Source organism: Buteo buteo, chromosome 3, assembly GCF_964188355.1.
Source record: "Buteo buteo chromosome 3, bButBut1.hap1.1, whole genome shotgun sequence".
Classification (NCBI taxonomy): domain Eukaryota; kingdom Metazoa; phylum Chordata; class Aves; order Accipitriformes; family Accipitridae; genus Buteo; species Buteo buteo.
Window position 1 is genome coordinate 2,026,318 of NC_134173.1, and position 144,179 is coordinate 2,170,496.

Below are 144,179 nucleotides of genomic sequence, written 5' to 3' on the forward strand. Positions count from 1 at the left end.
CATAGGGAGATCATGCTCTTCAAATTTCTCTAGGCATGGATTTTAAATAAGCAGGTTTCCACTCTTGAATAGCACCATTGAGTGTACTCCATCAAGACAACTGGCAGTCCAAACAAAGAACATTATCAAACACGTGTGAAATGGTAATTATGCAACTATCATTAGTCAAATCAGCAGCTGTTAGAAGAAAACTCTAAGTGACAGATGGAAACATTTTTTTTCTTTTCCTTCCTCTGTTTCCATTTCCCTCCCTCTCTCCTCCTAGATGAGACCTTTTTTAAACTGGAACTGCCTGGGAAAGTGGGGCATTAAAAATAAAGATTAATCACTTTCTCTTAAATTGTGTTCAGCAATGCTTTGAGAATTTGTCCAAAATAGGTAAATAATGAACAACATTGCCCTCTGATGGACTCTGTTTTGCTCTGTCAAGAGTAAATATGCATGAAATCATTCAATTTCTGGTTTTTGTGGGAAGAAAGACAAAATTAATGGAACAAGTAGAGCCAAACTGCATTTTTTGGAAAGGCTGTATCTGATTTTATGAAAGGGACTAAAGTCTTCCTGAAGTAAAAATCTCTCAGATTTTATATTGTAACCTAGCTAGGTTACAATGCATATTTCCTTTTAAGCATGTAACTTATTCCTTTGTAAAGTAATAATTATTTCAATGGGACCAGTTACATTTAAGCACAGATTTGACTGTTTTGTCAGACCAGGGCCTGATAATAATATCCATTTTCTGTTAGCTACCACAATAGATGGGAGAAATCATGAGACCCAACTAAATCAGTGCCAGAAAATCATAACAATTTTAAAGAAAACCTTTTCAAAATTTGTTGTCCTCAAAAGGACTGAAACAGAAATTTCAAAATAGATTTTGAAATGCTGTTCTTGGTATATTCTTGACCCATCAGACCTGTGAAATATCAGATTTCAAAGAATTCAAAAGAAAGAAAGAAGTTCAAAATGGTTAAGAGTTTATATAATATGTGCTCCCTTTTCCAAAACCAGTCATCTGCACACAGGGTCCAACAGATTTTGAAAATTTGGCTGTACCAAAACTAAAAACTCAAACTGTTCGTTATCAGGACTGATTCACAGTGCTTGAGCTTGTGTTGTCCCCATTACAAAAATCAGTATCAACAGTGGCTGCCAGTATGAACTAGATTTCTGGGTTTCTCCCCTTCTCACATATACCCATCTGTGTACTATCTCATAAACTAGGGGCATAAAATTGAGAAATGTTTTAATTTGCTTTTCTATTATTCACATAGTCTTAAAGCTACAGTTACAGAAAGAAGCAAATGATGCTCTGCAGAAATAGTAAGTAGGTAAGGAAATAGTACTTAGATGAAAACTACACCACTGGAAATGTTTACTTTTGATTCAGAGGATACACCTTTTACAGGCAACTCAGTGAGCCAGAATAGGGTGATCCCAGCCTGTGTTGCACTCCTGGATTATGTTTTCCCAGGTGCAAGACCCTACATTTTTCTTTGTTGAACTTCATAAAGATCTTCTTAGCTCACTCTTCCAGCCTATCCAGGTATTCCTGCAGGGTGGCTCTCCCTTCTGAAGTGCCCACTTCCCCACTCAGTTTGGCATCATCAGAAACTTCATCAGGGTACACTTGATCACATCATCCAGATCACTTATGAAGATATTAAACAGCTTTGGGCCCAATATCGATCCCTGGGGGACCCCACTTGTGACAAGTTTCCAGTTTGAACAGGAGCTATTTGCCATCACCCCCTGGGTGCGGGCTGTCAGCCAGTTCCCCACCCACCGCATGGACCACTTGTCTACACCGTAACCCATCGGTTTCTCTAGGAGGAAGCTGTGGGAAACAGTGTCGAAAGCCTTGGGGAAATCGAGGTAGACAATGTCCACCGCTTGCCCCACATCAACTGAGCAGGTTACTTTGTCATAGAAGGCTGTCAGGTTTGTCAAGCACGATTTGCCCTTGGTGAATCCACGCTGGCTTTTCCCAATCACGTGCTTCATTTGACTTGCGGTAGCGCCCAGGAGGATTCGTTCCGTAACTTTCCCAGGGACTGAAGTAAGACTGATGGGCCTATAACTTCCTGGATCCTCCTTTAAGCCCTTGTAGATGGAGGCGATGGCATTACTAAGCCTGACACAGTGAATGAAGTCAACAGTGTAATTCCAGCCTCACTGAAGTTCATGGCAAAATTTTGATGGATTTCAGTAGGTATTTCTTCACACGACTCAGCAAGCGTAGCTTGAAGTCTGTGTGTGAGAATGAACAGCCAGTGTTAAAGAGGTTCCAAGCAAATCCCTTTTCTAAGCTTTTTCCCCTTTTTTAAAATTCTTTTTAAAATCCAAGACAAGTTGCAGTCCAAAACCAACAAGGCCAAAACTGGCTCAAAAGAGATAATGAAATATGTCTCTTGTTTGTATCATACATATTTGGAAAAGTTATGAGCCACACAGAGAAGAAATGAATTGCATGAGAAAGATAAAATAGATTCAGTTCTCCATGCTGGTGAGCTGTGGAAATGTTTAAAAACAGGACCATTTTCAAGGGACTCGCTATGCATTTTCATTTTGTTTTGGTCAAGTTTATTATATATATCCTTCTTTCAAAAGTTAGATTTCTACGATAATAATTCATTGCATAAAAACTCATCATAAAATCTCTATACAGCTGAGTTCTTTATATGTCTCCTGTGGGTAGACACTCACAAGTGCACAAATATAAATTTATATGGTGAATGTGGAAGAGAAAATCTAATTTTGACTGTTTTCTGATGGAAATAACTACACATTTATTTTTCACATTTACCTTCCCCACAAATAAAGCACATATGTGTGTACAGGCAGGGAAGTTAGTAACAGTAATACAGATCAGATTCTTCCTTTTTCAACTTTTAAATGTATTTGAGACTTTCATATATTGATAGATAATTGATTTTTAGTTATTTTTAAACAAACTTTTTCTGATCTGCTCTTAAGAACTTTTGTGGAAAAGTGACATGAATGTTTATTTATTCTAATTTTAAAATATCCACAGCATGCAATAGTTTCAGATTGCACTAACTGTTTTCTAATGCTTCTTTTATGTTACTTGCTGATGTCTAGAAGCTGTATCTTTTTTAGCATCAGAAATCATCTAATGGACTAAAATCAAGAGCTGACACTATTTTAGATCTATAAATTTAATGATGAATCAATTCATTTTTAAAAGAGTCTTAATAGGCTATTCTTTGAGACCAAAAAAGATAAGTAAATTACTCAATTTGGGGCATAAAAATGAATATATTCCTTTTAAAATTATAATTGCTGCCTCATATTTTTATAGATATATAAATATGCCAGTAGCAAAGTAAATATGTTTTCTAAGATGTCCCTGAATATTAGATCAAATAATGTTTCAGGAAACATAACTCATCTCTGTATTTCTTAGCATGCCAGTGTGTATCCTATTTCTTAATTCATGTTCACAAACTAGTGAAGGAGGAGTAGACCAGTTGCACAGCTTACCTGAATACTTGGCTGACTTTATTCATGGTTGTTGGGAGAGGTGGTTCTATTGATCTTTTTTGTAATTTCAGCCTCAAAGCACTGCTCAAGACTGCATAACATCTCAGAGTGTCAGGACAGAAACTAGAGCTGACATAACAATCTAGCTTCTGCCCTCATTTACCTGCACAAATTTTCAAGTAGCCTGAGAATAATATTAAGAAATTGTTTCCATTTTGATTTGTATTATATCTGTTAATTTCTTAGTTAATTAGCTAGAACTTCAGCATCATTTAATTATTAGTTTATTGCCACACATTATTTTTTATATAAGTATAAAACAGCAGTAAGCATTTTCATGAAGATGTAGGTGACTTGTCAGTGAATCAGCTCAATATTTCATTTCTCCATTATAAGATTATATTCCAAATTTTTTATATCTGCCCTTTCATGAATTTATTTTGGAGTCAAGTCAGCTATCTTATACAGCAAGAGCTCTTTATGATAGATTTATAATTAGTTCCTTTGATAACTGAGGTGTAGAATGCCTAGTAAACCTAACACATGATGGGTGGTTTAGGTCATGGTCTTGTTGCAAAAAATACTCTTTGAATCATTTTTGACAGTTTTATAAACCTTCTTATATCAAAGCCATCAAGGGAGCACACCTCATTAATTGAGAGAACATCTAATTGCCCTTCATGTATAAGTCTCAAGTAAGAATACAGATTTTTCCTTCCTGCAATGGCATGAAGGTGCTTGTCTCTCTAACAAGTGTTGCTCCAAAAGCAAATGATTCATACCTTTTCAACAGCTTTCTGAGATGTAACCTATTTCTAATTTTAAAAAATATAATTAACCTTCCCTATTAAGAAGGAAAACTGGGAAGAAACCTGACAATCATTCACTGGCTGAAAAAGAAAGGCTGAAGCACAGTCCAGAATGGGCCTTGTGAATGTATTTCTCCTGTCAAGTATAGTGTGCAGGCCCAGCTTTGGAAGGCAAGTCCAAAGCTCATCCTCCTGTTGGGACAGAACAACATGGTTGCAGACCCAAGAGCTGAGAAGCCCACCTAGATCCCACAGTCAAGGCTGGGAAGACAGCAGAAGCAGGTCCACTCTGTAAATATCCAGGGAAGATAAGGATGTTCAAAGGACTTTAAAATTCCTTCTGTTTCTTCTGTCACGAGGCTTATCAACACACTAAATTTACCAGTTACAAAAAAGGAAGTAGTATGTCCTTAATTTCTTTGAACCAGTCCAATTTGTACATGGAGATATTTTCTACTAGTATATAATACGAGCATCATTGCTTTCAAGGAACCTTGGAAAATTTGTTTATCAAGGACAAATTTCAAGTAGATATGTTCACAGTGTTACAATGGAACTATAAATGGTAGTAACTTCCTCCTGATGTAATGCAAGGCATGCAGGCAGTGGGACATAGGAAGATAAGAGAAAAAAGAAAGGAAGTCCTCTTTACTTACGTTACTTTTTTGAGTGGTCTTTTTTTTCCCAAACGCGTGGGTCAAACATCACTTTGGAGCATTTTTACAGGGGGCATTATGAGCTCTTGCCTGACAAAACTGCGTGGCAAAGAAATCTCTGCATGGCATGGCATGCAGGTGTAAAGGAGGAGACATTGCACAACTACATTTGTCATATAAGCTCTATTTCAGGCCAGCTTGGCTTACCCCTTTCCATTGCTTTTCTTGCTCCATCCTAGTTCAGAGGCTATTAGCAAATAATCATGCTAATATAGTTATCCCCAGGCATTCCTAGAGTTTCAAAACTTACCATATTTTATGTGGCAAGACTAGTCTGGAGTTTGTACCCAGGCCTCAAAATTTAGGTTCACTTTTAAAAAGGTTTAAATGAAGAATACACCACCCCCAGACATTTGAAAGACCATTATAGTTGGAAAATGAAATTGCAAGTTGTCTCAGTAGTGATTGTGGATGGTGCTCTTTCTTAAGAAGGAGTTAAGAATAAGAAGAAATATAGCATAATATAATGCAATATAATATAGCATAAATATAATATACATGGGCTGGGGAAATTGATAAGAAGATACTATCAGTTTAATTATGCATGTTTGAAAAGGTTTGAAATATAGGAAAAACAATAGATTCTCACTGATTTTTAATAAATTATATGATAGCATAAACCCAGAGGAATAGCTGGTAAGCATCTCTCACTTTCTAAATGCAACCCAAAACCTCATATTCATGGAAGTTAAAGTGAATTGCACAGAAATAGCAAACAGTGACAGTAATAATTACTGAATTCCTATATTCGTAGAAAACTGGGACTTCATAAATATCAAATAGTATCCTAAACCACATATAGTGTATGCTAGTTTTCCATAACTATAAATTCAGTGATTATGTCCAGACTTATCCATTATTTACCTGTATTTGTCAGTATAAATAAACAGAAAAGCTGCAGACATTTATTAGACTTGAAAAAATGTTGAAAATCTACCATTTATTTATAGAGAAGGAGTTGAACTGATTATACTGCACATTTTACTCCTTCAGGTAGGCACCCCAATTCTTTTTGCATCTTGTATTCGAGACAGAAGGTAACAGAAAGGATTTTTGCCTTTAGCAAAACTGTATGCACCAAATCCTACAATCCTTTTCAGATCTCAGGGTGGTATAATTGAAATTAAGCTTTATACATAAAAACATAGTATAAACATCAGCATTTTCAGTGGAAGTAAAAAGGATTCAAGCCTGGTTCAAAACAGAAGTCCTCTTAGTATTACTGAATAAATATAAGAAATGGTATGAGTTATTTAATATAAAAGTAAGTGAAATAAAACAGAACGCTAAACTGTGGGAAACAAAACACAATAGGTCAACATGATGCAGAGCAAAAGGTTGCCATTTATGTAAGTTATCTATTGTTTCTTTTTTATTTGTAGAATTTGTTTACTGTGATTATTATAATATAAAGCTTGAAGGCCTTTCCTAACCTTTTAAAAAAAGGAGACAGGAGGCTATGGCTATCAATTGCTGTTTCGTAACTAATGGGAATAAGCTTTACACTGAATTTTGACTGGATGGAAGATCTGTCTTTCTCCATACTTTCCAAAAACATCCCACGAAACTCTAGCAAATAGGTACCCAGGTGATGTGCTGAGGCGGCACCCAAAGCCTGCCTGCAATGTGCTGTTTTGCTAGGCTTGGAAATACTGACCTTCCCATTTGGACACTTGGCTCAAATGGAAGATGTTGCCAAAAGATATTACAGCCGTGAATGATCAAAATAGGGAGGGATGACACTGAGTGCTGAGACCTTTGAGAGAATTGCCTCTGTAAGGAAGGGAGATTCTCTGTCTCTGGGCTCACTCTGAGAGGGGAAGTCTCTTAGAAACAGGTATAACTGGGGTTTGTCCTTTTCACAGATATTGAGGCTAACTTCTTACCTAGAAAAGCCTAGAGAAAGTGTCAGTCTACAGCTGGTAAGCAAATTATTTATTTAAAATTATTTTTTTGCTGTCAATATGTATTCCCTTAAAGAATTTGTCCATTTTATTCATACTTCAAGAAGATGATCACCTGGCAGAAAATAAATCTACTGCCTCACCAGGGAAGTGTGGAAGGGATTTAGGTGTCCAGATCACACACTCTTAGTCATAAGGTATGAACATGAAGGCAGCTTGTGGCTCTTGTAAAACTCACCAAGAGAAGCTTGGGAAGGAAATGCAAATTGAAGGCTAGTGGAATCAAAGGCTAATACTATTAAAACAGATATGTCTAGTACTGTAATTTTTTTAAAAGACTTCAGTAGTGTAAATATTTTTGTACCTGTGAAGAATTTGATTGTAGTGTCTTACTACTTGAAAGAAGGACTTACAGAATTAATAAAACATAAGCCAAGAAAAATTTTTGTTAAGTGCTATGGAAGCATACTGTAGAAAATCAAAAGCAGTAGCTCCTCACAGAGTGCTTTGCTTGAACTTTGATAGCTTCGCCTCTGTTATGGAGTACTCATCAAGTCTATGAAAAGAGGAATTTCATGGAAAACATTCCTTTCCCCCATAGATGGCTGTTAATCTATTCAGTTTTAATGGCAGAAAGAAATGAGATGAGCAATTTTGCACCAATGGTGAATGCTGACTTGACATTGTCATGAGGTTTTGCTTCAGGCTAAAAAAGAACCTGCAAGTGAGGAATGTTTTTTCATTAAATGCCCCCATCCTTTCCCAAGATGATTCAAACTAGAAAAATGAAGATTGGTGCTGAGAATAGAGGACTAGTATCACTGTGAACACCAATTTTTCTATCACCTTCTCTTTGTGATACTCACTTCCAAGTTTCCAGCTATTAAGCCATGTCCAATTTGCACTGTCATCCTGTTTACCCTAATATTTTAGCTTGTTTAGTGCATGGAATGAGGTCTAGATCTGTATTAGATTTGATGGACGAAACAGATGCCTCTGAGTGACAATAGTTTTAGCTCTATCATGAGAAACATGAAAAACAGAGATGTTTTTCTCTTAATTCAATGGCTAAATTTGTATATTTTTAATCTGGGGACGTATTTCATGGAATATACACGCATCAAACACCTCCTGGGTTTGGACTGACTGATGAAAAGGCAGGGTAGTTCTATAAATCTATGAGACAAAGTTGAGTTTGATCCTTTAGGTGATTCACAAACACTTAGCACATCAAATTCATAATAAATAAACACAACAGAATTAAGTGGGAAAGTGCTATTCTACATTTAATTAGAAACCTGTTCTTTACAAAGTTAGCTTAATGAAAAATATGAGAAAAAAGTATTGATCAGCTAGCAGGTAAATGCTCTGACCCTGCAATAAACACATTGCAGCTTTAAGCCTGGTCTCTTAAAGACTTCAGGAATATCTGCGGGTCAACTTTCAATGACTAATTCAAAGTGAAGATGGTCAATTATGTATGTATATATTGAAATGTATTCAGATGAAAAAGACATCTGAGACACCAGGATCTGGACATGTTACAGAAGTGCAAGAAACTAACTCTGAGGAATACTGTATTCCTTGTAAATCATTCACTCAAACATAGTCAATATGAAATAGTGTTGCAACAGCCATTGTGCCAATATCCCACAAGTCACTGAAGAAATATTGTACTTAAGATAGGTAATGGCAACTGAACATAAACCGTATTTGAGTTTGGTTTTGACTGTTTACAGGACTGAAAAAAAGCAGGTATTAACCAAAGCTAGCTAGTTCAAGTAAATTTTAGCAAAAGAAACACATTTTGCTTTGTATTTACCTGAAAAAATGTTTTGTATTTCTTCTGTAATTGTTAAATGGCATCTTGTTATTAAACTGAAATTCAGAAATGCTAAAAATGAGGTAGAATACTGGAAAAGGATTTTGCAAAAGAATTACATTTTTACTTATTCTCCTCTAGGAAATTATGTATGATATGAATTTGCTAGAGAAACTCGCATAAACCTTCTTGTAGAGATTAAACTTTCCTGTAGTTTCCGCCACGGTAAGTGTAACTACATTTTATGATGATAATAGTATGTCTAATGCCAGAGCAGATCAGATTGGGATTTTTTATTACTCATATGACATCCTATATTTTCCAGAAGAGTTACTTTTCATAACCAATATGTCATCCACTCTCCCTAATTTGTTTGGAGGAAATATCTTTCCACCATTAAAATGCAGTTCCCTACGTGACTGAGAATCTCCATGTTGAAGGAAACCACATGGAGCTTGTTCTGCCGCCCATGAGCCTCTGTCTCCCCGTCTATATTAATGTTTAAAGCTTATGTAATGCTCATATCATTTGAATATCTGCATTAATACTCCTAGCTTTCTAATGACACTTAGAAGGACGCTGTATCACTCCTAGTTTCAGTACTGAAACTGAAAGCTTTCCATCTCATAAGGACCCGTAGCAAGCCAGGATCAGAAATTGGTAAAATATTTTTTCCAATCTACTGCCACTCCTTCAGATGCAACAGCATCCAGGCCTATAAATGCCATAGAGCTACCAGAAAAAATTAGGAGCTCTCAAAGCAGTCATTCTTTCTCTGATCTGATGTAGCTCTTGAAAGCTGCTTTTTTGATAAATCAAATTTATATGAAAACACACAAATCTCTCTTGGACACGTAGGCAAGTTCTCCAAAGCTTCAAAGTCTCACAAAAGACAGATTGTGCAGCTCCCTAATCAGACAATCTGGTGGAGGAAATTTCACCTTGGTGCAGAGCTCAGCCTCACGTTTGGCTAGGTCCAGGAGCTCTGCATAAAAACATTAAATGATGTGAGCAGGGGCTAATTTCTGGTCGTGGTGGAACTAAGGGAATTTGAGGTGTTCATTACTTTGCAGTGCCAAGGTATTGATTTGCCAATGATGTCAACAGAGGATATTTAAATATATTAATTTATTTTGCTTTACTTTATCTCTCAGCTTTACAACAGAATGGTTAAATTATATCAGATGTAAATAGAAGTTAGATTGCTATCGAGTGTTTTGTTCTTTGTGTGGCATTCTTGCTGTCCTCTTTTTCTTATATGTGCTTAGAATATCAAATATTTACAATTCCGAAAAACTATTTCACTTTTGACTTCCAGAGTTGCTGGAATTTTCTCTTCATTTTTACTGTTTTAGCAAGCCAGACACTTAGTTTTTAAAAGACCTGTTCTAATAATATATATTTCATCTGTGAGGACAATGACCTTGACCAACAGTGGCAGGTTGGATATTCACTATCTAAGCTGAGTTCTGATGTGATTGTACTTAAACCTAAGAGAATTTTGTCAGTCTTCCTTTTCTTTAGCTCTATACTGTCTTCCTTGTATCTGTAACTAACTATACCTAGTTGACTCAAATTTACTATGAATGAAGTTGTTTTATTTTATCCGCAGTAGTTGTAAGAAAGGGCTGAAGATTATTTAAGGCTGAGCATGCTATGTAAAATGTAAGCAGAAAGCACAGGAATGCTTTAATCACATAAATATGAAACTAGAGTTTGTGTGTTGCATTGGTATAGGAATTATGTGTTCAAAGGCACATCTACTTCTTTCTACCTTCCTGGACAATTTAACTAAATATATCCTCTCTCCCTGCAAATCTACAGTTACAAAGACATTGAAAAGATGGCATTAAGGATGAGATGTTTAATTCCATTATCACCCAAATACCAGAAAGCTGCTTCTGCGATATCAAGATATGCTTCGACATTCTTCTAAATGCACGCATTTCTGCTGTGCTCTGTTAAACAAACCTCCTTTTGAAGGTAAGTGCAGCTTGTTAGAGCATGCAGCAAGTATGTTTGCATGGGATTCTCTTAGTGTAAATACTGTAGGTAGTTTTGAATGAGAATTGGTAAAGGGGTTTAGACTTTCTGAAGGATCTTACATAAACATAAAATCTACAGTTTCAAGATGGAAAGGATATTCAGCCCAAAGCCAGGGCATTCAATACTGAAAGAGTTGTTCCTGTGTAATTGGTTGACACTTCTCAGCCTCTGATTTGACCCAATCTCAATTAAAACTTCTAGCTTTCTGCAACATGTGCTCTGTTATGAATAAAATTAATATTAGTCTCACTCTACACAGAAGGAGCTACCATAGCATTAGCCTCTGAAAAGTCCACTTCCAAGGCCACTGTTTATGCAGTAAACACCAAGTGGGAAAGTAAAAAAACGAAAAATCATTTATTTTTCTGAGGTAGTAGGAACTGAAGCAACAGCAAGGAAAGGACAAGAGTTTGCTACTACTGAGATAAAGTTGTCAGGATGTTTTTACTGATACCTACAGTGAAAGAACATACAAGGCATCAGTGTACTGGAAAACATCAGGGTAGAATTTAAAAAGTTTCAGCAATGATGTCATGTGTCACACACTATTAATGTACCATAAAGTGTGCAATCTTTGCCTGTGATACATTGTGAAAAAAAATGCAATTCTCTCAGCCTCAGATTGTGAGGTGAACGTAATACTAAATATGTCAGACTTTCCAAATTGAATGCACATCAATTAATCTACAACAGCTGTGAGATGAGCGTATATTCATTACCTCTATCTTATGGATGGAAAACAAAAAAAAAACAGTCAGAAAAGTTAGACATGTATTTGCAAGAGGATAAAGACTTCCAAAAGACTTCATCACAGAATCACAGGATCAGGGACAAAATTCCTGTGATTGCCATAGTTTTTAGTTCTGACATCAGAAATGAAAAACTACTGCATACATCCAGATATTAAAAGCCATTTGTGATGTGCTTTGTATACAGAACAAGCCCTCTATATACAGGAAAAAAACCCCAAAACCCACAACTCTCAGATAACTTTACATCATTGGTTACATTGCATCAACTTGTTTGTATGCCCTGGTGTATCTTTCTTCCATTAGTTCATTAATTGTTTGTAGGGTTTTTTTAAGTTTAACTCCTGCATATGAAATAACATTAGCTCCCTAACTTAAATGCAAACACAGTTCCTCACCTGATACTTTGTAATTTCCTTCTCTTTCCTCCTGTAGATTTTTTTCGATTAAAAAAGTGAACAATCTATTTTCTACATATACTCTGGAATTTACACTGACATTATATCACAGACCTTTTTCTGGGTTTAGTCGTCCAAGAAAAAGTACAAAGAAAGTGAGACACCACATGTAGTCAGGACTAGTTAAAAAAAAAAGGACAAAAGAGAAACAAGAAAATGGTTAGTAAAACAAAGAAGAGTAGAGATGTTATGTCATGAAAATGTCTGCATCAATTGCTTAACTACCCTGTATAAGATACACACCATTGCTGTTGGCTGATGAAAAAAATTTCTCAGAAAAGTGTTCAATATTGCAAGAGAAAAAAAATGACCATTAATGTGTGCTCATATGCTTTCCACGCTGTAAATTGAACATGGAAATTCAAATACATTCTCTTCTCAGAAACAGGGGAAGTGTGGTTGAAAATGTTCTAGATATTTTCTGTCAGTGATGGCCTATGCCCTTTTTGCTAACCTGTCTTGCCCTAGTACTTAATTCTGTTCTACCTCAATTTGCAACATATAAACTTGCAGAAAATAAATATATCAAGGTCGTGATCTCTGGAGGGCTCTTTCTTGGCTAGATGACTGGCATGCTTTAGGAATACTAACACTGTCTCCTCCCTCAACCCCGTCTTTTCTTTCACTCATTTCTTCCTTTACCTCTTCACCAGCTGTGGGTGTTGAGAGTTCATAAAACTACAGGATTGCCACTGCAGACATTGAAAACTATGATCTAGACAACTGTCTTAAAAGCATGTAATAAAGGAATTAAATTTGTGTTCCTTTTAGTTGACCTCTGGTGTTTAGATTTTCAGGATAGACTGGGGTTACTTTTTTATTTACAGAAAGTGGTACTTCAGAAAATGGCTTTGTACAGTATTTATGAGTTGCGTTGTCATGTTCTGCTCTTTTTTGTGTAAATCCTTCTGATGTAGTTGTTGTTAGAATGGGTGACTTGAACTGTTTCACTGAAATATTTATGTGAAAATTCCATTTAAAAATGCCCAGTCATCTTCAATGCAGCCAGAGCTTCCATAGCTGTCCTGGTGCCATTGAGCTGCAACATCGCATCTCCAAAGACAGTGGGGGGAGCTCCCAGGCGCTGTCTCACGCATTCACCCATGCAGCACGAGGGTGAGTCAGAAGTGGGTGCAGAAAGGCAATTCTAGGTTAAAGCCTGTCTTTCCTTAGGTGAAGTACTGGAGACCTCCTTCTGTCTTGGTCATTCCCCAATCCTACCCCAGAGGTAAGCTGAGTGCCTTTTGGCATACTTCTTGCAAGTGACCCGTATACTGCACAGAAAAAATCCTGTCGATGACACTGTGTATGTGATCCAACAGAGAATATGAAGCTCATTAAAATGAGAGAGCTATCACGGATGCGTGTAGGAGAATTAGAAAACAAAAATAATAGACACATTCACCTCACTGTGATTTAATTCTCTTATTTTCCTTTTCACACAGTACACCGATCTTTATTCTTTTTTCTTTGTCCTTTTAGAGCACACTTGGAAAGCAAGAATGAGACATTCTTCTAGTGATTAACTGGTAACCAGACAAAACTATGGATAAAAGTTTTTGAAAATATCTTCTGATTTCATATATCTCTGTTCTTGAGATCCAATTTAATATTCCTCAGAAGACCATGCTTTCAGAATCTTGAACACCTCTTCTCATAAAGAGGCCTTAATATGGGTATTGGATCCCCTCAAGGTGCTTTTATTTGTGCATGAGAAAATGAAAGCCTTCAAAATCAAAGAGAGAGCAAAGACTAAGCTGTGATGCTCAGAGTTGCAGTCTGATTGCTGCTTTCTGTCTGCCCGAGAAAAAGAAGGGTGCAGTGGCAGTCATTTTTCTAATACAGTTTTTTTCCTCCTGTGCATCTCTTTCAGATATGCTGGCTACCATGGATGCAGAATCTGTTTGCACTTATGATTCTGTTGCCTTCATTTCAGGGGAATTAATGATCTGGTGTTGAGTGATTTTCACAGCTATGTATCTGTTGACAATACCCCTCCCTGGTGTGCTGTGGAGGAATGTACACCAGGCCAGATATAATCTGTTGTATACTGATCTGAAGTCAGACTTCAGTAAATATTACTGTAGACTGTGCAGTAATTTAAACTGTAGGTGATTCATGAAACCATTTTTTCATGTAAATAAGAGGTATATTTCTTATAATTACATCTGTCAGTAATTTACCATTCTGCACCAATAAACATTTAGATATTCTGAAACAAGCGAAGTAAAATTTGCAATTTATGAGCAACCATGCATTTCAGAACAAAAAGCTCAGAGATAAGGGACCAGATTATGAATATTTTGCTAACACTGCAAAGTACTTATTTCTGGAAGTGAATAGGTCTTCTCAGCTGAGTAGGTGCACACAGGGGTAGAACCTATGTTGTTTAAGTAATGTCAGTCTGCCCCTGCAATTTTAAAGGTTATTATAGAGCTAATGAAGACTAGCGAGTCATGATTTGACAGAATTCTTTTGCTCTGCAGCTGACACTAACTTGCCAAAAGGCGCTTGATTAATTATAGCATTGTAAGATAATGCATTGTGAGCCCATACGAGGCAAATTACTCTTCACGGAGCACTGACAGCATGTCTCTCTTCCACCTATGTAATTTATGTGAAGTGTAACAGTCACTGGAAACATGCAGCCCCTGAAAATTAAAGCTGCAAAACAACAAACACAAAGCAAACTAGATTGCAAGCTTGAAACCATTTCTCATGGGCTGTAATTATAATCACACATCAATCCTCCAGGCTAGACCACAGCCTCTAGAAGGAATAACATGCCATGGAAAATCCAGTGCAAAACTTCATTATCTGTCACCTAGAATAAAACATACTTCACCCTATCTGATTGCCATTGTTCCCTTTTTCATATATTCAACAGACACAACAGTGCATACCTTGCAGCAGTCTTTCTGTGTTGTGATCTGTGATACGTCTGCACTGGTTTCCAACAGCTTTCTACTGTGAGGCTTCCATTTTAAAAATAATATGTAATGGTAACTGCTGTACTTTCCTAAGAAGGTAAGAACTTTCTGTAATTCAGCATTAAAAAAAAAATAATTCTGGAAGATACTGTTATGACATCTTATCATCATCTATTTTTCTAGCAAGCCAGACTGACCTGCCCAATGCAAAAGGGAAGAGGGAAGCCCAATACATTCAAAGCTGCTAAAATAACGTTTAAAACCTCTAGAAACTAAGGAGGATCAGACATCCCTTTTTTCACTATTATTAGGAAACGTAATTTTTTCTTAGATGGCCTAAGCAGGAGTAGACCCTTGGGGTGAAGCTGGAGGGCTAATGTTTTTTGGTAATGAATGACTTCCTTTCATGAAGTACATCTGGATACCAAGAACCATATTGTTACTAGTCATAGGTAGTACTTTGCTCAGGGTGAGATCTCTGGAATATGGTAATTGAGCAGGAGCAAATTTTGTCTAAGATCACAAAACAGCCGTATCATCACTGGGCATCTAGAGACTTTTCACCACTGAACTCTTTTATGGTGAAAATATCCAAAGCCGTGGCAAGAAAAAAATGCTAGATATGCTTTACAAATGAAAGGTTGTTTTCTCAGATGAGAACATCTAGAAAAAGTGTAAAGGACCTGGGAAAGGACAACATAACAAACAAAAAAATCCCCATCAGACATCCAAACAAAGAGACAGAGAGAAATGAGATTTGACTCTAAGCTTATCCAGTGTATCAGTGAGTTTACTGAAATTAATTTATCTCAGATGTTAGGCATTGGCAAAATTCTTTAACATGAAAATTAAAGAACTACACTGTATTTAAAATCGTTCTGAACCTGCCTCAACTGACAAGCCACTCAGAATATTTTGTGCTGCAGTAGCAACAGACATTGTTCTAACCAAAGTACCTGCCTTCCAAGGAGGTGTAATTGTCCATAGTGCCACTTGGAAGGAGAATCTAATGGAAATATTTGAGTGGATTAGATAACTTCACCTAGTATTAAAACCAAGCAAGCAGTCAATGAAGGAAAATACGAGAGCTAGATTAAATAAAATGTGGGCCTAACTATTGCATAAAGATGAATTTCACAGACCACTCAAACCTTGCAGAGAAACAAGTAAACTCCTTGCTAGAGATTATGACACAGTAGTGGAGTTATACTCCTGTGTTCATTATGTTCAGGTTATAGTCTTCAGTTAATATAACATTGGTGATAAAGTGTCATGTAACATTATCAGTTGTAGATCACATTAACAAAACTATGCTTTTGCTAATGTAGACTGTTCCAGAAATCGAGATAAAGCATCCCATGAAAAGCACCGGGATTATGTGCTACATGTATATATTCCATGGGTTTTTCTTAACTGAAATAGCAGCGTTGGCAAAGTTTGTCATTAAAACCCCACCTCAGATATTTTTAACCTTGTGGAGGACTTCAGTTAATGGGGCTGAAATTTCCTACCTTTTTTTCCCCTGGGAATTTCAACACATATGATCCATAATAAAAATGGATAAATAAAAGAAATGACTCAATATTTAAAGCTATGCATGATTTCCTGTAACCGCCATGGTCTGGCAGCTGAAATTTGTCACAGGCATAAACCTCACTGAATAATAATCCACAGTCTTGTTTTAGGAAGAAAATGTTTTTGTCAAGGTCTGGGGATCTGAGAACTGTGGTCTATGCATACATACGATAATAGCTTTTGACTGTGCTTTAAGTGAAAATGACCGGCTCAGAAGCAACGTTAGCATAGGAGTACAATTGGAAAGACAGCTAGTGAGAAATTTTCACATCACTGAACATAAGAAGAATTTCTTTTTACATGTAAGATGTGTATTTGGAGCAAGTGTGGATGTCTTTTTTTGCAGAACTACACGGTAAAGTTTTCTTGCAGACTAGTTTTATCAAGTTGCATATAAAATTGCCGATGTGGCCATGTACTGCTCTCACTCACCCACAAGAAGAAATTATTTAATTTTTATTCTTTTTAAGCAGGTCTCTGTGATAGGTAACCAGGTCATGCAAGAGTGTGATACTCAAGATGTTGCTAAAAGGTATTACCAAATTTCAGCTCATACTCTCCTTTCTCCATGTTCTTTCACTTCCACCAGCTCAGGGACTGATGGAATGATGGAACGGCACGACCAGCACTTTGGAAGTAGGAAGATGTCATCTGGAGGAACAGGATGTCTGGTAGGGAATTCAGCTACCATATTCTTAGACAGGATATCTTAGCTGCCTCTAGAAGATGTGGAAATGGAGGTCCACTTGTATAGCTGTGCATGCTTTCTCAGAAGGGACTTGTATCTGCAAGTTGCACAAAAGGCACCTTTGATGGCACCTTTGACTCATATCATTTTAAATAGAGAAAGATAGCCAAAAAGACTTTTAGCATGACTTCAATAGAGCAAGCAAGATCTTATGAAGAAGAGAAAGAAAAGGGTCACAGAAATGACAAGTTATTCACAAAGATGCCATGAATCTCAGGGAGAAATTGTTCAGTTTACATGGTTTAAATCCAGTCAGCATCAAAACTTGTCTTCTTGATTTATGAATAGCACATAATTAACAAGCAATCAGGGAACAATACTTTCCAGATCAGTATCTGCAATGCAACAGATAAACCACACCACGGGAGTCTTACAAAGTATTAGTAAACACAACTTTCTAACTACCCTTGTAGGACTAATGCCCCCGAGCTCTGATGCCCCAGACGCACTCGGAGTTGTGCATTCCCTCCGCTCACACACCGCCCCACCACACGTGTGGGTCACGGGCCTCCATCCCTTCTCTGGAGAGGGCAGGTTGCCCCGTTTACCCTGCTGCCGAGGCCTCGGTGAGCTCTCCAGACCCCACCAGCGCAGGTACTGGTGAGAAGACCCCCTGTGTCCCGGAGCACTGCGGGGTGGACATCCCACATGCTGCCCTGCACTGCCGTCAGCTGGCGGTCATCTTAATACACCTTCATCACTGATCCATAACTTCTTCAGAGCGTTACCAGCTTTGGGGCGAACCCCCCCATTGGTGAGAGTTTTTGGGTGCTGCGGTCAGACAGGGGAGCTGCCCTCCCCTTCCCGCCCCACACTGGCCACCATTCCCCAGCCCCGACCACCCCATGGAGGTGGCACGGGCAATGCCCGCTGCTGCGTGGGGCTGCCGGGATGCTCGCACAGCCACAGGGTAATTGTGGGCATTGGAGAAGGATGGCGAGAAACGGGCAGAGAGCAACTCATTTGGAGGGAGAGGGAAACGGCTGACTCCCAAAGCAGAGGAAAAGCAATAGTGGGAGTAGCATGAGTCAGGAGTCTCCAAATTTTCATTCACCAAGCAGGCTTCTCACCTGCCACAGGTTTTCATTATCACACGCGGCCTTGCCCTGAGCCATCCCTTGATAATTCTGTGACTCCTTTTGAGTAAATACACTGTCCAAAACGACTAAAGTTGGTAGGAGCTCAATCTCTGACAACCTGTCTTTTGGGACAGGATGTAAATGATTGCCATGTGCATTTTGGTAGGAGATACATGCTGTCAGCATGTCAGTGGCAAATAAATAAAGGAATAATAATTATAATCTCATTACCAATACTGCATGACTACCCTAACTTACAGCAACATTAATTAAAATTACCCCGTAAGTTATGAAACTTTAAAACCTGTCTCTTGTGCACTGTCGTGAAGTAAACACAGACAGTTTACAAAGGGAGCATACTCTGATTTGGCAGTTTCATCCTAGATACTGCAGGCAGATAGAGGGAATAGCTATAAAGAATTTTCACAGCCTTGCTTTACAATTACTTTGAAATCTTAGATAACAGTAACAACAAAAGAAAGATACAGAAATTGTCCACATTCATTACAGGGCTGGGTTAATTCTGTCTCTATGATGTACCTTATCATACAGTTTTACAAAACTATCTTTCTACCCAGAAATGTCAGCCCCTCAAAAAAAAAAAAAAAAAAAAGTCAGCTGAAAATCTCTGTCTTTTTTAATACAAGGGTTCAGGCATTTTAATTTTTTTTTTACCATCTGATTTTATTTAAATAAGCTAGTATATATAATTACCTGTTCTGTTCTTGGGATTCTTCTGCCTTTAATTGAAAAAAGATCCACAAATACTAAATAGAGAAATCATGATGAAATCAAATAGCAAAAAAAATCAAATAGCCTGTGCACGGTGTCAAAGCAGCAGGGTGTTTGCTGTTTCCATCTACTTCCTCATATGTTACAAATATATGGATATCTTCTGGATAACGTAACAAACATATAAATTACACATAATAAATATATTATGCTACACATAACAAATACATTATGAATGCTTATGGCAATGGCCATCCTTATATTTTGCTCTTCCCCCTTGTTTCCTCTGTTTCTTCAAAGTGCAGGCTTTGTCCTCTGTTTCTCCACTTCTGCAGGTTCTTTGGGGCATAAAAGCCCTTCTCCACCCTCACAAGTCAGATGCTCACATCAGCCTCACCTCCACTCCATGTCAACGTAATACACAGTTATGCACCATCCTTTAGGAAAGAAATGTTGTTCTGGAGCTCTGAAGGGGACCCGGATCTCAGAGCTGGGGACCCAGGACATGCTGCAGCTGCGCATGCAGTGCAATTTAGAAGTTGTCCACTTGTTCCAGAATTCAGAATAAAAAGCACAAAGAATCTCTAAATTCTTTTCAGAAAGTGTGGCTTTACTTTGTTGGTGTTCTAAGAGCCCAGCAGAAAGTCCATTTAACCACTGAAAAGGAATAAACAAGGGATATTTACGTAGGGGCCTCAGTATAACTACAGAAAATTTCAAAGGCTTCAGGTGCACTTCAAATTCGATCATTGACGTGATTTAAAAAAACAAAATACCTTTCAGTTGTGTATATAGTATGAGTTTGAGTGATACCTGGCCACTTAGAGTTCATGCTTATGTGGGGGAAAACCCATTAATATTTCATCTCACCTGTTGATCTCATACACACATACATGTATATACACAAACACAGACAACTAATGTCTTACTCTGTTTGAGAAATAAAACATAATTTGGCACTATAACTAAAATGTTTTCACTTACTCTATTTTTAATAAAAATTAAAAACAATCAAGCAAACTGAAATATCCCAAGAAATTACACATCAGCGTAAGGATGCATTACCAATGCATGCTATGACAATTACGAGTGACAGCAAAAGAGCTGAGATAAACTTCACATTTATTAAAAGTTTTTTTAATGTCTTCAAGTTTGCTTCTGGCTTACTACAAATCATGATAGTAAGCTAATACACAAACATTTCAAGTTTTTATTTCTTAAATGTTTTTTCACTCTTGTTGAAAAGCAAACTTTAATAAATAAATAAGTTTAGGCACAAGAATTCATTATGAATTGCACAATGACAATTATGCCTGGCAGATTATGATACTAACTCTATTTTCCATGCTGCTGCTTTGAAATATGGTCAATAGATTCTGTAATTAAAAGCTTTCAGAGAAGAGTTCAAGTTTTCATCTGTTGCTCCAGACTTTGAATAAGAAAAAAAGTGAGATAAAAGGATCTGTCTGGGTTACTTTCCTATGCTGCTGTAAATTTGTTTTATAGAAACTACAATATAGTCTTGTTTGAGTAGTGTAGCTCACTTAAATAAACAGAATTCTATTATGTCACTTTCTATATTTCATCTAGGATAACTTTTCTTCCACCTGACAAATTCCATCTGGATTTTTTGTTTTCTCAGGGGACCAGAGACTGTTTAAACAGGCTTTCCTGATTTTTACCCTTTGCTTTTAGTTCTCTTGCCTTAAATCTACACAAGAAATTGCGTCTTATTCATTGGTATCCTTGTACTCTTTGGCCCTTTGTTCATTTATTCAGATAATTGTTTTATTCTGTTTGTATATGTCATCAATTCTTGCCACTTGTTCTTCTTCATGTAGCAAGTACACTTATGATTTCATACTCCATGCCTAGTCCGTTGGTAGACATAAAAGAACATGTCACAGTCATATGAATATATTCACACATGGATCTCAAAGTCTTTCGCATTCATTCCAAGACATTCTGGAAAGCTCTCTTTGGCACCTGCCCCTTTCTGTCTAACACTGTAGAAATGCACACAAAATAATTTCAGCCAATTCCATAATTCTTTGGATGAGTGTATATCCCATATATACACTTACCTGGCTTTTGAGTTTTACATGCTGTGCATTTGAGTTTAAAAAATAGCTATAACATTCCCAGCCCATTGAAGCTGATGTGTTTTCAGCTGGGGAAGAAATAGGTAGACCTTTGTTTTAGAGTAATGAGTACAAGGAGACTCATATTTGGCCAGTCTTGAGATGGATCTGCCCCACTTTAAGCAAACCTAAAGACCATCAAAAGGCTTCCATTCTCTAAAGGTCTGTTTGATTAGATGACAAACTAATAGGAGAACAAACCATTTCTTCACCAGAGAAAGAAAACCTTGTTTCTTCTAGCAAAAACAGAGCAAAACAAAGACTTACAAATCCTGCTCCTTGCTTACTACACCTATGCAAGTATGCGAGTCTTTTCTTCTGCCTCACTTGCTAGATCCGTCATTCTTGATCTCTTCCTGGCGTAATTGGCCCCTTCTGGGTGCCACAGTGTGCTGCTTTCCAACGTGCCTATGCTGGATCAACAGGAGGCATCCGGACATGGAGCCATTACCACTGCGCTTTGGATGCGACCATCCAGCCACTACCTTATCCATGGAACGGTCCATCCGTCAAATCCATCTCTAATTTAGAGAGAAGGATGATGTGGGGGAGTGTGTCAAAGGCCTTACAGAAGTCCAGACAGATGACATCCATAGCTCTTCCCTTGTTCACTGATGCAGTAAACTTCAAATAAACTAGTGTTTCATCCTCTCTCTTTGATTTGGTTCATTGCAGTGTGGAATACTACCTAGACCATCTTTATGCTCATACAGCAAACTTCTCATTTTAAACTCTGCCTTTCCATTTAAGGCGGTTGGCACATATATTGCAATGACCAGAGAAGTCCTTAGTCAGTGTGATGTGGTAGCAGGTGGAAAGAAGTACTGACCAAAACCAATGAGAAAATGAATAAAAAACCACTTTTCAAAATGAATTTAGTTTAAAATCTCTTCTTGAGTTGCAAAAGTGCAAATACTTGCCTAGCTTTATTAACTTTGAGTATTTCTGAACTCATCTTGTAAAAAAGCATCAAACTGCATCTTAAAGTTTTATGATTTCTGAGTTATTAAATGCTTGAAAAATGTGCTTTATAATGAAAGCACCACCACAGCCCAGCCTTCAGCAACATGCATACTGCTGCTGTGATATCTATCAAATTACTGAAAATTGTGGCGGTCTGATTCTGTTGGTATTGTGAAATAGAAGTAATCTGTAAATTTATTTCCAACAGCGCCCGTGCTCTTGATGCTTCATCTCTTCATTATACAAGAGATCTGAGGCTGGAAAATACTAGGACAACATATTTATTAGTCTTTTAATTATATTTTGTGAAGATGTTTGGTATCAAGGGAAGAGCAAAGCCTATTTCCACTGTGAGCATTCCTAAGTGTATCAAGGCTTTTAGAATTTCTACTGTAATATATGTCAATGAGATCATAAAGAGAAAAAGAATTGTTATGCAGTTTTTCTTTCATCATTACTTGCTTGCTTCTCTTTCTAGTTTTCTTCCCTCTGTCTGATTCCAAAGTGTAAAAATATGCTAAAGTACTGACACTTGACAAAAAAAAAAAAAAAAAAAAAAAAAGATTATCTAGAAAAATCAGCCTGGAAATCTATAAACATTATTGATGATAGAAGATAACCCTAATAACTGTTCTATGTCCTCAATGCTTGGAAGCCAATATGTGTGTGTGTGTCCTTGCATATCATAACGCCTTGTATTATGCTAATTTATGCCTCCATTTCATCATTTGGACATGTTTTCCTTCTTTTTCTACTGTTTCGCCTATGTTGTGTTGTTTTCTAAGTTCCTCTCTTCACGTATTTAACTTTTTTTGAATGCAAGATGGTGAGCCACAATTATTCCTTCGAGTTTACGCCAATGGGAAAGGTGTGCTGATAAAGTACTGCTAACACTAACCTACCAGAAGTTATGCAGGCTATTTTTGTGATGAAACCAATGAGTTAAAAGAAAATCAGATACATGTTATAGCATAGCAAGGGATCTTTAGGAATACTGCAGGATTTAAGAGCACAAATTCTTTTAAAAACTTCATTCTCAAAAATGATTCGAAATAATCAGCGTGTTAATGCATGAAAAGCAGATTATACAAAATTAGGCCAACACACAGCTGCAACGCTAACAGTAGCATGCCTGGGCAACACTGCTGTGACTTAGGTATCTATACCCTGCTTTACAGCCTTCAGCTCTCCCACAGTCTTCTAGGCCAGGCAGTGCAGGGTATGATAAGGAAAGGCTGAGTAAAGACCCCACTCGGCGGCAGAAGTAACTAAATCAGGGATGCTAGCACTTTAGGGAAACTTCATCAGCTTTACCTGTACTTTTTTGCCTTGGGCTGGCTTCTGTTCTCTCCAGAGCTGTCCTGTTTCTTCTCCTCTGCTCCCTTCATACTCTCTTCCTTACCATTATACTCATCTCTCTCCTGTCCTCTTCACCTCCTTCCCTACAATATCTGTCTCTCTACTACTCCCACTCATTTCCTTCCTTCTTAGTGACACACTCTAATTAAACTCTTCTCCCCTCACCAAAAGTTTGGAATGTGCTCCCAAAAGGTAGCATCTCTTCCCTAACATCGCCCTCCTCCTGTCTACTTTGATAGCAGGCTGTGTGAGAGACCGGTTGTCCATTACGCTGGTGGGTACATTGACTACCACAGGGGAGATGCTGTCATAATAAACCTGATTAACTCCTCTGCAGCAGCAATAAATTGGATCTCTGCTACTAAGATACTTACGAGGGACAGAAAGGCTAAGCAGGTGGCTGAGGAGATATCCTGGAAAATGTCATGAGGAAGCAAAAAACCACCCCCCCAAAAAATCCAAACCCCAAACAAAACTCCCAAAGCATTACAGAACCGAGATTGTTAGAATTTCCTTTTTGTTATATCATATTTGATGAGCTTTTATGGTTGGGACTGATTACAGAAGAAGATTCATAAACACAAATCTTAAGAAAAAATGTACTTGGCCTCAAATTATTTCTGAATTGTTTCTGCTTTGACTAGGTATATGTTCTGGAATTAAACCAGCTGTGTTTACTTGGACCTTCTTGAAATCGCTCCATTCTTTTAATCTCTGCGGCAAAGCAAATCATTTTTTGTTGTATGTTAAGAGCATTTATATAAACCATTAAAAAAGTTATATTTGCATTTTGTTTGGGATTTTTTTTTTCCTACTGAGTTAAATTCATTAAAAAAACTTACATACCATCAGGGCATTAATTTTTAATGAATCCAGTTTTAAATTCTGTGTAGAAGAAAACAATTTTAGAAGACTATAAGGCTTGGTCCTAATTATAGTGCTTTGTCTAGAATGATTAAAAATACAGTCTTTTACGTCAATAGATTAATTTTTTTTTAAAAAAAGGAATGTATTTTAGTATTTTGCAAAGAATATCATGGAAACAGAATAGTCACAGTATTTATAATGGAAGCATTATAGATAGTATTGTGGTCTCTGTTAAGACCATGAAGGGGTTTTCATCCAGAAAACATCAGGTTAATTCACATTACTTCACGGTATTATTGATAGGAATCTGGAAAATTGAGATATTTAAGTTATTAGATATTCATGACAATTTTGATTACTGGATTTTGGCTTTTATTTGCAGCATAAGGAGCAGTTCTCCTATTAAAAAGTAAAAATTTCACAATCTTTTTCACTTTGGTTTGTCCTCATATTCTGGTTATTTTTCTCTAATATGTGCCAGAGAAACACTTTTTCCCTTTCTCTGAGATTTTTTGCCATCTCATTGATGACTCTCTTTGATATTAAAGCTCCTGTACTAGACAACAGTGCTATATTAGAGAACCAGATTCTATAGGGTGAACACTTTGTGTTGTCAAGAACCTATTTTCAGTGCAAAATTGGAAGAATCAGGCTCATATTTGAAGTTGTAATGTTTTCCAAACCCCAGTAAGTTATCTTAGAAAACTAAACCATATGGTATCAAGCAAAACTTATTTCATGTTTACTTACTGAACAATGCAAAAGGAACAATAAGTTTTATTTTAACTTCTGAGACCCCACTGGTAACAGAGATATTATGCAGAGCTATCTGGAAGTCATTTCTAGTCCTCACAGGGGGTCTATCTGCAGCCTTAATTTCAGACCTGGGGCTCGCTCTATCAGCTTATGCCTCTTAAATGATCTTCTGATAAACTCAAAACAAAGAAACTTTTGCACAACCAGTAAGTTGTAACTTATTTTGGGGAATGATTGCTCTTGGTTGGGTTTGTGTTCTAGGGAGCTTAGAGGAAAATTACTGTTATTACGTTACGTTAGTTACTGATTGTGCATTGTTTGACTGAAAGATTAACTAGTATTTGGATGTCTCTTAACACAGTTGTAGGTGTTTTTCTTACACAATCTGCCCGAGGACAGAACTTTGAGTTTCAACAACAGAAACAAATGTAGTCACATAAAAATCCTCAGCACAGCTGAAAAATCTCTGTGGGATTTTTCCTCCTAAAAAATATTCCTTCCCCCTTTTAAACTAACGTTGCTACAAAGAAAAAAACATTAGACATTCTTTTGTTCGGTCCTCTCTTAACAGTAATGACATGATGAATATTACAGTGTTGTTATTTGTACTATGTTGGTACTTAATAGCAAATTGAAACAGGTTTGTTTCAGTTCAGAATAGCTCATTGTTCTTCTTTAAAGAGGTTACAAAGTAAAAAAGCTGAAGTAAAAAGGGAGAAATTAGTATAACCAGCCAGGAGGTGTCTGTCTGCAAACAGGTTCGTAATGATTTTAATTGTACAGAATTCATCCATCAAAGTATTTAGAAGATACAAGGGGACATAAAAACAGAAAAAAGCAACTCAGACACACACATGGTTGTAGTTAAAGCTGTAATGGGAAAGCGTAAATCAATTAGTCTTGGTTTCTTTTGTAACAAAACAGTAAAAAATAGTTTTATTCTGAAACAATTCTTTGAGACAAGTGATTTATACATAGACATGTCAAGAAACATATTTCTAGTTTCTAGTGTGTTTACATCAACACCTGGAGTTTCTTTCTCTTCCTCTCTATTTTACCTGTCTCATAAATCTCTAAGTGTGTACATTTAGAAGGATTCTAGACTTTCTGGTTTTAGCTGGTGGAGTTAAATTAATGTTCAAGTACAAAACTAGATATATATATATGTTATATATATATAATTTACTTTTTCCATTCAAAATACTGATTGAACCATTATCTGAATAAAGTAAGCAAGACTTAGTTTCTGTATGCGTCTCCAAACGGAGTCACGCACTATGGCTGAATACTTCAGGGAGCTGCTATAACTTTGCTAAAAATGACACTTGTTAGTTGGGATATAGTAACACCGGAATTTGATTTAGTGCTCTACCAAAGCATTTGGCCCTGGCTGCAGGTGGAGGATTTTATGGCAGTTCTGTGGCAGAAGTCCTTCTGTACTGTCAGTCACCCGTCCAACACAGAGGTCACATTCACACCGCTCAAGTCCAGGCTTCAAATTTAGGAACTGCTTTTGCTATCTGCCCAATTTTCTCCACTGACTACATCATGCACCTGCGTAACTGTTAGGAGCCAAAATTCGTAATGTGAATATTTCCCTTACCTGTCTCTCTGCCTTTTAAACAAGACTACTTTCCTTGGCTTTTCTAGGAACATGGATCTCAAGCCCAACAAAGAGCAGTTGGGTTTCTTCCTCTTGCTCACTTCTTCAGTGGTAGCAGATTCTTCTGAATTTTTGAGCAAAACCTAGAATTTCCAATAACACAGCAAGGGGAAGCTAGACCCAGATGGTGGTAAGTTAACAAAATTATTTGACTTCTACAAAATACTGTTTATTGGATACATAGAGACCTCCTTCTAATTTTTCTGCCATTGTTACAGTGGTAATTGTAAAACTGCAGCCAGACGCCAGTAGATAGTGGAAAGCATAAATAAACAAATAATATTTTAAAGCTATTTACGAGATGAAAGGTACATTTCTTATTCTAAGTCTTGTTCTTCTCAAAAAAAAAAAAAGGGAAATTAAAAAATACAATTAAACTTTCCTTTTTATTATGTGTAGTTACTCCACTGATAGATCTCTTTCAAACGTGCTGGTTCTTTATGAAAACATATTTTTACCCAACAAGCATAGTTACATGCCATAAAGTATAATAAGCAGAATCGAGGAGTATTTTTGTTTTGTTTTATTCTTTTCAATGAATTGGTTCCTTTGTTTTTTTTCTCCTTTTGTAATATATAATGATGAAAGTAATTTTAGTTAAAATAATTTATATATGCTTTTCTCTCAAGTTCAGATATTAAAAAGATGTGGAATAACTGTGATTTATGCATAGTGACAGTGTAAGAACTGATATACTGTCTAGTCTATGGAAACACTAAAATATTTTTTCTAATTTTAAGTCAATACAATTAATGCAAGACTTAAATTGCCATGATAAATCAGAAGATGACACAGGACTAAAACATATTCTGTTCAAGAGTGATACTTCAGAACAACTTTCCCTAAAGCACACTTAATGTTATAAATGACCATTTCTCAATTAAGCTGACAGCAGATTATAAAGGTTCATTATGCATAACAGGGATTTTTTTTAAACCCTGCATAAGTGTAAAAGAAACCTTTGAAGAATAATTTACACATTAAAACAAAGGACTTAAGGAGATTGCCTGGCATTAATTAGAAAAAGAACAGTCAATTATAAGACCAAAAATAGTTTTAGGAAACTATAAGTCATTTTTTTCAGTGGAGTTAGAAAAGTCCAGAACCCCCAAATTTCATGTACCCTTTGTAGTGGTACCAAGAACCTGTGGACTTAAAGCTGAAGCAAAAATTATTTGTTTGGGTACAGCTATTATTAATTTATACAATAAACAATAAGCTCAGCACAAACTTAGAGAGAGTTAGGAAAAAGAGAAAACTCTAGACATAATACATTGTATCAAACTCCCATGTTTCTCTCCATCTTTCTTGTATGTACTGCTATAATTTTTAGTCATCATCATACATCATGATTAACAAATTTACATTGCAAATATTAAAAAGCCCTCACTTTGCTTACTTGCTGATTTTAATGAAAATATAAGAATTTGTACTAATTAAAAACATTTCCAATTAGCATACAAGAATTTTGGGAATATAACTCCTTATGGAAAGTACCCAAGACTTTTGTTTTATTATATATTAACAGTTCAACATACCAGTGGGACATATAGGCTATCCAGAGTTTTCCCAACTTTTTGTTCCTATTTCATGTGCTTCTGAGCAATACGCATGACAGCAGCATTGCCTTACCTCCTGTGCTTCCTAATGTTGACTGTCACTTGTAATGCCCTGAAAGCGTTTTAGGCAAGGCAGGGGGGAAGATTTATTTGGTTTTGTTTTCTTCCTCCAAGTTTTAATTTTAGTGATTCTATGAACACGAAGCTCTTGTGCTGCCGCCCCACCTCCCACAGCTTGCTGGGCTCAGCGTGCTTTCTGTAAAGGGAAACTTTGACTGACAGATTGATCTGATCCATTACGAAAACAGATACTTTTAAACTATATGTGTTTTGAGTTTGTTCATACATTTTCTATTTGTCCCATGCCAATATGGAGTTGTAAAAAAACCAGCCTTTACAATTTATAATTTAGATTTTGACATTTGGGAAAGTTGTTGACTTTTCATTTTTCTTCCTTTCCCTGTCCCAGGACTACAATTTGGTAAGTCTATATTTCCCAGTGGATAGATAAATAGATAGTTACCGTCCATCATTGTTACAATGCAGTACCACTGTCAGCCAGAAGTGTTATGAAGTGGCAAATATTTATCTAAACTGCAAGGAAAGTATCAGTCTCAGCTTAATATTTGCTAGGATTTGGATGATTACATTCCCAGGTATTTTTTAAAATATATTTTCAGACAGGGATTTTTAAAAAAAAAAAAATTACTTCTTCTTTGACTCGCTTGTCTGAACTATAGATTAGATAGCCATCAACAAAGAGTGTTTGGTTAATCACTAGTATTTTGCTGAGAAGGATTAAATGATTTATGTTCTTTCTAACACCAATAAAGTTAAGTTTAATCAGATTAGCCTAATGCTTCTCACCAAACACTATTATCTTTCTACTAGTGGCATGTATTGTTTCAGAATTGCAGGCTACTGCAATACAACCTTTCATTTAGCTTATAAAATGAAACTCATATCTGTGATTACATAATTCCATTTTGGCATTACACAATAAAATATTATTTGAAGTGATGTAAACTCTGAAAGATAAGCCTATATATTAGGTCTTTTGGAGAGATCCAGAAATAACCTAATACCTCTCTGTATTTTGTCAGGCTTTTTTAATACATCTGATACCTGGTGGGAAGGGGGTCACAACCTGAATGGATTCCTATTGTGCACCCGGGCTTTAGAGATGTTTAAGCATGTTTCCCTTATAAATTTTGTTTCTCCAGAATACGAATGGGTGAGAAGCACATGGTTATGACACAATACCTTGAATGCTCCAGGTAAGAGTATAGCCTGCGGAGTCTGTCTTTGTCCCCAGAAGCTTTATGACCGGGGGGGGGAAGTGGTTCAGTGCTACATTTGCTTAACCCCCCCTGCAGTTTAAAAGAGCGTGCAGCTATGCAGCAAGCAGTTCCAGAGCCCTGGGCGACTTCTCAGCCTCCCCATCTCCTTCGGGGCTGCCTTTGACCCGTCAGAGGGCAGAGCCGGTGAGCGAAGGGTGGCATGGGAGCCCCGAGCTGTGCACTCACGGATTTACTTATCCAGGGATCACAGCTGAAGCCTGGGGTGGGGAAAGGAAAGCCTGGGAGGAGGCAGAGGTTACTTCTACTGAATGCTTGGTTTTCCCTACGTTGACGGCAGCAGGGACCAGCGAGCTGCTTTGCCTCCAGAGTGGCCCTGAAGTCAACAGCTTGCATTACCCCTCTTATATCCATTTCTGTCCTGTAACATTTTACTACTGTCTATATCTATTCCCGCCTTGGGAAACTTGCGAGCATTAATGGACCTTCAAGGAGTAATTACATCTGGCTGGCTCGTATCCTGAGTGAGTGAATATAACTGCCTCAGTCGTTGTAGGGAAAAGAACAAACAAAAAACAAACCAGACAGATTGTCTTCATGTTTTAAATAAAGGCTTTAAAGAAAAAAAACAACCTTATCTCTGCCAAAGCCCTTCTGTGAGGACTGGAAATAGGACTTGTCAGAAAGGTTTGCCTGCTACATTCTCAGTCAAGGCAGGGTCATGTACTTGAGAACAGCAAATTTCAAAGTACTCGGCAGTCTTCATCACTGAATACTTGCTTGGTCCCCTGCCCAACACGCTGGCTCTGTGGATTCCTTTCAGAGGTGGCTAATTTCCCCAGACACAGAGTGCCCAGGCACGTTGCACAAAGCTCTGGGCCCCCAGGACGGGGGACAGCCACGCAATAGTAAAGGATTGCGGTACTTTATGGTTAAGGCTTTCAGCACAGAAAAACAACTTGTACTTCTAGCAGTCCTGCTAGATGGAATCCCAACCTACAGGCTCGTGGCCTTAATGAGTTCCAGTGGGTTAAACGTTACACACTGACACTATTCACTGCTCTCAGATTCTTTTTGAGCTTATTGATCAAGTGCACACACCGAGGTTCAACTGGTGCTTTCCATCGCTTTGATACAGGGCAGCCAATGGCAACAAGCAAACAACTAGCCTGTTCTTGAAGTACAAGTAACTTTTATGCTTTTTCAGGCATATTTTTTTCACAGGTGTTTTGGGTTTATGTGGTGGAGTTTTGCTAGCAGGGTAGGGCCTGCAGGGCCGGCTCCTGTGAGGAGCTTCTAGAAGGTTCCCCAGCTCCAGGTGGGACCCGGCGCTGGCCCAGGCTGAGTCATCAGTGAGAGCGGTAACACCTGTGGGGAACAGGTTTGAGAAGGGGAACCTGCAGGGAGTGAGGGGAGTGGGGTGTGAGAGGAACCCCTCTGCAGGTGCCGAGGGCAGGGAAGGAGGAGGGGATGCCCCTGCAGCCCGTGGGGAGGCGGCAGGCTGTGTCCCCCAGCCCACGGAGGGGAGTGGGGGTCCCACAAGATGGCTGCCGCTCTGTGGTAAAGCCTGTGCTGAGGCAGTCTGTGACTGAAAGACTGCAGCCTGTGGAAAGGATCCGCGTTGAAGAAGTTCGTGAAGGACTGTCTCCCTCCCGCGGGAGGGACCCCACGGTGGAGCAGGGCTGAGTGCGGAGTCCTCGTCCTCCGGCTGAGGAGGAGGGAGCGGCAGAGCCCAGGTATGGCGGGCGGACCCCAGCCCCCGTCCCCTGTTCCCCTGCGCCGCCGGCGGGAGGAGGGGGAGAGAACCGGGAGCGGAGTTGAGGCGGGAAGGAGGGAGGGAGGGAGGGCGGGGGGGAAGGTGTTCCCAGGCCTGGGTTTACTGCCCGATAGCCTTGTGGTGTTTTGGCCGGTAGTGAGTGAAATTGATTGTGTTCCTTCCCCAAGCTGAGCCTGTCCCTTGCCCGTGACCATGAGTGGGGAGTGATCCCTCCCTGCCCCTGTCTTGACCTGTGGGCATTTCTTTATATTTTCTCCTCATCCCACCGTGGGGGCTGGCGGGGAGGAGTGAGCGAGCGGCTTCATGGTGCTTTGTTACTGGCTGGGCTGAAACCATGACATCCCCCTGTACTCGGCACTGGTGAGGCCGCACCTCAAATACTGTGTTTGGTCTTGGGCCCCTCACTACAAGAAAGACCTTGAGGTGCTGGAGCGTGTCCAAAGAAGGGCAACCAAGCTGGTGAAGGGTATAGAGCACAAGTCGTAGAAGATGTGGCTGAGGGAACTGAGGTTGCTTAGTCTGGAGAAAAGGAGGCTGAGGGGAGACCTCATCACTCTACAACTCCCTGAAAGGAGGCTGTAGTGAGGTGGGCATCAGTCTCTTTTCCCAAGTAGCAAGTGATGGGACAAGAGGAAATGGCCTCAAGTTGCAGCAGGGGAGGCCTACATTGGATGTTAGGAAAAATTTCGGTATCAGAAGGTTTACCAATCACTGGAACAGGCTGCCTGGAGAAGTGGTTGAGTCACCATCCCTAGAGGTATTTAAAAGACATGTAGATGTGGCGGTTAGGGACATGGTTTACTGGTGGGCTTGGTAGTGTTAGGTTAACAGTTGGGCTCGATGACCCTTTTCCAACCTAAATGATTCTATGATCAAGTTGGTCAAGCACAACTTCCCCTTGGAAGGACTTCACCTGCTTGTCCTTCATGTGCCTGGAAATAGTTTCCAGGATAAGTTGGAATTGCTTTCCCAGGAATCAAGGTGAGGCTGACTGGCCTGTAGTTCCCTGGGTTCTCCTTCTTGACCTTCTTGAAGATAGGAGTGACGTTTGCCTTCCCCCAGTCCTCAGGCACCTCTCCCCATCGCCATGATCCTTCAAAGATTATTGAGATTGGCCTTACAATGACACCACCCAGCTCCCTCGGAGCTTGTGGGTGTATCCCATCAGGGCCGATGAATTTATAAGTATGTCTGATATCCTTAAGTCCAGTTTGTCTGTTTGTTTTAAACCATGTGAACTTAGCAGCTTTCCCCTGCAGCACAGTTTCTTGTGCATTAATAATTATAACTTGCACCACAATTATTTACTTATTTTTCCAACCACTGTTTTAAGTCGGTGTTCAACACAGAGTGGGTGATACCATTGTTCTTCCCCAGAAAACCATGAAAAATTCTGTTTATTTGTTAGAGATTGATATTTAAAAGAGAAGAACATAGGGATGTCTTTTAAAAATGTAATTCAGTATTAAATTATAGGCACTCCCAGGCTTCTGTCTTAGTTAATCTGTTAAGGTAGCTCAGTGTGAACTTGTTTGTTCCAGGAAGTGCATATTGTACCATGTTAATTAAATAAAGAAATAAAATTATTTGAGTTCAGCCCCTAGGCTAAAGAGGGGAAAAAAAAAAAAAAAACAACCCACACCACAATGTGATTTTACATTATAGCTTTCCAACACAATTTTGGAAATGCACATAATTTTGAAAGTAATATTCAGTAAATTGAATCAGTAAGGACTAAGCAGCATGACTGTTCTCTAAATGATTTGAATTTTGTTGCCATTAATGTCAAGAAATGATGATTTCTTTTGTGTTTTGTCTATGGTTGTTCACAAGATGTGTCCAGTTAATATCCTATAAATTGGGTGAAGCTGATTGATATTGAGCGGTGTTCATCTATATGAGCACAGTCACAGTTAGTCATGGTTAATAATTAGGGAAGTGTTAAATATTAATATATTGTCCTTTTGAAATGTATCTTTAAATTAGTTTTGGGTTTGCTGTTTTGTGTATGCGCGCATGTTCCATTTCTCCACGTTTGCTGTTCACGTGCCCTGCATGCTAAGCAGACAGCACTCACATTCAGTTATTTTCCTACTAGCTGTGTCTCTTTATATGCAGAAACACTGGGTGAAATCTCAACCATGGAAACAATTGGAAGTAGAGGCTGCAACTTTGTTAATTAGTAAGAATAAATCACCCAGAAATCCCCAGTAGAGTTGCACCAGTATTGATTTTTCAGTATGAGAGTGAAGAGTTTTAAGGTCCCCAACGGGTCCTTCCTAAATCACTAATATCATCTGCCAGAATTGCAACATTGGAACATAAATCTCCTAGATAAGCCCTGTGCATGTCAAGAACAAGACAGAAAAAGGCCACCCAGCACATTGCAATAGTGTCTTCTGGGGAAAGTTTTGTCCAAAACCTAGCACAGTGATCTGTTGAACTCCTTGTGATGATCCAGTATGCCTGATTTAAAGAGGAGCTGAAAGACAGACCCAGGAATGAATGCATCCTCCTAAGAAGCTGCTTACATTTATCCTGCATCTCACAGGAACAGGAATCAGTCACAGAAATCAACACTTATTTCCTTACCTCACCCTTAGTCTATGGTATGGTGTGCTGGTTTGGGCTGGGATAGAGTTAATTTTCTTCACAGCAGCTACCATGGGGCTGTGTTTTGGATTTGTGCTGGAAACAGTGTTGATAGCACAGGGATGTTTTGGTTACCACTGAGCAGTGCTTACCCAGAGCCAAGGGCTGTTCTGCTTCTCCCCCCACCCCACCAGCGAGCAGGCTGGGGGGCACAAGGAGTTGGGAGGGGACACAGCCGGGACAGCTGACCCCGACTGGCCACAGGGATATCCCAGACCACGGGATGCTCAGCAAATAAAAGCTGGGGGAAGAAGAAGGAGGGGGGGGACATTGGGAGTTACGGCATTTGTCTTCCCAAGTCACCGTTAGGCATGATGGAGCCCTACGGTCCTGGAGATGGCTGAACACCTGCCTGCCCATGGGAAGTGGGGAATGAATTCCTGGTTTTCCTTTGCTTGCGTGTGTGGCTTTTGCTTTCCCTATTAAGCTGTCTTTATCTCAGCCCTCGAGTTTTCTCACTTTCACCCTTCTGATTCTCTCCCCATCCCATGGTGTGGGGGGGAAGTGAGCGAGTGGCTGTGTGGTGCTTAGTTGCCGGCTGGGGTGAATACATGACATATGGGTGCTGAGAAAGCTTGGGTCTCGCCCATAAATAGCATTCGTCATTAGGCAGAGAAAGACAGCATAAGCCCCAGACAGTGCTAGCTAACCTTTTCTTCTCTGTCTTCTTGTCCTCTTTCCATTATATATTTCCAAGGTCTCTGCATTCAGCAAAGTTCCTTTTAAGATGGCTAATCAAGCATTTCTTTGGGGACATTTTTCTACTGCTTTTAGAAGATGTGAGGAGCAAATTCCTGCTCTTATGATATCTGTGTCTTAAGAATTATGAAAATAGTCCCAAGGAAGAGCTCCTTTCAAGTTTATATTCTATTCTTAAGGATACCACTGTATTACAAAATATTCCATATTCATTTTGTGATGAACTTTGAGCTCTTAAAACCACTATAGTAGGGTGCTGAGGACTCTCTAATGCTTTAGTGTTCTTCCATATGTTCAATTCTTCATGACTTTGCTGGTTTCCTTCCTAAAGGAAAGAAAAGACGACCACATTCCTTCTCTCTATTGACTTTCTTGTCCCTTCTGGAAGAGGAAGCATTTCAGGAAGACACCAACAAGGTTCTCAAGGTTGCAATAACTACTTACTAGAGCTGTAATGCAAGTTGTAGAAGTAATATAAGTTAGAACAGCCCTAAGCTGTTCTGATACTGTATTTTTAATGTTAAACCACAAACTGAAAATGCACAATATGTCATGTTACTCTAAAGAAACTGAGTTGTCAAATTTATGAGCCACTAAATATTTTTCTAAGTAGTATCAGGAAATCTTGGAAGCCTCTTCTTTTGCAAAAAGCAGGAGAATGTACAGAAGAAATACAATTTGCTCAGAAATGCAATACACATACCTTTTCCCTTTCATATCAGGATACTGAGAAAGTTTTCACTTCCAATTAAGTTGTCTGAGAGAGTGGGGACACATAACTTTCTACAGGACAGGTATATGAAAACCCATCTATTTTTATGTATAGGATAGCTTACAAATATGAAGGTCGTTCTTTTGCTTTGATTACCTGCTTGGTTACTTCCAGCCCCTAGGGAAATAAGTTAAATCTGCTCATCTCATGCTTCTGGTTTACATTTCTTCTTAAAAACTATATATTGTGTTTTCTAGGCATTTTTTTCTTTTCATACAGATTAGTTTTTATGTTGCACACCTGACTTTTGAATAATCATGTAGATAGAATAGCAAAAAGTAAAACAACAGCAACAAAACACAACCCAAAACCTCTTCGTGCAAGTGGTACTCCAAAGAGGATCTGTGAGCTTGGAAATCAGAAAAGTTCTTACTCCCTATATATTTAATTCAGGGTGATTGACACTTTATTCCCCAAAGAATGTAATTTTGCTATAACACATTGGATCTGTTGAATTATCAGTACTCACACACAAAAAGACTGACGCAATAAAGCATAGCTGAAGCTACATCTAGGGTATGAGCATTTCATACAGCTGAGCTCTAAAAAAGCTGAATCTTAGTACTGCATTCATCATTTTGCTACATGTTGCTGATTTTGTGTGTGTTCTTTTTTGAAGTGTAAGTAAACAAAGATAGACTGTGGAGGTTATTCTGTGCCATATGATTCATTATGTTCTACTTGGCTGTGGAATCCCTGGAAATAATTACAAGATATTTCAGAATATGATCTTATGCTCATAAAATCTCTGACATAGTTCAAGGGATTCATCAGACTTACTTAAAGAATGACACTCTTCCTTTAGAATACAAGAAAATCAAGAGGTATGCCCATGACACAAGGAAAATCCTTTACTCCCATAAGTCTTGCTAAGTAGTTTCAAATGTATCTTTGAAGCTGAACATAGATATCCTGAAATTTTGTTTCCTCTCTATTGCAGGGGACAAAATATCTCCCCAAAGCTATGGATCCACTTACAGACTGTTTTAAAAGCTACAGGTTCCCCATTTCATATGGCAGTCCTGACATTTTTTCCAAGAGCACAGACATTGTGCATTCTTCCTGCTTTACATCTGTTTTGCAATCTGTTCTGCACTGCCAGTTCCCTCTCTTCTCTGGCTTTTAACGTGTATCTCTTCTGGCATCTGTGTGCTGCCCATGTAACTGGCTCTGTTAGCCCCTCAGAGCATCGCTCTTCTCATCCCAGGTTAGCAGTCCTACTGCATATCCTAGTGAGGATTCTTATTCATTTCCCAAAATCTGAATTTTATATGCTTACCTTGGTAATATAAGGTAGCTTGCAATAAAAAGGAGAGAAAAATCCTACTTCCTCTTTCTTTTTGCAGAGTAATTGCAGTTCTCTCTCCTGGGCAGATTAACGTAGAGGGAAGAAAGTAACTTCTTTCTGGTTGAACTAATACCCAGGGTAGTACCAAACTGCTGGATCAAGTATTGCAAGACTCCTTGCTTCCCCCGTTCAGCAAAATGGACCTACGTTATTCAGGTTTTCTTAATAATTACGTTGAGTCCTTTCCATTTACTAAGCTTTTTCTGGTTTTGTTTCATTTTGCATTCACTTAAGGTTTCTAAAACATACACTGTTAGTAATGTGGGTATTTGGTAACTTAGTTTCTTCAGAACTTAGTTTCTTCAGAGTTGATATTTAACAGACATAAACTGTAAACTCATAACCTCAGTGGGGGAAGAATGCAGTAATAGCATTTAAAACTGTTATTATATTTATTTCTTTACAAACTGATTCTTAGGGAAATATTGCCTTTTAGTGCCTTGATTCACTTAATTGAAACAAGGATTTTTAATATAAATGAAGCTTTCCTGGCTCATTGCATTAATAAGTTCTGCAGCAATTTCTGCTTTTCATTAATTCATTCTGAGTTAATCTCTTTCTCCCCAAACTTGCTTTAAAACCTTCCTATTTTTTCTCCAACCTTCCCTTCCCAGTTTTCAGTTGTATAGTGTACAATCAGGAATGGGATTTAAGGATGTACCATCCCATTTCTTTTCATCTCTTTAAGCAAAATTAATAAATCATTGATTGCAGCTGCAGTTTGGAATTAAATTTTGGATAATTTGTCTCATATCCTTTACTGGATTGCTTTCAGTCCAACTTGTAAGTGAATTGCACCTTGATAAATAATTAGAACTAGATCAATAGTACAGGAAATTAATTTCTCTAACCTACTTCTCAAGATAAGGGAAAGAAAAAAGTAATGTCTTTGACTCAGGTACTGAAGTAGAGAAGCTACAGCATAAACTTCTTTCAAAATGGCTATAGTAATTTCCAGGGTCAAATAGGCTGAAGTTTTCTTTATGATGTACTGCAAAATGTGCTAGAAATCGATGGAGGTTTGCTATTGGTCAAAAGGTAGATTAAAATAATTCTCAATGAGGAACAGATAATTGTCACTTATTATGTGGTTAGACAAAGTACAGAAGATAACACAATTATCTCTGACTAGAGGTTATGTGTTAAATAATAATAACTACAAGTCATCTAATTTTAATCTGGCTGCTATCCATCAACAATTTTTATTTTTTTTTTCAACTGGTAAACCAGAGAACTTTGCCCATTCATACTGACCAGAACACTATTTCATTGTTCCTCATGCGTCTTTGAAGGGCATTAATAATTTTTAACTTCACCCATCTTTAAACTGGCAAAGCTTTTATAATTGGAAAGTTTCTTCAAGCAATGTATATTCAGAGTTTTCTTGAATCTCTTCTGAATTTTACTGATATAGACTGCTAACATTTCTAAGTGTAATTGACAAAACAATTACTAAAAAAAATAAACATAATAAGTCCCTAATTTATTAAAAAAGAAAAGGTAGACGATTCTTCAGATGCTTCCAGAAGATTCTTCAGGAGTCTGTACCACCTATGGCTCAGGTTACCCACAATCTCCACTCTTCACCTGATTTCAGAACTGTGCCATTTCTTTCTTTGTAAGAGATATGGGACTAATGTTTCCCTATTGCATGAGATAAATGGAGCTATCTTGCCTGTTCTTAAGAAGCAGTGCTCTTGAGGATGCTTTGTATTAGTTCTTGTAATCCAGATTCACAACTGAAACAGTAGAGCTACCATTATGTTTAGCCTTCCCTGGTAAAAATATTTTTCTAGCCTACAGCATGCATAGTAGAATAAGTAGACTCATAAACCAAGACACCATTGTTTTTAGGGTGATACATCTTATCACACATAATATGGGTGTATAACACATGACTCGTGAATACAGTAAGTCCTATATACACACTTTCAAAAGTCACAGCATTCACCTGATTAAAATGTATTAAAACTACTGTGTTACGTGAATGTGTTGATTGCTTTGTTTATTATAGGGAGTTATAACCTAATTATCTTGCTTTTCTTACTTAAGAAATTAGAGAAATATGCAAAGCTAATATTAAAATAATTATAAATGAAATTACAGAAAATAACTATATCAAAATGGAATGGAACTTAGTACAATGTAGAAATCAAATGAGACCTAAGTTTTAAAAAAAGCTGCATATTTTTGGTATATTACATTAATTCTAACCTGAAGTAATCCAATCAACAGAATACTTCTATGAATATAAACTCTTTTTTTAATGCTAAAGCCTTTCCTGTACAACCTGTATATAGGACATGCAACACTTTATAAAGATAAATGTTAGTCTAGTGAAAGACTTTTGCACAATCATATAAAAATGACAAGATATTTAGAGAAGCATTACATTGGATGAAGGCTGAGCCAGAACACTTTCTGAGCCCAGTGGTCACAGATGGACACAGGCACGTGTCTCCCTTCTCTGTTACCAGGTCACAGGATGGGAGTGAGGCCAGGGTGGACTAAAGGAGCCTAATGAAATGGTTTGCCAGTGTCCTCAGCCCAGGCTGTGCATCAGGCAGTGATTGTGCATACAGCTGATTGATGACTGTGGCATCCAGCTTGTCTGTCCAATTCATCACTGTGCAGTCAACCATCCAAATATAGATTTGATCGAGAAACTCCTGGCCTTGAGGGTGCTGATTAAGGACAGTGCATAGCCCATAGTTTTGCCAGGGAAGGCTGCATGGCATAGGATCCTAGTGGGTAAGCACTATTTGCCACACTTGGTACTACAGATCTTTAGAGGATGCCCCACTGGGCTCAATCCCAGGGAATGGAGCATCTCAGATGCTGTAACCATTATAGCCAACCACCGTGTCCCTTAAGAGCTTGTAAAAGGAGAGTACCGGTGGTGGCTGACAGAAGCCTAGTGGAGAACATCAAATGATCACATGAAGCTCCCACAATGTAAGCAGTGTTGGTGATGTGGGCGAGACATGGACAGGTAGACTGGCAGGCAGCCTCACTAACCTCAAGCATGATCCTACCAGCTGTAGAGTTACTGATCCAAACTGGTTGCCCATGGACTAGCGTGAGTGATGGACAGATAGCAAGGCCCCAGAGGGTAATAACAACCCACCAGGATCAGCTTGCCACAAGTCTGGGTAGTTTTGTGCGAGCTCCTCTGACAGCTGCAAAGGTGGTCCTTTGAATGCTGAAGCACTCTCTGCTTCTCGTCGTGTTTATGATGTGTTTACTAGCAGTGCCTACACATCTTCTAAATCTCAAATCTTTTTTCTGTGATAAGTGTGACTTCACAGACAAGGATGACAGCCTCTGTCTCACCCACCACTGTTGGTCTGGACTGTTTATGAGAGTTTGGATCTCCATTGTACTTTCCTACATGTCCTGATTAAGGAACTAGAGCATCTCTCATGTAAGGAAAGGTTAAGAGAGCCGAGACTGTTTAGCCTAGTCTTAGAATTCAATACTCTCCAACCAGGCTTTTTTAGATATTCTACATGTGTAGGGTATAATGTTTAATATCAAATTTACTTATCTGAAGATCTTTGATGTTACATGGGATTTCTGATTTAATAGTAATACAATGAAAACACAGTACAAATTTAAGTTACACTTAGGAAATTATAGCAATTGCAATATACAGTTTGATCACCATACCGATGTGATTCTCATTCCCAGTCTATATGATATGCTCACTGTCATGATGCTGGGTGTCCTCAGTGCTGGGAAGGAATACGTGGGCTGAAGCCAGCTCAAACCTATTGCTTGCTTTGAAATTATTTTTTTTGTTAGCTGTTTAGTTTTTATACTCTGTGTTTGGGTGACATACATATACACTCCCCCTCATGCTGGTCTAGCTAACTCAGGGAGAAATTCACGCTCTTTTAATGAACTCAGGGAGAAATATTTACACCATCGGCTGATCCACTCAACTGCCATAGGTGTTTATCTAAAAGAAAGGCTGCCCTCCAGTCCCCTTTGTGATGAGAAAAAGTCAGCTGCTTTGCAACAGCCGTGGTCAGTCACACTGTACATTATTTCCTGGGCTTCATGGGCTCATCACCCTTGCCCATCTCCTCTGAGCTTTCTTGCGTTTTAGGGGTTTGTTGGTCAAACCTAGGGAAAAGGACTCGAGGGGGCGGGGGGGGGGGGTGTGTGGATCTTATGGATGCATATAAATACCTGAAGGGAGGGTGCAAAGGAGATGGAGCCAGGCTCTTTTCAGTGGTGCTCAGTGAGAGGACCAGAGGCAATGGTCTTGAACCAGAAACACAGGAGGCTCCATCTGAGCATCAGGAAACAGTTTTTCACTGTGATGGTGACTGAGCATCAGCACACGTTGCCCAGAGAAGTTATGGAGCCTCCATCTTTAGAGATATGCAGAAGTTGTCTGGGCATTGTCCTGGGCAACACGCTCTGGGTGGTCCTGCTTGAGCAAGGGGTTTGACCAGGTGACCTCCAGAGGTTCCTTCCAACCTCAACCCTTCTACGATTCTGATTCCTCTGCAACACTATGTGAAAGAAACACGTGCTTGACCATTGTGGTGGGTTGACCCTGGTTGGATGCCAGGTGCCCACCAAAGCCGCTCTATCACTCCCCCTCCTCAGCTGGGGGGGAAGAAAATATAACAAAAGGCTCGTGGGTCAAGATAAGGACAGTTTAATACAGTGATAGCAAAGGTTGCGCGTGCGAAAGCAAAGAAAAAAACAAATGATGTTATTCTCTACTTCCCATCAGCAGGCGATGTCTAGCCACTTCTCGGGAAGCAGGGCTTCAGTACGCGTAGTGGTTGCTCCGGAAGACAAAATGCCCCCCCTCTGTCTCCCTTTACTTAGCTTTTATATCTGAGCTGACGTCATATGGTATGGAATATCTGTTTGGTTAGTTTAGGTCAGCTGTCCTGATTGTGTCCCCTCCCAAGATCTTGCCCTGCCCCAGCCTGCCATTGAGGGGAGGGCAAAAATGTTGGGGAGACAGCCTTGATGCTGTGCCAGCACTGCTCAGCAGTAGCCAAAACACTGGTGTGCTATCAACACCTTTCTAGCTACTGATGCAGGGCACAGTGCTATGAGGGCTGCTGTGGGGAGTATTAACTCCATCTCAGCCAGACCCAATACAACCATGCAAGACTGAACTTCTCCTGAACGATGGCACTATTGGCCCTGGCCTGAAGGGACAGAGGTCTCCATCTTCAGGACTCATAAGGCATTAAAGGCTTTCTGGCAGGAGCACAAAGAGCAGGACTGGGAGTCTGAGCATCCTGTGTCACACCTACATAAATCACAAGCAGCGTGATGTGCCACAGATTGGTCATCAGAGATTGCCCATGTCTGTTGAGCGCTGGTAGTGATGCAGTGTGATGATGTCTCGTGTGCAGCAGATGAGCTGGTTATAAGAGGAGTCACAGAAGCATGTGAACTAGTTGGCTTTTGAAAACTAACATGCTAATTCTGGAATAAGACCCCTATGTTTTGCTGATTAGCACATTTGCTTGTGTGGATATAGATTCTACTGTATCAGAAGACCTCAGGCATAGAGGCCATATCCTGACACATTTAGCTTATTGGTATGGATGTTGCCACTCAGTCTATTCCCTTGCAATCACAACTATCTATTCAGACAGCTTCATAGCAAGACTTTAATAATTTCAGTCCAGATTCATAATGTCATAACTTCAAACACTGGAAAGTTAAGTGTCTACTCTAAGGTGTCATCTAGTCACAATCCTCTTCAGTCAATGAGCAAGCAAGCTCTCCAGAGGGTAAGTTACCTCACCAGTTTCAGAACCCTGTCTAAAATCAGGTAAATGTCTCATCACTGATGATAAAAGGAGCCCCAGTGACTGGCTTAGATAAAACATTAAGTTTCAGAGGATTTTAGGCAATTTAGGCAAGATAAATTTCACCCTTAGGATCAGAAAACCTTCCCTCCACCCCCTACAGTCACAGAAAAATCCTCTTTTCCCCAACAAACTAAAAGACCTTTAGAACAAAAGACCAAACACATAAAAACGTCATAAATATGCCACCAGAGGATTGCAGAGGAGATTAGACACAGACAACTTTATAAACCTTAGAAAAGCAAAGAATGTGTCTGGTGAACAAGTCTACTTGTTAAGCTCATGTGATGGAAATTGTACTGAACAACCCAGCTGAAACTTTGTTTTTTCCAGGCTCTTTAGTTCCAGGTTCTTTAGTGTGCTGAGCATTAAGTGTTTCCCCTTTTAGTGACAGTGCTGACTGGTTTCCTAAAAACTTCACGTTTCAGCCCATTCTTTCATTAGTCCACTGTTATATTTCTATCTAGACAGCTTCCCTTTTTGCTGTCTTGCTTTGTGATTTCTCTTTGTGCCCAGGAGAAGGCAGTTTTGCTCCAAGCATTCCCTAAATATGAATTATTTTCTCACCGTTGCTTACTCAGTTTTGTGAAATATTTTGACTGTAGGTGATATCTACTATTTTGTGGCCTTGTAGGGCACTCTATGTATTCAGAAGTCCTCTGAGCACTTCATTACTTTGTTTAAAGAAGTTTAGACTACACATGGATTTATTTCCATCTACAGGAGTGTGATTTGAGTAAACAGTTTTCAGTCATCTAAGTATTTCCATGGGGGCTATCACAGAAAGTTACTTCACACCTCTTGTAGAAAAGCTTTAATACCCCTTCTTTACAGGTGAGGAAAACGGGTATAAAGAGATGAAGCTGCTTGTGTTTTGTTATACTGAAATTAGTTGCAATACCAAGTGGCAATGAAATGAAATCTGTTGAGTCTGAAGCTCAAAAGTTATTCTTGATTCTCAGCAGATATGAACAGTGGCAGACATTACTTCTTTGAGAAAATATATGAAGATTGGAATATGTTTTAGAAATGTACGTTATTGCTCAAAGAATATGAACACTTGCTTGGATGCTAAGGACCACAGCTAACCTGTCCCACAAGCAATCATTACAATAAGGAAACATTCTTGTTTGTATTCTAAATTAGTCAATGTAATTAATCAGTATGCATAGTCTAATGCTACCTAACAACTTTAACTGTGCACTGTCGTGACACAATTCAGAATAAAATGAAAAAAACCTTTCTAATCTTTAAACATCAGTTTTCTCAGATAACCTGGGGTCAAACCCACTAAAAACCTTACTCATAAATTTATGGTTATTGCATGGCATGCCTAGAGAACATATTTTTTTCATCCTTATTAAATGCAAACCACTTCAACAATCTTTCCTTTATTTCCTTTGGGCAATGCGTAGGTTTAACTAAAAAAAAAAAAATTGAATGTTTCAGCAAGTTATGAACATGTAAAAAGAAAGTTTTATAATGAAAATGTTCTTGCAAACATATTATAATAGGTGGTAGCATTTTCTTGCTAAAAGCATTGTACTAAGTGTGAAGACACAGTAGCTGAATTAAAAACAGTTTGTATAAAAATGTATCTCACTTTGGATCACTGTCATAGTTTCCTTCCATATATATGTATCTGACCTAGGAAATATAATGTATGTGCTTAACTTGAGTCCCTGGTTGGTCCATTGGATAACTTCTGTGCTTGAACCAAAGCACACTTGCAGGTATTTGTATTCGCAGAAGCAAGGTTCAACTGTATGGAAGATACTCCTGTAAACTTAATGTTAAATCATGTAATAATTCTGCAGTCCACCTTATTTCTCCAAGTAATAATGAAATTCTGCAAAAACTACACCCTCAAAAAACCCCAACCAACCAACCCCCAGAGAACAGAACCCAATCCAACCAAACCCACCAACCTTGGGACAAGACTAATCTTAGATGTAGCTGTATAGGGACCACTAAATAACAGGAATAAATCTGTAAAGTTTCTTTTACTTTTGAATACTATCTATATACAAAGTGGAAGATATAGCTAGTGTCTCTGATCTTGGATAGAGGCAAAATGTTGTAAACACAACCAAATGTGGAAAGCAACCCCCTCAAGTTGACCAATTTTTACTTTTACCAAATTAAGGTTTTATATCAGCAAGCAGTAGCTGTTCATGTAACCAATAATTAAAACAATAGCTTTAATACTGTGATAGTACAGGGAAGCTTCAGTGACATGAGATGGTGTATGATGGATGCAAACATCATTGTGTTATTTTTGATTATGTAACTTTGTCTAAGTTTATAAATCTGTAATCCTTTGCAACATTAATATTACTGTCAGGAATGTAGGTTTCAAATCACGTACATAGAAATCCATCACAAACTTTAGACACAGCTTAAATCATCGTTTCACACTGACACTGTATCTTTGGATTGGTTCTATTATATCAGTACAATAAGGTATGATATTGTTCCTAAGAGGGACTTTAACAGCTGAGAGGGCCATACTATCAAGCTCACAAAAGATATCTCTTCTTCAGCTAAGTTTTTGACATTTACCCAATGTATTTTATATTCTGTTTTCAGTAAGTAAAAACTGTTTTAAAAGGCTAATTTTCCATTATTTTAAAATATTTTTTCTTCATTCAAGTTTATTTCCTATTTTCACATGTCACTCGCCTATCTTAGCTTCCAGAGGCCTTTCCTGTCTTGTCTCTATAGAAATACAAATTGCACTTCTGGAAAGAAAGAAAGACCCACCCACCCCAGTCTCCCAAAACAAAAAAGAGATATTTTAAAAGAAAGTATTTTTAACATAATCTTATTTTGTCTGTTTCTGTTTAGGGAAGGTTTTGAGAACATTAGTTCTCAGTGGTACTCAGCCAAAGCTCTGTCTCACAGCTGCTATCTATCTATTTGTACTTTTTTTTAATCCGAAAGCTAATGACTGAATATGGAGGAATAGAAAAAATTTACCTATCAAAGCTCAATTCAAAGCATCATATCCCTGTACTCCCAAACTCATATACCCAATATAAAGTTACAGATCTCCAGTATGGAGGTGAGGTGAAGAGAAGACAAAAAGTAGGAAAGGCTAGCAGCAGCAGGTTTTACACTTAGTTTCTTCCAAAAGTTAAAATTGAACCACTTTCACAGCCTCCCTTTATATTTTAGTATAAAATGTGTTTCTCGATGTGCAATGTTGAAAATTAAGCTCTTTATTACTAGCCTTTCAGAAGCAGTCAGTGAAAAAGCAGTGTTGTAATCAAAGTCTCCCTTGAGGATTTCGGCTAGGTGCTACAAATCTCAATTTCCAGAACTAGTCTGAGGTATTGTTCCTTAATCTAAGGTAGCTAAAGATTGTTCGATGGGTGGCAATTGTTGCATTTATTCTACTAACACCACAGCAGAGACTTATTTTGTCATAGGAGGTGATTGGAATGAAGTTTCATAGCTGTAATGTTTATGTGCTTCTCCAAAGATCCCACATCTCTTGGGACTCTTAAAGCTTCTTGTAAGTCACAGTGACAGGAGGACACCTCTGCTTTACATTGAGAGACTAAGGGCAACATCCCGTAACTTTTCCTCTCCCTTCCTTCCTTCTTTCATTCTCATTTCCTCTCCTAGGAGTAATTCTTGCTTGCAAAATGTTCTGGTAGAGAATAAGCCAAGTGGCTTGCAAAAGCTGTCATGATCAAAACCAACATCTTAAATACAGAAATAAGGAAAGGTGTTCCCTAATTGCTCTGATGTTGCAGAGAAAAAAAACAACACTAAGACCATTTGCACCTAAATGAGAAGGTCGTCTCTCAAATTATTCTTCAGACAGGTTTCTTGGAGGACTAGCAAAACATTTTGAGGTTCTGGGAGGAACAGCATTGCCCTCCTGCAAGGGCATCTATTCTTTAACTTGTCAAAATAGTTTAAAACCTCAGTCTACTTATCTGACCTATCTCTATTGCAGACATCTGAATAGTGGTATTAACGAAAAATCACCTTTCCATTTTCATTGAGTCTGGCGTATCTCCATGATGCCCTCCTCTTGCCTCCCAGTCTTGATCTTAGATATTTAGAGCTTTTAAGATGGATTACTGCAGTACACCCAGGAATAGGACTGACTCCACAAAAAAAAAGCTGAGAAAACTGCCAGGATTAGAATTAAGAGTTCAATGACAGTATGTCACTCTCCTTTTTCAAATTTTATGGGGGCTCCACAAATAATTGCAGAAAGCTCTTTTTACTCTGCAAAGAAAGCTTTTTAACAGACCAGTTAGTGTTAAACCCTTCAAAATCATGAGGGTATTATCCTATTATTACTGTTGAAATATCACTCATTTAAATTTAGAAATTCTGTTTACAGGAAAAAACATAATCACAGAAAGCTTGCACAGTGCTGAAAGGAAGGATTTCATAATAACCCTATATCATTCCCAAGGCTGAACCAGGTTTGAAGCTGAGCATGTGGATAATATATTGTAAACCTCTATCCCATTTAAGATGATTCAGTGTTTTCAGACAGCAATGAGCAGGTGAACATTTTCCTAGAAAAAAGAATCAAAAGGCTCAGAAGAAATGGTTTAGTTACTTTCCTCTGTCCCTCACCCTCTTTCCCCCAAATCCATGTGTGAATATGCATGTGTGAACACATACAAACATGCACAAAAGATCACTTTAGTGTGTGTCCTACCACTATATAATATAGTACAGCTGGTGATATATATTAGGTGAAAGCCCTCTTAAATCTCTACTTGAGCCTGGAAGTGATTAATATGATCCATTACTTTGCACGTAAAAATACTTAGCAAACCAGTTATCTCCCTTTTACAGATGTGGCAAACCGTTTACCATTCCAGTCTCTCCAGCTGCAATAGCATCTGTAAAAAGCAATGCATCTTTGAGATCATAGAATATAAATCTTTTTGTGATAAGAAACTCTACAACTTGCAGGACACTGCAAGTATAATAGATCTTTTTTCCTTTTTAAAATTAAAAAAAGTAAGTTTTCATGCTTACAAAAGATTTAGAATATCAGAAAACTCTTTATTACTTGAATTTTTTTTTCTTTCTCTGCACCAGAGAGGTGGTGCAAGCAATGTAGTTTAAAATTCCTTAAATTGATCCATCAAGGTTACTTGAGTACCTTCAGTGGATCAATGTAGGGAAGCTTGTAGTGCTCATCTGAAGACATCACTTGTAAAAAGAAGAGAAAATTCAGCTTGAGGCCTATTTAGCCTATTGTAGGAGTCAGGAGACAAAACTGTCATGTGTTCTACCTGGTTTTATTTTGCATAAACAGTGACCACTAGAACAAATAGAAACTCAGGTGAGACTTTGTAGTGTAGCATTTATGATACTCAAATATTTTCTGTTCTGAACATATAGAGCCATTTTCTCTATTTCAAGTACCAACATAATTTTTTTGTAGATAACAATCTATTAAGGCTTTCAGGAGAAGACCATGGTGTTATCCTTTTCAGGTTGTGTAAATGAAAAGCTCATGGGCAGAGGGAAAGCTTTAAGCAGCATGCTACAACATTATAGACAAAGGAAAGGTGCTAGCTGGCAGGCTGCTAGTCATTTAACAGGCTCTGTTAAAGAAATGCATCTGCTACTGTTCGCCTAAAGCTTAGAGGCATGTCCTTTAGGACTGAGCTTGGTTCTTCCTGTAATGAAAGCAGTGAGTATTTCAGCAGGCCTCAATTTACAAAGAATTGATGTGTCTGTCTTTCGTGGGCAAAGTGTTGCTAATCAACAAAATCTCTACCTTGTGTTAGCGCTGAGAGCTATCTTTCAGTTTCTGTCTGGCCTTGATGACAGATAGCAGTTGGCTGAGTTATAACCCACAATTACCTGCCTTGTCACGTTCCTCATGTTGACTGCATTTGCTGATTATATTACATTTTGTAGCATTATTGACTATGGAAATATGAAAAAAGAAGTCAGGATCTTGTTGTTAGGTTCGTAGCTGGGCCTTGATCTTAATAACAAAAGAAAACAAAAACTTGTATAGTTTAATCAGTTAATCTAATAGATTATTCTGAAGAGTTAAGCATTTATTGCATTTATGTTTTCATTTTAATTCTTTTAAAACTAGACAATAGGGCTGTTTTAGCACCAGTATCACCTTGTGCCTTGTAAAGTCACCAGTAAAGTCAAGCTAGGTTCTTCCAGCATACTCAGGCATGTGTAAAACATGCTGATAAGATTTACCCAACAATAAGATGATCTAAGTATGATGTTACCCAGTAGAACACACTTGTAACCAATGGACACAGTTGTCAAATGTGAAGGAGATTTGATAGTTCAAGGTGGGGGAACAAAACATTTGAGGGTTTTGAATGGACGTAGAAGTAACTAAAAAAAAAAAAAGGTAGCAAAAAAAAAGTAATTAATGAAAAAGATATCCATGACACTTCTTGTTGCTCTTGCTTCTATTGAGCTCAGAGGATTATGAACACTCTAAGGGTTAGAACCTTACAGGTCTCTAGCAGTAAATAGGAGTAAGCTTCTATCTTGCTGCTTTTACTGTATAAACTATTTCCTAGAATAGCTTCGTTATTTGCCATATGACTTTTGGAAAGGATGAACTTCAATAAAAACCAGATATTTAATGGGTATATCTGTTAACATTTGACAACCAAAGCTCCCAATCTCGCTGCATAATAAGGAATGGTTAGATGCTGCTCACTCAGGCAACAAAAGGGAGGTGAGTGGTTTAGAGTAAGTACCCCAACTCTTCTTTCCTTTTAGGGCAAACTCTTAACAAGCAAACTCAGACACTGCTGACCCTGATGCCTCCTGCAAGGAGGTGAAGCCACAGATTTGTTCATCTCCCTTTTTTCTGATGTCTCCTGTTAGTTTCAAACGCAGTTCTACCCATGTATCCTGTCTGTCCCTCTAGTGAAATGACCAGTAGAGGCAGCACAGACCCTACAGCTCTTCAGCTTCCAGAAGTATTTAGCTTGGACCTCTTGGGGCTCAAAAAACTTCCAATGATGTTTATGTCCCTGGTTAGGATAAACCTTAGAAAATGTGTGGCCCGTTCTGCTGGATTATCTACTCTGATCTCCCTTATTAACATCAAAAAAGTATCTAATCAGGAAAAGGGCCATCAAAAAGATGCAAGCAGAACTGTCTAGCGCTAGAACAAGATGATGTCTTCATTGGGGATTTTTTATAGTACTCCTTGAGGCGAATTAAACACGCATTTCTGCTTAAATATATATATAAACTAATGAACACTGCATTGGACAGTCTACAAGGAGTCCGCAAAGATGTGTCACTAGCCAATTCCTTATATACACTTGCAGCACCAATCGTGTGAGCATCAGCATGGGGTGCCTTGGCCAGGTGTTACAATTTGAATTTTCCCTTCAGCTTTAATATGCAACAAATGTTCTTTCTTTGGAATTTTTTTAATTTATCAGAAACTTTTTACTTAGATTACAATTCCAATACTGTAATGTATTCTCTTGAGATCTATGACATATCTTCATGAAAAAGGAACCAAAAAAATGCTTCTATAAATGCAAATTATTCTCCTGCCTCCCTCCCCACAACCCCCAGTAGCATGCTCAAGGTAAGACTACCTGGCACCAAAACCAAGTGATGTGCGGTGGTGGGCTGTCTGCAATCTTCCCTAGTGTATTCTGATTCTTGAGGGTTTCAAATGTTTCCTAAATATGAATCCTTCACATAAGTCTGTAAATGTCCCTAGCTTGTCATAAAATATAGACCCTGCTAGCCAGAAGTTAGTTCATGATGCAGTGCTCACCACCTGCAATCAAGAGATGGGTCAAATATGGTAAAGACTTTGTTAAACCTAAACTCAGCTGAAATCAGACTTGTAAATTTTAAAAACATCCTTGGTGCAAAGCAGTTCAGTGTCATGATTCCATAAGTACCAAAGAAAAACTGAATATTGGCTTGCAAAGTATGCGTGTATGCCATGTTCCTCTGCTGCTCTTGATGCAGCTGTCTGTCCTTAGATGTGTCTCCCTGCTCAAGTGAGCTCCTTTCCGCTGCCTGCCTGCCTGACCAAAATGACAAATATGTTCCACGTATCTATAAAAGGATTGTTTTCTTCTGAAAAAATATTTCCAAACCAGAGAATTCTTGGCTAATTGAAACGAATAGTTGAAATGTTTTATATTTAAACAAGCACACACACATACACACGCACACACATATATGTTTGTATACATAGATCTCTATACAGGGGCATAGGGCATAATACTATTAAAAAGACAAAAAGATTTTTTGTCACATACAGTATTACCCAGTTGCTATCTAATATTTGAGAACAAAAAAATCTGAGAACAATCATGTCTGATTGTAGTACATAATCACTTTTTAATAACTGCAAACTTCACTACCCAAAACTTACTTCCAACACCAACTGTCTCTTGAGATTACCAGTGAAGGCATGGCATATAAAACTAATCAATCCTGTGCCATATTATACTTTCATAAAATCCAATAATAATCAAAGAAAACATAATGTCTTTGCTCTCAGTAGTTTGTCTGAGGGTAGGTGTGTTTCAGAAAGTTTAGTATACTGGTCAGAGCTATTGCACTGTCAAAAACAGAATGCCAAAATATGACCCCTTTTCATAATTTAATGTACTGTAAAATTCCTTGATAAAAATATGAAAGAATTTCTGCAGTTTTAGAGATTTAAACACTCAATTGTCTTCCTTGTTAATCTTCCCCAAGTGTCAGTTGTTATGATCTCTTGCCCTTCTTTTATTTTATATAGGAGACTCAAGGTATGAGATAAACCAGTGGTAAAAATTGGCATATTGTTTTTGGCGAGACAAAAGCTGATTTAAACAGGGTCCGTTTGCATATATTTCTTATATGAGGACAGCATGGAATCTCTTTTCATTCCTGTTTAATTTTCTCAGGACACAACAGTAACAGTCCTTTCGTTTAGGAATAAATGCAAGCAGATGTTTAATTAAATTGTAATGTACTGTAAATAATATTGCAACTGCCAGTAATTGGGTTCCTATAGCCATAATTGTTTCTGCTGGCCATTACCAATGGTTTTGTATCAACAACTTGCAACATTCAGCAGATAAGTTCACACTGTCTTGGAATGAAGATGTAGGGAAACAAACGCAAAGAGATGCCAGGATTTTGTCACTGTCAGAACAACATATGGTGGCAGATTCTTCTGCTCTCCTTGGCTCCCTTCCTGCCTATCAGAGAGAACTAAACTTTTTTTTTTAAATGCATTGTTTTGTCCTACTAGTATTTCAAAGGCACAGAAACTCACTTTTCATATAGACAAAAAAAGAATAGAGACACATCAAAATTTTGTAATTTGTATTAATATATTAAATAACTATATAAACTAGATTAAAGACCTGTCCAAATGAAACCACAGTGGAAAATTGCTCAATAGGGTTTGGAATTTGTTTACTAAATGAAAGAAAACATACAAGCAAACTTGCTGTACACCTAGATTTTTGAATGTTAATTATTTTGGCTCTCTTGTAGGTCTTTCTTAAGAGAGGGTGTGTCCATCTATCTGAGGCTCCCTTTAAGGACAGTCGCAAGAAAAGTAATTCCTATTCTAGCACCTAATGTCAAGCTTGATGTCCAATAATAGCAAGACACAATGCCAAGTTACTGCTATTTTGTTACTACTATTTAGGTAATGCTGCAAGTATAATCTATTCTATATAAAGTTCACCACCTTTAGCGTCATGGTGCATAAGAAAGGCCAGGATTGGGAAGCTGTTTCTTGAGCATCTGGTGTTCACAGGCATATGAGTTTTCATAGAATCATAGCATAGTTTGGGCTGGAGGGGACTTTTAAAGGTCATCTAGTCCAACCCCCCTGCAACGAGTAGGGGCATCTTCAGCTTGATCAGGGTGCTCAGAGCCCCGTCCAACCTGGCTTTGAATGTTTCCAGGGATGGAGCATTGACCACCTCTCTGGGCAGCCTATGGCAGTGTTCCACCACCCTCGTTGTAAAAAATGTCATCTTTATACCTAGTCTAAATATGACCTCTTTTAGTTTAGAACCATTACCTCTTGTCCTATCGCAACAGGCCCTGGTAAAAAGTCTGCCTCCACCTTTCTTATAAGCCCCCTTTAAGTACTGAAAGGTTGCAATGAGGTGTTCCTGGAGCCTTCTCTTTTCCAGGCTGTAAACCCCCAACTCTCTCAGCCTTTTGTCATAGGAGAGGTGTTCCATCCCTCTGATCATTTTATGGCCCTCCTGTTGGAGCAGGTCCACAGGTCCATGTCCTCCTTATGTTGAGGGCCCCAGAGCTGAACACAGTACTGCAGGTGGGGTCTCACCAGAGCGGAGCAGAGGGGCAGAATCCCCTCCCTCAACCTGCTGGCCACGCTGCTTTTGATGAAGCCCAGGATAGGGTTGGCCTTCTAGGTTGGGAGTGCACATTGTCGGTCACGTCCACTTTTCATCCACCAGTACCCCCAAGTCCTTCTGTGCCAGGATGCTCTCAATCAATTTGTCCCCCAGTCTGTGCTGATGTTAGGGGGTTGCCCCAACCCAGGTGCAGGAGCTTGAACTTGACCTTGTTGAACCTCATGAGGTTCACAAGGGCCCACTTCTTGAGCTTGTTCAGGTCCCTCTGGATGGCATCCCGTCCCTCAGGCATGTCAACCGCACCACTCAGCTTGGTGTTGTCTGCAAATTTGCAGAGGGTGCGCTCTATCCCACTGTCTATGTCACTGATGAAGATATTAAACAATACTGGTCCCAGTACAGATCTTTTAAGCTTATGGAGAAAAAATTGAATTTTTAGAAAAAAAGTGTGAACAGAACTTGTGTAAAATGGAATAATAGTATGTCATAGACCTAAATTAATCTGACACCTCTTTCAACTTATTCCCTGAATTCAAAGAAGGAAATCTCAGCAACTGTCTGGACTGCACGGCTCAATTAGGAAAATACCTGAAGATTACATGCCTCCTGTTTTTAACAGTTTTCTCACAGAAGACCATTTCATTATATGAAAGGCTAGGGACCATCAGTCTCCATAAAAGTCGGAGCTTGTCACTTAAATCCATCTTCTAGGTTCTGTATTTCATCCTTTGAGCAAATCTCTTTCATGGCATTCTTAAGGAATAGTCTTCAATGGTGCCATTAATCCAGACATCATCCTTCACCTTCACTCTTTACTGCTGGTATGAGGAACATTATAGGCAGAGGTTATGAAAAGACAAGAAAAACAAATGGAAGCCTGGAGAACATGCACAGTGAAGAGAATAGTTCAAGAAGTTTGAGTAATGCTTTTTGGAGGCACAATACAACCAGGGTTTGGAGAAATAAACAGGGTTGTCAGCAAGAGACAATTTTAGGGAGCATGTCCCAGAATGAAAATCTTTTGAGTAATTGGCTTAAGCATTCAAAAACTTCAACAGGAGAGGCTGTGGCATCTGAACTTGGCACAGAGCCCTTTTCAAAGAAAGAGAAGAGAAAATTATATTGAACGCTTTCATATGGTGATTTCAGAACAATGCAAGAAATGGAAGAGCAATGGAAGAGACATAGGGAAACACAGGTGGTTTTTAAGGGGTTTTGGTTGGTTGGTTGGTTTTGGGTTTAGTTTAAAATATAGTTTAAAAGGTTAGTGACTACTTTGCTCTACTGCTCCTAACAGACATTTTGATCTTTATAGAGTAAACTGAATATGTGCAATTAAATGAAGAAAAATGTGCCACACTGCAACCACAGTTCATGTACTGTAAGAGAAAATTGAATTAAATAATATATCCCCTTTTTGGATTAATGTTATCTTTCATATTGTTTGTTCTGAATACAGTACAAACTTACACTTGGTTCACTTATGTCAACTAATGAGTTGTATCCATACACATTCAAGATATGACAGTGCCCATACCGCAACGTGAAGAAAATAGGTTTTGTCAGGTATATAGTCAACTAAACAAAGAAATAAGGGATTGGTTTTTGGAGGCAGCTTGTAGACAGAAAAGAACATATCTTCTTTGAACAAGCATGACTAAAAAAATCTTCTGCTTGAAGAAATATTGTATTATATTAGATAAATCACACTAAAAATGGCTAGTCTGGTTTTACATTTTTATAACCAAATTCAGTTGATTTAGCAGATAGATTTGATGAAGTATTAATACTAGTGTCTTTATTGCCTTACTTTCTATGAGGATTAACATCGTCTGCCAACAGTATTTGTCAGAAGTGCTACTTGAGAAATAAATCATTACAACTGCTCCTGTGACACTTCTAGGCACCATACGATGACAGTTCATATCATGAACAGGCATTTTGACCCCAGCTGCTAACGCTTTTTAAAGCATGTGCTTAGTTCAACATTTGTTGTCAGGGAGCTGAATGGAAGAGTGCCTGCCCCTTTTGGAAATGAACTGTCTCCAAATGCAAAAGGAGGTTCCTCTTTAAATGCAAAAGTAGATATATGCTCTCTGTTTACAAAGAACATGACACCAGAGTGAGTAGAGGTGTCTTAGTAACTCCAGTTGGTTCTAGGTAGAGATAGCTGTGACCACAGCGTGAAGAGAGAACTATAGGATTATATGGTTTCTTTGTTACATAGAAGTGTTTCCTAGGGTTATGAATGAGGGAAAGGCAGTTCCATTAGCAAATTCAGCTATATTTCAAGTGGAGAATACTAAATTAAAGACCTCTTTTCAACCTCAAGGTATTGCAGTCAAAGCCCAGAGGTGTTTATTTCCTGTCTAATGCTGTTATCTGTTAGGCACTTCAGTTTACAAACCCCTTCTTCAACGATATGTTATAGATATGCTATATGAAGAAATCATTGCTGTGCAATATCTGCAATGAAGAAAAAAAAAGTAACATAACTGTTTGATCAAAGACATCATCTCTTTATATTTATTACTATTGTATGTTCTATTAGATTTTTTAATGTGATGCTTTGCTTTAGAGGAAGTACATAAAGCATAGCCTTACTGAACTATGAGGAATAAAGACCCTTCTTTGCTCAAAGTTGCTTCCAGCCACCACTTTACTTTAAAAGCTCCCTATTTTTTGACTCATGAGGTCATAATAGAGCACATGCTTCTCTGACTGACGCTGGGTCTGCCGTCTCCATTATGTCTGGGATGGGTCTGTTCTCTTTGGCATGTGCAACTGCCTTGGAGGCTACCAAACCCTTTTTATCTGCATCTCTCCTCTAAGAAAAGCCCTGCAGAATAAACACAGGGCTCACATTTCTAGTCCTGTCTTCTACAGGGCTTGGTTTTGGCCAAGGTTTTCTTCTGTTTTAACTATCTGTATTTCATAAGGAAGTTTAACTCCTTTTCACAATTGTCCTGTAACTCAGCCAGGTTTCACTTCACTCTTAACACTATTTAGGAGTAAGCCAACTCTGCACAGTAGGTCTCCCTCTCAAGGAGTTGGCAGGCCATGCTGACTGCAAAAGAAACCCTAAAAGTTCTCCAAAAATAATTAGGAAGAAAGCTGTAAAGAAGCATAAGGGTACAGCACAGGGCTTTTGGGCTTCCCTCTGGACTGTCTTTTTATTCCTCCTACCAGCAGTTGACATAGGCTGCTGTAAAACCTTTTGGGTCTTCTGTAGAAAGGTATCAGTAATTACTTCTGGAAAAATGCATAAGGATTCTGTACAAAATGCTTTCTACTTTACCAGATTTGCTATGCACAACTGGCCTATGTGGTTGATATTGATATGCTTTGATTATCTTTTATACTTTAGCACAAATAGTCAGCTCTTTCAAGTTTGCTTGAGTCAAGCTATGAGAATTTCTAACACCTGAAGATGTGTTCCCAGATGACCCTAGAGAACTGGTATCTAATTATTTGAAAGTTTAAGAAATGCTTAAGATATGCTTATTCAGATATGAATAAGAATGCAAAGTACTGACATAATTTTTGCTAACTCCACATGACTTTTTTGTCTATTTCTACTAAGTCAAAGTAATTTTAAGGAGAATATGTAAACCCATGGAATTTCAAGCACAAATGAAAATAAAAAACCTAACAGATTTTCCAGAATCAATTTATAGATGCATTATGGATAGGAAAATAACACCCAAATCCTTTTATCAATATGTGGACATTTTTAAAATATATGCAGCTTTCAAGTGAGCATTTATATAACAATATATAAAAGTTGTAACTTCACTATATGTGATGAGACATTTTAAATGTTATTTTCTTACCTAAAAATTGTACTTTCTCTTCTGAGCTATGGCTGCACTTATTCCAGATGAATACTATATAAGTAAGTTTATTTCCTGTCTTTCTAAAAGCATTTTTGTTACAGCTATTTTTCTATGCCACATTGTAGATTGTCTCTTTTTCCTTAGTCAGTGTGTAAACCTTCCTTCCCGATAGTCAATAAAGTTCAGCAAGAATAACTGCTATTTTTGTCCATTTTTCACTATTATATCTTCCTGGAGTATTGCCTGCTGTCAGCAATTCATTTTCAACCCTCTCAGTCCAATTCTGGGACTGTTGTTGGCATTTCCATAATATTAATCATCCATTGATTTTTCCACTAGCATCAGCAAGAGTCACATGTTAAATTGTGTAAATGCTGGGTGAACATACTCAGTTATATCAGGCTGCTGAATCATAATTGGTGATGCTGTAATATTCCACAAAAGTTTTTACATTTGGGAATTGAATAACATAATGATTCTGAAACTACTCATTGAGGAACAGAAAATGAACATGCTGTTTACCACTGAATAAGGCTGTCTACCTCGAATTGCCGTATTCAAATTCTTCAGACGGGATTATGTTGTATAACAAAAACCAATATTGAACTGTATCAACTCTGAAAATAAGCAAGATGATACTCCTAATTTAAAAAATACCATACAGTAGCTATGTGTTATTTCATGCTTATAATTGCTACTGAAAGTGTTTTCTCATTTTTCCATAGGTAGTATATTCTGAAGTATAGTTTTAAAAGAGATATTAAACTGTCGTGGTTTAACCGCAGCCAGCAACTAAGCACCACGCAGCCGCTCACTCACTCCCCCCCCATCCAGCGGGATGGGGGAGAAAATTGGGAAAAGAAGTAAAACTCGTGGGTTGAGATAGGAACGTTTAATAGAACAGAAAAGAAGAAACTAATAATGATAACACTAATAAAATGACAACAGTAGTAATAAAAGGATTGGAATGTACAAATGATGCGCAGGGCAATTGCTCACCACCCGCCGACCGACACCCAACCAGTCCCTGAGCGGCGATTCCCTGCCCCCCCCTTCCCAGTTCCTAAACTAGATGGGACGTCCCATGGTATGGAATACCCCGTTGGCCAGTTTGGGTCAGGTGCCCTGGCTGGGCATGAGAAGCTGAAAAATCCTTGACTATAGTCTAAACACTACTGAGCAACAACTGAAAACATCAGTGTTATCAGCATTCTTCACATACTGAACTCAAAACATAGCACTGCACCAGCTACTAGGAAGACAGTTAACTCTATCCCAGCTGAAACCAGGACACAAACATATTTACTTTTCTTGGTATATAAATTGGCCACGCTCAGTGTGGCCCAGTTTAAATCAGAGATTAATACTTGCTTACAAATACTGCTTTCCTAATGGCCTATGTGTATTAGAAATACACTTTCAACACCAGAAAAATGTAATATTCTTGGTATTATTAATTTTGTAAACTCGAACTTCAGCATAGATTGCTGCTTATTTTCTTGTGGTGATCCTGTTAAATATTTTTAGGAATATCCTTTATTAAATTAAAAATTTAGTGCATGAAATTCAGGTGCCTATTTTGGAAATGAGAGTTGTTACATGCTTTTCTTCTGTACTGAATTCTTACTATCGGCAAGGGAGTTTTCTTTTTCTTGAATCAGTTTCCCAGCATGAATTTGAGAATCCTGTAGCTTACCTCGTGCGTCCACACTGTTTACAGAGGTAGTCTGTCTGCAGTCAAGCTGCCTGCACGTTCCAGTTGTCCAGGGTTGGCCACTAATCCCAGTAAGGGAGGGGATGGCATGTACGTCTGTGTTACACCAACTGTGCGGTGCCCCTGGGCAGTCCATACTGCAGAATAATGTGTGTTTATGCTAAAAGGCAGAAATATCAATCCCATATACAGAAAAGTAAGGACTATAACGTTGTGAGTAACGGAATAATATTCCATTCTCTGTGTTTCCTTGAGCCGTGGCACGTTTGTGCTGGTCGTGGTAACACTGGAACCAGAGTGGAGAAAGGGTTAGCAAGTGTCAGAGATGTTCCAATCGCAAAGGCTGCAAAACTGTTTCTGTGGTAGGACCTCGCTAGGGCTTGCTTCCCCCCATCCTTTTCCTTTAGTAGGGATGGATGTTTTAGCTTAACTCAATGATGCCTGGCAGCTCTGATTTCTCTAGCAGCAGTCATAAAGGTTTCAAGATATAAAAGTGGTGCTCCACCATGGTCCATTGGTCAAATTGAAGTACACCCACCCTGAAAAGATTTTATACAATGCTTTCAGTGATTGCTCATTTCTGATCAAGAACACATTCAGTCGTAGGGCAGGAAGAATTCTTTCTGATTGAATGAGCTTGTGAATTTGAAAGTTAGCAGGGTCTGAACAAAAAAGCCTTATGAGATTCTGTAGAATTATTATTAGGATACAAAAATTCTGGTGCCTGTAGTGTGAATTGAGTGATTGAAAACTGGGTTCATGAGAACAGTTAGTGCTGTAAATAGACCTTTCTTCTTCCTTGTTTTGTACCGACAGAAGTCACCTGCTGTATATGTCTCAGACTGATTAAAGGTGTCTTGTGGGAGTCGGTTTAGCTCTTTGGTTTCCTGTACTGTGAATAAAAGGCCAGATAAATACAGACTTATGACTTTTTCTCCAAGACCAAGGACTCAGGAAAAGGCCAAAAAATCACGTACCTCATGATTTTTTGATTTACGTGCAGTTTTTTGATTTACATGCAACTCCTCTGATTTATGACAAATGGGTCTGGTATCAAGTCCATTCCTCTCCCACTCCCTCTTTCTTGTTTTAAAGTACTACTATTATGAAATAAAACCAAATTATTCCTATGGTATAAAATAATTCAGAATTATTTTGCTCACAGAAGTGAGAAATCAGTCTGACTTCTGAATGCTAAAAGGTTTACATGAGTTGCCTACAGTGAGGTTTTGTTCCTGTATGATGTAGTAAGGGACATAAGAGCTTGAAAACCTATTCTTTGTAATGTACAGTGTGTGTTCATGTTATTTACGGTGCTGTGAGTGGAAATTTATAATGGAAGTGTTATTCAGGAGGTCTAGTTTATACAAAAGTAGCTTTGGGTTGCTGTTTCTCTCAATTTTCTTGGCTGTGTAAGATTAAATAAATAAAAAGTGCACAGTGGAATCATCAGAGAATTCATTAGTATTTTAATCTCTGAATTTTCTCTTAAAACCAATATTAAGAATCTGGCATTCTTACCATTTCTTATTGCTTCTTCCTCAAACAAACAAGCTTAATGGTGCACAAGAGAGTACTTTTATGAACTCAGTGAGGAATAATTGGGTAAAGATGACAGAATGTTACTTAAAGGTGGGGGTTTTTTCCCCTCAACTTACTCCTCTCAGAATGCTTCATGCAATTATTCACATCCTATTATCCGCATTCAAAAAAATGGGCAAACCAGAACAAGAGAATTCAAAAGGGTAATATTTCAAAACATGGTTGCCTAAAGTTATGATGGGCAACTACATCCATTTGTGTGCAAGAACAAATGCAAGTGCCTGGTAGGCCAGTTCTCTGAAATCTGCTACTGTATTTTTTTTTCTGACAAAGAAGAAACGCCAGTACAGTGAAATACGCACATAAAACAGATTGTGATGCTATTTTTTTTCTTTTACAAAAATAACATTTAGAATGCCTTCAAGTTTTCTAGTCTGCTAGTATATGCCTTTCTTTTGTGGTCCTCTCCCTATTAACTGAGATATAAGGTATTTCTCCTGATGTTCCTACTATTTCTTAAAGTAGGTGTCTACTACCAAGCTGCATAAAGAGAATTCAGGCATAGATCCATCTTAATCACTCCTTCAAGACTACAGATCTTGATCAGTTAGGGCGTAAGCCATGGAAAACGGGCGTGCTGACATTGAGAGACCTGGACAGGCTGGAGGGCAGAGGGAAACCTCATAAAGTTCAATAAAGCGAAGGGCAAAGTCCTGCATCTGCAGAAGAGTAACCCCAAGCACCAGTGCATGCTGGGGGCCAAGCAGCTGGAAAGCAGCTTTGCAGAGAAGGAGCTGGGAGTCCTGGGGAACAAGTTGAGCATAAGTCAGCAATGTGCCCCCTCCACAATGAAGTCCAGAGCATCCTGAGCTCCATCAGGAAGAACATTGCCAAGGACGGTGTTCCTTCCTGCACTCCTCAGGGCTGATGAGACACATCAGGAGTGCTGGGTCCTGTTCCGGGCTCCCCAGTACAAGAAAGATATGGACTTACTTGAGCAAGTCCAGCAAAGGACAACAAAGATGACAAGGGACTGGGCCACCTTTCATATGAGGAGAGGCTGAGAGGTAGGACACTTCCAAATGGAGAAGAGAAATCTCAGAGTGGATCTTATCAATGTATATAGATACCTGATTAGAGGGAATAAAGATGAGGGGGCCAGATTCTTCTCAATAGTGACCCCTGACAGAACAAGAGGCAATGAGCACGAATTAACACATGTGAAATTCAATCTAAACGCAGCACAAACCCCTTTTTTACTGTGAGGGCGGTCAAACACTGGAACAGGCTGCCCAGAGAGATTGTGGAATCTCCTGTTTGATAATATTCATAACACAACTGGACGTGGTTCTGGGCAATCTGCTCCAGCTGACTTTGCTTGAGCAGAGGGTTTAGAGTAGGTGATCTCCAGAGTTCCCTTCCAACCTCAATTATTCCGTGATTTAAATATTATTAGTATAAATTACTCTGGTGAACACTGTGTGAAAAATATTAACAGAGAAATAAACAAGTTATTTTGCTGAATAACTATAGGTTAGTACATTTGAAAGAAACAGCAAGGGATTCATACACTATTCTTGGACAGAACCTGGAAAATTATTTCTATCTAATAATCAGAAAATGACACAAAACAGTATTTCCATGTTCCCATATATTCCTGACAAGAATCAGATTGAGACTACGTGAAACTGCAAGGTAAATATTAACTTTTTCTTCCTTTGTCCTATCATGTAGTGTGATGTGCTCCAATGAGCTTCAATTGCTTTCAAATTCATAGCTCTGCAGCAAATAAAAAAAGAAAAAACAAACCCAAAAACACCACCAAAACTTTTCTTCTTTTTTTTTTTTTTTTTTACTCTCTTTGCTAACAGGGGATAAAACACAACTTTGCCATTTCACCTTTATTGATAAATTATTTGCACAGCTTTGCTATTTCTAATTACCCAACCATGACCTTCCCAAAATGCGTGATGATTGCAGCAGTTAATTCTATAATCAGACTCCATTGATTTGGCAGAAGAAACAGATGGATAAATTCCCAGTATAAAAAAATAAACCGTCATCTACATTTGTTGTTAATATCACCTACGAAATCCCTTGTGTCACTAGAGATTTCACTGAATGACACGTACCCTGAGTGACTGCAGAATAGTTTTGTAGAGGAAACGGTCAATGCTCTCTGACCTTGTCTGTGTCAAATATTGAAACAAATGTACATTAGTAATAATAATTGTCTACTCGTTTCACCTTGCTAAATGTCACTTGAATTATTACACTGGTCCTCAAAGTAAAGAATTTTAACTTGATGTTTCCTAGGGGAAAAAAAATGATCTATTCTTTGTTCGGCCTCCACAAATAGAAGCATGGCATTTGTCTTTTCATTGGTAACATTAAGTCTGTCTGATCTGAGTGATAAAAAGCAGAGATTATCTATTCCTGCCTGTCATTTTTGGCAAACTTGTGAACTTTTCATAAAAACAGAAAGATAAATCATAGGAGCTATTATTGTCTTTGTCTTAATCTTTCTAATGGATCAGTGTAATTTTTGGTATACTCTAGTAGGTCAGGGAGGTCATCCCTGTAGGAGAACAGCCTTGCCTACTTACTGAATGCTAAATACTGGTCTCCCACACAAATCCAGATAAGACTTTGCACAGGGGATTAAGCTACTGGCAAAGCAGAGGAGTCCTGTGGATCTACTCAGCTGTTGCTAACAGACTTCTCTGACATTTAACAGTCCCTCCAAGGTGGGGGTTGAGGCCATATAGCTTATGGAGAGCACTCCTGATCCTAATTCTAATAGTATTCAATGTGAATTTACAAATGCTTAATTACAACATTGACATGCAAACATGAAACACCTTGCCATCACACTGCCTTTAGTTTCTGATCAACACAGACTGGAGAATGCAATGATACTGGTGGATAAAGTTAAAACTTTTGCTGAAGACAACAACAGATAGGACAATATAGGAAATATCCATTATTTTAAAATTAGCTGTGTAATCTGTGTCAATGTTTTTTTCCTCCTTTCAACTGAGAAAAAAAAGAAAATATTTCTCCAGGAAAAGCTAACAATTGATTTGGGTATAGCAATGAACCATTACACAAATAACTGACAAATGCAGATAAAACCATGGAAAAAGACTGAAACTTACAAAGAACAAAAGGGGGGAAAAGATTTCTCCTAAAGGCATAAATAATGCAGAAGTAGAAGAAAGACAGAGGGAGAAATGGTGGAATATTTATGAAGACAGCTATAAAGGAAAACTGATTATCTTGAAGAAAAAGGAAAGGAACAAAACATAAAATTAAAAGTCTGGCATGTTGCAACTAACTGGTCTGACCAGCTGTCTTTAATTCTGTCATTTCTATCCCTCCCCCCCCCCCCCCAGTATCTCAGCTTTTTTTCACTTTCATTTGCTCTGCATATCTTGAAGAAGACAATCATACTCTAAGTTCTTTTCTCCTTCTCATAAACCCTTTTCTTTGCATTTCCTCATAACAATGAATCTACCACCCTCTTCATTCCGTATGCATGTCGTTCTGTCTAAGCAAAATCTCTCTCAGATGGATTTAATATAAGAGATTGTAAACATCAGATGGAGAAATAGGAAGCTATTTTAGCCTGACCTTTCAGACCAAATTTGATCACACTGCAGCCTGACTGAATAGGTTTTAATCAGCTTTGTCAGTGTTGAAATTTTAGTTCTTGTGTAATTGAATACCATTTCAGCTGATTTAAAAACAAAAAAAGAATATGATCATGTAGACAATGGATGCTCTTTTTTTAATTTGTTGCAAGTCCAAAGGAACTTGAAAGGAAAAAGGTTTTACACTATTACAGTGTATAGTGTTCATCTACACTACTAAATAGAAAAATCATACTTAAGCAGGAAATATTAAAATAATTTTCTGTTCACCTGCAAATATTTTTTACATACATACATACTGTCACCTTCAGGAAAAGGTAAAAAGACAACCTAAGTACTTAGCTCTAAACTTTCAAACATACAGCTACACATTTCCACAGTTGCCTAAACAGTGCATGTTATTTATATGATCTATACAGAAGCACAGTCTGTATAACTAGAGTCTGCATACTTATAGTTTGTTTGAGCATTGTTTGATGGACAAGTCTGGCAGATAAGCTTCTCATCAAAATGGATAGTAAAATATAAAAATAGCTCTTCAGGCATAATTGTGTACAAACAAACAAACAAACAGAACCACCACTACCACTTATCTCAAGGGTCCACTACCATTAGGAAAAAAATTCCCCTGAGATTCTCACGGTAATTTCCAGACTACATTTTCTTCATTGTGTAATGCATACATATTCAAAGAGTTTAAGGCAATGACAACTTTCCTGAAGATTTATATGCAGGTAGGATTTTATGCTAAGAACAGAAATGGTGCCTTCTATGTCTGAAGTCATGGAAATTATAATACTGGGAATATACTCAGGGACTAAAAGAGGTTTCCATTCCCTGGGATACATATATAATACACACACATACACACATTCCCCATGTGAGTCAAATATGTTGGCCTATCTGTCTTTTCATGTTATTGTATATACTTTGTATTTCAAGAAAGTCCAAATCAGTTCATTCTCTTGACTTTGATTATAATGATATCTCCTATTTGCTCTCATGAATTAAGTGGGGTTTTTTTTGCTTTTTGAAACAATTAGCTGAGTGGTCATATTATTGTGAAAAGTGCTGGAAAAAGGAGCCAATGCTTTTCTTGTATTTATATTTTTTTCCATATTTTCCTATTCTGCAGTATACTTTTCAAGAACACAGCTGTGTCAGAAAATGACAAAGAAGAAAACAATTCCATTCTTTGGTTTAACAATATAGTCCATTTCCTCAAGCTTTTTTAGTTATAAAGACTGAAAATCACAAACTGATTTGGCTTAAAAATCAACTACTGAAGAAAAATATTTCAAGATTATTACTAAATAGCTTAGGAGAAGGATGCAGAATTTATATTTTCTCCAAATAAAACAAGTTCATTCAGAACATTTCTAGTTCTCCTTATATTTACGACTTCCATGTAAAACCATCCATGTAATATTTTAAATTGCCCACTGAGACAAAGTTGTTAAAACCTCTCTTTCAGAGTACTAAATTCAAAAGTCAACAATGAGGTATGCAGTGACAGAAAGTTTACATACCTCACTGCAGTATGGCTAATGCTTTACCCTTCTCGTTTCTGACTTCTGCCTGCTTGGTAAAAATCTGAGGGAGTTTTTTGCCCAATATGAAGAACAAAAAGGTATTTGGTGCCATTGACCAAAGTATACCAGACAGAATAAGGGACTGAAATGGACATCCTAATTACTGAGTCTCAATTCCTGCAATTGCAGGCTAGCGTCTTCAACAGAGTGATTCTAAGTCATAAGCCATGCAATGCTTTCAGCTATGTAGCTGCAGGAATTTTTATCTATTTCTTTCTCCTTGTGGAGTTTTATCTATAATTAAAATGTAAGTTTTCCAAGACAGGAATAGTGCTTATACCTAGCTTTGCAGCAATGCACTCAGGGTATGGGTAAAAAACAACATGTATTAATCATGCCAAATTTCAAGTATATATCTTCTTTAAAATATTAAATAAAAATATGATTGTGAAATTTCAAGTGGAAAAATCAGGGTTTTTAAAATAAAAATGGATTCACAATTTTCAGCAATACTGTTTTGTTACTGGTGGATTTGGATATTTCATCTAGAGACAGGGCTGTGACTACATATGGATATTAAAACTGAAGAGAAGTAGAAGGATCTCTTTGCATGTTTGTATCTAAAGTGATGAGCAAGTGCACAGAAACCCTGTACTCTTAAGTGCAGTGAACATCACTTTAGAACCTAGTGACCTCACTGGGCTGACAGGCTGAGGACTGAATAATCCATTAATCTGCCCATTTGCACTGGCCAGCAGGGTAGTTTTTCTTCTCCTTTTTTACTGACGTATGTGCTGCACCTCTAGAAAGAGCTGCCATACCAGAATACATTTTCCAGGGATAAATTCCTCCAGGAAAATCACATTCTCTGTCCTCACTACATGTTTTCTGCCTCTTGTGCAGCCAGTAGGTCAAAAAGCCTGCCGTAGTCTTTTGTGTTGTATTGAGGATGAATCTCCATATTAAGAAAACACAGCATCTACAAAAACAAAGTCTGAAGTTGATCTTTTTGTTTTCTAAGCTCTGTTTCCTAGCATAGACATAGGCAGGAGGCTGTTATCATCTGCCAATTTTCCCTTTTCTATTAGAAAAGAGGGGCGGGGGGGGGGGGGCGGAACAGAGTGGGGAGTAATGGGAAAAGCTTTTCTCCCCCATGCTAGTGGAGCACTCGTATTGCATGTGACTAAGGTTAATGCATAACTGACAGAAAGTTCATGTAGTCAAATCGTCATCAAAGAGTACATTTATAATGTGGTCACAGCATGATTGGATTTTTTTAAACACAAATTAATGATAATTGAAGCCCAGTAAAAGTACCAGAAATGGTGGTGTTTGTGGTTTACTTCGGTCATATTACACCTCTGTGAGTTTTCATCGGTCAAACATAGGTGGACTGGAAATGTTTTAATAATATCAAATACCCAACGTGTGTACTGCTGAAAAACAAACAAATCTTTGTTTTCATGCCCAGGAAAGAAAAATGAAATCAAACAATGTCAAACCAGATTTGACTCACCTAATCCTTCCACAAGTAAGCAACTTTTGGCCTCTAACTTTTTCAGTGGACTGAGTGTATTTGTGTTGATTAAGTTGAAGAAAGTCTGTGGTACACACATAAATTCAAAGGAACTACATTTTCTTTCTTCCTGTTCTCCCTGATTTTTTGTATCTGAAATGCTTGTCTTTGCAGTGTAAAAGCAAATAGGCAGAGGAAAACCTGATAGCGATTTCAGTACCAATTTCATAGTTCAACATTTGTGTGAAAAATGCACTCATGCTCTAGTCACAAACTCGGAACTAAAATCAGAATTACAATGGATTCCTAAAATATAGTGTCATTACTTTACCAACTCTTTGTTTCCTCTTTGAAACTCTGCACAGACCACTTCATTCTCCATCTTTGACTCTACTCCTAAAAGTAGCAGCTAATCTTTAAGTTGTAAAAATATTTTATGTAAGGCATTTCTTCAAAAGAATCTTTTGCTAAAAAACCCAGTCTTTGTACTGCATATCAGTTTTGAGTTCAGACTGCTATTGCTATTCAGAACTACTGCCAGATAGTTTCATCTCTCTGTACTTCACTCATCAAACATAAAATGCAGACAATAATAACTTTTCCTCACTCAGACAACTGTCATGAGGTTCCATGCATTTATATTTGGGAATTGTTGCACTAAATTCACTTGGGTTTATTCTGAAGTGTAAAATAGCTGAGAGAATAGGATGCAAGTGAAAGACAGAGAGAATGAGAATCTAAGTTCCTTATATTTTTCTAAAATTAAAGTGAAAAACATAGAACAGCTGAGAACTGGGTTTATACTTTGGTCAGACTCTATAAAAATCCTGTCCTTTTTCTGGACATGGAAAACTGCTGTGTAACTGTGTAAAGCAATAGTAGTCATACTTAAACTTTTCAAAAAAGAAATACATATCAGCCATGCTTTGCTTCTGTTTCCAGGTGTGCAGCTGAATTGAACATGGCACAATACCAAAAATATTAATGATAACAAAAACATAACAGGCTGCTTTAATTGAACAGACTATTCTTTCCCATTTCTTTTCAAAGGAGCCCTATTTCAGTCTTGCTCTTGCTCCATCACAAGGTTCAGATCAGGCTGAACTGTGCAGTCTTTTGTGATCTTGCTGGACTCATCCATTCAACTAGGACTGCTCTTTTAGCTATAGCTGTCTTGAGTTTTAATTTGAAAAACAGCTGCCGCCAGGAAGGTTGCAAAAGGCTGGTTTGACATGACAATAACAGAGTTCACTTCTAGCAGAAAATGTTTCTAAGTTGGTTTTTTTCTTGCTGTCTCTGTATATCTTTTATTTTACATGAGTTAAAAGCAGCACCACCAACAAAACCAAAGAGGACAGTATACTTAGTTGTCCTCTTCACCTTCTCTGAGTCTCCCTTGCAAAGTAGTTTTACATTTGCAGGGCGCTTTCTTCTCTCCTTATTTCAAATCTGTCTATTCCTGGAAGGTAAACATAGTCTACGCTCGTTCTATGATGGAAAAAAAAAAAGGAAGAAATAGAATATATTTTGAGTGTCTACTATTAATTGGTAATCACCAATTGCAAACTAATGAAAACTAGAGCAAAAATGCAGTAAAATGGCAGAGAGCTACTGTAAATCTGGGACTTTCACTCAGTGTCATGGTTAAAGCTTTGTCCCAGCCATTCAACAGGAATTAAATTAAGGGTAATGCTAGTGAATATAGTGATGATACCCCAAATTTGAATTAAAAATTCCCTGAACTGGAAATGCTATTAAAATAGCATTTTGTGTCTTCCTCTACTCTGAGAATGATCTAATTTGTAAAGTAACACAGTAATTTCTTTTAACTATTCTTCGCGGGTCGTAACATGTAACATTCTCTTTCCTAAAAATCAGCCACTTAACAGTACTTCTGGCACATTACTTTTTATTCATGCTCAAGGTACTTTGTGTTGAACAGAAAAATATGAACTGACTCACCACTAGGATTTTTAACAACTTCCACACAGAAGAGCCAATATCAGATCTACCAATTTACTTATGTGACTATCTAGACATGTTTTTCCAGAATCCTCCTCTTCGAATTTTTTAATATTCTGTTTTATCCTATTAAAAATGAGTGTATTAATATGAAATCCTGAAGAAATTGAAAATTACCAATATGACACCAAGAGTTTAGTTTACTCAGAAGTAAATACTACCATCAAGCAAGGATAGGAGTGAGGATTTGTGCAGAGCTGCTTTGAATGTAAAACAAAGAGTCATACTTATTTTCAACATTATCGGAGAAAAGCAAATTAAACCCATTTCGGTTTTTGGCAAAGAGTCCTCTTTATTTTCTTACCTGACATGATAAAACAAACATTTCCCATAAGCTGCATAGTCTTTTTTAGATTGGTCATTTCTCTCCCATTCCATGGTTCAGTTATACAGCTATACAATAAAAGCATTGTAGAAATTTATATGATAGGTAAATTCTTTGCAATATTAAAACCACTGAAATAGTTCACCCATAAACGTTTCCTATAATAATGAGTAAAAGTCTTCTTTCTTTTGAAACAGTTGTGGATACTTGGCCACATTATGTCATGTTTCCCTTAAGAAAAAAAAATAAAGAAAAACTAAAGCCATTAAAAAAGAAATCTTAAAATCTTGCTGCCTAAATTGCAGTTGAAAGTTTTGTGTTTGCATAGAGAGCACTACAATAATAATAACTGAAAAATAATGGGCACTTATTTGTGTGATTACCCATTCAATACCTACAAATACCTGTGCTTCTGTATAAGCACAGGTGTAACTCATTTATTAGTATGTTTTAATTTCCCACCTCCTCCACTGGATATTAGGACTGCTGTCAATTTGAGAGTTTTGTTCTTTAGCCCAAGCTGTAGTGACTCATGCTGTAGGCTAAGGAAGCAGTAATCACACAAATCTGAATACCAAGATGAACCTGTGTGCTTGTCAATCTTGCAGGTGCTAATTCTGAAAATGTAAATTTATATGTGAAGCTACAAAGCACTATAAATCTCCCAGCCTTCTTGTAGGTATCTCAGGATCTCCTGTTTCAATGTTATTTTCAGTACCCGCCCCCCCCCCCCCCCATTTCAGCAGTGTTTCAAAGTAACTTTTTCTCAAGATATGAATTGTAATTTTCTGGATTCTTAAAGCAATTTTCAGTTTTTTCACCTCTGTGTTGGCTCAACAGTCTTAGAAGCAATTGTTTGTTGTTAAAATGAGTAATATATTTCTACTTAATATATAGAATTGTTTTGTGTTAAAGATCTGTTGTGAAGTACTTCATTATATTTCTTTTTTCTTCCTCTATATGTAGTGATTTTTGTGTTATTATATTGTTATTAGCTATCTACTTTGATAGCTCTGTAAGAAGTCTCTTAAATCCTGATTTTCTAAGGATCTGAATATCTTGGCTTACAACCATACTTGTTCTCTGATTTTGTCATTTCAGTTATAACTGGAATTTTTTCCTCAAGAAGTTTTAAATCCTTCCTATTCTCAAACCACTTGTTTATTCTAAGCACTAACTCTAATTTATATTACCTCTCTCAGTAAGCTGACATATACTGATAGACATACTATAGTATTGGTTAAGTATTTTAAATTGTATTTGCTTAATTGGCATAACTAAAAACTCTGTGATCATTCAAAACTTCTCAAGGTCAGGACTGTTTTGTACTAAACCAGGTTTTCTCCCAAACTTTTAGCAGGATTCATTGTAACTGAAAGCAAGGCTTTTTTTCCTTGCTGAAATAAGATTTATTAAGTCTGCTTTAGTATACTAGAATTGCTTTTTTCAAAGTCCTAATATTCCCATTGATGTTATTCTCTCAGTCCTGAAGGCCAAGTAGGTTTTGAAGCAGACACTGAGAAACATGCATTCAGGGATTTGATAAATCTACAGGTAAACCGCTTACAGCTGTCATCAGCTATTTGTAGTGCAGTTTTATCCCATCCCTTCTTGGCATTCAGTGAGATATCCTTGTTTTGGGACATATAGCTCAACATAGCTCGTTGTTAGATATTTGATTCTTAAGACAGAAAACAAGAATATAGATAAAAAAAGTATTTCTGTGTCATGTGACAATACATTCCTTTTTGGTTGCTTCTGAATTCACATCTGCATGTTTTTAACATCTAGCTACACTGCCTCTAGTTAATTACTTTACTTGAAAATGCCTATTGTCAAGTATGTGTATACACACCTGATTTAGATTCTGCTTAATGCAGAAATACCTCACTTGAGAGAACAAAAAATAAATATATTAGGAGGAACAGTATGGTTGTATGTACAATATATTAAAGTTTTTATGGACCATTGGTTTCTAACTGTCCTATCTGGTTCATTAACCTTTAAGTTGCAGTCTGTGCAATTCACATAGGTAGATAAAATACCAAAATATAATTTCAAGCTGGGTTTTGTCCTTACGCATGCAAATAACTGGAACAAATATATTTTTTTAACTGTGAAACTACTTTTGCTAACAACAAAGAGTAAGATATCATGACTCCTAAGTTCCTAGCAAGACTACTAGATACGTTAGCAAGTGTTTAGTAGGTTATTAACAATCAGACCTTGAAAATTAATATCTTGTAATTTTTATAATATAAATGTCATTTCATTTTGCAGTTTATTTTTGTTTAAAAAATAGTACAAAACTCAGGAGTACATAACACACATAACTTACTCTATTGTTCACTTTTACTGCATTCTCACAGCAGAAGACAGAAGTGTGACATGACTTGAAGATTCCTGCAAAGAGAATTGAGAACAGTAGTAAAATGGGAAAACAGACACTAAGAATGATCAGTGGACTAACTTACAAATGTCTTTTTTTTTATGAGAAGAATAGAGGAAACAAAATAACATAAACAGAATTCATATTAAAAAAAAACCAAAAAAATTAATACTTCATAGTATGAAGCAGTGTGTAAGAGAATAAAATCTATTTTCTTCCAATATGCCTGTGGTTTTTCTTCCATATTTCTTCCAGTCTATCAAATTTGCATAATATCAGATCATAGTCAGAGAATTCGCGAACAATGCAAGTCTTATTCCAGGGTGGGAGAAATGCAATTGCTTAGGTATCAGCCCTTTGGAAAAGGTTCCAATAATGTAATTTCAAATACTCTTTCCCTCACCTTTATGAAGTATAGATCTATGAAAATAGATCAGAGTACAGTAAATTCTGCATGGCTGCATGATTTGACTTCAGACCCAATTCTCTAACGTTGATTTTGTGAAAGATACCAGAATACAGCTTCTGTAGGTAAATAGGGCATTTTCACTTTATTCTTGAATGCTTTAATGAACTGGCATTAGCAGTACTATTAGGCTGAAGAGAAAAAGTAACTCTTCACCTACTACGACTCCAATGCAATGTCTGAGTATTCCCTGGAGGCCAATAGTCTCCTTTGAACTCAGAGCTTGTGGACAAGACAGAGGCAGAGATGATTAGTGTTTCTGACCACTGTTCTAATGAGGAATCCCTTAAGTTCATTTTCAGGGCCTGCACTGTCTATATCCTTGGATTTAGTCTGGAGTAAAACTTAGCCATGCATATATCTGAGAACTGCCTGGAGAATTAACCTCTGTTAATGTAAAAAGACAATGACAGAAAAACTTCATTAAGATTTAGCCAGGTTTACTAGAAGACACCAGACCCCTTGAGGTAGTAAACCTTGTTGTACTATCAGAAAACAAGCTGAACAATGTTTCATTTACATTACAGTGAGTTTGCAGCACTGAAGCTGTTGCTACGTATTTGTCTTACTGCACTAGAAAATGGCTTTCAGCCACCTGTTTCACATAGATAGAACAGAGACAAAGCAAGTTGCAGCAATAACTTGTTTTATTTCTGGAAATCTCATGTTATGATCTTTTTTCCTTACTAACTAGGCTTCCAGGATCGCATCCAGACTATGATGGCTAACCAAAGAAGATGGAGAGTGAAGCAATCACTAAGTGGTCTTAAGCCATCAGCTGAAGAGGTGATACATGAGGAGCTCTGTATTTGGATTTATACTCAACAAACAAGGTATTTGCTGCTTTTCTCCTGAGGAAAGTTGTCATGCTGCCAAGCGTACCTGTCATTGATTTTTATTTCAGAAAGAAACATAATCTTGGCCTCCATGTGTGTAAAGCCATGAAATCACAGTCAGACAGCTGAGAAGAATTTGTTATATTATATACAGAGAATTCCTATTTGAACCTCAGAAAATAGCTTGTATTTTATATCAGCATGCATACAGATAAGCACAGCTTAAAAGAATGAATGTGCCCCAAACATCTACAACCCTCTAAAATCACTTATCTGATCAGAGAGGAGACATTTAGCTACCTAACAGAGTTTTCATGCTTGAGTACAAACTCTGAATAAAACCTGATACTGAAACACATGGAATAACATCTCTATTCATGAGACCAACCCAATTTTGACATGATCTAAGTAGAAGAAACTATCAATCAACTTCAGTATCTTTCAATCAGTTTAACATTGCTGTTAATACAAGTGAGAGGATTTATCAAAAAATACAGGGGAAAAATAGCGTGTGCTCTTTCAACAGTTGCGAGTCACAGGGAGGCCGACCACTTCTAACCCCTCAGACTGGCAAGAGGTATCAATGATTATAGGCCTGTATAATGGGGCCACAGAGGGACGGAGCATCATTAACTATCCTTGGATCAAGCTCTGGTATAAAAGAGAGAACAAGGAGACTGTGGAGAAGCCAACTACTCCAATGTGTAAAATTCTGATGAGATAGTAAGAAAAAGCTTTCACAAAGATGGTGTTCAAACACGGTGGAAGGTTGCCCAGAGATGTTATGGAATCTCCATCCTTGTAGACATTCAGAACTCAACTGAACATGGTCCTAAAAAGTTGATCTAAACTGACCACACTTGGTGCTGGAGCAGACAACATGAACTATTTCCTCCCAAACTAAACTACTCTATTACATCTTTGAACCATGTGGGACTCTAGCTTTCTTTTCTTTTTCCCAGTATATCTCCCAAAATAGTCTATTTTAAGAAAAATCTTACCACTGTAATTCAGTTTGGTCTGAGCTCCTGCATGGTGTATTTTAAAAAAAAAAACAAACCCCAAACTATACTCTAGGGAGTATAAAGAGTATGCTGTATAAGTATCATCTCAGCTGCTGGAGATTTTTTTTTTCTCTCTCACATATTCTCACTCCTTTCGCCAGCTGCAGTTTTTGTTGTGCAGCACCTTTTTCCCCTTGTTAAATCTGTTCTCCCAGAGCCACTACCACCATCGCTGATGGGCTCAGCCTGGGCCAGCGGCGGGTCCAGCTTGGAGCTGGCTGGCATTGGATCCATGGGACACAGGAGAAGCTTCTAGCAGCTTCTTACAGAAGCCACCCATGTTGCCCCCCTGCTACCAAAACCTTGCCACACAAATTCTATACAGGAAGACATCAAATACAAACAATATATTTCCAAGTGAAATTCCACTGAAATACTAAATCAGATGTGATCTATAAGTTGAAGTGCTTTGTAGTGCTCACTCCAATAGAGGCTATACTGATAAGCCAGTTTACAGAAGTATAAGAGTATTTCACCAATATGATTGCCTTCATCCAAACTTTCCACTTCAATGCATAATATGAAATTTGTTTAATAAGACTTGCATTCCATTATGTCTGATTTTAGTTCTGTTACCCTCTTTCAATTCATTACCAATCCCAAATCATCTTAGACATTTAGTGTACAAGTTAGGATCTAAATCTTGCATTATAGCCTGTTTGGTATCCTTTCCATGCCTAAACACTTGAGGCTCCTCCACCTCATGCCATATCCTTGGCAAATGGAAAAGGGATTAAATACATATCATATCTTAGAAGCATATCTACAATGTGCTGCTTACACTGGAAAAATGAATTGCTACTAGGTGACCAGTCCTCTCTTCAACCAAAATCTTTCCACTACACCAAAGGAGCAGCAAAGATAATTTACTTTTGAATAGTACCCTAGTAAATCCTGCAACAAGTCACTACTCCTGAACATACTGCAATGACAATCAACATAGCAGCTTGCACAGACCTCCCTGCAGTCAGGAATGTTTCTGCCATACATGGCCACAAAGGGGTGTGTGGTCCTCCCTGGATCCATCTGAGGGCACAGAAGCTGCTGCACAAAAGAGAAACACTTTCTTCCCTGCACTGCTGGAACAAAAGATGTGCTCTTAGGAGTGGATTTTGATTGTCTTACATGGCAAATGCCCATCACATATCCTCCCCACAAATTCCCCAAGACCCCTAATGTCCTGAACCTTCAGCACCAGCTCCACTCACATGAATAGCCCCCCTGCTCCTTGCACCTCTTAGTTGCTTGGCTCCTCGTCAACGAATGGAGTTCGGGTCACAGGTGGTCAGCGTCAAGGTTCTTCTGCAGTTTTGAATTTGTAGTGAGACACTGGCTTTCATGAGCATCTGGTGAACACCCGCTCAGTATTGGACACCCCATATGCAACAATTCGGATGCCTATGCTTCAGCAGAAGCAGCATGTAACTACCTCAGTAATACTGCTAAGGAAGAGAATCACTCATTTATGTACCATGTAACTGTTCCTTTTTTGCCCCCTCTCCCATGAATCAGGTGTTTTAGTTTACATATTTTCTCTTTCTATTTCCCTATAATCAATAGGGATTTGGCTGGATACTGACCAGTCAATGCTGATGATGCTGATATCTGGGCCGGTCCTCAGACATCCAGATGCAAATGGCAGGAGTTCATGGCCCATGCAAAATGTGAGTTTTCTAAAAATGGTCACCTGATTTTCAGCCAGAACAGTAAGATGCCTCTGTTAGAGTCGAGAGCGCTCCTAGCAGTGCGAGGTGATACACTCACAATGCAAGGTGATATCCACACATCAGAGAAGATAACTTGCCTCAGTAGAGCAGCAAAGAAGTTCAGATATTCTGCTGTCAGATGTGTTGCCAGTGATGACATCCATGAATCATTCCTGGTTGCCTACTAGGACTTCCTGGATGATCTGGCATGAACCTTTATAGAGAGAGCCATCACGTAGGATCCAATAAGGAGATGTGAATACCATCAAAGGCATCAAAGCGGTTGGGGAGTCTACACTGAAGAGCAACCCTTATTGACTTGGAAAACATTGCTGGTCTAACTCACTCACGAATAGACAGTGATCTCACCAGTTTTTGCCACAATCATGAAAGTGCTGACCTCAAACTGATTCCACACTGACCAACTAAAGTCAGGCCTAATGAAGTTCCAGAGCACAGTGAAAACCTCTCCTCCTGAAGTCTGAACTGCATGGAGGGTGCCTGTCCCTTTCAGAGGACATAGAAGTTGGTCATCTGCAGCTAGAAGCCACTGCTGTTTGTCTCTCATGCATGACGCTCTGCCTGCTCTATTGGGTTGTGACCTCCCTCCCGTTATTAAAAGTCTGAGCTGGACTTCAGACAGCTCTTCAGCCAACGTCATTGTCCTTAACCACTGCTCTGGTAGTAATCCTGCAGTTCCTGGGAGAAGTCCACCCTCCGCCTGCCCTGCTCTCCACAAAAGGTGGTGGCCTGCCGGGCTCCACTCTAACGGGAGCCTATGAGCAGGACAGAGGTAGCATCAAAGGCTGGCTCTGTCATGAACATTAGCAGCAAATGCAGCGGTGAAAAATACGACAGAGGTGGCAGAAGTGACAAAAATGACAGAAGTACCAGCACCGATCTGCTACATGAGGAGCTAAATGGAGAATAACAAGGCAGAATCTCCTTTGTGGGTCCTGAGTATCCTCTTCGTGCTGCACGAAAGCTGCACGTGATGCAACCTTGTGCCCACATAGATACAAAGCCTGTGTGATATCTGCCGAGCCATAAATGCAGTCAGTCTGCTTTGGAGGAAAGGAAGGTGAAAGAGATCTTGCGGACATGGGTTCAGGCCACTCATTGGGCCTTGGGAGCCAGCCATCCTTTTTAAACCTATTTTATTAAGCAGTATAAGCCTAGCCAAAGCTTCCTTTGCTGGAAACAGTAAACAAAGGTACCCTTCCATAAGGAATAAACCTTTATAATTACTGTAGAAATTACTCTGAGGTCAAGTTGCTTGCCTCATATTTGCATAAAATAATGACAGGACAATTGGGCAATTAGAAGAGAGAAAATGACATAAAATGGTTAGGGCGTTCACCAAAAAGGAGGGGACCCTTAATCCAAGCTTTTTTACAGAAGTCATTTATAACTTTGACACAACAGTGCCATTACATAAAACAAGCAGACAGTTTGGGAAGTAGTCATATATCGCCACCTAACTCTTATTTCAGTCACTTCTTCTCCAAGCATGATTTAAAAATAAAACTCTGCTTTCCAGGTCTTGAAAAATATGCCAAAAAATACCCCAAACTCCTCAGGCACTATTTTAGTGAAATCTGAGGCTTTTTCTGATGGTGTTGGGTAGAACCCTGATGTGCCAGAGGATTTAAGACATATTGCTGAGATAAACGGTTCCTATTGGCTGATTTTAGGCAGCTAATCATTCAGACAAAGCTTTTCTGATTTCTATTCTGAGGTGACTGATCTGTGCTTTTGCTCTAAATAGAGAGCTTATTTGCCTTATTCAGAGCTGCTAGAGTGATGATGTGACCCACGTGCCTACATACTTAATGGACAGACACCTATGTCCCATTTCCTTGATATTGCTGGGTATCAACCTTATCAGCTTGTAGGTATTACACCTTTTTTAACACTGACACATTAGCTTTTCCTTTTCTGCGTGTTTTTAAATACCAAAATAGAATATTTATGTAATATTTCTAGGTTTTCTGGATTTTGCTTAGTCATGTTAGTACTTTTAACTAATATCGGATTTTACTATTGCAGATTTTACTATTGCAGATTTTACATCTCATTTGTTCTGAGTAAATGCATAAAATTCCTTCTTAATATTCTTAACTCTAAATGACACAGGCTGTGGTGCTACTACAATGTTCTTAAGCGGTTGTCTGTTTCTGAATATTTTGTTCTCTCTGCTTCTCCATTTTCTGTGTATTGTATGTTGGAGTTTTGAAAAATTATTTTACTGTTTTCACATCTCCTTTTAACTGAGGTGATTATTTTACTGAAGTAGTCTTTCATGAGCATAGAATTGTGGGAGGTTTTGACATTTCATAAAGTATTCTTAAATAATTCCTAATCATAATTCATGCTTTTATGTTTCCGTATTTCCTCCCACTTGATTTTGCCCATAACTGTTTTCAGCTGTGTGAAATTACCCTTTTCAAAGAAGCAGGTCTATGTTTTAACTGGTCAGGATATTGCTTTGCTACTATTCATTTTCAGTCTGAACTCAATCTATTGTCTCAAAAGGTTGCCCTTTAGGAGAGATCAAAGCTGTAGAGTGAGCAAGTACTCTTTAGAATGATGTAATGTGTAATATTTCATATGCTCTAATCATAGTGCAAGTTCATTCTTAGGGGCATGTTCTTTCAGTCACCACAGAATAAAATTGCACGCAATCGTCAGTTAACAATTTGTTTGGGATAACAAAGTGGCAAAAGGCATAGATTTTGAATATGTAAACATAAAGTGTACGGTTTGGAGACACTTGTATTTAACTGATGTCTAACTCATAGAGTTGATTAATAGGCTTTAATTTAGGAAATCCTGAACACCTTGTATTGACCCTATGAAACCTAATAGTTTGGGTTTTTTTAAATCCACTATGTCCTGAGGTTCCCACTAGGAAGTGGGAAATCTGTGTGCATAAGACAAAATTTAAATAACTCATTCATGCAAGTATTTAAATTTCTTTTGCCTAAGGTGCTTTCTACATTAAAATCTCACCTTATAGCTCTGTCTATACAGTTTAAATAAGAAGTAATTTGAGTATCTGACCTCTTTATCTCCATTCACCTCATGCTTTTTGAATAGTATTAAGGCAAGTCTGAACCCTTCTGTTTTAGACAAAAATAAAATGGAAATCCTGCTCTAACTCAGTTCCTGGGGACACATGGGGGGAGACCCTGCACCCTGCTGGGCCCCGCACCTCAAAATAAACCATTAGCACATAGAAGACTAAAAGATTTTGTGGTACTGTTAAAATGCTAATTAAAATATTAATGCAGACTTATATGTTGATTGTGTTTCAATTATGTCAAATCCTGACATTATGTTTTGTGCATACACGAAAAATAAATAAAAGCCAGTTCCAAAATCTGAACCCAGAATTCTAATTCAAAGTGGGTTATTGTTAGCTAATTCAACACACCAAGAATGAAGGAATTAACAACTGTTGGCAATGCATGAACTGGTAAAGAACATAGTTTTATTCTCCCACTGTTCTGAAGTACTAAAAGATATTGAAAGTAGTAAACACATATTTGTACCACTAACAGAGTATGGCAGAATATGCATATATGAATAGCTCAATTGACTAGAAAAATGCCATTTTATATAGTCACAACTTGAGAGTTTAATTCTTGCTTTTTTGAATGAAAGAGTTTCTTATGATAACTTATTTACAAGCATACATTTCAGTGGAGCTGGAAACAGGAAACATGATTTGTGTTCCTTTGCAGATTATTAGTATTTATTGTAAACCTAAGAAGTCTTCTACTGAAAAAATAAACCACCCTCTCCATTCCAAATAAGTTCAGACATCTTTGTTTGCATGTTTCTGATATGTCCACCTCTAAATTCTTGTTGTTTTGATGCAGAATATGCACATTTGAAATTAATGTGCGATGATAAATAACTATGCTCAGACACAGAACAGCATAAGGTCTGTGAAACAGTTCTTGGGTTACAGATAATGACACTCAGGATGGAGCTTGCAGTTTGGTAGCCTGTCTTGGGCTAAGAGGCAAACTTTCATCACAGGAAGAAAAGGGATCTGTTCAAATAGCAGTTTTCTTCTCAATATTCTCTACCTAAGTTGTCAGAGTCTACAAATAAAGGCTATCCTAGGCTTGCGGCAGCCTAGCCAAAAGAGCCGATTCCTCCAACTCTAACCCCATCTGTGAGGGAGACATATGGCTCGCTTAAAGTGAAGACCATTTAGACTAAGAAGAATGTTGAAGTAAAAGAGATCTTATGTTTTCTTGACCCTGAACTAAGGATGTGTAGCAGACTCTTAAACTGATTAGCAGGGACCAGAATGCACCCTAAAACTTGACAGTTATCAAAGACATACCAAGCTGCTGTTTTCTGTGGGGAAATTGTTCCAACTGTGGGTAAATGTCATTTGTTGGGCAGGGACTAGAGCCAGAGTAGCACCAGATGGGTGCTGTTTGAGATTGTTGATACAGTTAACATGAGTAGAGTTCCTAATAACTAGCTTGCTGGGGACTCATTAGTGGCACTGGTGGATCAGATATGTGTTGACTGACAGCTTTTATTTTTTAGACGTATATATACATAATGGCATGTACATACACACATATATGTATACAGGCACAGTGTTCTGTTTTCTTTTGTCTTCTTTTTTCTCTAGTGGAAGTTTGGGAAAAAAAGAAGCAAGGAAAAGTGACTAGAAAGTGTACAGGTATGGTCTCATAACTGTTGCAGATGGATCCCATATACTTTGGATTGTGGCTTTACTGCTACCACCAGTGCAGTGGAGAGGAATTCCAGTTTTATTACAGTAAAAAGAAACATTTTAAATTAGGGGCCAACCTCCTGAAAGAACCACAACCCAGACTCAAAGTAGATGTGCACTGTGTTTGCATTTTATCAATTTGCAAACAGAAAGCAGTCACTGATGTAAGAAAATGGCCACTGGTGACTGATATAAGCTGTAATTATAATCTCCATGAAACTAGGATAGAAATAAAGCTTATAATTTTATGCACAAATTATAGAAAAAAGGTTAGACTAATTCAAGGCCAATGAAAATGTCATTTTTTGAAAACTAAGCTGTAATAGGAACAAATCAGTTTCTAGTAGTTCTCACAGTAAGCGGATTGTGTATTCTGTTTTTAAGGAGAAAATGAGACCTGCACAGAATGCTGAAATAAAGCTGAAGAAATAGTAATAATCAAACAGCAAAGACAGAAGAGCTTCAGTAAATAATTATTTCTGTGATTAATGTTTTTAAAAGGGTATGATAAAAGCCATTCCATAGATCGAATGTACTCCTAATGGCACTTGGGAAAGTTCTTTTGAAGAGCTCTTCCTCTGATTGCTCTTAACAACATCAACTTGTTTAAGTATGTAGTTCTTCTCTAATTTGTACCTGTCCTTCAGTCACACACAACGCTGGATACCTACCAAAAATATCACAAAGACTGAATTCATTCTTGATTCCTTGAGAGTTGCCTGAGATAAAATGCTAGAGACACAAGCAGTGATGAGGCATGGGGTCTCTTTAAACTAGTTTTTTTGGTTGTTCTTTGTTTGTGCCTTAATGTTTTTATTGCACAATATTTTCTCAACACACTACGCAGCCAATACTCAGTCAATAACTTTTACAGCACAGAAAGCAGGAGTTTCTGAATATTTCATGCAAAGGCAGGAAAATAAATGCTTTTCCCCCTACCTTCTCACTTACAGTCACTTTTTTTTTTTCCTAATCCCAATATGCTGTCATTGACATCCATGGAGAGGTCTGAAAAATTATTAACAGGAACCTCCATGCTATCCCTAATGAATGAAGAAATTCACGTAGATTTCTGCAAGAACTTGCATGATTCAAAATTTGCTTCTTTGTGGCTGCACCCACTTAATATAAAAGTTTCCTCACTTCTCCAGCCTTCTTTTCCCTTGTGCCATAGTGCATAGATGACCAGCAAGTGTAACCTTTCCTTTTGCATAGTGCTGACTGCAATGCCACTTTTGTTGTGGTTTAACCCCAGCTGGAAACTAAGCACCACACAGTTGCCCAGCAGGATGGGGGGAAAAGAACTGGAAGGGTAAAAGTGAGAAAACTTGTGGGTTGAGATAAGAACAGTTTAATAATAATAATAATGATAATAATAATGATGGTGATGATGATAATAATAATAATAATATTGTAATGAAAAGAAAAATAACACAGGGAGAGAAATAAACCCCACGAAAGACAAGTGACGCAAATTAAAATCATTGCTCACCACCAATCAACCAATGCCCAGCCAGCCCCCCAGCAACAGCCCCCCAGCCAACTTTCCCCCTAGTTTATTGCTGAGCATGACGTCCTATGGTCTGGGATATCCCTGTGGCCAGTCGGGGTCAGCTGTCCCGGCTGTGTCCCCTCCAACTCCTTGTGCCCCCCCAGCCTGCTCGCTGGTGGGGTGGGGGGAGAAGCAGAACAGCCCTTGGCTCGGTGTAAGCCCTGCTCAGCGGTAACCAAAACATACCTGAATTATCAACACTGTGTTCAGCATAAACCCAAAACACAGCCCCATACTAGCTACTATGAAGAAAATTAACTCTATCCCAGCCAATACCAGCACAGCTTTGCATTAAGACATTACCTTCCAGGAACAAAGTTATAGCACTCTACAAGCTTATATAATGATATTACCAAATATTCATGCAATTAAGAAACTTAGGAGACTTCATGTTTACAGAAACACTCGGCAATGACTCCAACAGTATTCCTGTTGCCTAGTTAGCAATGCAGCAGAACAAGGAAAGGACAATAACTTGGTTTGCTGCTAAAAGCTAGTCACCCATGGAGGGTAGTTACTACAAAAAAGATAACAAACATATTAACTTCAGATATTATGCCTGATGGGTTCATCTTCACCTTCAATGGTAGGAGTGTAAAATTAATATATACACAAAAAATGATGAAGGGTACCAATTGTATGTCTTTAATCTCACATTTCAAGAATAAATATAATCTTTCATTGCTCTTACATATTCTGAATTCTTGGTGGTTTGCTGGTGAAGAAATACTTGCAACATGCAGCTTTAGGCACCAGTTCAGGCACCAAAATCAGACACCAAGTGCAACTAATGAGGTGCTCTGTAGAGTCAGTGAAAGGAGAATGGGTCCTCCAGAAAACAGCTCAGAGCAGACAACTGACTGTGGTGCTCATTTGCCTTCTGGACGAAAATCTCTTTCCCCTTTTACCATAACAGCAGTATGGCATATTGACAAAAGTACATTAAGCCAGGCAATATGAATCTCTCTCGGAATATCTTCTGTGAAGATTTTTTTCCTAGAATTCTTTGCTTTCGCTTCCCACTATTCTGAATAACACCTCTTTTAACCCTCATGTGAAAAAAAAAAAAAATTAAGTGCAGCTGTATGTAGGTATTAAACATCTTAATGTCATTTTCTTGTACTGTTACCCAATTATTTGTATGCTCCTTTTACTCAAATCCCTATGAGTAATTTCTAGTCCTCTCATTCCTAATTACAAGCGTGTTATGCAATTTACATATACAAAATGTGACTGCATTAAGTGTTCCTAAAGAAAAAGAATGAGAAAGAGAGGAAGAAGGGGAGGGGGAGGCAGAGAGAGAGGGAGGTGGGAGAGCAAGACAGAGAAAGGGAGAGGGAGACAGCTGGTGATGTGATGCAGCTGAACACTAGATGTTGGAGTCTATTTGACAAAAAGCACACCACCAGACATACATCCTGGAAGCTTTCCAGTTGCCCGGAGGCCACAGATCCTAATTTCTACATTCAGGCATCAGCATGTTCATTTCACTTCTATCATGATCTGATTACTTAGCTGGAAAACGTTATAGTGTTAACAACTTTTCTTCACTTGGTACACAGTAAAATTTGCATATTGCATTTGTAGTGTCTGGCAAGGATAACTTTATACCATGTTACGTGACAGTCGCCTTTGTTATTCTCATCCATGATTGTTTCTGACCTAGCACGTAAACAGCAGCATTTCAGTAGGGTAGAAATGTGCTAGGTAAGGGAGAAGGCTTTCAAAATTGATGGGGTTTGAATTTTCACATGTAATCTAGATGTTTGAATGGCCTGGTTCTTTGGCATGCAAGCTGAATTCGTGTAATCAGGCCTGGTTTTTAGGGGGTAAAGACTCAGAATCTTTTTTGTAATTCTTTTTTAGTATAAAAAAATACAGCTATGTCTCAAGTAAGGCATTTCAAAACTAAGACTCAAAACAGTAATTTTAAAAAATGCACTCCAGATTGTATAAGGAATACTCATTTGAAAGGAGAATTACTTTTTTTTTTCTTTCATAGTTATCATAACTAAAACATATAAGTCCCTTTCAAAAAAAAAAAAAAAAAAGATGGGGGATAGAGAATAAGACTATGATTAAGAACTTTCTGAAGCTAACCAGAAAGGCCAAGAGTCCAAAGAATTTTTCCAGAGCTGATTTAGTCCATGGAATTTGCTATGCAGGATGAGAACACCTGCAGAAGGGAAATATTTTTAAGGTTCAGGGAATGCAAATAACTGCTATGCTTTAACTACTCATTTTGATTAAACTTGCTTCAAGCTCCAAAAATTGTCTGAGGAGGTAGTATATCTCCCCAGACTTCTACAGACTATATTCACTCAGACAACCTCTACTGAAGGTCTAGGCTCTCTTTTATCTTGACAAAGTAAAAGAATCTTAACACATAAAATGGTATGTAGAAAAAGTGATATTGTGTATCATATATAAAAAATATATAATCCTAATTCTAAGCCAGTGGGGTATGACAAAATTCATGAATATGCATCTATGTATTTTTATTAGCATTTCTGAGGGGAAATGGAACTCTCCCTTCAAAGATATCATTATCACATTTGAGCAGAATTACAGTTTTGAATGAGACCTTTATTTACAACCTACAGAAACTTCTTAGTCGTTTACAACCTTCCAGAAGTATATAGGGATGAGTGGTTTGATGCCAACCCCTCATATATAGGTAATTCATTTAACATTTATTTTTCTGCATTCCACAGTTCATGCTCAGGAACAGATATCTTTCTCTACTCTTAATGCTAAACTGTCAACTAACATCAGTAATGGCACCTCATGCTATTCTTTTATTTCTCTTATGAAGGCTTTTGATAAGAGAAGGGCAAAAGAAGATTTATTCTCTCAGCCAGCTCCTAAAATACATTTAAAACAACAATTTAGATTCTCTGAAGACACTAATCCATTAATGAATGCAATCCATTTCTTGGTGGGAAACTATAAAGGTCAATTTAAAATATATGTAACGAATTTCTTCAGGTAAGTGAGGGAAGTCAAACTCAAGTTTCCAGGCGATTACAGACAATCAAAGATTCCCACTCTAGATTCTTGAAGAGCAAGGAAGATAAAGTGTTCTGTAAAATGTGCCATCAGAGCTTTCGTGTTGGGAGGATGATCATGAGGTTCTTCTTTTTTAACCCCAGAAATCAGTCAGAGAAATACAACAGAAGACTTTGCCCAGGGCTTCTGAATGATATGTTGCTCTTGCTACACACAAGATCTCTGACCCACAGTTGGAGTCCACAGGGCTAATGGATATATAACATAATGAGCCCTACTCTGTGCAACTTTTAGTGCATTTTGAGGATTGTAATAATAATAATAATAATAATAATAATAATCTGTAAACCTTGTGTCTGGACCTTAGAAAAATCACAGTTTGAGGCAATGAATTTATATTCAGGTATCCAAAGCAAAAGAAAAAAAGAAATCCATCACTATTAAGTTTCTTTTAATATGGTACAGCTCCCAGCCCTAACAACTTGAAGGGACTATTTACTTGGAGGGACTATTTAATGAGATAACTGCAAGTTATTTTGGATGGGACTTTTATTTATATTCTAGTAAATGTAGATCAATTATGGTTTCCCTGCTCAAGCTATTTCTTCCTTTCTATCCCAGAATGTCATTATCCAATAAAGCCATCACAGGGCAAATTCTTCTTGCCTGCTAGAAGCTCCTCTGGTATCTCTCCCTCCTGGCAATAGCTTGTAAAAACCACTTGACTTTTGAGGGCCGATCCTGTGATACTGTTCTTTCCATGAGTTCTTGCACAGAAGTGTTGAATGTGCTACTTGCCCTCCCTTGTTCTCCCACTCACCAGCCCTGACCCATCTGGGAGGACAACTGCAAACTTCTAGACAGCTGTGGGACCTTCAGTTGATGGCACAATTCTGCTTTTCTCAGACCTCCTGAGAACAACAGGACAACAGAGGTTGCACCAAGCGGCACATACTGTACTGTACTGAGTTGCCCTGGCCCATAAGCCTTGTGCCTTCTTCCTCTGCTTCTCTAAGGGCATTTCTTCATCTCGGCATTAAGCTTACAGCTCCTAGAGCCTTGATGGTGTCCTTCTCTCCTTTACCTCCCTGCAGCTTTTAGGGCATAAAGACTCATCTGGGTCTCTGATTCCTTGCTTAGGGATCCTACAGATTTCAGTTTAAAAAAAAAAAAGTCTACCCTCATGATTCACTTAAATGTTATCTCATCTGCCTCCTATCTCCTGCAACCCACAGGGGAAGGGTACTACTGGTGATATAGTGACTGATGACTTCTGACATGCCTCCTTCCACCCCTTTCCCTTAACTAGAGAAGGCAATCTATCAACCCCTGGCCACAGTGTTTACATACATCATTTGACCATCATTCTGTTGAATGAGTTCTTTAAATTGTTAAAGAGATCATTTTAACACACTGAAATTGTTCCAGGGCATTGTCTTTGGCTCTGGCTCTGATACTGATGAAACAGTTCTCTTGACATAGGAATCCTGTTGGAAACACAGTTATATTCCCCATGTCTAAAAAATGCATTGAAATTTTGGATCTAGTTTAACAGGTTTCATGGTTATTATTCATCTGGAAAAAATAAAATTAAAAACAAGGAAAAAAAGGCAATTAAAAGGAAGAAGATAAAAAAGCTTTACAAAACAACAGACTTCAAAGCCCTCATGTTTACTGAAAACCTTGTTGTCCTACTGCTTAGTCAATAAAGATAATTGGCTAGAAACTCTGCACTCCCAGTCATCTTCCCACCTTTCTCTTCAAACTGTTATTGATGAAACTCTAGGAGAATGGGAATTTTGTGTTCACCCACTTTCCAAAACTATGTGACCTATATGAAGCCTTGCTTGAGATCAGCATCTCATTTTTCAATTTGTATGAAAAGGCTGAGAATAGGATTTACTGACAATCAGCCAACTGCAAATTTTAACTGGATTCAGGCACTTGGAATGAAACTCTTTGATGGTAAATGACTTTAGGAATAATATTGGATCAAGATTAAATAAAATGATTACAAAAGATCTTTTAATTCTGATAGAAGAGGCTTACTTCATGTTACATTTATCTAAAAAAAGAGGTACAGTTGAAATCAGCCCCAGGAACAGCTAATAAAGAGATGTTTTGTTTTTCTTTGCATATATCCATTCTTCCTGTGCCATGATTTTTAATTAAGAAAATGGTTAGTGCAGCATAACCTAAGAGAAAGGGGAGCCCATGATAGAATTTTCCCCTGCAATTTCTGTAGCAATGGTTGGGTTTTGACATAGAGGTTTTTTAAGTTGATGAGGCTATTTTTCTCTATAAACTCAAGGGGTTTTATCTAATTTGGAACACATTTCATAAGACAAACTTTACTACATTAATTTATAACACAATTTTAAGCTAGTTTATAATTATTTATAAAGGATCAGAACTTCAAAAGAAGTGGAGACTTGTATGAAAGGCTGGGGAATCCTCAGTATAACTCATTAAAAATACTGAGAGCCACTAGCTAGTGACTGTTTCTAACCCATAATTTCAAACAAACAGTAATAATATTCTAAGTGCAAATGCAGTCAATTAGACCAAAATATGTTCACTTATTAAAAAAACCCCACTACTCCAATGAAACACTGTTTAATATTTAAATAAGTTCCCATGGTTCTGCTTACCACATCTACTAGTGGGAAATGTCTTACATTTGTTCTTGACTTTCATATTAGTATTTGCACTAAAAATATATTTTTTTTAAATTAAATGAACAGTTTCTAAATACCATTAATTGGCAATTAATAACAAAAATGCATAACTTTCATAACTGTTCAACTTGATTTTTCCCCTCTTCCCTTGTTTTGAGGTATTTATGGTTTAATTATATTCAAAATCCCAAAGGCATCAATTTAAAAGAAGAAATGAACTACAGCATTTTAGACTGAAAACTGTCAGATGAAAGCAAACAGTTTTATTCTTCATACAATATTCCTGAGAGTTTTTGACACAAGAGATGCTCATTTTGAATTTAGAAAGCAGCACAGCAATCCTGCCTGTGTTCCTCAGCTCTGTCCTCTGTTTTATTCTTTGTCGTGTACAGTCAAATAGCTTCAGCCTTTCCATGAATCTCACTGTTTGCCTCCTCAGAACTCAGCAGCGCTATTTTGCTTCTGATGAGGGTATGCACAGCTTTGTCTTGCCCCATAAATGCTGAGCCTGAAGGTGTCCCTCACCATCACTTACGCAGGTGTCATTGCCTGACTCAAGCCCTGGCAATCTGCAAGAATTTGCAAGCAAGAGGAGGGCCAGCAGACAGAGAGTGCCCCTCAGGCAGGCTGCCCTTCTCTATACGTCCTCTGGGCGCATTCAGGACCTCATACGAGGTCTGCTTTAGAATTTTATTTACTCATATCAAGGGCCCAGGTTGTCTGTCAGGGACATAGGAAGCGATCAGGACAACCCTTTGATAATGGTGCAAGGAAAAAGGTACATGAAACACATGCTTTCATAGGGGGTTCTTCCTACCAGCTGTGAACTGTGATATACGTTAGTGGAAGCACTTTCATTTGATTGTGTGATCGTTTCATAGGGACTCACTATGTGAAATTTTAGCCTCATTTAAGTTTTCTTTTAAATTTCAGTGACTACGGAAGACAAAGAATTTGACCTGCTATGTTTGGTTGTGACTTTAAGATGTAATATGTACAGCTCAGTAGAGAAAAAAAACAGTGTAGAGTTTTGTGATTATCTCTACACAGACCTATTCAGATCCATTTTCAGAAGCAGGGTCCTAAAATAAAATGAAAATACGTTTTGATTAATAAAAAGCATCAAGTACAGGGTGTCTTTTTGACAGACTTTTTATTTAAGTTCAGGCTGTATGACTTAGTATGATTTGGGCATAGTACTGTTAAATATTTTTAATTTACTATAGATATGCTGTTATAGCTTACATAATACTTATGTGCGTATTCTAAAAAAGGGGAAAAGGTAAACAAACATTAAATTCCATTGTTATGTAATACTTGAACAGCAACAATAGAAATTTGGCTTTTTTTAACTTGCTCACAGTCATTTTCAACTTGGCACAGGCAAAGTATACACTTGTATTATTTTACATTCCTATCCTTACTGAAAATAGACTTAGCCAATCTTTCCACTTCAGCAAATAATAATTTTAAATATCATTTATGCATAGCACCACTAAATAATTTTGAGAAGTGAGTCTGCTCTAAATCCATCTAATTGGTTATTTGAGATAAAACATTTACTGACTTATGGTACAGGCCCTTCAGCTTTCCCTGTACAGTTACGTAAATTCCTTTGTAGATGTAAAATTTGGCATGACACTAAAAAAGATGCTCTTAAAAATATCTTTAAAATATAAACACTATTTTTCTGTCCAAGATTATGAATGAAGCGGAGTATATATAGGCCTGAGAAATTAATGGAAGAGTATGGAGTGTGAACTGTATTAGGGACAAAAAGCTCTGGCACTGGCTAGGTAGTTAGCAATGAGTTGAACTATGCAGGGTGACGGATGTGTGTGGAGCTGCTGTGGATAACCACCATTTGCCATCTTCTTTACTGAGTCTTAGCAGAGCTGCATTCCTTAGTAATGTTCCAAGAATTGTTAGATATCAGGAGCAAAGAGAAACAACAGCAACCTCCCAAAAGAAAGCATCACATGGATGCAATTACAGGACTTGCAAAACAAATGGCCTGTTTATAAGACAATGTGTATCAGCAAGGTTCCTCTAAGGTCAAAGGAGGGATAGACACATATGCTAAAGGAAGAACAGACGTTATAGCTAATGAGGAATGCCATCACTACCATACCGCTGGAAAAGAAAATGAGCAATACTATAAGATTTTCAGTTCAGGAATTTTTCCTTTTTCTGGTTGTACAATATCTATCACATTTCTGGCAACTACTGAAATATGAATAAGAAAAAACTCCTGCCTATATTAAGAAGCTGGGTTCATACTGAAAACAGCAATTGCTTCCCCAGGTCAGATAAGACAGCAGATCATGCAGTTGAAGAGAAGTATCCTTAAGAACAATTTCATACCTGAGAATGTTGGTTTATTTAACAAAAACAAATACTCAACCCCCTCTAACCCTAGTTTTACAGAAAATTTTGCAAATATGAATCAATTTACACTAAAGATTGAAAAGCAAGAAGGCAAATATAACCAAGCTTTAAAAAAAATTACTCTCATTTTTGTTAACTCACTCCCCTGTTCTTGAGGGGATCTGGCTTACAGATGCTGCACACTTGGGGCTGGCTATGTCATATGTCAACCAGACTTTTCATATAGGTATTGAAAATGGTGTTTCCTGGCCTGTGAAAGATTTTCAGTGATTTCCACACCAAGACAGGATCAGTTCTCTCAAGAGTAAAAACCCCAAGTTCCCTTCTCTAAAATAGACTGGAATGGTATTAAAAATAATAGGGAAAAAATGAGAATTTCTTTTTCTTCTATTATAATCAATGGCCTAAATATCTCGCCCTTTGTCTAGCCCTGTACATGTCTAGCTCTGTGCTCAGGTTAATTTCCAGGTGAGTCAGTTGACACTGAGACCTCCATCTTCCTCTTCTGCCAAGAGGGCTTGAATCTTCTAGCTGTGGCACAAATGTTGCCTCAAGTTACCTCTGCTCTGCTGTTTCCACTCTGCCAGCAAATACTAAGTCATAGAGATAAGTTTTCTGCAGCAGTGTATTATTGCCCATTCCAGCATTGGGCTACTCTTCTTGAATGCTATACAGGCAACTGAGCAGCCTTTGGGTCTGGGTCTTCTTGAAGAAATACCCTTAAATCCCAATACATCAATAATCATAGAACCAGCAGGCTAAACACCAATCTGTTGCTGCATTTTGTGAGCTCTGCTCCTGGATCATAGGTCTGAGACATTGACACAGCTGAATGAAACAAATACCTTGCAGAACACAGCTGTGAGTCAATTTGTAATTTACTGCCCTTTGGGCAGGACAGGTGGATAAGCATCCTAAATCCCCTATGCTCTTTTTCAGGCTACAGTTCACAGCCCCTCAATTGGTAACACCCTGAATGGACTGTGTAGCCAAGTTGCTCGTTGTTTTTTGATGTGCTGTTTCCTCCAGACTTGATACTGATTTTTGTTTCTGCCCAGCAAACTGAGGTTTTTAATGCTTTGCAAGTAAACTGAAGATAGGTTAAAAAAACTTACTAATAAATGTGTTGCACCCTGTGTCCTATGGAAGACTTTCATTTGGTTCCCAAGGTCAAACTAGCTAGGGAAGTGGCTATAGCTTAGCAGACATCTGTCTTGAGGGTGGTAATTTTTCCTTGCCCTCTTCATCCTGTGTGGCTCTGCTTGCCCTTTATTCCCACCACCATTTGAGGATAAATGTGCATTCCTCTGCATCTGGCATAGCAGAGATAAATGTATAGAGGGCTCTGAAGACACAGTCTTTTATGAAAACTGTAGTGTGTATATATATTATATATATGATCTGGTTATATATATACATGAAGGGGAAGAGCTCTTTTCCCCAGGCTGTTATTTTGTGAAGTAGTTCCTAATCTTCACTGCAGTTTTTAATCCATGTCTATAATTGTATAACACTAGTCCCTAGCACCAGCCATCCCTTATCCAAATCTTTTCATTGCCTTTCCACTAGTCCTGTTCCTGGAAAACATACTGTGGTCCTGTCCTGCACCTCTGTTTCAAACCCACTCGTGTTTTACTCTCACTGCTGCGTGAAAGCTGAAAGCAGTCAGCAAATTGTGAAGGGAACCAGCCCGCTACCTGACCTCATTTCAGGAACAATTTCTCCATAACTGCACAAGGCTTTTTCTCCCCCGGCAGGGAAAGCGTTTCTATACTCTCCCTGCTCCAAAGCCTGCCTTTGCAGGACTTGGTTACGTGGTGAGGCTGAAGGCAGGGTCTGCCTCCATTGATGCCTCCCAGGCTCTGCAACTTCAGGGCACGGGACTGAGGAAGAAGCCCACGTCTGACAGGACACGCTGTCTGTGAGCCACAGGCTGCTCATGCACCTCCATATCTCCATGAAATAGGTACTGCTTCCACACCATCCTGTGCTGTGAATCTTCAGTTTCTTCTTAACCCCCATCTGTGACCCCCCAGGCATAACTGCCCCCCTCCAACTCCAAGGGAGAAAGAAAAACCTTTCTTTCAAGGAAAAATAACAACTACAATCAGGTTGGCCCAGATGCTTTAAACCAGAAATTCTGAGCCTTGTTTGCAGTCAGTGCTAAGTGTCTGCAGCTACATTATTGCAATGAACCTAATTGTAAATAAAGACTTCTTTGTTTGTGAAATAAAATAGTTAAGTAAAAATAATTAAATAAAATGGTTTTTACTGCTTTTATTTATTACTTTCTTTTCCTCACCTTCTACCATGTCTCCATGGTTTAATGGCATCTGCATATGACCATCTTGACAAACTGTCCTCTCACTTTAATGCATAAAATCTCTAATCACGTCCAGCTAATCACTTCCATCACTGCCCACCAAAGAAGAAATGTGAGTAACGGTACAATATGAGCAAATGGGGGCAGGAAAAAACCAAAACAAAACAACAAAAGTTAAAAGATCTAGGAAATCTAACATAAGTGGCAAAGATTTCTTGCACAAGAAATTCAGGCAATATTGTTAGAGTCTATTTTAAAACCTCCAACAATTAATTAATTAATTAAATTTTTCAGTCTCATGTCTTAGAATTGTCAGGTTTATGGATGTATGATTATATATTGTGTCTCCAAGTCCCACAATTTCTTGTAAAAGTTGATTTTTTTTCTTATATTTTGACATTTTCACTCCATAAGGCAGAGCTAATACAGTTCTCTCTTAATGAAGCTTTCAGTCCCCAAACAGTCCCAAATTGTACAGCATACCTCAAATGAGGCTTCATTTTCCAGCAAGAAGTTTTTAATCAATGCATCAATTAATGCAATGAATTCACAATTCCTCAGCAGGCTCAGAAAGGATTTTCATCTTGAATTAATAGAGCAGACCAAAAAAAAGAGAAACAAGAAAAATGAAAAGCAACACATTTAAATGTAATAAGTTGTGACAGTGAAAGGAAAAAGTTATGAAAAGCCACCTTTAAGTATTATTATCAAACTCAAGCTATTTTTTTTTTTTTTCCCCAAAAGCAAAAGGAAAGAAAAAACCACTTCTTTCTCTTTTGGAAAGCAGGACAGAATTGTTAGTTTTATTTCTGAGCAACTTGATATAGAAACCCAAGGCCAACTTCTTTTCTTAGTTCAAACCTAGACAAATGCCTATTAATGCAATATACATTCATTTTAAAAGGTTAAAATGTTTAAATACAGAAGGTGCGTATCAATGTAACAAATGAGATTTTTCTTGTTGCATATACTATTGTACTTATTCTGTCATTGAGAAAGAACTTGTAGAGAAAGGAAAAAAAAAACCCAAATACATTTTCCTTTCTTTCTTTTTTCACTATTTCCTGAAATTCAAAATAAACGATCATTAAACAAAGAGAGACTATTCTTCCTTTCAGATATCAATATTTTCTCGCGGTGAATTGTTTCATTTCAACTCTCCTAGTGTCCTCCAAATCCACAGTAGATATTGAAAAAAAAGTGAAGTCTCAAAGACAAAAGGTAAACTTTTTTAACCTTCTGAAATACCCTTAACTGAAAAGAGAATAATAGGAGAGGTTTAGGCTGAGAAACCTGTGGAAATGTCTTGGGAGAAGGCTTTCAGATGCTCTTTCATTCAATGTACTGAGGCTATCAAGTTGTTTTCTGCATCCTGTGTTAAACTTCTGAGAGTATTGCAACAAACATTGCAATTGAAGGAAAATAAAACTTACAGCTTTTGATGTATCCTCCCATATCAAAAGAACTTGCTATAACTGGTAGGAAGAATAGGGCTGTTTTAAACATATTTCAAATGGTTTGCATTTGCCTTCTCCTGATATTTTACCATTCCCTCTGCTGAATTTCAAAAGGAATCATTCTGAGCACTAGTTAATTGTAATGCTTTGGTTGCAGAATAATTCCCCTTTTAAAGTGACATTTTTGTTGCAAATAAAAACACTGTTAAAATCCCCTTTTCCCTCAAAGAAGTACACCATTCTAAACTTCTCAAATTATTATTTATTTAAGTAACATTTTCACAGGGAGTAAGTGATCGCTGTATGAATAACCTCTGAGACCCCAAAATTTTATCTGACAATAATGGTATATTTCATAAACAACTAATGGCAACCACGGGACCTTAAACAAGGAAGGATAGTGAATCCCAAATAAAGCAGAGCCTTTGTCACATATTGAACAGCAGCATATCTAAATGGGATCTGAAAAAGTGATGGTCAGAATCCACCTGCAAATTAGTATGAATAATGTGCGATTAAATACAAGAAATGTGATTGCTCCCTCACATTAAATACTTTGTATAATTTCTCAAATTGACTGTGCAGAAGGGTTCAGTGAGTACTACATAATACACAGACATTTGAAAATGGAAAAATAAAAGTTTAAGTGGACACAAGAGTTGCTCAGGAAATCCCATGTCAAAAATAAACTCAACTCCCTATGCCACACACGAAAGTAAATACATAGAATTGATGCTCTAGCAAGAAGAATTTCCAGTTGTGACATACTGTTTTGATATCCACAGCAACCCCCAAAATAACCTTTCCACATTTCTCCAAGAGCCTGGAAACACAATATATCTGAAGATGGTTTGACAGATCATGATGATAGTACACGCTCCCAGGGTAAGAACTGCCACTACAGCATTTCGTGATAAAAATGGTTTTGAAACTACGCGCACAAATATTCATGGCATCAAAAGCTGCTGAGATTGCTTCAGCTTTGGTGATGATGATGAAGCACAGAGAGTAAGATATGGCAACTCCTCACAGAGATCTGCAGCTCAGATCTGCCATTCAGGGCTGTCCCTCACCACAAGTTGCAGATTTATCTTTTCCTCATTTGCAGGGCTGTTGTACCAATTGAACATGAAGAAAGTGAGAAGACACCAGTGAGAAATGATATGGGCATTTCTGGAGGATTTCAGCGCATGGTGATTGTCCACCCTTTACACAATATATAGCAATTAATATAGCCAGTTGAGACACGTTAACAAAGACGCCTTAATAAAGTTCCCCATGTCTGCACAGCTCTGGGGATACATTAGTCATAAAAATAGAATGACCTATCTATCTTACAGCTGCTCCAATTCAAGGCTACTACTGATTTTGAGCTGAGAATGGTTTCCCTCTTAAAAGTTATTTTCTCATGCAGTGTTTGGCCCATGAAACCCAGTGTTATTGTTAAAACAGCACAGAGATACTTGCTTATTTTGGAGTGTGTCAGTAACTAGTGAGAAAACTTTCTGCAGTACGTACAACTGCCAGTGTTCAAGAGGCCACCCTTTGTTCTCATTTTTCTTGTTCGTTCTCATTTTCTTTGTTCATTTTTCTTGAACGTGCAGTGTTCTGAGCTTATTCATTCATTCAGTAAAATCAAGTAAATCTACTTTGCTGCAGCTGACTGAGTTCATAATAGTTGCAATTACTTTTTTACATAATGGTTATCTAAAGGTATCTCACTCATAAAAAGGAAATTGTGATATTCATCACATCATTCATTAGAGGAAGCACACTCTTTCAACCCCAGTCCTTGCTGGGCCATGTACAACTAGATGAGAACTGCTCATTTCTTTCATAAGGAGGAGGAGGTGCGCTGGAGGAGGGGATGCCCCTGCAGCCCGCGGTGAGGCGGCAGGCTGTGTCCCCCAGCCCACGGAGGGCAGCGGGGGAGCAGATGCCCACCTGCAGCCTGGGGAGAGCGGAGCCCACGCCGGAGCAGGGGGATGCCCCACAAGATGGCCAGGACTCCATGGGAAAGCCTGCGCTGGAGCAGGCTGTGCCTGAAGGACTGCAGCCCACGGGAAGGACCCACGGTGGAGCAGGGCCGAGTGCGGAGTCCTCGTCCTCCGGCTGAGGAGGAGGGAGCGGCAGAGCCCAGGTATGGCGGGCGGACCCCAGCCCCCGTCCCCTGTTCCCCTGCGCCGCCGGCGGGAGGAGGGGGAGAGAACCGGGAGCGGAGTTGAGGCGGGAAGGAGGGAGGGAGGGCGGGGGGGAAGGTGTTCCCAGGCCTGGGTTTACTGCCTGATAGCCTTGTGGTGTTTTGGCCGGTTGTGAGTGAAATTGATTGTGTTCCTTCCCCAAGTCGAGCCTGTCCCTTGCCCGTGACCATGAGTGGGGAGTGATCCCTCCCCATCCTTGTCTCAACCCACGAGCCTGCCTTGATATTTTCTTCTCGTCCCACCAGGGCCGTGGCTGGGGGGACGGGGACAGGACGGGACGGGGCAGAGAGTGAGCGAGCGGCTGCATGGTGCTTTGTTACCAGCTAGGCTTAAGCCACTACACACGGGGAAAAATACCAATGGCTGCAGTTTCCCAGTTCTGTGCTTTTTGGAATTCAATATGCCATAATAGCTAGAGTTTAGCTGAAATGTATGAACTTCAGGGGTACCAAGCTTCCCCAAGCACTGACAGCAGTAATTGTCGTTACCTGATTGAATTACAGGCATTGTTTTAAACTCTGCAAAACAATAATGCCAAAAAGAAAGCAAGTTTGAATTCTGCTTTTTGTGCCAGCAGCGTTACATAATGAGATAAACATTGGTAATTGTGTTTAGTTCAATAACACTTTTAATTATAGTTGAGATCTCCTTTAAAGTGTATGGATTTTACTGACGCAAAGTAAACAGCTGAAAGCCAAATGAAGGCAGTCTCATAGATTTCTACTGTCTAATTAAAGTACAGAAACATTGCTTAACCAATTCAGGCATTTAGAGGGAAGGGGGAAAAAAAAGCTGTTTGCACATTTGATACACACTTTAATTATTGCAAGATCCCAGGTAATAAAGTTTAGTTTACATCAAAACAAAATATCTGTAGTCTGGGAATTTAACCTCTCTTTCTTGTCAAGCAGGGCAAACATGTCATGAACAGTCTACTATATTTGTATGTATAAAGACAGATAAGCAAGGAAGTCCCATTGCATCCCCTGTGGCCCTGGTTCAGCAATATACTAATGCACATTCCTAAACTTTAATCATGTCAGCAGTCCTACTAAACTGTAAAAAATCTACCTACACACATTTTTTGTTGAATTAAGATTTAATTTCTGATAACCAAATTGCTGAAGGGAGGCAGAATTCTCATCTTCTTATTCTGGGTGTGAAATTTCATAGGGCTTCTTTGCTATGGTGAAGAGATTCTGCAGCAATCCACATGCAGAATTACCACATGTGGCACCATACACTATTTATGTACCAAACAGAGCTTCAAAATTACAAATTGCTTATAAAAACATTATGAGCCTTCTACACAAAGGGGAAAAGTAATATCCAAGGTATTCATTAGCATCATGAATATTCAGAAAAACACATTGTAAATTCAAACCAAGAAGTAGCTCATGTTTTTCGCAGGTGAGAAGATATTTAATCCATGATACCATATGATTTGTCTCACCAGTTACCATCATGTGTCAGTAACAAAGAATATCAAGTATTCAGAGAGAATTATACATGATCAACCTCCTCCAGCTCTTCCTAAACTAGTAAATTAAACAGTGTCCAACTCCTGGCTATTAGAAAGACAATTGCCTATAAATTTAAATGGTTAGAACAATCTCTATCCCCAGTTTGATGCAAGTGAATGCTCCAAAACAATTCCCAACCACATGCCAAAGAATATTTCCATTTAGCAGTTTAGCTAATGCTGTACATATTTGCATGCCTCCTCTGGCCCAGTCGCCCAGAACTGTGCCAAGAGTCTCATGCCTGTATTATCCCTTCATCACTTTCCAGGCTATGGCTTGCACTCCCTGATGCCATGGTAAGAAAAAGGGCATTACTGGGGGCTGCAGAGGCCTCGATTTGACAGTAGGGTGAGGTATAGCACATATGCAGCAAGAATCAACCAAGAGCTCCTCCTCATAACTTGAAAGAGACTTGGACGGGAGCTAGGGAGATTTGGAGGATCATAAATTCAGCCTAACTAAAAAGACAGAACTTGTAGAGCTTATAAAAAGGGGTAAACTTATAAAAAGGCAAAGCTTTATAAAAAGGCTTTTGCTCTGATGCTGTTCTAAACAGCCACACAAGTCAGTTTTCACCACCTCCCAATCTTCAAGGCTGTAGCTGAGGCATTAACTTTGAGTGTTTTGGTCAGTGTCTGCTCCCTAAACCTTCTACATTCTCAGTGTGATGGTCTGTTATGGATGCCTTCAGGGCAGTTGCTTTCAGTTACCAGTCTTTTTGAAAGGGTTTTGTGTAGTGAATTGCTCTTTGTCTATCACGTCTTTGTCCTTTTCAGGATGCCTTCAGTGGATGTAGCATGAATCTGTCTGCTTAAATCAATATTTGCCCTAGCTCTGTCTAAATTTCATCACTGTATTCTTTTCAGTGGAGCTTCAGTGTGGTTGAATGGAAACCCTTGCTATTGGTAATGATGGCCATGATGCCGCTGGAGCTAAAAATGCAATCTTTTTTCTCTTACTGCTTTGCACTTAATTGCACATAGACTGCTGTTCTATTTCATAGATATGGTCATGGATAGGCAGGAATGATCACAGGATCAAACTGCATTGCGGCTTCTGTTGCACTATAAACGTGCAGACTAGAGAAGAATGAAGTCCACATTTTCATTATTGCTGGTAATAATGTCAAATACAGACAGTAATTTTTAAGAAAAATCTTAGGATTGTTCAAAGGGGGAGTTACAAAGAGAGGCTCGTTCCACGCTGGATTCACAGGGGAGCTCTTAATCAGCAGTGCCACATTGAGAAATGTAAAAACAACTTGGGGGATGGAAAATGAAGTGGTGAGAAAGGAATAAACCTCAGGGAAACTGAAACTGTGTTAGAAGGAACTGGGATTCCCAGTGAAACAGGAGATATTTATGATTTATTGGGCAAACCACTGAGGGGCTAATCCAAACACAGGACTCATTTTGAAAGTGTTCAGGGTACCTCTATGAATAGAAAAATATCTTTATCTCAGGAAAGAGAAGTAGCTGAAAGATAAACTACAGTGACCAGATGCCTCTGGCCATTCAGGCACCCAAGTACTATCAACTTCAGAAGTAACCAGGGACCTAAGATCTAGATCAATTTTGGTGTCAGTAACTATTGCAATAATCCCCTGACCAGCTTCTCAAGTTGCCTTTATACTTTTCTGGGTTCCTCCAATCAGTCTGCTGTCAGAAGGGTAGAGTAAAGAGTGGAGCGAATATTCATCAGAATCAAGCATTTTTAAAATTGTAATCTTGAAGACACCATCAAAATAAGTATCAGTGATTAGTAGTGATCAGTGGTTAGTAATCCTAAAGTGATTAATAATACTACATGTGATTATTGTTTTCAGAACAAAACACGGGCCAAATACCTCAAGATGAGGAATTCTAACTCTGCACCTTTCCATAGGAAAAAATCTGTTGGTTTTTTCATATAAATTGGAGGGATTGCTTTGGCATTGTATTTCAAATTATAAAAAACCCTCAGTGAAAACTATTATCAATTGAAAAAACTAAATAAATATTTCAAGAACTCCATGTTTGCTTTGGCTGTTTTCAGGAAACAGAAGTAGTTTGGAGCAACCAATCTGACACATGGGAGGCTTACAGTCACGTTCAGTTCTTCCCAGGATTGTACATCTTCATCTACAACAGTGGAAAATTTGATCTCTGGACTCTCACTTTATCTCATTATAATTGAAAAAAATACTGAAGATATGCCTACAGCAGGGTTTCTTAAAACAAACAAAAAATGTCATAATAATCTGCCCTCCTTAGAAAGTGAAGTCAGACATTTTCATTACTCCTGTAATCCAAGCCGGTATATTCCATTACTTTCTTTTCAAGGACTGTATTTTTCTTTGGCAGTTTCCTGTGCCCTGTCCAGAAAAGTGCAATGAAAACTTTAGAAAAAGGCTTTGTAATGCCAAAACAATAATGTGAATGTTGAAGCTAGAAATTACAAGAATGATGTACCATGCATGCCAATGTGAAGGAAAGGAAAGCCCAGACAGGCTGCTTCCCATGTTTGCCAAATCTTTTTGGTGCATGATTCCACTGCTGATGTAAAAAAAGTGTTCAGATCTTCAAGCTTAAATCTGAGGACTACTAAGAAACTGGTGAAATGTCTTGGAAGGAAAATCCACCTGTTTTTTAAAGGAGGCGAATAAATTATATGGGTATTTCAGAAAAACCTCTGTTATCCATCTCAGACCTCAGTGGCAGAAGAATTAGGAGAATTATGGAACACATACAGAAAGCCTCTTAGGGAGCTTCTGTATTCGGCATGCATTTTAGGTTTTTGCCCTCCTCCTTGACAGAAGGAAAAAAAATATAATTTTAAATTCTAGCAATAAACAGGAAACCTTGAAATACTGTGAAAGCTATTCAGCTGCAGGAGGGAGAATCCTAGAAGAATCCTGCTGTGCTGAGATAATTAGGACATTAATCAACTCCCTGGATAGGGCGAAGCTAACACTCATAAATCCCTAATGCTGGTTCTCACGTCTTTTTACTTTAACACTAACAAAGCCGTATCATGGTCATGCTTGCACCTTCTCCCCCCACTTGGCTGCCGCCTACAGCATCCATGTACCTACAGTACAAACAGTGATGGGCACCAAAGGTTAAGCAATTGCAAGCTGTTGGAAAGACACATTGAGGCTTGGAGCCTGAAGAATGGCTGAGTGCACAGCTCAGCTCCGGCAGACTATGCCAGTGCTCATGATTTATTGTTGTTTGCGGCTCTCTTAGTGCTCCGTGTCTAACCTAGCAGCTTCTTTTGGAACTAGCTCCATTCAAATCCCTCTGCTGTCCGCAGCTGCCCCACGCTGCTTCAGGTCTTGGTCTTGGCAGAAGAGAAACAACCTAGTTCCAGGTGGCGGTGAGGCAGGTGCCCTGCTCTCACTGTACTCACTCTCTAATGGGGACACGCGGTGCTAAAACCACAGGTGGCTCCTTTCAGGAAGAGTAATTAAGGACCATCTCCCACCACCTTTTCCTATTAGTCCCCACAGTTTATTTATCTTATGGACCATACTACCTTCCATACCTTTATGCTTTGTGCAGCCTGTGCTGGTTTCACCTTGTGCCTCATCTTGAGTGTTGCAAGCTGCAGTCCTAAAATTCAAGGGGTTTTGTGCTGTGGACTTGTCCTCATCCACAACTCGATGGCTAAAGACATGTCTCTAGTACTGTCTCCTGGTGTCTGCTTGGAGTTGCAGGCTAATATGCTGGGTGAGTGCAGTTAGGGGAAAGGAATAGACGGAAATCTGAACCGAGGAATTTATCTCTAGACAGAAGAAAGCCAGTTGGTCACCTCAGCCTGGAAATTTCCTGGGGAAGAGGTGCAGTGCACTGCTTTTCTCACCAATGATGTCAATGTACTTACTGACAGAGTCACAGGTGATCAAAGAATAAGATCGAGTGACACTGAGCTCACTGCCAAGTGCGAAAGAAGAAAAAGGGTCCTGGCACTAATACAGTCCTGTAGAGCAGTGCCCTGTGAGGCATGGACGATGGTCTATTGGCAGCATACTGAAACGAAGGCACTTGTGTAGGGGAGGTGTGCCTTGAAAACTGGGAAGAAGAAAGTGAAAGGGAAGAGGAAAGTGAGTGGCTGAATAGGAGGCAAAAGCCCCAAGCCACAGTGCAGCATAGGGAATGATGTGATAAAAGGAGGTGGCTGTTGAAGGCTCTGAAGGGGGTAAGCAGAGGCAAAGCAGTAGCAACAGTGACTACCTATGAGGAAAAGAGCTCTTGACATTCTTGTGGCGGAAAGAGAAGGGAAAGAGTCAGAATTCCTGAATTTAAGAGAACAAATTTTAATTTTTTTTCCTATAATTCAGGAATTCTAATCTGACATCTTTAATTTAAGCACCACTGCTTTATCTTAGTAAAGATAGTATGGATGCACAGTCTACTCTACCAGGCTCCCATCCAGTTACCACAGCCACTGACTAAGGGTGTGACAAATTGGGCATGTAATCGCTGCGGATTTCATTCTTCACTATTCCAGTGTGGCTAGCAAGGCTCGTCCTTGCAGAGACCATAAGGAAGATCAGGCTTCAATTATCTTGTGTGGGTTGGGTACACTTGCATTCAAGTCTTTTATCTTATCTTTATCAAATCTCTTATCTTCCACTGAGATGACTCAGTGCATATTCGAACTCTGCCCTACAAGGAGAAAAGGCACAGTTAAACCATTCACGGGTTTTGAGCCCTGATGCAGGAGGTCAGCAGCATCTCCCATTTGCAGACCTCCACTCCAAAAATTATCCTGTCTTTCCTGAAAAGATGGTGCCCTACAATAGAGAGCCCTAAACTCTACAAACTGTTTCAAGACTGCCCAGGGAGTCCCTTACTGCTCTATAAGGACACCAGACTAGCAACCCTAGGAGGTTAAAGGGAAGTAGCAGTCATGGAATAGGTGCTAGATGGAGGAGCAACAGTGTCCTCTGCCCTTTACCTGCTATGCCTTGATGACAAAGAAGAGCATCAGGTCCTAGAAGAGGGCTTGGAGGTGATCCTCCTCATCTGAAAGCTCTTCATCCACTGCTGGTCACTGTGCCACAGGTACGGCGCAATTTCCAGCAGTCACTGCTCATCTTACAGGCCCAGAGTGTCAGCCAGCTGTGGGAGAAGGAGTAGCAGCAGCTGGTTTTGCTCACAGCCATCCTGGGTCTGGTTCAGGAGCACAAGGTTGTATGCATTCTCACTCAGGCAGCAGAGCCAAAGGCTTTAGTCTGCTTTCTTCTTCTCTTTCTATTGCTCCATATACTCTAAATTCAGCAGACAGGGGTGTAAGGAAGCAGCATTACAGTATCTGAGCAATACGACCAACAGCAAGTGTGTTGGTATAGAACTGCAAGGCCCGGCACCTGCTTCAGGCAGAGGGAAGGTAGTCTCAACATAGCATCCAGGTTGTTTTATATTCCTATTAAGAGAGCAGTTCCTATACTAGCTAGTAACTTTGTGTAGTTTTCTCATTTCCCTTTATCGGTCTAGGATAAAATGCTTGCCAGGAGCCTCGCGACTGTGAAGTAGTCACAACAACGTCACGACGCCCTTCCCAACCCTTAGGTTCCTTCTCTGGAAGGGCCATGGGTCAGAGAACTCACCCCTGCCTGTTGTGCTCTGCTGTGCTAGTGTTGACTGTGCCGCAAGTGAGCCAGGTCCCCAGCCCCACTTGGAGCCCAGGGTATGGCACGACTTGGGGTACGGCTGGACTTTGTCTCCCTGACATCTCAGGGAGTGCCGCACACTCATGTGGAAATGCGCTCATCTGATGTGTCCTGAGACATCTAAGCGGTGCTAGTGAGAAAGGTAGGCAAAAAAGGGGGGGGTCACTCTTTCTGAGAGAACTCAAAAGGCCAGAGGGTTTCTCAAACCTTTTGACACTGCAGTCCACTCAATACAATATGTCAAGTGTCTACAGTTTGCTCTACTGTTTCAATATAATCACCCAAGTTCATAATAGATTGGTTCTTCTAGGGCAAGAGAGTGAAAGCATACTATTATATACTGTCTGTCCTGAAGGAGATGAGACACTGCCAGCAGCTAAAGGTAGCTAGCAGTTCCCTGGATAGAATAAATATCTGCAGTCAGTATCTAATATTTTTCTCATTCTCCACTCCTGGGAAAAAAGATCTACTGCAGATTTAGGGAACTGAACTGCTGCTGACTGTTGCTGTCTAACAGTTGGCAATCCCCTTTGAGTTCTTTTACAGCCCACAGTTTGAGAAACATTGATCTATAGGACCTAACTAGAGGCTGCCATAGCGCAGTTAATGACAGGGGAAGAGGGAACATTTAAGTGCACTTCATTTAACTCAGCTGAAGGCTCAACTGCAATGAATAATCACATAATACCTAGGTAGAATAGTAGCACTTACTGCAAACTCTAGTCAAAATAGGATTTCCAAAGACTTTGTTTCCAATGATGGATGAAAGTTTTGAATAATACAGAGAGAAACGGTGACTATTAAACAGTCTTGGAGTTTTCCATTTTCTTTGCTTAAGACATAGAAACTAAATTGGTACCTTCTCAGCTCTTATTTTAGTGACTAATGCTACACTATTTCCCACCTGTCAGATCACAGTCAAAAGGAATGCAAACAATGAAATAAAAACAAAAACCATTCTACATATCTTTCCCTCCCCACAACACTGAAAACCTAATCACATTACCATCAGAGTGATGCAGAAGCATCATGATGATCTGAATAAGAGACTGTGATTCCTTCTGTATTTATGATGGTGATCTACTTCCCCCAAACTGCTGGGAAATTTTCTCATTGCTAATAGGTCCTTCAATTTTCAAAGCTCTGCCAACCTCAAAATATCCATTTTATCTTATTTCCATAACTACATCCCTTCTCTTGAGAAGATGGGCTTAGTGATATAAGCTCTATCAGTTACTAAAGTACAATATGCAGTAGACTGCATGACAAGAATGTGTGAAAATTACCCATGATCACCTTCTCTAAGGCATTAATGAGCCTTTAAAATAGGATTGTCAAGGAGTTGTCTGATAAAGCTCATTGGTTTAATTTGCATAAGGGCCACCTCAGATTGGGGACATGGGTGTTTCTTGTAACTCTGATGTCAAACTGCCTAATTACAAACATTCTAGCTAATTTTAGGATTAATTTCTATTAAATAGGCCACTGCTTATTAGGTTTTAAGATAAGCACTGCTTAAACACTTTGCTTAAACATTGAGCAAACTTGAAAGTTGGTAAATTCCAAGACCAAGCTCCTGTTGGAAGCTAATTGCACTTTTTTTTTTTTTACCCTGTTGTTAATTAGAACTTTGCTCTGAAATCCACTGATGTTGCAGATTTAGAAACTTTTCTAATTACAGAACTAAAGTTAGTCATGAGTAATTTACACCTACATTTGCTAGTAGGCTAAATCCTTTATTCACCTGTTTGTACTCCAGAGCAAAAATCTCTCTTCAGCATTTTCTAATTTGTGGTTACACAGGATAAGCTCTATTAGTTTCTCATCATAAGTTAGAGGCTGCACTTCTCCACTCATTCCAGTTGTTCTTGAGTAGATCTGTTTCAGGTTGATTTACTCACTCCTGAAGGTGGGGTGAACATATCATAATCAGTGCAACATCATCAGTGTTTCCTACAAGTGCATGTAAGTACATTTCTTTTTTTGGAAACTCTGCATTTGCCTTTTTTACATCTCAAAGACACCTCATAACCATCCCTTAAACAGATAACACGCAGACTTTTTTTCCAAGTCTTTCCAAAATGAAAATTTTTTAGTTTACAGCCCCTGCCTGTGCTTTTTCCTGTTTACTTAGACAGGAGTGACAAGCACGGATGTGAGACTGAAGAACAGTTGCAACCATATCTATCACTGCACATCCAGCTCCTCTCGTTATTTACAACGTCTTAAAGGCTTGTATTGCTATCTATTCAAGTATTTACTGGTTTTGCAAAGGCTTTTAGCAATAACAGTTAGAGAGCTAGACACACAGGAACCAATTAGACTCTTGCGGGGCCTTGTTAATGGTTTTGATTTTTTAATAACAAAGATGAGTATAATGGAAAAAGCATTTAATAGTTTGCCTTAAACATGAGAGAGATGGTTTATGCTAATGAAGTAACAAAAGCCATTAATTTTTTAAGGTATTAATTTGTTAGTCTGAAATGTGCGTATAAAGGTATTTTCAGCACAGATTGTGACAAGACAACAGTGACATCACACTGTGCCAACATGGAACATTTAAAGATACATGCAAGTATAACCTCTCTGATGATAACGCGTTATGATACCCTGATGCTTCACTAACCCTGAAGTGATACACATGCAATGTTAGGCAATGCATTAAAGTATCTCCATTACACATTATGGGAAAAGTGAGTACCACATATTTCAGGTTACTTTGGAGATAAAAAGGCTTTGCTTTTACATGTATCCAGCTCCGAACAGAACACCTCCACATGCAAAGGGAATCCACGGAGTAGTGTGACTTTCAGGAGGCAGGAGACAGACTTCTGAGAGCAAGGATGCAGCCAAACTCCACCCTCCATTCTGCACCTTGTTCAGCAAGCTGAGGAAAGAGTAGCTCTGGAAACAAAAGCCCAAACGCTTGTCAGGCACCTGGGGGAAGAAATCCTTTCTTGGTAATGAAAGGGGAGAAGAATAAAGGCTTTTTGGGGCCAGGAGGCAGAACAGTGCAAGGGGAAGTGAGGAAAACCATCCCCAATAATATCTGTTCTGCCTCAAAATTAGCCGCATCTTTCTGGTCTGGCGTAATTAGGCTGGGGAGTAAGGGCAGGAGATCCTGTACGTAATGCCCGATTGCAGGCATGGGGACAACCCCAGCAGCTTGGACAACTAAGGGGTATCACCCACCGGCTGTCTGTGTTGGCCCATCCACTTTAAGGGTACAGTATGCAGTGGCTGCAATTTTTTATTTCCCTGTTTATAAGTGCTGTTCCAAACATTATAACACAGTCACAGTGACTGTTAATGGACTCTATCACTTACAGATATTAGCAAAAATTTCAAAGGCTGTTTGTGTCGGAACAAAGATATGTTTGTTTTCCAGGTTTGGTGATAGCAAAGTTATTTGTCTGTTTAATAATGCTTTGTATTTCCATATTTCTGAAATGTTACAATGTTGGGTTTAGAAGTTGAATAATCAAATAATGAAACTGGTTTCTGCTAGACTGTACTGTGAAGGTTTTTGCAAGTGAGATAAGGAGGAGATGCGAAAAAGCTTGTTTGGATGAGACATGTCTGCTATTTGTCTTAACTTACACCTTTGACAGTTTTAGTTAAGCCTTGAGAACCTTATCTTTATGACAGCAGTAATGCATGTTCAGTTAATCCTTCATGATACCATCAACAGAGTGCACAAATACTACGGGTAGTTCCTTGGGTTTTTCATGTTGTATTGAAAGGAAATAAGTATTCAGGCAGTTCTCCTCAGCTTATAGTCACTGGTAGGCTGCTTGCATATATTTTATTAAATATTTATAAGTTCAGCTACCAATGTGCCTTAAATATTTGAGGTAAATGTACCCATAGCAGAAAGAGTAGGAAGACACCTAGCAGCTGCCTTTTGTTTGCCACTATGAGCTATAAACAAAGCTAGGGTTTTTTACATGGTTTAACATTACAGTGAGCAGACCTTCCTGAAGTTGTGAAAATTTTGTCTTTCTAACATTTACTGCTCATTTTCAGATCTGTCTGCTATTATAATCACTCCCTGTAACAGCAAAACTGATAACCTTCATCATCAGAAAAGGAAGTGAAAAGACAAACTGTTCTTTGAGTGATTCCAGGATATCATCCCTTCCCCCATTAAATTTCTTGAGACATAGCACTAAGAAGAAGAGACAACACACCTCCACTTCTCTCTTCTTCAGTTTTCAATGGCTGGGGAGAGGAGAATAGGACTAGAGACCATTCAGAAGAAAGTATCTTTGCCTTCCCAGTCTGCTCACTTGCAGAATTTATATGCCTCTGCTAATTCTTGGAACTTGTGACATCTAGCAATGCATATTAAATATTTAAATGTCTGCTCCATAGGTGTTGAAGAGCTTCATTTGCCTTTGTCACACTGGTTGTCCTGGCACTAGTAGTTTTGATAACCATTCATGGTATGCCTCCATAAATATGTAAATGTAACTGCATCTGATGTGCAACTTAAGAAGTCAGTGCTTTCTCTTTTGGAACTTTCGCAGAATTGTTCTGTGCAGAGTTCCTTTTACTCTGCATAAATATTTTTTGGTACCCTTGAAGTTTTTCTACCACCTGAAGAAACACACTAGACACACAGTTACCAGTGGTCTTTGCTGAATTAATTAACACAGGTTTGGCTCTCACTGGTTTGATATACCTTCATTGGCTTAGTGGATGGCTGAGCGGGCACCTCTGCTGAAAATAACATAATAATACCCACACAACAGTCATCTTGAGATAAGTGCATGCTAGTCAGCAACAATCAGCAGTTCCCAAATGGCCTGGAAAGACTAACTACACGTATCCCTCCCTGCTACCAGATGAGGAGCACCGCAGACTGGCTGGAACTCTCACGTGTGAAGAGCAGGTAACATCAGGTACCTTGTCTATGAGCCTGGGCGCAGCGCAGCTCATCTCACAGTTCTGCAAGCCCCCTGACAAAGATCCTCAGCAGCACAGCTCAGCCCAGTCTTTGGGCTGGGGTCAGTTGTCAGTACTTCACAGCACGTTACAACAAGAGGTGTTGTTTTGCCTGATCAAGATGACAGTGAAAGACACAGACAAGGGCAGTAGAAACTGTTGCTAATGATCACATATTATATACAGGTATAGCAAAATATTATAATCTATAAGCGGTTTGGGTATTTTACATTGGTCATAAATATGCTTGCTTACTGATTTGCACAAAAAAATCCATTGAACAACCCCTTGGCTAGGTGTTCTTCTCTTTTGCTGGGGAGGAAGGAGCTTGACAGGTATTTCTTCCCTCTTTCTGCTCTGGAGGGGGCTATTGTCATTTACAGTGTTGATGCTATGCTATTGACCTGGTAATTCACTTTAGCTTCTACATACACATGGCTAAGGCATGACAGCCCTTATCAAGATAAGTGTATTTGGCAAGACAATGAAGCCATCTTAGCTTCAGGTCATTTTCCTAGCTTCATATCAAAATTTCATAGCAACAAAAGTTTCATTTCAAGAAGGTAATAAGATACATAGAAATCCCATAAATCAGCAAAAGATACTTTACATCCAGCAAAATGAAAGTTTAAAAGTTTATGCTGCAAATGAACAAGAACTCTACGTGTTAGCCTGTGCAGGGGTGTGAACTGGTTTTAGGTTTGTATACAATTTTGGCAATGTTACATCTGTTTAGCGAACTTAGTGAGGATGTCATCATAAATATGTTACACAGATTCTGTGCACAAGCAGTAAGAGTTTTCTTCTGCATTTCTCTCTATGCAGAATGCAAGGAGTTGTTGATATTTGTGACGCCAACCTGCATGATTGACACTCATTTCTGGATCATACAACTTTTATGGCGCCTCTGTACTCCCCAAGACAGAAGAAATGGTTGTTTACTTCTTAATTGATGTCTTACTGTAGTATTCTCCTGCATACCAGCAGCCAGGACCCTCAGAAGGATCCGCACTGGGCCAAAACAGTGCCATCTGTTCCCCTTTACAAATGTAAGGGGTGAAGGGAACCAGCATGATGCAGTACAAATAGTACAGATTACAGGTGCCCCAGATGCTGAAACAATTTCAGCTTGCAGATACTCTCCTTTTATCATTTTCAAAGGCAGCCATCCACTCAGGTGGTAGTTGCAGCTGACATCTGTGTCTTTCTTCTTCGTTTGGGGAAGCTAGCAGACAAGGGCAGACTGTCAAGCCATGGCAACAGGGGGAGAGACCTAATGTGTGGGAGGGGAGGAATCTGTCCTTGTCAGCCTGGCACCCTCACTGTTATCATGTGTCTCTGTGCCTCTACTGGAAGAGAGACTACAGCACAGCAGATTAAGGCCTGAGTCTGGATGGGGATGTAGGCATAATTCCACATCAACAGTTCTCCTGGCTTTGGGTTACCAAAGAGAAGAGCTCAAAGCATCCTAGAAGTGGTAAAGGGATCCTAAACCCAAGCAAGTCCTCAGTTGTGAATAAAGAGCTGGACATCACATAGCAGATTAATGCCAAAGGAGCAGGATGCTGCTTCTTTTTTTGAGGCTCCTATCTCTACCCATGGAGAGATCAGAGGAAGCAGGAGGTTGTCAGCCCGGCTTTAAGCAGCACTGGATAAAAAAGCACAAGAGCTAATCGCTAGCCTGCTGCTGTTAACTCATGGTGGTGAGGGTCTAAGTAACACATGCTCATTTCAAACAGTTGGCTTGAAATGGGAATGCCAGGTTATAAACGAATGTGTAAACTGTGTGGCAATAGGTCAGCAAAAGAGGCTGAGCGCTCTCTCAGATGCATAGGGAGAAAACGCAAAGTGCTTGCTAATAAAATGTGTATCTGCAGCCCTAGCCATACTGAAAGGAAGGATCCCAGGAATATTATCAAACCACTATAAGGGCCATATTTGACAAATGGCTGGGTTTTCTAGTACAACCTACATTTCTCTAAGATGGAAATGCATCAGGAGCTTATGGCATCCTGAGTGTTGTGGCTGCTAGCAGAAGGTAATGGAGGGAGGACAAATTACTGCTTACGTACTTGTTCTTAACAAGGAGCCCAGTCTGGGTAGAAAGTTCACTTTGTCACAGGGTGAAAAGGCGGAATGAAATTGCCTTGATATCATTGGACTTGATAGCACATAATGTCATTCACAGTCCCTGACCATGCAGTGAGATGACCAAATGCACATTCCCCCTCCATCCAACCTTAAGCAGAAAATGCTTGGCTGAACCACCCATGGAACCTGACGTGTCCAGGGCTTATCCCGTGCCAGCGTAGGGTAGACAGAATTTCTCAGGACTCATATGGGGACTCAGACCTGTTAAGAGATCAGATTCCTATGGGAGGACGAGTTTGCTAGAATCCCTCATATTGTCAGGTTTCCAGAAAACATGGGTGTCATGAGATCAGCCAATAAAGCTAGCAATGGAGTCAGTAAATCTCCCTCGATGGTCCATCAGGCCTTGCATGACAACAGAGCAGGAGCGCTTTTAGTAAATACAGGGAAGACTCAAGAGGACAGGAATGCAAAACCTGCAAATGGCTCCGGACTGCTGGCGGAGGGATGGAGATTTGTGTGGCTCAGTGCTCCTCAGGGGTACTGTTTGGGAGAGGGAGAACTGACTGACAGCCTCGGAGGCCTCAATTACCAGCTTTCCAGCAGTAGGTTTCCGCACCCCAAAGTGATTAGCTAATGATTGGCAGAAGTCAGCGTAACTGCACAAAACAAGGCTGCAGAACATAATTATCACGGTCCTCATGATAGGCTCAGGTGCCTGGAACACGATGAGCTGATGACACTGGGAGAGCATCAGCTCTTGGCAGAGAGCTCTGGATATCAGTGCTCCACTTCAGAAAAATTTGTGCTCACATCTGTTTATAGCCGGCCTATATGACAGTGTGGTCCTACAGGACCGTGCTGTCTCTGCAGTCCAGAACAGTATATTTGCCTGCTGTTTTACATAACATCAGCAGAGCTGGAGAAGGTAAGACCTTCCAGAGGTTGAAGTTCTGGTGAACAGAAGTCTCTGTGAATATTCAGTATTGTTTTAACTTGAAAGCTATGCATAGTGAATGCATGGTTTCTCCTGGCAGATAATATTTAACACTGAATTAGCAGACCACATTCACTAAAGGAATCCAGAAACAATGAGCTTGGTTCAACTGGAAAAAAAAATAAAGATTCACAAGGAAGGAAGATCCTAATTTCTCTTTCTAGACATCTTTGTTTATGAATTATTCAGCTGAATTAACAAAAAAGTATTAGTTTGGGGGGCATGGGAGAATTGCTTATTTATGCTGTTGATAACTTCTTTATTAAACTAGTATTTTATTAGTTCTACAATCGTACTTCTCAAAAGTGCAACCCACGTAATCACAGTGTTGTCCTAAAAGCAGATTCATTACCCGGTGTGCAACAGACCAATCTCACACACTCAGGAGAGATATTGCTTTATTCAGGCCTGGGTGCTTGGTGCACTTTCCACAAATCAAGCACAGCAGACTCATCAGGTGTGTCCCTTTTATACAGTAACAATTGCATCTAATTTATTAAACTACTTCTACCTAATATATATTGTAAGTATCTAATGCATTTGCATGGGATCACGTAACCATGACACATCAGATGCCTCCTCTGCATGCACGGGGGTCTTGGGTGGTCTTCAGTGGTCATTTGAGGAGGTATCTCCTCCTTACTTTGACCGCTAAGTCGCTCTGTATCGGGTCAGTAGTTCATTTCCCTGCCAAGAGAGTTGCACCATCAATTGGGAAGAATAGAAAGGATCAGAACTGGTGCACCATTAAACAAGAAAGAATAGAATGAGTCAGAATTGGTGTGTCAGTAAACAGGATGAATAGAAAGATCAGAATGATCCTGGCTACTTCTCTAGGTATTACAGAACTTTCTAATCTACTGCAGGATTTCTTCTATCTCTGATATCAACAGAAGCACGCTCATCAGTTCCCCACACCACCACATGATTAAAGACAGGGGAATACTTTACAAGATGCAAGGGCCATGAGTACACCAGGACCCCTACAGGCTAAACCTCTGATCTGAACACAGGGTGTGCACGTGTGTGGTTTTTTGCAGAAAAGGAATCATTACACACCCACTATACCCATCCTGCCAAGCAAACAAAGTTTTGGTTCTAAGTCAATGAATAGCGTGGTTCTGTTCTAGCGGCCACCACACCCAACATCCCCATGACACGGCTGTCAACCTGTCAGTTGTGATAATGGCAAAATTTTAGAAGTATGGCTTCTACCACCCTCATAAAATGGAACTTATTTAATTTCTCAGATAACTATAATTCTTATTTGAAATGAGCTTTTTCATCTTAACATCAGTCCTATTCGTGGAAGGAGTACATTTACTGAGGGAATCCCACACTGAATATGCAGCTGGATGTACAGCTACTATGTGTCTCTTTGCCCTCAGGAGTATAAATTTCTTCCTGACAAATTTACACAGTACGAAAGAAGCTGATTGCTGAGAACTGTACACAGATGCTAAGATGAGCAGTTTAACTAGTCTTAATATTTGCGAAAGGTAATCTAAATAGTGATTTATGGTCTTTAAACAGGAGGCAAATAATGTGTTTTCTGCAAGGCAGTCACACCTTACTTTTCATGCAGGACTTCCAGCATAAAGGATTGCAGAACTAAGGTCATTTAGTCCCTAATGAGACAGCAAATTCCAAGTGTTTCCAAGTGCTTTGTTACTTACAGAAAATAAAGCCTACAGATGTAGCAAACAATATTTGCTAATCATGCGCAAACGTAGTTGGCCAGATAGACACACATTGCTGCTGCCTTGTGTCTGGCCAATTCTCAAACACAGATCTTAAAGGCTGTAGCTAAAAGACTCACTCTGTCAAGGGATACTAACTTCTTATTAAACAGTGGAGCTAGCTAATTCTAAAGCCCAGAGAAACCAAGAGAAGGATTACTTTTTAGCTTATTACACTTCTTATTAGCTCTCGAGTAAGACTGGTATTGTGTAAGAGATGAGGACAAAAATCCATCCATCCTTGGGTGGAGTTGTTCAGAACCCTAACTGAGCCAGTTCAGATGAGGACACTTTTCCTACTGTTATTCTGTTCTGGATACCAGGGCTGATGTCCATATGAAGATTTTCTAAAAGTTATCTGAAGATCTTTCTAGAAGGGTGGTGTCTCCCTGCTGTCCTTGAATATACCTGTAACCCATTCCTTGCCATTTAGGTAAAACAAATTGCATGTAAAAACTGTATTTCCCACATGCACCAGTTTGCATTTCTTGCCTGATGTTAACCAATCAAAGCACAGCACAAGAAATCAAATTATATGCAAAGAAGCAAAGAGCAGGAGAAAGCCATTTATGCATGAGACAAAGTACCACATAGAAGAGAAAGCAAACTCATCTGATTCAAGTCCTTAGGAAGACCTCACCCATATAATTACTGGTGGAGTGTCAGGATGCATACATACTCAGACTCTGCGTGATCACACAGCTCAGCATGAATGACAGATAGCAGAGCGAACGCATGTGAGAGAAGATCACATAAGCTCAAGCCATGGATCACAACTTCTGGTTTCCTAAACAAAGTGTACTCCTCTTGCACAACAGTACCTTGCCTCTGAAACGGTCCCACCTGCAAAAAAAAAAGGTGGCCACAGAGACCACCTGAAAGGACACCAATACTGGGAAATTAAGATGTTGAACAGGTTCTGGCACGAGAGAACCTGGCGTTTCTCGGAAAGGGAATGGCTACCTGGTTCTCCTGAACCAGTCATGGCCATTGCTTAGCTGAGGGTCCCAGTGGGAATAAAATCTCTGGATCACCAACCACTAATGGGGAATTCAGCTGGTTACAGGAGGTACCATGAGTATGGCATATTTTAAAGTCTGCCACCACATAAGCTCTTCAGACTTTAGCCACAGCACTGACAGCAAGCCAACAGGAGGACCTAGAGATGTAGAGGGAATTCAGGTGGACAGTGAGCAAAGCAGTGTTAGAGCAAGGTAGTAAGACAGATGAGGATGTAGATAGTACAGTTGTATCTTAAAAGTCTCGATCAGATGCTCTGCCTTGGCAGGGATATGTTAATGCAGACAAAAAGCAGCCCAGGAAGCAGTGAGAGTGTATCTGCACTGGAAAAAAATTCCTCCTTTTTCCTAAGTAAAGTATATTTCACTTGTTTCGCAGATAAACTATATTTGTCTTTCATCAGGCTACCTGCAAATAATCCTACGTGCAATTTATCTTAGTAACAGAAAAGTAACAAAATTAGTGAAAATGTGGAAGATAACCACATTGTCTATGTAATGGTTCTCAGCAACCACTCTGTGATTACTCTGCCACATAAAAACTAAGATGACTTCCCCTGCTCTAGAAATGCCACTATATGGTAGCACTACGTGCCACTATAAATAAGCTTAAGAGATAGAGATAAATGTCATCAGAATCTAACCCCTTTTCAGACAACTTTGAGATAAAATAATTTTGAGGTTAGATCTGTCACATTAGTTTTCTGGCTTGCACATTTTTCTTCAAATTCATACCATCAGATGCAACACAAAATGTGGTTATCCATGCAAACTTTCTTCTGTCAGAATAATGTAAGAAAAGCCTTTCAAAATAAAGTTTGTGATATTGTTTGCCTTTAATGTGGAACAAGTGCAAGCTGTTTTATTCAACAATCATTTTGCATAATCTGTTCAATGAGTCTATCCATACATGTATTACCACAAGGTACACATAAAGTACATAAAGTACACACAAATAAAAGCTATTTTGAATACTTTGATGTAGAAATACTGCACTTATAGCAATATAAAAAATCTTTGGGAATTGAGGTTTCTCATTCATTTTACAGCACTTCTCTTTTGGCCTGTTCTTTTGCTTATTCTACAAGAGGTAATTGTGGGATTCTGAAATAATAAATGTAATTCAAAATAGGCAAAAACTGAAAACTGATTATGAATATTTGGTAATAGAAAACATATTTGTTTCACAGTGCCACACACACTACAGCAGAAACTGTGTATTTGGTATTCTTCAATTCCAGCATACATTATAAAACAGAAAAATAGATATTACGGACTACACTGACAGCTTTGATCATGATGAAGCCTTGGTGTGAGGAAGGCCCACTGAAATTAATAGGAGTTCTAGATATTTCCTAAGTATGGCTCTAACAGCAGCATATAAAAAGACAGAGATTAAAAGGGGAAAAAATGATGCAAACTGAGTGAAGAATAAAGAGAAAACGGCAGTTTAAAAATGATGCTCTGGACATTTGAAATAGAGTGTCCAAAGCAGGGTGTTTAAAATTTTAAAGAAAAAGGTCCCCTTATGGAAAGCGACTGATCTTGGTTGTAAATTTGAAGTGAACATGTCCTCCACTTTAATGGGAAATAAGCACATTTCCCATCCCCATAACTAAAAGAAAGGAAGAAAAGTCACTTTACCTGTTCTTTTTAAAGAAACATTCAGTAAAAGGAAGTGGCAATATTTATCACTCAGATTAGCCATTAACCACCAGGTTGACCCAACAACAGATAAGAATCACAGCTTTAATTGCTGGTCCATGTATAAATATCCTAAAGTGAAGCATTCACTTTTAGCATGGCACATACATTCAGGCTGAATTTAGTCCATGAAGAGCAGTAGCAGCAAGAAGATGAATTTCTGTAGAGTGCTGGAAATAATTACCACGAATCTCCAAACATCTCTTTTTCAACTTTGTATTAGCAGATGCAAAGTACTTGAGGGAATTTTCCCAGCTTACCTAAAAGCAGCTTTGGTTTTTATTTTCAGCTTGAGTAAAAGCAGCTATTTTCTCTGGAATTGTAAATTGTATATACTTCTTGCCATATCAGTTTTATCACAGAAAAAAAACAAACTATAAAACTACAAAGTCATAGTGCATGTAGAACACAGAATATTGTCATCTATTCTACTAAATCAAGTATGACAATAACCTTGTAGCCAGTTTGAAAGTTAATATAGCCAACAGGCTAACTCAGAATAAGGACACAGGCATCTTTATGTAAGAGAAGAGTAGCTGTAATTGGAAGGGTATCTATTGTTTGTGCTGCAGAAGAAACCTTCCACCTCTTATATTTCTCAGATTCCTTAGGCTTATTTACTTTTCCTCAGGAAAAGATTGATCTTCTCAGCTATCTCTAGAGGACACATAATGTAACATACAATTGCATAAGATTACACTCAGAGTCACTTTATGCACTGTAGATGTTTTAAGCAAACATACAGAAAAGCACAAGTGATGGTCCAGTATCTAATTTCGGTATAAGAAAGTACCATGAAGCTCAAAATTTAAATATCACCCCCCACACACTACAGATAGCATCCTTACTCAATGACATTTGAGTCTTTTTTAATCAGGACTATGACAGGAACCAGGAAGCTCATGGTCCTGTTGTCTGACTCAGAAGTGCACAGATGTTTTCAGAGCGGAAAGCTAAAATTAGGACCATTTACTTCATTAGGCAGTATCATCATGTAATGAGTAGAGGATCTCTTTATTCTTGAAAAAGCAAGGGATCCCACTGCCCAGCTGCCTTGCTTTACCCTCCACCCCTTTAGGCAACTCTGAATAGACTGAAGTAAGTGGCTGGACACCTTATTTAAGAAGAAAAAAAACAAATGAAACAATGGATGCTTTTGACCACATAATAGGGTTAAATCAATATATACCAAAAGAACCTGTTGAGATTAATCTCTATTCCTAAACCCTCTGTTTGTCTGAGAAAAACAACTGATGCTCACACCATTTTGATATGAAGGGTACCATTAAGAAGTCCAGCCTTTCCTGTCTGGGCATTCTTTCATCAGCACTAAAGGAAACATATTACTCTCCTTTGACTATAAAAGGCATATGCATGTAGCCAGAAACAATTTTTTGTCTTGTTTTATTGTCTTCATGAGGTGCAGGTTTGCTCAAAAGATATCCCCAAACAACCCCAGTCACATCCAACCTTATCTTCTTCCAAATTAACATCCCACAGCTGTTTAACCTTTCTCCATCGCCCCCAGTTTTGCTGGTATTATTTGATATTTACTGTATTGTTGCCCCACTATTTTCTGCGTTGGTCAGCAATTTGACTGAGTACCCCTCTTTTGTTATCTATAATGTTTCTTATTTCTCCTGTTTCTTACTCTGTTTATTTGTTAGTATAGCCACATATCAGCATTGGTCATCTGAATGCATAACCCCAACAGATATTTTACATCAGCAGTTTGCACTGGAACTGACAAGTATATGCCTTATGCTGCTTCCATTCTTGAGGTGGGGCTTCCCTTTTCCTAGAGAGAAACTAAAATTGCAGTAGCAATTTGAATGAGACCTAAGCTAGTTTTCTCACAGAAATATGTCTTAAAAAATCCACTGCCTGCCTTGAGCTGACCTGCGTCTCTGGTTTCAATGGACATAAGCCGTATTTCTTTCAGAAGAAAGTGATGGGGAAGCCCTAGTTCAAAGGTTTTTCAACTCCGCCAGCAATGCCACACATCCATCTATGGGCCACATCACCAGAAGCCACACAGTGATGGCAAATGCATTGAAAAGACCATGAAGAAGAGGTTCAGTGCTTGGGAGACCAGTCAGTAGCTAGCTAGCTGGTACTGGCTACAAACCACCACATCTCAGCCTTCAGGGAACTCATCCTGGCAAAGAGGACTGCAATCACTGCTAACTCTAACTAGACAATGATACACAAGCAAATCCACAAGACACAAGATGGAGTTTGCATACCATCTTTTAGATTCTCCGCCCATGCTTGGTCAACCTCACCCATATCAACATACAGAGCAAGATCAGAAGGACCCACTGCAACTCAGCGTAGTGTAGCCATACTTGTAGAGCTACACTGAATAGAACGTTGTCAGCCTTGCATTCAACCACATTAGCTTTTTCACCTTACCTCGACACTGAGTGGCCAAGTTGTGCACCTTTATCACTTCCATAGGCTGAACTCCACTAGCAGAGGTAGCAAAACGAACAGCAGGGACCTCATTTGGTCAGAGCCCTAGGCACTTCCTCAGGTGGCCTTCCTCACTGACAGTGCACCGGGTCTTCCATCCTGCATAATAAAAAAAGTGAAAGGGCAGCTTTGCTATCTCCTAATAAAAAACACATATATAGCATGATGCCTGCATCTGGTGAGACCTGAAGTGTGGCATGGCAGACACAAAGGTTGAAGGCCATCTGGAGTAGTGTCAGCCCCACAGTCCAAAAGTGGCATAGTATTATCTATGCTAGTAAACAGAAATATTCCCTGAAATGTGAACTGGGCCTGGGAATTTTAGGGGAAAAATACTAGCTGGACTAGAACAAGCTTTGCCAGAGAAAGAGCTTGCTAGAATATTCATGTTCTGTTGCTAAGAAATGTTCCTGGTCATGCTTCATTTACTAGAATGGACACAGCCTGAAAGGGTACTTTAATTATTAAGCTTGTTTCCCTCTAGCTTTCCCTCCAGTACTTTCCCTTCCATGATTTCCTTTCAGTACAATCCAAACTTGGACTGTGGGATGACGGTGGAAAACATGATCTCAGTAAAGTAAAAGCAAAGGAAAGGAAGAGCTTTCATAGTAGAACTGGTTATTGGTATACTCTTCTGTTTATGAGGGGCCAGGAAAATAAGAAAGTGCTCCAGGCTTGTGTCAGCATAGAACTGTGGGACTTTATTAAGGTATGATCAAAGTAATAGCAATGTATTATGTGGAAAAGATGTGGTCAGGCAACTTTCAAAACTAAAACAATTCTGTCCCAACCCTAACAGAGGCACAAAGCACTCAGCAGAAACTGCTTTCAGACCATGGTTTGCTTCAGCTACTGTTATGATACTGCTAGTGCGGACACTGCAGTGCCCTGTAACATCCTGCACGTGGTTTTGTTCTAAGCAGGAGATACCGTCATCAGCAGTGCTCACCAACTCTAAAGACTAGCTAGGTTTATCTTCTACAAGTCTTCTTCTGACATAGTGTATTCTCTCTTACAAGTATTTTCAAATAACTGCACAAAGCATGGGTTGACCATGTGTAGCAAATAAACTTAGTTACAGGACAACCTTGAAAATCCAGTGACTTTCATTATGCTGCATAAAGAGCTGTAGCAATATTGACAAAACATTCAGGGCAGTGAACAGAGGAAACAATACACTTTCCTGAACTGTCCACTGTGAAACGAAAAAAAGATTCAGAGTTCTGCAGCAGCTGCCACCATTCATAGAAGTGATGCTTTACTTCCAATTGAAAGATGATGCTCTCCTCTTGCACGCCTCTGTCTTTCTAGGAGAATAAACCCACATTTCACTAAGGACAGTTATTGACACTGAGGTATTGTTTTCTATTTTCCTTGTAAAACACATTTTTCCATTTGCAGGTACTTGATCACTTTACAAAGCCATGATCTTGGACAGTAACATTGCCAATAAATCTGCATCTGGACAAAATGTTTTGTCAATTGCACTAATAGAGCTGTGGCCCATTTCAAGAAGCCCCTATTTGTTCTTATCAGTGATGGAAGCAATGATCCGGGTGATGAAAAGGAAATAAATGTAACAGCTAGAGACTGACAGAAATATTGGAATTCTAGTAACTATACTTTCACAGGTAATTTCTGAACTGGTCAAAACAAGTGAAGGAGGCAGAGCTATAAACTGTTTTATTATATTCAGTGCAGGATTCTGCAAAAAAACCAACAAAACCCCAACAATCTGTTCTCTCTAAGGTAAATCAAATAAAATGCAGCTGACCTCAGCTGTGGTTGTCACTTAGCGGATCAGAGTTGCTAGCAAACAGTCAGTTGCACTGACTGAAGTATTTGTGAGTCATAACTATGACCTTATTGGAAAGAAAATAAAAAGTGCAAGAGGAGTGCCTCTAAGGTGATGATTTTTTTCATTTTTACAGTCTCTGCATTTCAAGAAAACTTCAATAAGCACATTACGAAGGTGTTGTGAAAACAAAGTGTGAAATCTTCCCACAAGATGCCAAGTATTTTCTTGAGTCAATTTGCAAATTCCATGATGTATAGCATTTATAAAACAGTTCTGCTTCATAAGCATAAATTTCACACTAAAAACGTTGCCTGAGAAATGGAAATTAGAAGTTTCAATCAAGTCTAGAACTAATTCAAATTTACAAGCAGTTTTATGTGGATGTCATCAAATGAGACTACTGCAGGCTCTTGTTTAGATCAAAGCACCCTTAAATGCTTACCCAGCTGCAAAACCAGTCTCAGCGCAAGTCATGTTCAGAATACAGCAAAAATATTTCACCTGGATTCTAATATTTGCATGAATATTAGTTTGATCTTGATTGTTGCGGGGAAATGACTGATTTTTTTTTTCAAGAGGACTAAGATGGCTGCATTTTTAAATCATATTTCACAGTTCGAACTTTAAGATAAGGTGCTTTTTTTGTCAAAAAGAAGTGATTCTGATTTTTTCATCACCCTGACAAGTTCCCCAGTTGAAAAGATGTTCCAGGTGGCAACAATTCCACACACTGAACATTAAACAGATCTGAGAAGTAATATTTTAGCTACACTAAACATGTCATATACATTTGAGATTTTTGTTTTTCTCCCCATCAGGTCTTCAAACCAAAGAGAACTCCTGAATCATATAATCAGTAGTATGTGATCAGTTATCAGAAAGGACTAGTAACCTTCAGTATTTTTTCCCATAATACTGCTAAACACTGTGCTCAGAGTTCACTTAAGGCAGTTTTGAATAGATGAGTTGGGATTTTCTTCTTAAGCCTTCAAATAAAATTCTTAATGCATTTCTCAAACCAGACAAGTTGCTGATAGTCAAAATGCACTAAACTTGATGTCTGCTCAATTGCTCTACTGCCAAGTGTCCCAATATATTCTTGACAAAAAGGTACGCCAACATTTTTTTGCAAAGGTTACTAAATGAGACAGTACATGTAGCATAACCGCCTTTCCAGAATTTGTGCTTTAATCAGTAAGTGTCTCTCCAGAACCTGGCAGAACTACAACAGTATCCTCTGCAATTAACATACTCTGTGCTTCCTTCCCAGCAGAATCAGTCTGTATATCTATATCAGCAGACTGACTCCTTTGATGTGAATCCAGATTGTCTCCAATTGTCTCATACTGCTTCAGGTCTCAGCAATTTTACTTCACACAGTTGAGTTCCTTCACAGGAAGCCAAATCTGAAGTACCAATGCTAATACATTTCCACTAAGGCAAAACTTTATGTAGGGCTGCAGTATCAGAAATCCTGTGTTAGGCACATAGCATGCATGAACCATTTGAAAGCTATGGCACCCACAGGAGCTGCTAGTGCAAACCTTTCAGCTGATCTGTGGGCAATACAGGGGAAGAGGTGCTGTGAGTAACTTTCCATTTGCCCTCCAGTGCCAAACATCTACAAACTTGCTTCTTTGACAATCCTGACCTTCCAGCTGCTTGTACCTCTTCAGATCTTTTTCATTTTTAAATCATATTCCTGGTTTACTTTACCTTCTCTGCACCCTATTCAAATGTAAGACTTTTTATTTTCCTATATATTACCTTTCTTTGTATTTCATCTTTCCTTTTTTTTGCTATTATCCCAAGAAGCAAGTCCTAGCCATGAGATTAGTACCTACTAGCTACTGTCAGGACCCTAGGGAGATGTAAGCCAGGACCACAACTTTGCAGTTCAAAGAAATTGGCAGAGAGTGCAATTTTTTCCTCAGAAAACAGGCTGGTAGACAACTCAGGAAACAGGCAATCTCCTGCTTGCTGTTGGGTACTTCAGGATCAGCAAAAAATTTTGAATTCAAGTAAACAATAGCCTCATTTTGAAAATTCAAGATAAACACAATACGGGAATGATGTGACTGTTCCGTGGCTCACTGGCCCAGGAGGTAACACAATAGAAACACATCTACTACGATACAGATGAGAAATCAAACTCTTGAAGTGATATATCGCTTCCTGCGCAGAGAGTACCTGTATTCTCAAGAGATGCGGAGTCCCTCTGTGTTTGGGGACAAAACCAAAGGCTTTAGGAAAGCAGCCAGTGGAAACAACTAAGCCCCTTTAGTAGTCAACATACAATACCTGACAAAGGGAGAGGAGTCCTCTATGCCAGCACAACTGCTCCAAATAGGCCATGGAGAACATGGAGCCTATTACCGCCCTTCTCTTGCCCATCTCATTCGGGACTGAACAGTAGAGCAAAGACCTGCCAGACGTCATCAGTGTAACTCGAGCACACCAAGCAAAACAGAGGATGGGGAGGATGGTTTCAAGATCCAGAACATAACTTTGTCCATAGAGAGCTTCCCATCTCAAAACTAACTAAAGTGAAGTCATTTCAGCTTGATGCAAAATAACAGAAAGCAGTTATTTTTGTTTCTTAGGCTGGCTGGCCACAGGCATCAATTAAAATTATTAAGACCAGTCTGGGCAGCATGATAACCACTTCACCAATACTTTAAGTCAAAATTTTAAAATTATTCATGCCCAGTTCTCTCCTGTTTCAATTTTCTTGCATTTGACTTTGAAAAATATTCTTTTCACGTGGTTTTGTCTAAAGTACACTTTTCTGTTATCTAAAAACAATTAATTTACCTTTACTTAAATAAGCAATAGCTATATATGGAGCCAGCAGGCTTTTTCGAGATTTTATCTGTAAACATTGCACTGCAGGTTTTCCAGTTCTCTTATTTCAAAAATTTCTTTTCTTATAACTAGAAAGAGATTACAAAAATAATTTCCATTTCATCTGAATTGTTTGCTCACAAGCAGGTCTTTTTATTATCGTTTCAAAGTATTTCAACCACTTTAAGTTGAGACCAGGGTATAATTTCTCATATAAATGTATGGGAAACCTCTTTTAACAAAATATACTTGAATGAATTAAGAAAATAAAGACGTTCTTTATTAATCTTACTCACCTTAACTGAAATACAGTAAGCATGTATAAAAATAAATTTTAAGCCTTCTTAAATTTAGTTTTCCATTTTTTCTTCCTGTATCTTCCAAAGATTTTAATGACCAATATACATCAGTGATCTCAGAAGAATGTAAACATCACTAAATGTATGTTTAGTGCTCTTCAAGCTTAGATATATATTCATTTTAAAATCCAAAGAATTTGAAGGTTTTACATAATAGCTTTGTAAAGAAGTAGTAATGAATGTTGAAATTTTTTAGAAAGGCTGACATACAGAAATACCAGTAATTTGATTATACCGTTAAGCTCTCAGTCATCAACTATGATGTTTCCTGCAATTGTGTGTATAAACAAAATCCAGACTGAGATATACAATCCCGCAAAACACCATTCTGAAATCTTCTAGCTATCTGCTCAGCAGCCACACAATCCTGAAGCAGCCTAGAATCTAACTTCAATATATTTGAATGCCATAAGTTTGTCCATGTTTGGCAAGACTAATGTATTGAAATAGGTGCCCAGCTGCTCAGATTTCATTTCTGACCACATTCACCAGTGCGGCACCGAAGGCTTGATCTGACCATTGTTTCCCAAAGCTTGTTCCAAGAAGGGCAATCTGTCTGACAACAATCTGTCTACATCCTCCTGCAGGAACTGATTTGGACTCAATGGCAATTTATACTAGTGGAAAATACAAACTCCACTCCTCTCTTCTCAAAGTGTTCTTCATATTCTTACATGATTCAAAACAGAGAGAGAATGGTATGCATATTTTCTTCCGTTCAATTTACTTTTCTCTCTAGCATACTGTTTATCATTTGCCGCTTTTAAGAAAGAATGGTTTTGACCATCTCTTGACTCATGCAAACCTTCAAGTCCTCCTCTTCATTTTTTATTCTCGGTTTGGGTATTTTTATATTAGAATAACACTTTCTGAAATGAAAGAGGGCAGAAATTTTGCCTAGAGTTACTTAGCAATCACTGCTGCATCAGTTCATATACCTGTGCGTACCCAAGTTTTCCCCATGATAGTTTACAGAGTTCTTAAATAACTCAGAAATTAAAATAAACATATATAGTTTCCAATAGCTGTTCCTTCTAATTGCCAAAACTGCTGGGTTTTTACCTGCTGGGGCTGCCAATTCAACCATCTTGAAGAGATTAATCTGCAGTTTTTTTATAAAGTTTGCTTCTCTTCTTTTAAAAGCATTTTAACTCCCAGGAAAAAAATGTCTCTTGTGTAAGTTGAAAATCTTTATTCTTTATTCCAAGTTAATTGTAATCATAGCATTATAAAACAAAATTGTAATCTGAAGCAATGCTACACACACCGGCGGGGGGGGACGGTGAGTTTATATGGCTGTGCAATTGAAGTAATGGGAGACTGATCAACAGATTAAACTGTTTATCAAAGACAAAAGTAAATGCAAAAAGATATTTAATACTGTAGAGTAATAATGTGCAAAAGAGGAAAAATACATCCCTAACTAAACAAGCTAGCAGGTGAAGCATAAGCATGTGTGTAAATATTGATAAACTAACCACCTACCTGAGATAAATTATACAGATTATAGATGCCAGTCAAAAAACCCAATACACTATTAAAAAAAAAAGTGATTTGTCATGGTTTAACCCCAGCCAGCAACTAAGCACCACGCAGCTGCTCATTCACTCCCCCCCATCCAGTGGGATGGGGGAGAAAATCGGGAAAAGAAGTAAAACTCGTGGGTTGAGATAAGAACGGTTTAATAGAACAGAAAAGAAGAAACTAATAATGATAATGATAACACTAATAAAATGACAGCAGTAGTAATAGAAGGATTGGAATGTACAAATGATGCGCAGGGCAATTGCTCACCACCCGCCGACCGACACCCAGCCAGTCCCCGAGTGGCGATTCCCTGCCCCCCCCTTCCCAGTTCCTAAACTAGATGGGACGTCCCATGGTATGGAATACCCCGTTGGCCAGTTTGGGTCAGGTGCCCTGGCTGGGCATGAGAAGCTGAAAAATCCTTGACTATAGTCTAAACACTACTGAGCAACTGAAAACATCAGTGTTATCAGCATTCTTCACATACTGAACTCAAAACATAGCACTGCACCAGCTACTAGGAAGACAGTTAACTCTATCCCAGCTGAAACCAGGACAGTGCTTACATATGTATAGAAAATAAAGGCGTGGCTTAAACTCAAGAAGAGTTTAAACTTATCACATCCTTAGTTTTGCCTTAAGCATTAGTTGATAAGACTTATTTAGATATAACTAAAATATGTTCTGGTCTGTGTGTTTCAAACTTACTATTTTGGTTTAATTATCAATCCAGAAAACAAAGGGAAGAGCTGAGTTAAACAAAGATGACCAAAACTAACACTGAGTTGTCCAGCAGTTATTGCTGAAGTTACCAGGTTCTCCAACAACATGGACAAATTGGCATAGTGAGCAGAAAAAGAGAGCACTCCATTTGGTGTGCATGTGAGAAAGTATAATAATATTTATAGTTTCGGTGGAAAGAAAACCTAGGGCAACTAAGTCCTCCAGACTCTAAATAATGCTGGGGGGAGAAATAATTTTTAAATGCATAACTTTGTTGTACTTTTAAAGGAGAGCCTTAGAATACAGCTTGGCAGCTTGAAAGTCAGCAGTTTTGCAAAATGACCTCAAATTCTTCTCATACTTACAGAACAAAGTGAAATTTTTTCCTATTACTTCTCTTCCCTTTCTTAGGTCCCAAGTACTGCTTAGACCACAGAGCAAATCATTATGCAGATAAACTTAGACAGGCAACACGTAACTATCAGCATCACCTCAGCACTTTAGCTGTACTCTAGTAAGATAATAACATTTCCTAGTTTTATTTTATTTTTCCCCCTGTGCTTTGCTATCATGAAGGGATGGAAGACACCCCACTGCAAAAAAAAAAAAAAAAAAAAAAAAAAAAAGAGATCTCCAGCTAAGTACAATCCCTAACCCACAACAATCTGTCCACAAGCCCTGTCTGGCAAAGAGAGAGCAACCCCTGCCTGTGACTGGACATCTACACATGGGAGGCAGCTGGGTCCAGTAGCAAATGCAGCGGCAGCCATGGGATCTTTGTAGTCCAAAAGAAGTTGCTTCAATGATCCTTTTACCTTGTGAGCCACATCCATCATTCAGATGATTCTGAATGCTTATTGTTTAGTCCCACTTAATTATGTCGTTTTCTGATAGTATATGTAACTGAACTGAAAACAGTTGGAAATAAGAAATCCATACTGGAAAATAATACATAATGGGAAAAAATGTTTGGAAGAATGCCTAGATCTTGTCAAGCATGTCCCCAAGAACATAGGAACAATCAAAAGTTATTTACATGGAGTGTTCTTAACTCCCAAATTTCTCAGTCTGTGTATGAATTCGTTGGCTTGTATTTGCAGTTACTGAAAGTTGGTTGTATGGCCTGGTTCATTTTTTGAGTTACATTAAAGTGGAAGATCCTTGCTTAGGAGTATTAATCTAAAACTGTTTTGTACATGTCTATTAAGTTAACTTCTTCCTGCCAGTTATTTATAGAGGATGTTACAAATTTGCAATGGATTAAGGATAAAACAATACACAGGCTTGATCAAATCGCGTCAATACTGCACCTTTATTGGAGGCAAAGGACAGTTTTGGGATTTTGAAGTCAGATGAAAAGAAGGGAGCTGAAACTGTCAACATGTATCTGTCATACCTGCCTGAAATTTATATTTTGAAGCAGAAAAGTACTGTAAACAGGAAAAGGTTCAAGATAGTGAAGGAAATTAAGAAAGAAAAAAAATTAGATGCACACAGGGATGTCAGAGCAGGGGGAGGGAGAAGAACACCAAATAACTTGACATGCTAAGTGTAATTTATTAAGTGGACCCCATGAGGGCTGCCGGGGAGAGCTGCTCATCCACTCGCACTCATGCTCGCACAGGCATACGCAGCATCATCTGAGCCATCAAATGAGCCCTGCTCTGGTTCCTGCTCCCTCGAGAGGGTAGAGTAGAGCTGGGGGGGACACAATGCTGCTCTGAACCCCAGGTAATGGTCCAGCCCAGCAGATAACTGGTCCCACCTCGGGCACTCTGTCCAGCTGTGGCAGACAGCCTTGTGGCAGTGCTCTCATCTCTGCTGGGAGGGAGGTGCTAGAGACCTGTCAGTCAGATCCACCCTTGATGAAATCACAACTCAACATTTCAGGTATTATTCTTCTACCAGTTGTTGTTCTCTGGCTGGTGTCAGGGCTCATTGCACTCAATTTGCGTTTGCAAGCTTGAAGCAAGCAAATTATTTCCAAGGACGTATCTCTAAAATTGGCATGTAGAATTTAAGCCTTTTGCTATTCTAAGCGGGACCTAAAACAACGAGCAGAGCTGGTGAAATATGGCAAACCAGAAATCAATACTCGGGTCAGGGAGTCCAGACATACGAGAGAAAATGGAAAAGCTTATGAGGCAGCAGGGCATTCTCTTTGGGAACGATACTCATATTTGTCATAAATTTAGTATGTTATATATTGATTTTTTTAAGTCAGTTTACGCTGTTCTCAAACCAAAGCACCAAGTAAAAGAAGTGTGAAAAGTCGTGTTGTATCTACTGTCACCTGAAAGTGGGAAAAGCTTTTGAAGAGAATGGGGGTTATATCTCACTGAGGCTGGATGGTAATTCATGTGAAAACAACACGCTTCCTCCTTAGGCCAATAAAGCACATGGCAATCGATAACAATAACAAAAAAAAAGTACTTGCAATTCACTTGCTACCTAAATAATCAAAGGAGTTTGGAAATAGTCACAAAAAAAGTACTTGCAATTCACTTGCTACCTAAATAATCAAAGGAGTTTGGAAATAGTCACCTTTGTGATAACTGCATTTCAAAACTTAAGTTTGAATTCATACCTTAATTTTTATTATTATGCAGTGATTTAGGCTTCCTGTTGTAAATAGAACTTGGCAGAATTTTAGTGTGGAAGAAAACCAAGGGTAAAAATCTTGTTTTATATTACACCTATCTACTCTCATTTTAAATTTATGCTGATCTTTCTGAGCCGAGCACATACTGGACTCATTTTAGGATAACAACAATATGAAACTCTAGCATCTGACAACTAACATAGTAAAAGGAAATAACAGCAGGAGAAACACAGAAGAACCTACAATTAATTTTAAAGCGCATGTGTGTGTTTTCCTGCTGGAAGTAAGAAGTATCTAAGGTATTTATGATTAAAACATGATTAGGTGGTAATATAGATTGCTGACACAGGTCCTGAAATTATTTTCAATAGACCATTACAAAATCACTTCTGAAAGCTTTCCATTTACTTTGATTCCAGGCCTCTTACTGCAAATTGTTCACACCAGGTACAAATTCATAGTACATTTTAAGTGCTGATGTGAACAGGGCTTGAAAAGTCTTATCAGTGTTTTCCATGTGGGGAACATCTGTGACAACATGACCATAGGAACCTTTGCTGTAGCTTAAATAGTATACGGGTTTTGAAAGAAAATTATATTACAAAAAGAGTGGAATTTCAGCATTTCTTCTAAAGAAAACTAATTATCGTGTAGGTTTCAAACTGTTTAAAAGTACTTAATTCAGAAGCTTCAAAGAGAATATTTAGTACCTTCAGGGTAAATATTATCATAACTATCATTAGATACTAAAATTCATGGCATCACCTCAATACTTCAGAAAACTAAAATTATAATTTAAATGAACAATATAAATGTATTTAAATCTGATAAAATGCTTTGAAGAACACAAAAGTTAAATAAACACTGAAGTCTGTGTGTTTAAGAAAATGAAGGTTTTATAATTTTATTCACTTTGTAGCATTTAAGCATATTTTTCATTCTTTCCCTGCTTGCAAAAGCATATCTAATATCTGAACATATTTCTGATAAATGGGGCTTGTATGAAAATTTTATATGTATCATTAAAGATTTAAACTAAAATAATTTTAACAGACTCTTCAGATGTATTTTCTCCTGTATCATGACGGAAATGACACTGCAAAATTTGTGCCCTTTTTTTTTTTTCAATTGGTCCTCAGGATACAATTTGGACTTCCTTTTGTTGTTTTACACTCAATCTTAAATATGGTGTCAAGAACATTTTTTCATACATTTGCATGATACTCATCTACAGATGGGGGGATGATTTAGTAAAATTGGCTTTTAAAATAGGTCATTGTCACCAAAAAACTCTTCCACCTGAATTGTGTTTAGGCTTGTCCTAGAAGGATTCCAGCCACTAGTTCTTACATTTTTCAGTACGATACTGACTGACAGTGTTTGTTAGCTGTGTCCTTGCCTTTCAGCCTTGATAATATTGTAGTGTGCCAGTGGAATTTTTTTTTCTTTGCAAAAAATAGAGATTCTCTGAAATGCAAACCCTGCTTATTTCTGTATCTCATTGTTACAGCTCTTGATATAGCTTTAGCTCTTTTTTTCACTGCATGTGTTAACTTCATGCATTTTCCAGGTCTAAATTTGTTAAATCAAACCCTTTAGGCAACTGTTAAGGCATCTATTTCTGCTACTTCACTACTATGTTTTTATTGATATGTGAAAAACTACTGATAGAAATAAAACCACCAACTTAACACTGTACATGGCTATGTTCTTCATTGTAAACTTCTTTGAAGAAGATGGTGTCAGGCATTAAACCATAACACTATAAATTGCTATCGCTTCCATCTCTTTAGCAAAGCTTTTTTTAAGCGGTTCAATTCCAAATTCTCCTGATGAAGATCCACATTCGCTTTCACAGGCATGACAGATACAAGGGAAATTAACTTTTATTTTCAAACAGTAACCTGTTCTTTTCCTCCTGCCCTCATTCCTAACATGATTTCCAGCATTGATTATCAAAAGGGTGCATTTGTATACAGATAGTCAAGCATAAGATAGATATTATCTCAACCTGTATACTTTTTTTGTCTGTACATAACTGCAAATTCTGAGCTAGGGACTGTTTGTAAAAAGATTTTAAATACCAAATAATTATCTTTCTAACTTTTTGCCAAAGATTAAAAGGGTACGTGTTTGTTTTACTTAAATACTTGCTTTCATTTCATACCAACTATATGTCAGGGCCCTGAGGGCACTAATGTGCCTTAATTGCCCTGACCAGCCTCACCTGGGACCCTTATCTACTCCCTCTGCCCATCGTGCCAGTGGCTCCAGTTAAGTTCAGACCTGCCCTCAGCTTTACTGTAGAGAGTTATTTTCTGTTGGTCTTAAGTGGATTTGAGTTATTTCTTTGCCTAATGAATGCTACAAAAAGCACTGAAAGTACTATAATTTTTTTTGGGGGGGGGGGGGGGGGAGGAGGTATTTTTGTAGGATGTGAAAGAGGGTAATTGATACCCAAGGTTTTTGGAGGAAAGATACAGTTTTATCTTTTTGATTAATCCTTTAGCTTAATAAACTGTAACTTTTTTTCTTCTGCTCTGGTTCTAGGGTATTGTCCTGAAGCCTTTATGTTTGAAGTTGCTAGGTGGAAGCACCTCTCCCTGGTGATTGTCTCTGAAAGCCTTCCTAACTTAAAACAAATAAACAAAACATCACAACTCTGCTTTTCTCATCTTCTAAAATGCTGCTAGACTTGATTAACAATATAATAATTATTAGCTAATCTCTCTTCTAAAATTCTGTGGGATTCTATAGTTGGATTTCTCAGCTGTAGCTACGTGATGCAGCTGGAAGAAATAAACCTTGTACAGCTCCATATTAATTTATATAGCTTTTGAAGAGTAGGATACTTGGAACCAATAGGTAGTGACTGTTCTTGGTGAGTCCTGAATCTGGCTAAAATAGTCTTAACTGTAAAGGATTCACTTTAAAAAAATGAGTGTACAGGAACCTTTAGTGGGATGTATGAGGAAGCATGTGGGTGATGACAGAAATCAGGCTTTCTATAGGAATAGCACCAACAAGCTATTCTCAGCGGTGCAATACAATGGAAAAGAAACAACCGTGCTCTTACCTATGCAGTGCCTACCCCTGTCTTCAAAGCCTCTTTCATTCTAAGGAGCCTCCTGGGGTCAGCAGGGAGTGGATTGTCCAGTCCAGTTACTTTGCCTGCTAGATCATAATGTTGTGATTTACATGTGACTAATGGGCCCTTTTAGTGGGCGTTTGTCCTCCTATCTGTATACTGTATTTAAATGCTGATAGCTAATGGTATGCTTTAAACTAAAGTTGTTAAACAAAACTGTATGCACAGTATTCCAAGTAATGGCTCACGTTGTTTCTTTTCTTAAATGACCACACATTGTGGTTATATTGTATGAGTTGGTATGGTATATATCCAGTCCCCAGCTTTCACCCCCAAATAGTTATTGGTCATAAGACTGACTAAATGCCAGTAATGAATGACACATTTATTCCACTCAGATGTTTGTACCAGGTAAGTCTTACGGCGTATCTGTTTCAGTGTTGGGGTGTTTGATGCAGGAGTACGCATGGATGGAAAAGGGAGTGGAAGAACTGAGGTAAGGAGGAGTGTCACTGGCTGGTTCATTAGGCTTACACAGGCAACCTGGTGCCTGTGGCCAGCCCTGGTTCTTCACCAGCAGGAGGGGCTTTTCCTGTTGTGTGCTCAAGGCGACTGCCGATGATTGCAACATCCTTACTGCTGTTGATGCCAGGTGCTCTGCGGTGAAGCAAGGAGCCCATGTGTCCTGTAATTCCCAGTCTGGCTGGGGCTAACAAGAATCCTCTTTGCATTTGGTGTAGAGCCTAATGAGATCCGCCACCTCTTTCCCTTGATGATCCCGCTTGCTTCCTGCCAAGTGGTCTTGTTAAGCCATTCATTGGCAACCTCTCCTTTCTCCCAGAAATCTACCTCAGCTATCTGAGCCGCTATGCCACAGTACTGTATTGGGTTTGTGTGGCGAGGTTTTGGTAGCAGGGGGGCTACAGGGGTGGCTTCTGTGAGAAGATGCCAGAAGCTTCCCCTGTGTCCGACAGAGCCAATGCCAACCAATGCCCCAAGACGGACCCGCTGCTGGACATGGCCGAGCCCATCAGCGATGGTGGTAGTGCCTCTGGGAGAACAGATTTAAGAAGGGGGAAAATTGTGGCGGGCACAGAAACTGCAGCCAGAGAGAGGAGAGAGAACATGTGAGAGAACCAGTGCTGCAGACCCCCAGGTCAGTGCAGAAGGAGGAGAGGAGATGCTCCAGGCGCCGGAGCAGAGATTCCCCTGCAGCCCATGGTGAAGACCATGGTGAGGCAGGCTGTTCCCCTGCAGCCCAGGGAGGTCCACGGGGGAGCAGATCTCCACCTGCAGCCTGGGGAGGACCCCACGCCAGAGCAGGGGGACGCCCGAAGGACACTGTGACCCCGTGGGAAGCCCACGCTGGAGCAGGCTCCTGGCAGGACCTGTGGCCCCGTGGAGAGAGGAGCCCGCGCTGGAGCAGGTTTTCTGGCAGGACTTGTGACCCCGCAGGGGACCCACACTGGAGCGGTCTGTGCCTGAAGGACTGCAGCCGGGGGAAGGGACCCACGCTGGAGCAGTGCCTGAAGACCTGCAGCCTGTGGGAGGGACCCCACAGTGGAGCAGGGGAAGAGTGTGATGAGTCCTGCCCCTGAAGAGGATGAAGCAGCAGAGACAACGTGTGATGAACTGACCCCAACCCCCATTCCCTGTCCTCCTGCACCGCTGGCAGGGAGAAGGTAGAGAATCCGGGAGTGGAGTTGAGCCTGGGGTGTTTTAAGATTTGGTTTTATTTCTCATTACCCTACTCTGGTTGACTGGCAATAAATTAAGTTTATTTTCCCTAAGTCCAGTCTGTTTTGCCTGTGACAGTATTGGTTGAGTGATCTCTCCCTGTCCTTATCTCGACCCACGAGCATTTTGTTATATTTTCTCTCCCCTGTCCAGCTGAGGAGGGCACTGATAGAGTGGCTTTGGTGGGCACCTGGCACCCAGCCAGGGTCAACGCAACACAAATGTGTACCTCAAAGGATGGCAGAGACCCACCATACTGCAGTTCTAAGCTAAACTTCAGTTACAGAGGAAGATCCTGATTGCTTATTCTAACCTGCACTACAGCTGCTAGAGCAAAGGAAAGGAGATGGTGAGATGGGACTGTTACAGGTGGGATTGCACACATGCACACTTGTATGTCCCAAGGCTTTTTCTTCACAGGTCTAAATTCTGTATTGTTAACCCTCATGGGCAGTGCCACTAAAAGCTTGATACGGACTAGTCTACTTCTCAGTTTTGAAGACTAATAAGACAATTCCAGTCTATTACTGGGCTGACCAGAGGCCCAGAATAACACAAGCTGTGAGTCATCAGCATTTGAACTGTGAAATTATTGTTGTGAACACAAGTCTACACTTTAATGCATATACTGCAGTGTACACTCTAATACTTTTTGTTAGGTATCTATGTTCAAAATCAGCCTGTATTGTTTTCTGGTGCTGATAATGCATGGTATTTGCAGTTGCTAATTTCTCTCAGTATGAAAATGTTGGCTCAGTATAGATGTGTTCATCTGTCAGTCTTACAGTACAAAGTGTATTTGTGAAATACACCCCGTTCGCCTCTTTTCCAGATATACCAATAGTCTGCTTGAATTAAAGGAAAAACACGAAATATCTATCCTCTCTGCAGTGTACCCAGGCATATAAGACAGGCTTAGGGTAGGAAGTGAAATATTTTGAAATATGTTTGACATAGCTGTGTAAAAGGCAAAATAACACTATGCAGTCTGTAGTGGATCCCTTAATGATGTTGTGTTGCCACCTTTCCTTGAATCCATTGAAGATGACAAATGTGATTCTTTTCCCTGTAGGATTTCCTATATTTCAGTGTTAGTATTTCTTTTGAATCTTTGAGGTACTTATGACCAGCATCTCAACAGTTTCAGCCCATAACTTTATCTTTTATATCCTATGTGACTCTGCTTTAGACTTCTTACCTCTTAGCTATCTGAGCTGAGGTCACACAGCTGGGCTATGTTGCAGCTAGGTTTTCGATCCCTAGAGGCAGACAACTGAGCCTTGGGAATGAATGATATTAGGGAAAAGAAGTTACTCTAGGTAAGGTTGAGGCCAGAGGCCCTGATGACCATTTATTTTTCTCTGGAAAGTTGAGGTATGTGTCTGAAGGTCTACTTGTGCCAGACAGAGACCCCTCAAGCAAGTAGAAATGGTCATTGGTCTCCTTAGCTGGTGTCCTGGTTTCAGCTGGGAGAGAGTTAATTTTCTTCTTAATAGGTCATATGTCAGTTTAGAGCTATTTGCTTCAGTTCTTTTCTCAGTAGGCAACAGTTGTACCCAACAGACAATGTTGGGCAATTTTGTGTGATTCAGGGAAAGAAGGATATAGATACAGCCTGCTTTAGACTCAACTGGTTAGGTGGATGGAGAACTGTCTCAAAGGCCTTTTTAGTTGTGCCTGGCGGGGACACAAGTGTTTCTTTTTAGAGGAAAGTTTCAAGGCAAAGTGGTGTGAATACAAATATGAGAGGAAGAAATATTATGCCATTCTGCTCACAAGGTCTCATTTATGACTTTGGATACTATGAAACATGAAATAGGCCATGACCCTTTGGTTGCTTTGTTGGCATTACAATCAATCAACTGAATAACCTATTATAAGGCTTTAATATTAAAAAAAAAAAAAAAAAACAACAAAACAAACCCCACTTAAACTCAGGGCAGCAATTCTACACAAAAACAGTTTATATGCCAGTGTTCAGCATGATCACTGCTTTCATTAACCAGAGGAGCAGAGGGTACACTGCTATCGATGCAGGTTGTTGCAGTTTGGTAACTTAGCTCCATGGAATCCTGTAATAACTTTGGGGACACTACTTATGTCAAATGTTGGTGTAAGCAACACTTACAGTGATCTTCCATTCACAATCACATTGTCATCAACTACCACACCATAGACCACCATAGAACCTAGACTGCCTACTTCCATTTGGAACTGTTGTGTACCATCACACCTAACCTCCAGTACTGGGAGACCTAAAGAGGAACTGTTAAATTCCGTAGGCACATCCCGGGGATTACACTGAATTTCAAAATTTCCTTTTATTATACATAACTGTACTATTGCTTCGCAAAAGTGTAAACAGTTTGGTTCTAGTAACATAAGTGTCTTGGTATGTTGTCAAACCCAAATTAAAATATTGAAGTTAGTGACCTGGATGATATGCTCGCAGTCTTGGAGGAAACTAATCACTGATTTTCAGGCACTTAAAGAATGCAATGGCACAATTAGTGTTGACATATCACCTTGTCTTGTGTCTCAGGACAAATGCAGTACTGAAAATCTAGACAGATCCTCATTTTCAGGCACTGCACATGCCACGGTCCCTGCTGCATGACCGCAGTCACTCATTTGCATCAACAGCATTTTCAGTTGTGAGACATGTGAGTAGAGCAAGTGCTGTAGTCGGTTGTGTGCTAACCAAAGCAAGCATGGGAGGTGTTAGGTTTAGAAGGAAGTTTTGGGCAAAACGTGTAAATCTTGCAGCTTGCCAAGCCTGAGGAAAGACACAGCTAAAAGCATAAGTTCTTTTGCCTTGCTTCTTTTAGAGTGTGGCCTATCCTTTGCTTCATTACCATGTATTTTGCATTGTCACACCCAGATTACCCAGATGGTATGCTGCATCACTATACCCAAAGTGCGTGTTCTACTATCACCTCTTTAGAAGGAACTACTAATGCTTAGAGCAATGAAAGTTTAAAAAAACCAACCAAACAAAAAAGCAACCAAACCCAAACAAAAAAACTATGATATTTATATAGGGCAAGCTGGATTTGTGCATCATAGGTCCTCAGGCTGCTTTTGTAAGATGACTATTTCAGGACCTATGTTACTGCAACACATTTGTTGGTCTTGGCCTTTAATTGTTGTTTCTTCTATTTTGTAAAGTCACTTTCTTGCTGGAAAAGCTAATTTGCCTTTTGAGGTGTCTGGTCCTTTCCTGGCTAAAGCTCCTCTGCAAAGAGATATCATGTTTTATAAAAAAAGTAAGGCTGTCTGGTTTTCTCCTTGTTTCTGCTAAGTTCTAACTAGTGCTGTCCCTAAGATCTGAATAGGAGTGTGTCTACCACCCTGACAATGTTACTGTTCTACTAAAGACCGATTTCCAGGCTCTCAGCTCAACTTCCCTGACTTCTCACAATCACTCAGGAACATAACCTCTCGAGACATTGCAGGAGGAACTTGGATACTGTCAGTGCTGAAAATGTCACTGTATGCCCTGAGGTATTCAACCATCAAGAAAGTGTAATTTTTTTCTTTAGTAGCAGCTTTCACAAGCTGCCATCTTTTGTAGCTCTAGGCTGACTCAACAGTTCTAGTTGTCAGATGGTAGCAGCTGTGAACATAGATTCAAGAAAGTGATGGTGGAAAATCTAATGACACTATCCTTGTAGTTGAGTTGAGGTTTGGTTAGCACAGGCAGCTGGCTGCATGGAGTCAGTCCATCTTGAGGGGGGAGGAACTGTCAACAGTAATCTATAGTCTCCCTTGCTAAAGTGTACGTTTATGCCTTGTATGAGATAAATCTGTGCTATTGCATTGAGCAATATGAACTGCACTGTATTTCTTTCCATGCTACACTTGCATAACAGCAAGTAACAAAGAAAAACAGTAGATACTTATCCTTAGTATTAAAAGTTCATTGAGATGGTATCTTTTGTCAATGAAAGATTAATGTTTTATTTGAGACTCTATGTAGGAGTTACTTTCATCATTGAAGTGTGACACTTTGTCATCTTGAAGTAATATTGATTCCATCCAAATCTGATGAATGAAAAACCTGTTCATGCAGGAACCTTAACCTTCTTCTGGCAGCACAAAGTATTTGGAAATATGGCACTAAGCCACTGGCTGAATTTGGCAACTCCACAATGAATGCATTTTGCCTTTGAAGCACTGTCCCAGACTTAGCTGTCCCTAATTTTCATGAGACTGTTCTGTTTGCATGCAAGAGAGAAACCTGCATATCACAGAGCATCATGGTGAAGGCTGCATGTAGCAATATCAAACAACCAAAGAAAGCTTATCTGCCTGTGGTTGAACTCTTCAGCCAGTTTCATTTCAAGGAAGAAAACTGAGGTAGTGGTGGGGAAGTACACAAAGACCAAAATTATTTAAAATTTTTTAATCTTTGTATTGGTGTGCTTAAATACAGTAGGCTGAAAAAAACTCAATGACTGACTTCTGTTATACAATAGAATGGTACGAATGCCTGACTATAACTACAATCTCCATCACCTGCCATGTTTGGACTGGGTTGTATGACCTGGAATGGATGTTATGGAGGACTGCAGTGACAGTGGTACACTATCGTTGGCATGTGCTAGCATGAACTTAGACAGTAACATAGCTTGCCTATTATGTGAAAGTAATTTCCATCTGTTTTATGATTCAAAATACAGTTTAAACATACTGCAGCTTCCTGTTTTCATCAATACATAACATTTCCTCATCTCTGCTTAGGGAAAAAATAGGAGGGTTTATAGTGATAGGGACTTTCTTAGGCACAAGAGATTCTTGGTACTGTCTGGAGGACTGGACTTGAATCCAAGAAAGAGTTTTCCTTGACTGATATTCCCCAAATCACTAGAATGAAGAAAGGAATGGTATATTGGCTTTTTCATAGCATAATTGTCTGAAGTAAAGCAAGTTTTTCTTGTTGAAGAAGGCCAAGGAGTTTGGGACTTGCATTAAACCTATTTCCACTGGAAATTGCTGTCATGCACATAGCGAGCAATCCTGTGGAGCTGGGAAAAAACCCTGATGTTTTTCCATTAACAACAGAGTTGAAACACTTTCTATATAACCTCACTAATAATGAGTCCTCTGGAGAGTGCAGTAATAATTTTAATTAATTAAAAACTAGGTTACTTGATCCTTAAGATAAATTCTACTGATTCTCTAACACTTTGAAAATTCAGCCATTTTTCAAGAATCAGGTGAGGTTGAATGATATCAATCATTAATTAAATAACCTCCACTATATTCTTTTTAGTTCAGGGTCCAAATTCTCTGATTTTTTTATAACTTTATAGTTAACCTAACATAACGTGCTTTTGATTGTGAGCAGTTTCTAATTGGGAGAATTATTATCACAGTTCATATTCAGAAGACTCAATGCTCTATGCTTTTGTTCCCTGCTGTTTTCAATTTTCTTTATATTCCATTCTCAGCTGGCTAGTTTACTGCCTAATATTATTATTCCAGATATGTTCTCTGCCTCCTTGAAATTATTTGAAAACCTTAAAACCCAAGCTCAAATTCAGTTTAGCTTAATAAGATAAGTCTGAAAACTGGCTGTTCATGAACAGACCTGACCCTCCTGCCCTGGGGGTGGTGACAGCTGTCAGAGGCATGGAGGAAAGCCAGGGGCTCGTTACCGTTTCATCTATCTGTTTTTAATTTAACAGAAGTCTGCCAGAGACTGAATTCAAATCGTTGTTGCAACATGGCGCCTGCTCAAAACTCAAGGATTCTGCCATTTGTGTAGCCCAGCAATTGTGGGAGACTGTAAATTGCTAACAGCACACTGAGAGTAAAAGGTTTGCTTTTATACCTGTCTGAAGGAGGTCGGGTGGATGGCACCTCCTTACATTGTGTTTAGTCTAGAAAGGTCTTTTAAAGCACTAGAGAGCTAGAACTGGGAAAAAAAGTTATTGCATTCTACTGATACTTACAGTGTTTATTCTACCTTAGGTTAGCTAGGCTTTCTTGTTAGACACTTTGCCTTCTGTCTGAGTGAAAAGAAGAGTCTACCTCTTCTACAAATAAAATCACTGTTCTTCCTATTCTGAAAACGGCTTCCATTTTCACAGGTGTCTTTTGCTATACCTGTAGGAATGTAAGGGCTAAACAATCAGACTGAGTGCCAGTCTCCCTTATTTTAAACTGGGAGGTATTTAGCTGAGAAAACTTCAGCAGTGCTACCAAATTATGAAAGAGCAAAACTCTTCAGCTGTCTGACATTGCCCACTGTTGTGCAATCATGTTTAGGAGCATTTTGGAAGAGTCTTTTGCATGTTCTTGGCTTATCTGCTAAGGATAGTGGTCTTGCTGTTTATATATTAAGATTAGTTGTATTTGTTACCTGATGCAATGTGCCATAAGGCATGACCTTTAAAATAGTACTGCTGGGGTACCAAAAGAGGTCTGGTTGCAGCAGCATGGAAATTTGTGTATTGATTTACTCTTCCCTTTGGCCAGTGTTTTCTAATGAAAAAAATCTTATGAATAATGACAAACAAGCATCTAATTTCTCTTAGGGAGAAACTACTCTGAGTAGAGCAGCGTTTGCATAATAGTGCACTGGAAAGCATTTGTCTTATAAATAAAATCCAAATGAACACATACGCATTCATCAACTGAGATATGTAAAACATAGTCTGGCAATGCTTCAGAACACAAGCAAGACTGGAAAATGATTAGCTCTTTTTTACACAGTAGAATTAACTATGCAAACAAAGGCTGTATTGTTTGGAGCTTCTGTTGTTTTGTAACCGGGTTTATTGATGAAGAACCCTATAGGTGAAGGAATCTTACAGAACCAAAACATCTATTATTCCTCTGGGATAATTTTTCACTTTCAGTTGGGTCTTGTGGAATATACAAGAAATTACAAAGATGGACTAAAATTTCTCGTGACACAAAACTGTACTTGTAGAATCAAAACATCTTAATGTATACATACACACACCTATAAATGGTGTGGAAATTCTGGAAATTATGTGAGCTAAGCAAAACTTAGTTGCTTGCAAACTAATAAGCACTTAGCATGAAACAACAGAATGAATTGTTAGTGGTTTCTGTTTAATAGAACTGCCAGAGAACTTAGGCTCACTGTTTAATTTGTTTTCCCTAAGTATAATGAGCTTTAACCTAATTCCAGGCATTTAATGTGAACTTTGTGCCCACTTTATTTAGGATACACTGCTGGAAAAAGAAATAACGTTTACATAATTTTGATTAAAATAGTTTCAATAGGCAGTTACTGTATGATGAGCTTTCTAGTGAAAATCCTTCATTTGTTTTTCTTCCAGTCTGTTCTTCTATATTCAGTAATTCTTATAATTTGTTTTCACAAAAGTTGCCTCATTGGGAAAATTTTCCCTTACAAAGACTTGGCAAACTTTTTTTAGAATCTACTGCCTTCAACAGACTGTTTAAAAATATGCTATGAAGAAACTGAAGTTATAGGAACATATGGAAAACTTTCTGATTTTTGCTAATGGCTCTTCTCTAAGTATTTCTTGCAATGGGAATTTTCACCATGTGGGTCTGTATAGGTAAAGTTAGGGACAATGTAAAAGATATATACTTCTTACCCTTGCTCAGTACAACTGTAATGGTATCTTGCTTTTGTTTTATACCAGAAACACTGAACACATGGAGAAAAATGTTACCTGATTATAAATTTAAACACTTAGGCATTGTTTCTCTTCATTTGGGGGAGAAAAGATGATTAAAATCAGAGAAATGCTACTTAAATGCTGTTGCAAAAAACCTGGAGGCTTGTTTGGTTTTTTGTTGTTGTTGTTTTTTAATAAGCTTTAATTGCTACAGTTTTCTCATGTTAAAAACCAGGAAAGAATGAAATAGCTAGAGATGTTTTTACAAGATTATTTTTTTGTGAAATATTACATTGGTAGGAGGACAAACTTCTGTTAACTAGTCTTGATGTCACAGTCCTATCTTTATCTTCTGACCATGGGAGAGAGGTCAGCATCTGTTCTGTCAAGCAGGTTAAAGAAGTAACATTTTTCAAAGGATGCACCAATTGGCTGTAAATTGTCACATCTTAATTGACTCAGGTAGATGGGAAGACATGTATAATTTGTTTCACCATTTGGCAATAGCTGATTCTAGCCAATTGCAGGTGAACTTTAAAATTGTTATCTTTATCTGTTCAAACAGTTGTCCAGAGGCTGGTTTTACGAATCTGAAATGAAACCCAGATTTTTGGGTATCATATGTACCAGACAATATTTTTTTTGTGAGTAAATTTCTATCCAGAGCACTAAATGCCATTTCGACAGGTCACTATACTGTCAAATCTGTATTTTCTTCAGTATCTCCATTTCTTTTCTTGCATTTGAATAGTTATTCCTCTTGGGAAAATGTGCCTTTGGAACAGCATTAGACTAAAAAATGATATGTGAAGGCAGCTTATGGCCACCTGCTGTCAGGCAGCATTACACTAACTACAGCTTCTCATTTCCTGTCATGATCACTTGCATCTGTTTTCTTCCCATTTTGGAAACTGAGAATGCTCTGCATGATGAAATATATAGTAATCTGGTCAGCTCTGCCCCACATGGTCCTGTTTGTTACAACAAGCTGACAACAAAATGGGGAACTGTAAAAGCCTATTTTTAAATTTCTCACTTAGAAAGACCTTCCTTTCATGCTTTTCCACCTCACCTTCAGTCTCACTTTACAATACTGAGGAGCACTTAAGTGCATTTTCACGGTCTTTGGCACATTTTACTCCTTGGCTGAAAGGAAGATGGGGAATATATTCTAACCTGAGAACCACTTGGTGCTGGTATCACTTCCCAGGAGTAAACATGTTTGTGTCTACATTATAAATATTCTTGCATGAATTGGAGCAGAACACTGGATTAGAGGAGCTTTTGCTAAGCCTTCTCCTATGCCAGAGGTGGGGAAGGTTTTTTGCAAACTCAGTGTAGACTGGCCTTGAATGATAGTCTCTGCTATGACCAATAAAATAAATTAAGCTGTTCAACAAAGCTCTATTTCCACAAACTGCTGTCTCTCGAAGAAGGCTTGTCCTCTCTTTTTATCTGTCTTACAGAAATGACACGAGCACGTTGGTGCCCATGGGAGAACATACGCTAAAAGAGCTTGTAAAAGCTCTTATGTTGTTGTTTGCAGCAATGCTAAAAAATTATACCTTCAATTCACAACACTGCCTCCAGTTCCCTTAAAGCTTGAAATATATGCACGTGTAAGCACAACTCTTCTCATAAGAACATGCTCCTTTTTTAAGAGTCTCATTTAGCCAATAACAGAAGAAAAGCAGTGATATGAAAGACAAGATGAAGTCAACAAGAGGCAATTCTACTACTAGTACTAATAAAAGAAGAAAAGTATAAACAAATTACAAATAATGGCATTTTGGCCACTGTTGTCAACAGTATTTACAATTCTCTGTGGGCTAGCACTTGCTAGCTTGCTAAAACTTGCTAAAAATCAAATAAATGTTTTATATCTTAGACTATGATGCAAAAAGGGTCCCCAAAACTTTGATCTGTTGTATCTTTGACACAGCTTATTTGAACACAGATTTAGCCTGAAGATTAGGTTTAATTTAATGTCATTGAAATATTAACTTCTTTATCCTTACTGCTTACTGCAGTTTTACTATGGTATTTGTTTTATTGTAGTAACATATAAATTTTCGGTCTTCCTGAAGAGGTAAAAACTAATTCTGCTACACATTTTTATGGGGCTAGAACATCTATTGGTAGACTGTGGCAAAATGACTAGTAGTTGCTAGAGCATTAACTGGAATGCTAGGCTCTGTTGAATGTTCTGCTTGTTTGTCTTTGCTTAACTCTATTACTTGGATACTTGTAGTATCTAGAAGCCCTAGTTAGGGATCTAAGCCCTATTACAACAGCAGCAGCTGTGAAAACATCAGAATAAAGAGCATGTTTCTGTCTTGTACGGTCTCTAAACACAAAACCATTACTGTCTGACTATGAAAACATACACTGTATTGCCATGAAATAATGGATGCTAATACAATATATTAGTACAGTAAGCTCTGATTTCATCAGAAAGTTGAATGAGATGAACTTTAGCAGTTCATCCTATACAAAATTCTTCTATGATTTAGAAAAGATCATGTTCCCTTGTGGCTCCAATAAGGGTTTATTTTTAATAAAGATAGTTACTAATGGCTCCATTCTGTTGCCTAAACATTGTTATATCTAAATTGCAACCAAGGCTCTAGGGAAGAGTGCCAGATCAAATACAAGTAATAAGTATGTTTCCCTTTAATATTAAAATCATCTTACATATGTAGCATCGGTGTTGCAGGATTCCAGACTGAACAGTTCTACACTCCTATGTCTGAAGTAATGTGCCAGGGCAACTAGATTGTTTTCTCAGTGTGTATGAACTTACACAGTTGGAAGACAACATTGCCATTGCTATGGGTTGTGGGCAATCTTCACGAGTTCGGGTTTTGGAGTTCTATACATGGTATAATTATGTAACCTCTGCAATATTCCTGGGAAATGCTAAAATAGAAGGTTTCCCTCTTTCCCTGTCTTTCAAGGGACATGGTTTCTTCAGCTGATTATTCCTGTCTTTCTCAACACTCCTCAGGATAGGCCTTTCTAATAATGTAACTACTAGCTTCACCAGCACAGCCCTGTCATGAACACATCCTTGTTATGCCCTAAAAACAATTTCTTTGCAAACTGCACTCCAGACTGACTAATCAAAGCGGCCACACACTTTAAACATTCACGCATACAAAGGGCATAGACTAGGCCAGAATCAAGCTTATTATCTGATCTTGTGCACAGGGCTTGAAGTGCTGTAGGCTTAACTGTTACTCACTGTGTGTCCAGCTTTCTGCGTGTTCTTCATCTGCTTACGGACACAAATGTTTTCATGCCAGCCAGCTCCTGCTTTCTAGGCCCAGGACAGTTCAAGTCTTGTTTCATATAGAAAAGCAGGTTTCTGTATTTTCTTTCAATTACAGATGTATCCCAGTCTTCATGATGAAGTGCTGGGCTTCTCTTTCAGAGATATAAAGTAGGAGGAGACAACGAACCAGACTGATACGGATGGAGTACGCTTCTGTGTGACGGCCATACGGGGCAGGGGGGCATCGCACTGGGGAAAGCTGCTGGTTCTCTCCTTCTATAGCATGGAACTGGTAGCGGAGTGCTGATCCCACAGTCCTGGTTATGGGGGTGTCTTTGCTACAGGTAAAC